The 144,179-nt window shown below is 40.3% G+C and overlaps 3 protein-coding genes across 6 annotated transcripts; 1 reads left to right on the forward strand and 2 right to left on the reverse strand.

Annotated features, from left to right (window-relative positions):
• Positions 1–31,565: 31,565 nt before the first annotated feature.
• Positions 31,566–33,927, reverse strand: utp11 (UTP11 small subunit processome component). The gene is made up of 8 exons (XM_042490586.1): positions 33,731–33,927; positions 33,452–33,513; positions 33,217–33,319; positions 32,972–33,091; positions 32,360–32,453; positions 32,107–32,237; positions 31,854–31,964; positions 31,566–31,760 (listed from the first exon to the last, which is right to left on the reverse strand). The coding sequence occupies exons 1-8, from the start codon at positions 33,788–33,790 to the stop codon at positions 31,677–31,679; spliced, it is 765 nt and encodes a 254-aa protein (XP_042346520.1). The 5' UTR covers positions 33,791–33,927; the 3' UTR covers positions 31,566–31,676.
• A 10,468-nt stretch (positions 33,928–44,395) lies between these two features.
• On the forward strand, positions 44,396–79,582 carry fhl3a (four and a half LIM domains 3a). The gene is made up of 6 exons (XM_042489919.1): positions 44,396–44,613; positions 69,859–70,032; positions 72,596–72,770; positions 75,731–75,900; positions 76,069–76,255; positions 78,262–79,582. The coding sequence occupies exons 2-6, from the start codon at positions 69,877–69,879 to the stop codon at positions 78,411–78,413; spliced, it is 840 nt and encodes a 279-aa protein (XP_042345853.1). The 5' UTR covers positions 44,396–44,613; positions 69,859–69,876; the 3' UTR covers positions 78,414–79,582.
• Positions 79,583–94,020: 14,438 nt separating this feature from the next.
• On the reverse strand, positions 94,021–112,211 carry rspo1 (R-spondin 1). 4 transcript variants are annotated; one of them, XM_042490928.1, is made up of 7 exons: positions 112,135–112,211; positions 111,022–111,191; positions 107,875–108,583; positions 105,035–105,229; positions 102,167–102,310; positions 100,110–100,334; positions 94,021–95,669 (listed from the first exon to the last, which is right to left on the reverse strand). In XM_042490928.1, the coding sequence occupies exons 3-7, from the start codon at positions 107,969–107,971 to the stop codon at positions 95,482–95,484; spliced, it is 849 nt and encodes a 282-aa protein (XP_042346862.1). In that variant the 5' UTR covers positions 107,972–108,583; positions 111,022–111,191; positions 112,135–112,211; the 3' UTR covers positions 94,021–95,481. The 4 variants fall into 4 exon arrangements, with proteins under 4 accessions (XP_042346862.1, XP_042346861.1, XP_042346860.1 ...); XM_042490927.1 differs by having other exon boundaries at positions 107,875–108,586; XM_042490926.1 differs by lacking the exon at positions 111,022–111,191.
• Positions 112,212–144,179: the final 31,968 nt, after the last annotated feature.

Consider the following 144,179-nt stretch of genomic DNA (forward strand, 5'->3'; position numbering starts at 1 on the left):
AGTTGGGCCCCTCTGTTGTCCCTATAATCACGCAACACAGCGGGAGTGCGCACTGTTTCTATATTTACATCTACATATTAGACCAGGATACAGTTTGGGTCCATGGAGAGATACATTGCAGGCGCTGACATATTTGAATTCTTCCCACCACATTCACGTTTTCATTTAGGCTATGTATAATTTCCCCCAAAATCAACGACAAAAGTCCAAAGCTTTACAGCAGCAATACGTCTCAGCGTTCACGGCGCCTTGAATTTTCAAGTCTTTGTTGAATAAGCTAAACTTGTCTACATTTAGAGTATTATTTAAATTATATTTTTTGCTATTTTTTCAAGTTAGTATATATTTTTTAACATCTATATATTTTTTTTGGCTGAAAGTATGTTGTTATAAAACGCAAATAGGCCTATACGCAACACAAAGTTTGAAGTATAGCATTCCGTTTCGAAAGAAAACTTAGATTTTGGGGACAGACATTTTCTCGACTACATTTACTTGTCAGTTAGACATCTCTTCACACCCATTTTTAAACGAACGTTTTCCTTCATTTTGTTTTTTACGGTTTAAAAATACATAAGGATGAATTTGTGTGCGGTCATTTGTAAAGTAGTGTCATGCGCTCCAAAACAAACAAGTTTAAATTAAAGGACAAAATATAAAGATCGTCGAATTTTGAAATCTGCCTTTCGTGCTACTGCGATGCAAGTGGAGAAAAGTGTCTCTGCGCTGGATGAGGTGGTCAAAGTGGGCGAGAGGAGGCCAACATCAGGGAGCAAACCAACTGTCAGAGAACAGCAGGCCACAGGTGCCCCCTGCTGGCTTAATATGGATACTGCACAACCACAGCTATACCTTAGAGTTCAGTAGAAATTATCAATAATAATAACAAAAACAACAATATAGTAATTAAAATAATAACATCATTTTTGCTTACATAGTTTTACACATTTATGATAACCACACAGCTCATACATGCATGAAAAATAACATCACCTTCTTAATGGCTGTAGTCTGCATCTTTGTATAAGTTTATAGAGAGTAAGTTGGGTTTTCCTTTTCATGGCAGATATCAAGCTTGTAAATGTGCCTCATTTGGGTTTTGGTTGGATGATGCTGCTGGAGGCAATCTGTTGTTTGGGTGTACAAGTAGTTTCCCCCCCTACGAGCTATAATCATCAGTCAGTCACTTGTTCACTGTACTGGGACAAGCAGAAAGACATCAGGTCCCAATTTTTAAAAGTTTTGAATGTGACTCAGTCATGGATCAATATTCAAACCTCTCAGTATCAGGGCGAGCACTCAGACCACTGAGGGCCTCTAGGTGACCAGTAGAAATAGTTTGAAATGCTATGAACACAGAGGCCTACAGAGTGAACATAGATGTGGAAACAGAGGGAGTCCACAGTTGACCAGACAAGAGAGATTGTGGTGACTGCTACCAACTGTTATTATTTGATGATATGCAATTTTTATTCTGTGCCGTATGGAGGGACACAACCTCCATTATGCTATTAAATCAATAATACATGAGCCGAACTCATCACAAAACAGCAAAACCCAGCTATTTGACCTACGAATCAGCACAGTTCACCCTCTCCTCCTATCCTCCTCTTCCCCTCTCAGCAGTCTGCTCTCCTACACTGAGTGGGCCCTCGGCAGCACTTGCAGAGGAGCTCCAGCCTCAGCAGTGCCCGGGCGCTTGTGAACACGATGCCTCCATCAGGGAAGTATCGTCACACACAGGAGATGTGGATTAGTGATGATTAGCAGGGATTATGGCTGGTTAATGGTGGGAAAATACATTAGGAACCATCGGCTCTGGGAGGGGGAGGGGGATTTCACTCACGCTAGCGGATTTGCATTGATCCACAGCAAATGAATGAGGATTAGCAGCATCAAGCTATCTGCCAACAGATAAATAACATTAAGCGTATTATACGCCAACGCCTGTTATTAATGACATTACAAACACCACTACAATGCTGGCAATTATGGAAATAATGGGAGCGGCTGAATAATTTACTTGGTTGGGATTCCTGGGATTCCACATCATCCGAAACATAGGGTGATGCTGGAGTACCAAGATGCTGGTAGGCAGAGCGGCATGTTGTTACTTAGTACCACTAAGGGGTTTTTATCTTGTTAATACTTTATTAATGCACAACAAACGATTTATGACTGCTTTATAGATTAGTAATAAGCAATTTGTAAGAACAAGATTTGGTTTGCACGGAGACTCCTCCAACAGGTAACTTTGTCACTTACACATGGCCCCAGCCAACATTTGTATGTGGGGCCCATGTGGGTAGTAAATCGACTGAAAATGGGGCCTTTATGGGATTGTCCAAATGCATGAGTTTACTAAAGTGGGTCCTCATGGAGTATGTTGGGCTACCTGTGTGGATATGATACCCGTGGACACTCCCATACGGGGCCCATTTTATGGCCATTTACGCCAAGACACGCTACGCTACGATACAGTACAGTATAGTGCGATGTGATGCCATGCAATGCCATGCAATGCCATGCAATGCCATGCAATGCCATGCGATACGCTACACTACGCTACAATACGATGCGATGCCGTGTGATACGATACAATACGATGCAATGTGACACGAAATGATGCGATGCAATACAATGCGATACGATGCGATACGATACACGATACGATACAATACGACATACAATATACTGTATTGCCCCTGTAGGGAGGTTTGTCTTGGGCTCAGGTGCTGGGCCAATAAACACCTTCACAGTCACAATAAAACAAAACACATGAACAAAACAGCATTAGCCGCATAAAATCACACCATAAATTGCACATAATCCAAACTGCACATACAAAATATTGCACATAACAACTATTGCACACACACCATTGTTGAAACATCATGGAACTATTGCACAATCCCTGCAGCCTTAAGCAGCATTGTTTAAAGGTGTGATGGAGATGGGAACAAATGAGTTTTTTTTACTCTCCACATTGGCCCCACATACAAATGTTGATTGGAGAAAAAAAAGAGGACTGAAGGCCATCCGTGTTAACTCCAATTTTATTAGATTATTGTAGTGAAAGAACTCCTATTTATGTTTTACTCACTCCCTAACAACCCAGCAAGTTTACATCCTTACAACCCAAGAATCATTATTATTACTTTAATTTCATAGTAGTGTAATCCATATTCAATTCACTTTTATTTGTAAAGCTCAGTATCACAAATCACAATTTACCTCAGAGGACTTTACAACATATGATACCCTCTGTCCTTAGACAAACCCCCCCCCAACAAAATGAAAAAAAAATTGGAAGAAAGCTAAGGAAGACCAAATGAGGCCAGAGAGACATGCAGTAGACACTGTAGAGTATTGATAAATAAAGGCAAAACAGTGTGCCTGATTAGAAAGTTCCTGTTAGGTTGATGCTACAGATGGGAACCTTAGAAAAAAGACAAATGTGGTGCATCATTTACCGTGTGTTAATATGTCACGTCGGACTCAAAGCACCTCCTTTAATAAATGCATCCTTTTCATTTTATGGCAGGTGAAGCTAAAATTCTGTTGGATCAATAATAACATATGCTGGACACTGATTTAACTGCATAGAGAAGGCATCTACAATGTACATTGCACCATATTACTGTGTAGTGTGCAGGAGAAAAGTGTTCATTCCTCCATCTAACCCACATTTTTAACCTGACAGGTGAGAGAGCCTGTAGCTTTCTTACTCTCTATTACTACCTCCTTCTCCAGCCGAGTTCTCCTCTCCTCCTCCTACCGTTTATGTAATAAATACTCCACTCCCACAGTGAGTGGCAGAGAAAGGGGGGATGGAGACTGGAAAAAGAACAGAATAATGCATTTTTTCATCAAAAATTCCTTCTCTTCCCCTACCTCAAGGTTTCCTCCTCTGAGCCACTTGAAAGATGGGCAACAATGTGGCCACACAGTGAACACCTAGTTACCATATGAAACACTCCAGCAGTGAACTGGAGGAGACGGAGACGGGAGAGGAGAAGTCTTGTGTTATTTATGATACTGGGCCTTGTAGCTATATGGGTTCCCCCTTCATGTCGACTCCAAGGTATGGCCCCCATATGCGAAGGGGTTTAAGTGCGGCTTTAGAAAGTTACTCTCCACTCCCCTCTGTCTCTCTTTGCTCCTCACTCGCAGGTTTTGAAGAAGAGAAGTAGCCCGTCTCCCCCTTTCATGGCTTTGAGGGACATTTTATATCGCCTCAGGTGTCTGTCAGTGTGACTAACAGTTCTGAGAGAGGAGAACTAATATCTCAGGAACTTGCCTCCAGGCAGCAGCACATAGATGTTACTGTTGGTGGCATACAATGAAAAGAAAGTCATAGTTTCGAGGCATTCAGCAGCAGCAATTACGACTGATTCAGTGAGCTGGCTGGTATTAAACAATGGCTGTGACAACCTTAACAGGTGATAAGAACACAGTGGGAAAGGCAAGATAAATGCAATCATCTGTACTGCACAAGCTGCCTTCATTTTGTCGGATGTCTGACGAAAGGTTGCAAATAGCCCAAGGAAACGCATTAGGGATAACACACTAACCAAACAAAGCAGTAATAATAATGGTTTTATATTTTTCTTTTTAGTCTTTTCAGGATGACACTTCCAAAATCACACAGCACAGGTGCTGAGGAGGCCTTTTAAACTACTGCACAAGGTTGCAAAGTTAATTGTCGCGCCTAAGAGGACATGGCATTCCCATGTTAAAGGTTGTCCCCTCTCTTCACCTTCAAGCCTGGCTTTTGTCAACTGTAGCGAAGGCATTGCAATGCTTCCTGACTGCAATAACAAGGTTCGCTGCAGAGAAGAGGCGAGGAAAAGAAAAGACAAGACCTTGCAGTAGAGAGAGACATACAGATAAACAATAGGAAGGTCATCTAAAACCTGAAGCACACTTAGATGGCCTTCCTTCATCAAGGATATTCAAAAAGAAAAACATGGCTATTCAGCGTTCACAAATCTATAGGCACAGCAGCTGAAAGATTGCCTTTCTGCATACCCCGAGCAGCTCTATTGTTTCTTTAAGAAGCCATATGGACAATCTAGGAAAGAATAGCAAAGGACTGTCACACAGATATCTTGGCCGTACAAAACTAACTGAGGAAGTTCCAGCTCGGCTTTTACACTGTTTGTGTGCCAGCCCTATAATCCAAACCCAAACAATATTCTTTGCTGTAGTCCTTTACCCATGACTGATCCTTCGTGTTATGCATGCTGGAATGGCTATTATATTGTGAGCCCGTGCAAATTGGAGCCGGACAATAAACAGATCATCAAAGATGATCCTGCTGCCCCCGACAGTCGGCTTTGCCCTGCGATGCTGAGTTCAAAGGACGAAGATCGGTGGGCAAATGAGTGCTGTTGCTCGGCGCACAGTCAACCGAAACAACAACAACAAAGATAAGGCTGATGGAAATAAATAAATAATGGTGGTGGAAGAGAGGAGAGGGGGAAAAATAAGGCAAGGGAGGGTGGGGGGGTGGAGGGGGTGTTAGACACAGCACAGAGATGAAATGGAGACCTGCCACTGTGCTCAAGGACACCGCGTGCCACTATGTAATTAGAAATGTACACAGATGATTTGGATGCAGCGATATGATTAGGCAAAGCAGTCCCCAGTCTTAGGCCTAATCAGCTCACTTCTGAGAGATACTCCAAGATTGCTGGTGTGCGTGTGTGTATGTGTGTGTGTGTGTGTGTGTGTGTGTGTGTGTGTGTCTAGTTGAAGTAGAAGGGGTGTTACTACTAGGCATCTCTGGGAGGGTACACTAGAGACACTGGCATACAGACACCTAGCACATGAAGTTAGACATCCAGTGACGGGGAAACACATAGGGAAGGGTTTGAGCTGACACTTAATTTGAACACGCAAACACGTGCCAGATCCGCTTATGATGAGAATTAGGGCCACCACTGGTGGAAGAGGGAGCTATAACTGTATGTACTGCATGTATTATGAACCCTTGCAGCTGAGCCTGTGTCAGAAACTTGCAATGATGAAAATGTGGCGAATGAGAGGAATAAGGGGTACCGTATATATGTAGTATAGGAAACAGATTTTCAGGAAGGATAAGATTAAGGGGAAAATGAAAAGAGAGACAGAGTATGAGGGAGAGGTGGAGACAGTAACATTTCCTGCTACAATGTAGCACATATGAAGATATTAGAAAAATGTTCTTTACAAGAATAACATGTAAACTCCAAGACACTCTCTGACCAGATTAAAATGCAACAGCTACTTGGAGAAAATAGTTTCAGCGCAACAGAAGCAGCACGATATGTCACAATCTAAGAGACAACAAACACAACAACACATAACAGCTGGAGTTCATCTCCTCACAGCTCACACTCAACTTTTCCATTTATTATACATACTGTATCACTCTTACTTGACTTTACTTACTTAATTTATTGTTGCTTTACGTACTTTTTTGATTTTGAATTCATATGTTGTTGAGAGAGAGAGAAATGGATAGATAGATAGATAGATAGATAGATAGATAGATAGATAGATAGATGGATAAAGTAATATAAGTAATATATGTGTAATGATTTAATTTCTGTAATATGTGTAAAAAAATATTTTTTAACTTGTTCTGTGAACGGCTTTGCAAAAACAACATTTTGTTTATGCTAATAAAGCTATTTGAATTTAAATTTGATTAACAGTTGGCAGGATCCCTCATCGGACAATCTTTCAGAGACAATCATAGTTAGTGAGAGATAACATGCTGACTGGAAGAAGGATTCAAGATCCTGAAAGAAAATGTTTCACCGCTCTACTCTGAGTCGCTCTCAGGTCAAACCTCAAACCCGTCTTTTAAGAGCACCACATTTTGAGGTCAGCTCAAGAAGAATTGAGCGAAAACACCTAAAACCTCAACACATATGTGCCCTGGAGCTAGAGGCAGGGACATACACAAAAGAGGCGATGGTCTACAAAGACCCGAGTAATGAGCAGAGGCCAATTAAAAAGAGCTGCTCCCTCCTCCTCCTCATCTACCACATCCCTTTCTCCTTCTCGCTCTATCTGTCCTTCTGTCTCTCCTCCTCCTCCAGTGGCTTGTTATTGATCACCTTTAACCCCGTCTCTCAGTGGTGTCAAAACTACCATTTAGGGTCATCCCTAGGGCTGAGCGTGTGTCGATCGCACCCTGCCCCATAAATCATTACCGGGAGGAGGGCTTGGGAGGCTCTGGCTCGCCTGAAGAGCAGAGGGAAGGCCTGACTTTCACAGACGCATTTTGGCAGAGCCCAACCCTATGCCCCCAGGGGTCAGGGGTCATCGATGGTCCCATGGATTAGCACCCAGACACCCCCGCTAACGGTGGTTTCTCCAGCCAACCCACCTCTATTCCCCCACGGGCTCGGCAGCAGCACCCCTTTGATTTTTAAATAAGACAAAAGGTCAGTCTGTGTCCTGACCTGTCTTCGCAGTGATCTCCCTCCCTGCATGTGCCAATTTTTCTTTATTCATGATATATCCTAATTTTTGAAGCTGAACGAAGGGAAGTTTTAGGGGAGACGTAAAGGGAAGTTCACAGAATGATATGGTCGAGAGAGTTTGTCAGTGAATGACTGGAGCTGTGGGCTACACGAGGCTATTGTTGTCACTGTCTATCTGTTTGGCTATCTGTGTTGGCCTCATACAAACTCCCCTTCACCTCCTCCTGGGCTGGAGGCGCCTCATCGCCTCAGTACACGGCTGCATATCAGCCAGATGCTGCATCCACCCACAGCCCTCCTCCTCTTCTCCCTTTCCCCCCTTTCCACCCCCAATGCTTTACTCCCTAGGTAGACAGGCAAACAAGCAATTCTCTCCAATCTGATCTCTCTGTCTCTTTCTCTCTGATCTGCCTCTGTCTGTCTGTCTGTCCACCTGCTGCTCTCCCTGCAGTGGTCAGGCTAGGTTAGGTTATCCTCCTCAGTCACAATCAAGGGGCCTGGGGATGAGGGGATGATAGGGTGGAGGTGACAGGTCCTTTGTTGGGGTAAAGACTCATGACCCATGGGTAGGCAGGCAAAGGATGAGGTAGGGGAATCTATCACTCTGCAGTGGTGGATGAAGTATCTGAAAGCCACACTAGAGTAAAAGTACAGATTTCTTAAATGACTTTGGTCGAAGTCACCTATTAGAATATTGCTTGAGTTAAAGTCTTTTAAGTATCTGACATTAACTGTACTTAAGTATTAAGTCATTTTACAGTGTTAAATGTACTTAAGTATTAAAAGTAAAAGTTCAAGCAATTTTGTTATCAAAAAGGAAGCAGTCAGAATTTTGAGAATTATAAAATGTACTTCTCTGTAACATACAACACTTACAAAAAAAGTCGTTTTTTTACAATGTAAAGGAATACAAAATCCATTTGTTTCCTTCCTTCCCATTTCTTCATTGGTCCCTCCATCCCTCTCTCCCCTCCTGTACTATTTCTTACTAAAAAAATATGTAAATACTGTAACTAAGTATTAATACATAATTGCATTACCGCACTGTCACTCCTCAAATACTGACCCATCATGTCCCACCAGATGTTGTCATTCCCACCGGTTAGAGGTAATTTTGTTAGTTTTTTGTGTGCGTTAGTGATCAGTGGTGGATCATAACTAAATACACTTACTCAAATACTATTTAAGTAAAACTTACTTTTCTTTTTCTGAATGTATTTGCATTTGTGGCTGTGGCTCAGGAGGGAGAGCGGATCACCCTCTAATCACAAGGTTTGCAATTCTGCATATCGAAGTACCCTTGAGAAAGACACCGAACACCAAGGTGCTCCTGAGGAGCAGGCCAGCACATCGCATGTCAGCTCCATCATCATAGTTGTATGAATGTGTGTGTGAATGGATGAATGAGAAGCAAATTGTAAAGCGCTTTTTTTAAGGTTGCAAGGCGCTTACAAAACACATTTCATTGTACCATTTGCACTCACATTAAGGGCGTAGGTTTGGTTTCAACATTTTTGAAATATATGCAAAACTGGGGGTTGGGATAGTCCTCCACCAGAAAATTTTGAGCATCAAACATTTTATTTCCTGCATTCTGGTGAGTGTTTATGCACCAATTTGTATCTTTTCTGCATCAATTGATGGTGTAAATGTTGATTAAAAAAAACCCCAAACCCTAAACCCTAAACACTATCTATCTATCTATCTATCTATCTATCTATCTATCTATCTATCTATCTATCGATACATACATACATACATATATATATACATTGCCATGTTATAGATTGAATAGTTATTATTTCCAACTTGATCAGTTAAAACTACTGCTTACATGTCAATGCATCATTGTTAATAATCCAATACTAAAATAGATAAATGTGATAACGTAACAATTACAGAGACCATACCGCATAATGAATAATTTGACAATACTTTAAATACACCACTTCTGTACTTTGTATGCAGTATTGGAGTATTTTTACCCACTGCTATTGCTACTTAAGTAGCATACCTAAGTAAAGAATTGTACCTCATCTTCCATATTAGCAGTAAAATGGAATGAGATCTTTGTTGTGAAGCTTGTGATGCAGCTGCGTCATTCGCTTTGAACAGATTGGATCTGAGATCCCTGTCACACCAATCAGCTTGCATTACATGCATATACAGATAAAAGGTGATCCATTAATGCTGAGGGGGGATAGTGGTGAAGCGGAGCAGAGGGTATGGATTTGGTACCCATTGTTGGTAGAGGGGTTCCCATGTGCCTCCCCACCCACACCAACCCACCCACCTCTCCCCTGCGGGACAACTCTACCAGGGGGTGCAGGCGTGGGACAGGACACTCCGCCACTGAGGGGATTAATTGGTGTGGCACCTCTTTGTTGCACATGGCCAAAGCAATTAAATAGTGGCCCTAGGCCTTCAGTTTTCTGTTACTGAACCGGTGACAAAGCAGCAAATTGGGCCTTTCTCTTCATACTTGTGCCCACATGTGAGCGCATATGCCGGAGAGATAAAACAAATTCTGCATGTGTCTGCAGAAGTTGTTTCATGAGGTGTGAATACTGGGGGAAAAGGACTACAGGTATGACAGCATTAAAAGACATGAAGGTGATTGGTGAGATTTTAAACATGCATCTTTTTTATAAAAAATGTGCATGTTTGTATATTTGTGTCTATGTATATTTTTCCATGTATATTTGTCCATGTGTTTCTGCATGGCTATTTGAATGCACAATGTGCAGAGTATAAGCAGGGTCTGGTGGCTTTCTTATCTCACCCACTGTCTCTCCCACTCCCTGCAGCCGTCAATTAGTGAGCCGGGGTGTGTGAAGGCCTTGTGCTCTTTCACATGAGCCTTTGTTGCTTCTCTCTCCCTCTCTCTGTCTCCCTTGCGTTTGAAGATTGAGAAAAGACACGAGGCAGGTTACTGTAGCTCCTCTCTGGGGTGTTGGTTGCTGTCTGCCCCTCTGTATGCCTGCCTGGGCCTGAAGCAGCAGACCACAGTGTCCACAGAGCCTTCAAACACAGGAGGGGGAAACATAGGCCTGGCCATGGAAGGCCAACCTCTGTCAGAAAAGGATGGCTGTGTCAGATCCACCATCACCTCTGCCAGTGCAGAAAGACCCTGAGATGTGTTTGTACAGTAAATGCCTATAGTGTGATGTTTGCAGAAGGTGTAGGTGATGAAAGAGAAGGAAGAGGAAATGCAATGGCGGAGATAAGACAAAAGGCAGGTTAGAACGAGGCTGGAGATAGGAGAATGGAAGAAGAAGGAGAGTGAAGGGACTGAAGGAAAAGAGGAAGATACATGATGAGAAAGACAAGGAGGAAACAAGTTAGGAAAGGGAAGAAGGAGAAGAAAATGTAGCAATGCAAATGATGAGGTGCACCACAGAAAATCAAAAGACAAATAAAATGAGGACAACAAAGGGAGTGAGCTAACCAAATTTCCATACTGGAAGTTAGCATTTCCCTGGTTCACTCAAAATCAGATTTTTTTCATTGAGTTTTGGATTATCGCAGAAAAAAAAGATTTGTGCCAAACAAAAGTTTATGATACTTGCATGTTTTGTTCAGGAAGATAATCTCCACAAGTGTAAATGCAATCGCCAAGTAAAAAGCTAACATTAGGCTACAAACAAACTACATCATGTGGTCACATGACATCAACTTCACCACTACAACAAAGCTGTAAACCCGTGTTCAGTGATGGCCATCTGTACTTTCATTTAGAAACTTGTAAGCAACAGTCTTTTTTAAGATGCTTAAAAACTTAAAATTAACAAGTGGGGTATTTTCAGTCATAGGACAAAATATGAAAATAGTGTGTTTACCACAGACCTTATTTTAGGCATCTAACCAAAAACCCAAACAGCCACTGACCTCTATCTACCTCCTGTCCCCTATACGCTATAATGAAATAATCTCCTTTACTCTCTATTACAGTTTATGTTTTTCATATATAGACATGTTAAGGATGTAGCAGATCACAGATTCTAAGCAAAGTAAAACCAAAAACAGCGAAAAAAAGAAAGAAAAAACACCTCTCCATACAAATTGAAGCAGCTTTTATCTGTTAGCCGTCAATGTCAAAACTGAGAGCAATTCCAGGTGCTATATTGAATAACTGACAGCTCCATTCAGAAATTCAAGTGGTTTAGCCAGTAGCAATGGTTCTGTTTAATACAATTTACCCTAGAAAGAACCACTGAATAAGCTTCTTTTTGCAGAGTGCAGACAACCTTTGTCTAACAAGGGCCAGACGTGTTCACCCCCAGCAGCCCAGCCCCTTCAGCCCTCCACATCAGCCCAGATCTCCAGACATGGAGCTGGGGAGAGGCGGGTAGAAGGGGGCCAGACTGCTGACCATCCATCACACCCGTCTGACCCGCCCCACAGTGCTGAAAAGACCACGGTTATCACTCACCCCTGACACAGTCATCGACGTTTGCCCTTAGACACACACACACACACACACAAACACCGAAGCTCACATATGGACAATCTACAACATCTTTGCAGTCACTCCGAAATGTCTCGTCACCTCTTGTCCTTTCTTCCATTCAACTCTCATCACCATCCATCAACCCTCATCATTCACAAAAATGCCAACACGCTCAACAGATGGCTCTAAACCAATAAGAGCATGAGAAATGTCAGGTAACTGCCAACAGGGACCAATGACATTGGTCTGCAATCACAACTAGGAAACAATTTTTTCCAGTTCTGGAAAATGTTATGCAGTGGCAGTTATGCAAAGTTCGAGTCTACTTCGATCTGGACTGGTGGCGGGCAGCCTTTGTGCTGATCTGAGCTGGGCGTTACAATAGCTTGTATTGTCCCACTGCCTCTCAGCTTTATTACATATGTATGTGTTGATTGCTGCAAAACAACAATGCTGGTGCATGGCATTAAGCAGTAACAATAACAGTGATGCTTGGCGCTCCTACTCAGCGTTGGATGTTTATCCAACAAACCTCTGTGTTGACGCCCAGTACCCAATGGTGTGAAATACCAGCAGGAGAGCCAGCATGGGAATATCATGAATGGGAACTTTAGAGAATACTCTCCTTTATTGAGGCTTACTTCAATGATTTTTTTTAACCCTACACACTAAAAACTATTACAGATTGAGGATGACTCACTGTATTTATTGTTCATCATGCAAATAACTTTTAGTTTTTGGTATATCCAGAGTGCTTTGTATTGAGTCTGAACACCAAGCTTTGTATAGGAATCCAATGAGATCCATAATGTGTAGATGTGTGAAATTGATAGGGAATTCAATGGTACAATGGACACATATGAGAGCGCTGCACAGGCTCAAAGGTCACCTGGCCCACCCACGTCACTGTGGTGTAACAAGCCCGAGTGGAATGCCAGGGGGTCGTTCTGGTCGAAAACCTTGGGTTTGTCACCCGCTCAACCCCTAAAGCATCGTGACACACCCGAGCGGGCCAAGCAATGCACCACCCCCGCTGGCACCCTGTGGTATCAGAGGCCTTCCCACCCTTGGGTCCCATTCACACAAACCCACATATGGGCGTACGCAGACAACAGCCATCTCTGATGCCCTTCTGATTCTCTCCGTTGGCATTTAGCTGCAGAAGTTTAGTGTTTGTGCCTGTGTGTGTGTGTGTGTGTGTGTGTGTGTGTGTGTTTGTTTCAGTGGGGCAGTGTGCAGCAGGGAAGGGAGGGGAGGTGACAAGAGTTGTGGTGCAGATGTCCCCACATCCAGTGGAGCCTCATGAATGGCAACTGTTGTGATGGTGACGGGGAAACGCGTTGGAGGCCTGGCCTACGCACTCCAGTCATCTGAATGGATGGAATTCAACTTGCTCAAAAAGACAAGCTCATGCGTGCAGACTGGAAACAATGTGCCCTCTTTATCACTTTTTCTCTCTTTCTCTCTGCCACTCTCACTCTTTCTTCTTTGCCTTTGAATCATCCCCCCTCTGTAAATGTAGCTGTAATTTTCATTGTGATGACCGTTTCATTGTGACGCATATCTTTCACAGCACCTTTAAAATTCTTGTTGGGCATTAAAAATCTTTGTATATATATTACAAAACATTAAAGCAAATTAATTCATTTTAAACAAAACATCAAATGAAGCAAATTATTCTTAGATGACAAAGCACAATCTATTGAAACAAAGGAACAAAGATGGATAGGAAGTCACGCGGTAATTGATTTGAAGTGGAAATGTTATGATTGATCTATTGATTAGTTGTCTGCTGCTCCAGCCCTTTTAACAGCAGACGTACGGCTTCACTCAGGGGACGGTGAGGCTGGGGCCTCACAGGGACACACACGTGTCATAGGTCCATCTATTTACCATGCGACTATCAGGACTATTAGAGAAAGGAGAGACAAAGGAGACACAAGATGAGGCTGCGTTTTTAAGCTCTGTCCTATTAAACATCTGTCCAGTCAGTCTAAGATTCCTATGCTTGGTCAGTCACATTTTGTGACTCGAAGGCTGTTTATCATTTTTCAGATGAAATGATGTGAGTGATACTCAGTTGACAGGATGGGAATTCACTGTGTGTGTGCTGGAAATACATTTTTCAGAAGAAAGACTAAATCTTCTGCTGCTCTCAGTTTGCTCTAGATTTTCTTTACAGTAAACTCTCAACATTAGATGGAAATGAGAGCACACACTCTTCTAAAGATGCACATAAGACATCTACTGCACTTCTTTCTCCGAGTTTCAGTATTTATTAGTCTACAAGTGTGGTGATGTCCTCACACACTGATAAACTTTAAGCTAAATCAATAGGGATACCAAAGTTGTGGCACTGACTCATAGGAAATGATCAAACACATTAGTGAAAGCACACATGCATAAACCTCATATGTAGATAACTGAAAATGTCATACATAGTAGTGAAACAAAGCACATACACTATCTTTGTTAGTATTTACAAGGGCTGACCCAAAGATTCGAAGCTTCAGTTGTTGCCATGGTAATAAAAGTCCAAATTAGTATTCAAATGCTTCGTTTTTTGTTTTGTTGTTTCAACAGTAAAGTGGTGGTGGAAACTGAAAGGAGGTGGCTTTTGTCAGACACCAATGAAGCCAGTGTTCTCAGCAGTCTTTGACCCCCGACCCTTCAAGCAATTCAATTGACTGTCTTACGAGGAAAAGGAACAGGTAAGACGAATTGTGGCTGTTATCTGTGGCTGGGAACTGTAGGAAAGTGCTTACTTTGCATCAAGTGGCACAGCCCAACCTGTGGTGTTCAAGATATAAATAACTTATAGAAACAGTGCATGGAATAGTCCACCTTCCACCTTCTCTTCCACTTCTCCATTACTGTCTCTCTCTCACAAGCCCTTTTTACGCAGAGATCGCACTGCAGAGCCATTACAAAGTCCCTTCTTTATGCTTAATTTTTTACACAGGAACAAATGATGGTGGCATCATTCCACTCCAGTGTGTGATTATAGACACATGCCGGCATTGCGCAATCAAAAAAGGCATAACCATGTTATATGAAAACGTAACAGAGTCAGCCTCTAGTGTGACATAAAAGATAAGCAACAGCAGCGTTTTCTAAACAATACTTTCGGCACTGTTACTACCTCCACTGCCAGGTGAGACAACTCTGCCCCTCTGTACTGTGATTGTACCTGTTTTACAGAACGGTGAGGCAGCATGATGGTGTGATATTCCTGTCTTGAACAGGCAGTGTAAAAGGGGCTACACACACGTACATAGCCCTAAGTTTGGTTGGGTTCGGTTGTAGGTGAATATGATTGATTACAATTACACCCCCACCCCCCTCCAATTGATCCTGTCATGTTCCATCGAAGCTTCGAGGCCCCAAAAATGATGTTCAGGACAGCCCCAGTATTTACATGATAATAGATTTTAATCGTTTTCAAGTTGTGTTTGATATCATTGTGCAGCTACACCGTAGTTTCAATCTAGGCACATAAAGCTCCCCTGTCCTTCTTTTAATAGTGACAGTGAAGTGGACAGCCAGACTACAGTGAAGTCCTTTATCCTGACTAACAAACAGATAAATCACTCAGCTCAGACCCACACACTCATACACACACAGGAGCAACAGACAGTAAAAGTCTGACATGTCCCAAGAGAGACCAAGAAAAGGATTCTTGTTTGAAGCAGGAAGGGGTTATTGTTCACTAGATGCCAGGACGTGGGCATCCAGGCACAGATTAGCCACAGGGAAACATTATCTCTCTGGGCCAGTTTACAAGACCCAGTCTGGCCCAGCCAGGCATAGTTTGGTCATCTAGGTACTTTATGTTCTGACTGACTCTTGTCTCTCATAAGAACAAAGTGCGGGCTTGTTGGAGGAATCCAGAGGGGTGAGTCCCTGCTCTCCTCCCACCTCCTCTCCTCCCTGCTTCCCCTCTTCTCCTCCCCTCTGGCCCCCTGGACCAACTGCGAGGCTGCTGGAGTTCAAGCCTGGCCACGTGTTGGTCATTACACTCCCACAATGACCTTGTTGAGCTCAACATTTAGAGTCCCATAAAAACATTATTGTCCGACTCCTGGGATCATTTGTCCACTACCACAAAGGCTCAGAGAAAACCAAAATGTTAACCCCCCAGGGTTTTGCGGAGGCACATTTTTCAGATTCTGCCCCTTCTCTCCCTCTCTACCCATCCGCCCTCCCAGTGCCACACTGTGCCCACACTGACGCACTTCCCAGCGGTGCCCACGGCGCACTCCTACACCAGTACATTCAGATATGAAGAAGGCTGCTTGGTCAAAATGCTGCCCCATAAAAAAGCCATTTTGTGTTTTGTACTCCAAAGAGCAAAACCAACAATATCCATTCTCTTCTGTATACATCACCATTTCAGCTTTTCCCTCTCATTTTATTTTCTTTCACCCACAAATGTTCCTGTTTGTCATCCATCCATCCATCCATCTATCCTTCCTCTTTCAGATGCATAACTATGGACCCATAACAGCTAAAAGTCCCTAATGGTCATTTAGTCTCTAAATATGTCCATTTCACATTGGCTGGGTGCATGTACCTGCTGAGTGAATGGGCAAGGTCGTGCCAGCCTATTAGCCATATTAAAAACCGACCCATTATGGTAATTGGGGAGGTCTAATGCATGTACAGGTTGCTTAGCGCCCATGTATTAGCCCTGATAGATGACTCAGTGATTAGCATTGAAAGGTACATTGTAGTGCAGTGCTGCTGCCTGCCCCTGTGCTTGCCGTCCTCTGATCCTGTCTCTCAATGTGGTGACCTCTGCTGTGGACACTTAGGTCAGTTATGCACGTCCCTGACCAAATGTTTGCTGCTGGGAATCAGAGTGACCGCTATGGACGAGGACATTCGTTATTCACTGTGACAATGACAAAGAAATGTAACATTTTTTTTCTTGGAGGGCTGAAAAAACGTAATTTCCATTTGGCTGGCAGGACATGATTGTGGTTAGAAATTAGGGAAGGCACATGTTTCATCCTTGTTACCCCACCTCATATGAACTGACCTAAGATGCACATGTAAATGCAGAAACTGTACTTCCTGGACAATGATTCCCCATGCAAAAAAAATGTTCTTTTGAAAGCTAAACTTAAATTAATCAATTAAGAATATTAAAGGACCAGCGTGTGAGTGGCATTTGGCAGTGAGGACTATAGACTGAAACAGGCTGAAACTTCTCCTGATTAGATTTCATTTAGTTCAGGGTTAAGGGGGTTTTTATTGGCAGCCAAATTATCTGCAGATGTGTCTTCCTCTCAAAAAAAAAACAGATCCAGTGATTTAAAACCGCAAAAACATTGAATAAAGTGGCTTTGCATCACCAGAAAGGCGTCGCCAGCAAAATCCTTGTATATCTGTGGTATAGCACACCTGTTGGGCGTTCTTCTCTTGCTGCCGCATGCCGTGTTTTTCTGGTGGTTTTAGGGCATGCAAAAAATTAAAATATTTCAAACTTTTCAGTTCAAGACCCGGAGTCGCACCACTCGTCAATGCCACTTTTTTGCCAAAGCAGCTAATCAAATCAAGTAGGAGGCGGGCTTTACTACTAACTGCACACTTCCTGTTTTGTTGCCGGGGTCAGTTGTGGAAACAATAGGATAATGGCAAACATGAACGAGAAATTAATTTTGGCTGCGTTTACATACCAAGAGCTTTACAATGCTAGGTCTCCTCATCACTCAAACAGTAACCGCAGAACATGTGCCTCGAGCTGCGTGAGCAGCCGCGTGAATCTTCCTGGTGAGTAGAACAGAACATATACCTTGTGCATGCAGTATATGAACGCAGCCCCGCTCCACACGTGCTCCCATCTGTTTTTCCAGATGCACTTCCAATGCATTTTTAGAGCAGTTGCGCCTGGCGCAATGCGTCTCAGTGTGATTGGCCTCCTTAGACAGGCCACTAGCCTATCACCAGCTAACCTGTGCTCACATTTCTTCTCTGATAACTAACATTCAAACATTCTGGAGGTTTTTACCATGAGCTGAATTAATTACAGAGGTTGTTTCCTCTCCAAATCAAACATTTAAAACAGTAAAAACACTGGAGAAAGCAATTTGACTTTGAAGAAAATCAGTCTTCTTCCAACACTCTCTTTGCAGAGGGGTTGCTAACTACAGTGGCAAATGCAAAAACATGAATAGCCCTATCTAGAACCAGTGTTTGGTTGTTTGGTTTGTCTGTTCTTGGCTACTGTAAAAACATGGTAGTGCAAAATGGCAGCCTCTATGGATGAGGACTCGCTCCTTATGTCAGTATAAATTGCTGATTGTAACGAAAAAAGGTAACGAAAATACAACTATTCTTATTTTCAGATTATTTTACACTAAAGAAAACATACTCATGACATTATATTCTGTTATAGAGATCAACAACACTGTCAAATTCCTGGTCTTTTTATTTGTAGTAGGACAATCTTGTTTCCTTATGAAGAATGCAAATATCTCAGAAATCGAAATGCAGTAAAAATCTTAGAATATGTGAGAGAGGTAGCAACAACCCACAGACATACTGATGAGAGTGTTAATACTTCACTACAAGTTTTTAATTTAGAAATCCATAAGGGAAACACTTTGCCTTGAGTATCCAAATCACATTTCATTAAATTTTACCATCTGTCCTGAAACAACCAGCACCCACCCCAATCCTCATTTTACTCCCAATCCAGAGCTCCCATCCCCTGCTCTACGAGCGGCCCTGACTGGAACTGGGTCTCTTAGGGAAGGGAGCACATTCTCCTTTCATCCCCTCTTAGAGGACAAACATCAGTCCCATCACGCCGCCCATCCATATTCATGAGCCGCTTATAAATATCTGATAGCAGCCTCACTACAGCTGTTTAGCTGGGAGAGCAACGTAAAGCGGCTCGTACATACAGACACACAAACATTTTGACCGGACATGCATGCGTATATGCACATGTGGTTAAACTGTATGTATATTGTTCTCTCTTTTACACATATGCATGTACTGGTCGGAGGCCAGATATCGGCCCCACATCTCCCAGTGGTTCTACCTGCCTGGCCCCCTGATAGCATCGGCTCATTGCAGGGCTATCGCTCTCTTTCGCAGGCTTTAATTAAAGCGTAAGTGTGACTACAAAATGAGAGAGGAATCCTTAAGTGCTGTATTTACCTTCCCTCTGACAGGGCTCATGCTTATCAGCAAGGCGAGAGTACTGGAGCTAAGAGACAGGGGCTTCTCAAAGGCCTGAGTAATCGCTTGGGCCCCTCTCCCTCAACACACATATACACACACTTCCTCAACCTGAGCATCTTGCATCTCGTGACACCTCTCTTCCTTTTTCATGCATATGGAATACAAATGCCTCAACTCGCTTCTCATCAATTTAAGGAATTTAAATTATCTAATAAAACATACAGCAAATACACAGGGTTAAACTAAATCAGCACTCGTAACACCTCATTAAGACAAAACAAACCAACATAACAGTGTGTGAAAGGGGAATTTCTTCAGTCATGTGGCTGTAATGATTCATGCTAATTATTCTGCTATTAATTCCAAACAAACAAAGACTTTTTTTACAGTTGCTGGAACATTTCACTTCCTGTGTGCCAGAGGATTTTTCCCTGGAAAGATGTAATTGTATCGGTTGTATCACTAATATGCAACATGGAATAGCAAGAGAAACAGTAATGCAAAAAAATATTCTGATGAAAATGCAGAATATTAAAGGTCCAGTTTGTATGATTTAGTGGGATATTTTGGCAGAAATGAAACGAATAAGTATGTTTTCATTAGTTAAAATCACCTGAAAATAAAAATTGTTGTGTTTTTGTCACCTTAGAATGAGCCGTTTATTTCTACATATGGAGTGGGTCCTCCGTGAGTCCGCCATGTTGTTCTAAAGGAACTCAAAACAGACAAACAAAACACTGACTCGAGATAGGGTCATTAGTGTTTTTGCATTGGCCACCAAAGTTCTTCAACATGCTTGGCACAAAGGAGAAGTTTCAGTTGGCTGCAGTCTGCAACCTCATGGCTAGTTGTCGCCAAATTCTACACATTTTGACAATTTTCAACCAGCTTTGAATCAAAATAATGTGGGTAGTACAGATGAACTGTGATAAACTTCCCTCTATCTTGCCACTGTTTATGTCCCTTTTCCCCCCTTGGTGAAACTCATCTAAATTATGCATTTTATGTCATTTGGAGGGGTTTTGCTGGCTCTCGGGCTGTTGCTCAAACTACAGGCTGTACTTCCATATTATTGTATGGCCTGCCACCCATGCCACCAACAGCCCAGACAAACAGTATAGCTAATCAAGAAAGTTATACGCTGATCACATATAAATCGAGATTATGTTACAGCACTGCTTATTTGTTTCCTAAAATGCTCCCAAAAACGAGGCCGAAAAATTGGAAATCAAATGGTAGAAGTTATAAGCGCTGATCAAATATAAACCAAGATTCGGTTATTGTGTTGCATATTTCTTGCCCCAAATGTTTCAGAAACATGTTTTAGCTAACTGTTTAACTGTAATACGAGATTGGCAGCTATTGTTTAACTCGGACTAATCCATATGACGTCACCCACCAGTGGGAGCGTCTGGTAAGGCGTAATGCATTCTGGTAGTTGTAGGTTTTCTATCTCTTGAGCAAAAGCACCTTATCTCTCTGTTATCTCTGGTCATGTAGCACCACTTTCAAATGTATATGCATCTTTCTATGACTGAGATGCCATAGATTTATGTGAGGCCTCTTTGTATATTGGTGAAATACTTCTTTAAGGAGTGTGGTGTAGTAGACAGGGAAGCGACCAGTCCCGTTTGGTGGCGTTTGGGGTTTAAGTTTTTGTTTTGTTTTTTTTTCTTGAAGCTGAGGGGTATTGAGGAGTCAGATGATAACTCCCTGTGGGTTTGTCAATATGAATTTCCCCTTTTCCACTCATTCCACCCATTGCTAATATTTTTTTATTTTGAATCTTTATGCTAGATAAAAAGCTGCCTTGCATTTTTTCCATATATGAAGAGGAGCCCTGCAGACATTTACAATCCAGAATCCTTGGGAGAGGAAAACGGAAGGGACCTTTTTTTTTTCCTGAGGCTCCAGATTAGAATGGCGATATGAACACCTCCCTATCACTGTCTGCTAGTGGCTTCCTAATCACATCCCTGCAACTGATACTGAGGCAGAAACAGAACGTGAAAGGGAGGGTGAGCAAGAAGAAGAGAAAGGAGAGATAGAGAGAGAGGGAGAGAGAGAGAGAGAGGCAGCTAAAGGTACAATCTTGGAAATCAAATGCCACAATCCACTGCATGCTCAGTGTGGCGGAGATACAGCGACAATATTCAAAGGTGACATTGCAATCAGTGGACAATACTGGCACAGGTTCCTGCACTTTCAGGAAGGTAGAAGCCCGAAAACTGTACTTGTGAGGAATTTTAGTGGTATTTCTTTTCTTTTTAGTCTTTTTTTTTTTTTTTATTTACTGATACCTAACCCTCCCAGTCGCTCGTCTTCTCCTCCAACTCATTAGAAACATTAGAATTGCTGATGCCGGCAAGAAAACACATTTTGCTTCGGTCTGAAGAATATCTTTGTTCTGTTTCCAATACAAATAGAAGGAGATTTAAATATTGCTCCTCTGGAGTGTGTCTGTGTGGCTGTGTAAGAGAGGGAGGCAGAGAGAGCGAATTTGAGTGTGCATCTGTGTGTTGAGCCGCGATTGGTTGTGCATACGAAAGGATGAGAAATTGTGTGAGCTTGTATGTGTGTGTGACACTGTGTGTGTTCCCAGAGGGTATTTCTGTTTCTTGTGTAGAGTACAGTTAAAGTGAACAATAGGCAGTGCTGCACTGCACCCTATGCAGCGTGATACTACAGAGCATCAACAAAAGGCTTTACAGGCTTTGTAGAGAAATCTAGAATCTACTACTACTTGGAAATGGTCAAAAACATTAGCCACGTAGGTCTTGAATGTCAATGGCTAACCTAGATGAAGGTTCAGTGGTTGGATCAGATTGGCCTGATTCTCTACGTTGATTTAAAAAATCTGGGAAACTGATTGCCTTGACACATGTTAGTAAATACAACTATTAATCTTAATTTATGCATTCTTTATATCTAATTGTTAAGTTTACTTAAAATTTAGTTATATGTCCTTAATTTTGTGTAGATGTTTCAATTTAAAAATGACAAGTTTAATTAAATCAATCTTTTTAGCAACTTCAGTAAGCCAAGTTTAGCTCTAAAATCTGTATTCTGCAGTTTGCAAATGTTCATTTGTATATTTCTTAAACATGCTAACAGAACTCACATATCTCCTAACTTCGTCATTGGCACAATCCTCTTTGTGATGGTCAAGTTAAGTCAGACAAACTTGGTTTACTGAAGTTACTAACACTTGGAAAGAACAAAGTAAGTTGTCCTTTTAAGTTGCAACAACTTGAAAAAATTAGGTAAATACAGCTAAATTAAGAGTAAACTTAACACATAGGTATAAAGTTAACATAAATTCAGATTAATAATTATATTTACCCTACTTTTTCAAGGCAATCAGTTTAAAAGGTTATTTCATGTAAAATTATACAGTGCATTGGAAAGATCACAGAATATACTTTAACTGTGCAACAGGTGCATTAGTTACTTTTTGTAGCCTAAATCAGGACACTAAAACAAAAGTACAAGGACAAAGCAGGAGGGAAGTAATGATAAAAACATACGTTATTCACAGAGGATATATCAGATTTTAAAGAAAAGTAAACAATACAGTAATAAAAAAAATTACACTGAAGCAAAAGAGGAAATGTAAGTATAACAGAGGTGAAATATGAAATCCAAAATTTTAAAAAATGGAGAAAACGTAACTAGGAGGTGGAGAAAGGGGAGGGAAGGCTGAAGCTAGCTAGCTTTTCTCATTAGCCATGCAGAGCATCTTGGCTCTGCTCCCACACCTCCCGGCTCATCATCGCCTGGGCCCTGGCTGCCAGCGCACCCCCACCTTCATGAACCATCCCTCTCTGCCTCATCCCTCCATCCCTTCCCTCCCTCCCCTTCCAGCCCCTATAATCACACCCGCAATCGCAGCCCCTAATTAGGTTAATTAATTTGTATCAGCCCTTGTAGGGACTTGGCTGATGAGGCAGCCATAATAGCGTCAGCGGTTGCCCCCTCCTCTTGCAAAAAAAAAGGAAAAAAAAGAGGAAAAGAAAAAGATCTGATGCAAGCCTGTCACTGACAAGACAGGACTATAAACCACGGGGTCACATTTACCTCCCCACCCCCCAACCTTTCTCTCAACTATGTCTTTTCTCCCCTGTAACCTCAACACATCCCTCCCCCCTGCTCTTGTTATTCCATAGCAGTGACACTGACACCTAAATAGTGATATATAACCCATCGTGTCCACTGGAAGGAAAATGTCCCGTATGATAATAATTGAGTCTGCATCTTCTCAGTGACACACTTTGACGCATATAGAAGTGTGTTTTGCTTGTTTGTTTACACTTTGGCAGTCTGTCGTGGTGTTCCAAAAGTGAGGGGAGGGGGGAGTGTGCGGTATGATAATGATTCTCTTGGCGGTTTGTCTCTGTAGTCGTCAGAGAGACCGATTGAAGCATCGCATTACAATCAGCGGCCCTCATCGCCCCTCATCAGGCCACTGACGAACAAACTCTGATTAACACCCCCATCTGATTACTGCAATCACCCAGGCTAACCACGCACAAGCACTGTCCCCCACCAGCGCGCACATACACTCACACAAGCACACTCATTCCGACACCTCACTGTTGAGCAGATACAAGGCGCATGTGTACACAAAAAGTAGCTCTCATCACGCATCGTCATGTAGTTGCCATTAGAGAGGTAACCATTACAGAAGCAACACATTATCAAATTTGAGCGACAAAAAGTGCACAAGTGTTTGTTTGAAAGATGGAAATAGAAATTAAGAGAGTGAGAATGTTATAATGAATTGAAAAGGAGCTTGATAGACAAGGGTGTAGGTTTGTTTCAACATAGGGGGAACACATATGAAACAGAGGATTTGGGGACCTCCACAAAAAAAATTTGAGCACCAGTTTAATGCATGAATTGCATGAGCCAGTTTGTGCCTTTTCTCCACCATCTGTGGTATAAATGTCTAATTTTATCACTATAATAGGGGACAAATGCATATGTTCCAAAAGGGTGGGGGAGCTGTCCCTTGAAAATCTACACCTGTGTTGACAGAAGAGGAAACTAATATTCTTTTTCTACCAAAATTAGTGCATGTAAGGAGATTTTTTTTAAAATGGGGAATCCCAAAAAATCGGTGATAGATTCCTTTCCCATTGCCAGTAGACCAGAGCGGTGTACACGGCTCTGCGTGGGTCACTTACATTTTCACAGACAGGCTGGAAACAGATTAGTTAACAGCAGAGAGCAACATGGAGGCCAGTGAAAACCTCATGGTTGTTACTTTTTATATATCTCTTACTTTCCGTTCATTCTCTCTTACAAACTCAGTGCAGATGGACAGTATTTTGTGTCGGCTCGTTATTGCATCTCGCTGGTAGATGGGCTAAAATTAACGCGTTCACCCGTGTGTTGTATTTACATCACTAACGATAAGAGCCAGAGTCATCTGATGGGGGTGTGAATGCTGATTGATTGCCATCACATATAAGGCCAGATGTTAGCAGGTGCTATTGTTTTTTTTGTGCAGTGGTAAAGGGACTTAATGAGAGGTTTAAGTCTTTGAAACCTGGAGCTACTTTATTTTTTTTATGCAGCCTTCAGATGCTTGCACGTTTATTTATTTATTTATTTATTTTTTGACTAATTTATAAATAATTTGTTGGTCTTTTCTTCTTTTGTCTTCCTGTGATTTTGAAAGAAATTAAGATAATGTGCTCAGGTTTCAAAGGGTTAAAGAAACTTACACAACTACAATTTCAAACCCAGGTATAGTGTCCAGTATGTATTTTGCCAGAATTGCTCGACCCCCCCCCCCCCCCCCCCCCCACCCCACCCTGTGTGTTCAATTGTGTTGCAAGCAGACACATGCATAAATATACACACACACACGCAATCTCAGGCAGACAATGACACAGAGAGGCTGCGAGACAAGGACAGATCCGGTAGTTAAAGCGTAATGAACACGTCCCCGAGGCGCGCGCCTGGCATTCCCCTGAATGATGGACTGACAGTAATACCGGGGCAGATGGGTGCCCTCCACGCCCCGCTCAACACCACACACACATGTACACACCCTCCCCCTGGTCTATCCTGTCCCTCTCTCCTGCAGAGATATACCCCCTGTGGGTCTGATGCGGGTGGGGTGGGGGGGGGGGGGGGGGGGGGGGCAGGGAGGGGACCAGGGGTGCTGTGTATGTGTGTGTGTGTGTGTGTGTGTGTGTGTGTGCACCTAGAGGTGGGGGGCATGAGTATGAGGCCCCCTTCATGATTTAGGCTCCCATGCAAATTTAATCAATTCGAGTACCTCTCGCAAGCCAGGGCTCATTAGCGGCAATTTAAAAAAAGGGGGCTCTGTGATCCCCACCTCACTGCATGAGCCAGACATTCAACTCAGGCACACACACACACACACACAGACACACACAAACATGCTAAGATACACACATATATCCAAATACTCACACACAAACACACAAAAGCACACACACGTCAGGGGTACTGTCAAGGCTGTAAAGATTTTCCTTCAGACGTCTTCCCCCTGGCATGGAGAAAGACCCTGCCTGCACGCCAGCCGAACCCCCCCCCCTTCCCCCGTTCTCTGTCCCTCCTCTCTATCCACTACTTCAAAAGCCCCATGACACCCAGCTTCAAGTTAAAGGAGAGAGGGATCCGAAGATAAAGACTACCTCTCATCCCCCAACCCCTTGCATTCTGAGACACCCTCCTAACGCTCAAACCCCAGGCTACCTCTCTCTTCTCCCCACCCCTCGCTCTCCAGCGCTCCGTAATTGGGGGATCGATTAGTATTGTCCTTAACCATCCTTAACCTTGGCTCTGTATGGCTGGCTTTGGAGCAGGGCAGAACTGTGTTGGTGAATAAGGAAGGTGGAGGCGCGGCACTTGTGGTTTGCAAGGATCAAGTGGCAAGTTAAAACCATGTGGGAAGGTGGAAGTGGTTTGTATTCTGCATCATATAGTGCGAAAGAAAATGTGGCCTCAAAACGACCTGCAGTTTCTTAAAGAAATGAGGTTAAAAGTGTGGTTGACCAGTATTGCAAAAAATATTTTTTTGTTTTTTATTTGCCCAGATTTTATTTGTCTCTTAGATTTCTGCTGCCACCCATTTTAAAAATTTAACAGAGGCATCACTTTCTGGAAACAGTGTCCCTGTCACTCTGAATAATGCACATAAACAAAGTATCAGCAGTTTTCATAAAGATATTTCTTCAGTAGAAGCCTTGTTTCCACCAAGTACTGCGGTTTACTTTAGTTCATTACACATTGGAATGTTTTTGTGTTTTCATTTTTTAAGTTGTGGATGGCACTAACAGAACTGTACCATTACGTCCTGTTTTTCATAACCCCTCTGTTGAGGTACCAAGCACGTGATCCTATACTAAAAGGTGGAGCTAGATACACTGCAGTCTGTTGATTGGTCACTAGAGAATTGTCACTCTTGCTCTACAAAGACTCAGTGCACATCCGCACTATTTTTAAATATCCAAACGATTGCAACAGAGACTCTCAACACTGCAGCCTGTTCTTTTTTGGTCTGAAAATGTCACTTTGCAGTCCCGTTCTGTGGATGATCAGCAAGGTGCAGACATTCCTCTGCTTCATCAGTGAAGAGGAAATACAGTGAGAGCTGGACGGAGCAGTGACATGGCTAGTAATGTGTTGTAACAACCTTGCCTACTTTAAGAGTACTGTTTGCAAGGGAAACGCAAAACAGATCTAGAGTTTAGGTACATGTCCATACTGCTTATCATCTGGTTCTAAGGGTACCCGACCCAAAGTGTTGTGTGTAAAGCAGCTAATGAGGTCTGGAGTGCTCATTGTCTTAGAAAAGAAGAGTTATTTTTTGTTTTTTAAACACTGCAAGCAGCAAAAAATACGTTTTGTTCACTGTAATGAGATGTTGGCCTAAATCTCAAGGATGCATATCTGTAAACCTGGGCAAATAAAATCAAATCTATGTGAAGGTCGATAACAAGTGAGAAGTGCGGCAAGTGAGAAAAAGTGTTTTTTGTAAACTCGGTGAAATTTAAATTAAACAAAATATCAGTGTCAAATAGAAAACTCCTAAACTGGTGTCTGAAGGTGCGGCATGAAAAACACATTAAGATCAAGAAGGAAAAAAAAGATCAGAAATATACCTCTTAATTAAAAAAGTGTTTTTTCTGTAATGTGTGTTATAACTAAACTTGTAAAACAAAGATTCATTGTATTGCACCCCTTCTTAACCAGGCTACACTTTTACTCTCAAACAGTTGCTATATATTGGGGTCAATGTCATACCCTGCAGCTGTGTGACCACAAAACACTCAATCTCCCCCCATTCCCAAAATGACTATGTGTTAGCAAACCTCCAGGGTCATTAACTTAAGAGATGGCGTTGTGGGGGACAGGATGGCCTGTGCGAGTCGTCAAATGAATTACGAGGCTTTTGACAATAGAGAAATGCCTGTCTATATCTTTAAAATCAGAAGGTCGCCCACTGCCCACCCCTGAGCCCTGCCACTGCATCCCAGTGTAAGAGTCCCGTTGCTGGGGGGAATGAAAGGAGAGGTTGAGGAGGAACAGTGGCTCGTCTGTGCTTGGGTCGCACACTCAGATAGGGGTCCCGGAACTGCGCACACAGTGTTTTGACCCCTGGGCTCTCCTCAACGACCTCCACCCCCTCCGCTTATGGACGCTGGGCCCTGAGGGTCCCAATACAGGCACGCTCTCTCAGCGGTTTGACGCAGTAGCAGAGGGCAGGGAGGGTGGGAGGAAGGCGTGAGGAAGGAGGGAAGGAGAGTTGGCCAAGGACGTCAATCACTCTTTGACTTGGTACAACACAATTCTGACATGAATGGAAACACTGAAATGCCACTGAAAGACATTAAGCATGCTTTTGTGGTGTACAGTGAACTCCACGCAGCCATGAACATACAATATATATATGTTTATGGCACGTACATATATTTGTACATTTAAAAACACCTTCATTGATATTTATACTGAAATGAGGGAACTACTGTTGGCTCTGTATTGAGTTTTAAATGAGAACACCCAGAACAAGCAGACACCCACCATCACTCTTCCCCTGTATTGGCCCATCATGGTGTTGGCTAACCTTTGCTCTGGTCAGCAGTGTTTGGGCCAAGGCCTCTGTTCCCTCTCCTGCAGCCCATCCACCTCTCACTGTGCCTGATGACATTTCTTCCTAGCTCCCTCTCTTCCCTCTTCCCCTCCAGTGGCTCCCAGGAGAGGCTGATGGATGGGCCCTGTTTATGAAGCTGCTGCCACCACAGTGATCAATCAAACCTGGGTCACTGTGAACTGCTGCTGGGCGCCAGGTCTTCAGTCTACTTCACACTGTCGGCTGGAGGAACCACACATACAGTTTATTAGTACGTGCACATACATGAGCACGTAGAGTCTGATGGAGAGAGACAGCAGTGGAAAGAACTAGAAGAGGTTGAATTTTGTGAGGAAAATTTTAGTGCCTCACCTGGTGCTTCAGCACATGGAGTGCTTGACTCAACCAACTTCAATTGTCAGGACAGGGACTTGGCAAGGACTGATGGCAGGAGGATCAACACAGTTGGCCTTAGTGGCAGTGAAACCACGGATCTTTTCACAATGAGACATCTGAACTAATCCGCACCCCACATATCAGCACACACTTCACAGAAAAGTCTAATTAGGTGAAGACGATGTGCCTCTATGAGGTGGATAGTCTCGTGAGAGCAGAAGGATGTGAGGAAGACATAGAAAATGACAGCGCTCATTGGCTTTTATTGTGGAAGACATTTTGACATGGCACAGCAGGAAATGCACAGGTGTAATTAATTAAATTAGCGAAGGCTGGATTCCATCTAACTGCTGAGTCCTGGTATTTGTGTACGCTGGCTCACCGTCACAGTTGCTCTTTTTTTACACAGAGATCGCACTATAGGGCTGCTGCTAATTCCCTCTTTTGTGCCTTCTTTGCATTTTTACATGTGCCGCTCCAGTGTGTGATTTTTAAATAACAAGCTGGCATCATGACATCAAAAGAGGTATGACAGGTGTGACGTTTAAAGGCTGTGTCACACCGTGCAGACGGTTGGAAGGAAGGAGGTCAAAACAATCTTGAGGTAACATTGTTTATCTTTCACCTTTGAACTCTTAACAGAAAAGTTTCCTGATGGATTGTGTTGTTGTTCACTGGCACACAGTAAATAGTCTTTGTTTTATCAATATTGGGTTGTGTTGTTAATGAGCATCATGGTGGTCTTCCAGTTTCCCGTTTTTAATTACTATTACAGACGACTGCTGTGTGCTGGTATGGAGGGGTATTTCCTCTCACGCAGGTGCAGAACATGCATGCATATTGGCCATCAGTTTGGTGTGTTTCTGTGCAACTTTTTGGCCAAAACATAGCGATGTGAAGGCAATGCAGCTGGGGGCTTTCGCTGCCATTAGTTCCCTGATGTTGGTTTGGTGTATCATTGCTTTAACACAACAATGTCAACCTATGGTGTGACATATAACATACCAACAGCAGCATTTTATAAACAATAAAAATGGCATAAACATGTCAATAACAATATTTCTTCTTTGTTATATGGCAGCTGATCTCAACCTCTGCTCAGAGGGTAAGAAGGTCAGTGCTTTCCTTTTTGCAGACATTTATGGCCGCTGTTCCTCTTTTTCACTTTAGCCACTAACTGCTATCAGCTGTTTTTAAATCACCTGTGGTGGGTCACACACATAACACGTCCTCAAAACGTCACAGCCATTCTGGCCATAGTGCAGTTCTGCCAGCTGTCCTGTTATACAAACATTATTTTTGCACTGTAAGTGGCTCCTGTGGTGGATTAAAGGGAAGACAACTCTGTCATTCCATGACTGTACCTTATAAACAGAGCGATGCGGCAGAACAGCACGATATTTGCGCCTTGAATAGGCAGTGTAAGAGGGGCTACTGTCACAGCCTGCTGGGACAACTGATTGTAAAAGAGCCACCTTAAATGTTACTAGGAACACTTTTGCTTTTCCTATCATGACAAGTAAAAATATCTGATGTAAAAATCCGATATAAAAAAGACGCAGAAATATTGGCATTAATTTGGTTAATAAATATTGAGATATCTGATGACCAGCTGCGACAGATTCAAGGCACATCAAGATAACCCTGTGAATGGGAATCTGCACTGTATGAACAGGTGTAGCTGTAACAATAGTTGCATTTGTCTCTCAAGGGAGCCTTTTAACTGAGGTATTTTTGCATAAGCACAGCTGCAGCTAATAAAATTAATAATGGGTAATTTTGATTAAAGTGAGCTAATGAGCAAGCATTGGCAATAGTATTATTATTATCAATGCATGTTAACTGACACCTAAATCATACTTAATTTTATTAGCTGCAGCTGTGTCTCGCCTGCTGTGACATGCCAAAAGGATCTGAAGGTGGTGCAGCATCATAAGTCAAGGGCTGCAACAAAGGTGTGTCCTTCAGAAGCCTTGAAGACTTCAGTTCCAGCCTTACCAATGCCAAAACTAATAGTGTAATTAGGGGCCTCTTGTCAAATACTTTAAAAGTTTATTACCAGGAAGTTATCCTCAAATGACCATAGGTGGTTAGCACATGCCCCTGTGCTAAAAACAGTGGAGTTCAATTATTTACATTTTTGAATGGCCCTTTATTGGTTCACGTCATGTCCTTTTCTAGTGACTGATAACTGCATGAATGCAAATACCTAAAAAAAGTAGCAAGGACATGTGACTTTCGGACTCTCTGAGTTGATGAGGACAACCTGAATGCAACTGACTTGCTTGAAATGAGCTGTAGGATGCTGAAGGATTAAGTTGTGTCTTTCAAATTTTATAGAAAATGTGTTTTTTTAGCTATTTTTGCAGAAGCCTTTGAAAGTGAACATCATTGTCTTTTATGGCAGGTTTGAAATGTGAATGAGAGTCCAGCTCCCCTCTTCACAACCTATTTGATTGTTTGTGACACACACAGTCAAAACACATCTTACAGAAAACATCACAGCCACAATTAAACTCTGAAGTCTTAAATGTCAAAATGTTGTGTCAGTGAGAGTCTGCTCAGTCTACTCTCTATAGATGTTCCAGTGTATTCAGTACCAACAGTTTTTGTCCTCCAAATAGTGTGATAAAGAGCACTAATGCCACCTACTGGTACACGATCAATTAACAATCTACTGCCACAAATGAGCAGATTCAACTTCTTCAGTTTATACTTAGCACAAGACCTTTATTTCACAAATCATGTCGTATTTTAATCATATTTCTTAAGTATCTCCATTTGCAATACATAAATAAAAAGTAAACCTTTAAAAATGGATCAACTACATTGTCCCAAAACAAGATCAACCACAAGTGTCTAATGAAAAAAATCACCAAAAAAGTGTGTGTTCTTCTGATTTTTATTTGAAAGAAACTAAAAATTGTGTATAAATATGTACAAAATTGCACAGCTGCAGCAACATTTGAGGAAAAGAAAATCGGCCCATGTCTGTGTGTCTATGGCGTGCTCTAGAAGTCCATTATTTCACTGGAATGATGATTCACTCTCAGCGTTTCCTCTTGGCCTCAAACTTGTAGATAGCTGCAGAACTGGTTGTCTCCTTTTTCACCTTTACTTTCTTGTTCTTATCCTGGTGTACAGTGTAAAAAAAGATCTTAATGTTAAATGTCATTTGCAAATAAAACCAAATTTTGAGTTGTGATTAAGAACGTCTTCTTCTCACCTGCAGGTCCTTGCGTGTCTGAATCTTCTGGGCGATCACAAACATTTTCTTCTCCCTGTCAATCCTCTGGGAAAGGATCTTGTACTGGTGGTTCCTCTGCTTGGCCAACATCTGCAGTTTAAGTGAGTAGACAACAACCATCAGTGGGTCACAACTGCACCTTCAAGTCAGCACAATATCAATGAAGCATTCTGGTTACTTGAGATGCTTACACAGCAAATGAGGCTGATTTACACACATTACAAACACAGACCTCTATTCTGTCAGGCTCCACACCTCCCTGGATGCTCTTAGTCTCCAGACTCGTGAGAGTTGGTCTGTTGTACACTCGGTCCACCAGCTCAGGAGCTGTGCTCAGGTGGGTTGCCAGGTCAAATGACTCCACTGAGCAGACACAGGAAAACTTCCATTAAAACTGTTCAACTTCTTAGGTGACCTAGTAACCATTTAAACCCAGAAAGACAAGTATGTCACATCATAATTGACTACTGTACATTTATATTTACCTTCATTCTTGGAATCCACAAAAAATGTGTGCTTGTTTTTCTGTTTGCTGCCTGCGTCCAGGAGATGGAGCTCTCCCTTAAGCCTTTCAATTTTCTGAAAACAAATGATGAACACACTTAGTTTTACAGGGGGTTATGTGATGGCTTTAACACATCTTTAATTTTGTTTTGAGTGCATAATAGATCTGCAAGGATTAACATAATTAATTGCCAACTATTTAATTAATCACAAAATAATTTGAATTTTTAAAAACTGAGTCAAAATCCTCTGATTCCATTGTCTTTAATGTGAATATTTTCTCGTTTCTTGACTCCTTTATGACAGTAAACGTAATATATTTGAGTAGTGGACAAAAGTGGGGATGTCCTCTTGTGCTTTGGGAGACACTAATAGACTCTTTTTTAAAAACATTTTCTGAAATTGTATGAATTTAACAACTAATCAAAAAAAAAATTGACAGATTATTCAACCATGAAAATAATTGTTAGTTGCCAGCCTAATAATTAACTAGTTTTGTTGTTGTTGTTGTGTTCTTTTATTTCAGATTTAAAAGATGTCCTAAATCAAGTCAGTAGGACACAAAATATATCAATACATGATATATAACTTACTTTAGCCTCTGCAACCCTTTTCATCTCCACGTATTTGATATCCTGTGTTCTCATCACTTTCTTCTGCTCCTCTGTCATCTCCACCTCCTCATTTGCTTTCTTTGCTACGTGAACTCCATCCTGTCAGCATGCCGGGAAATGAGCCATACACATTAAATAGTACAGCCATAGAGATTAGATGAATGAATTTAACAAGAAGGTATCTCATTTTCTCTGTTGTTGCTCTGATGATGTAGACATCCTACCTGCAGCTGGGAGTTGATCATGCTGTAGTAAAACTCATCTGGGTTCTTATCCAGAGCTTTCTTTCGCAGAGCAGCAAGAGTGTTTTGTTTCTTGTGATAGTCACTATAAAGCAAGTGACAAAGTAAGACTTTAGGTGACTTGTTAGTCATCAATGTTTAAACATTTAAAGGTTTACAATTTTGGATCCAAATCCTGGACATATACAACATTTCTCTTAAGCTTGACTCAACTCACTCTGCACGGAGTTTGTAGTCTTTCTTCTTCTCCAGCAATCCCAAATGTTTCCTGAAACCAGGCTAGTCAAACAAAACGACACCGTTATGACATATACATAACATATACAGATTCAATATTGGTATTTATTACTGTGTGTGTGTGTGTGTATCACAGTAGCATATAGTTTTGGTAACCACATGTAAACTTCTCAGAGGTTTCACTCTACTAGGGCACTTAATAACATAGCAGCAGGCTAGTATGCTAACAAGCTAGCCAGCAAAATACTGAAATGCTCACCTGAGATCTCTCGTGGTGGTTTCTCTGTCGGGATTTCAACGCTTTCCTGAACGACGACATCGTGACAAATGTCCTCGGGCGTAATAGAGCAAAATAGTTTTGTAAAAGTAGGTATTTGTAGGGCCTTTCTACGCTGTACAGTAGAAAATGCCTGCTGCTCCAGGACTACTGCTTCCCTGGTGGCTGAACACGTGGGTTCCTGCCGTGTTTTTTTTCATTTCCGTGCCGCAGATTCGCAACTCAAACCACATTGAAAACATCACACAAGTTATGCATCATGGCGAGCTAACATGAAAATAACAATTAATTATTCTTTGTCTTTTTTTCAAAAGAAACCGAGATAATATTACGTGTCTTCTCGAGTAACGAAGTGCTATGAATTTAATGCCACATATTGTAGAAGCGCACAACAAACAGTAGGTGGTGCTGTTGCACACAATTAAAAATGTTACATGACGATGTGACGACCGTGTTGCACATTGCCATTGATGCTACTTTATACACACACACACACACTACACATTTCACAAGGAAAATGTGTAATTGCAAGTGGCATAGTGCTAGGCAGATAATGATAAGAATGAGCCCATGGATTGCATTAAATCAAAATCTTATCCTGGCAGACTTTGTGATATCAGCAAATATCGTATTGTCGTCCAAAAAAAATCAATATAATATCGTATCATGAAGAAACCCTAGTTTCAATATTATTTTTGCTGTTGTTAAACTTGGTCTGAATCAATAAGTCAGAACATTTTCTGTCTTTTGTGAAAACAAGCTAGAAAATCAAAGTTTATTCTTTGAATTCAAGGCAGCGCAGTATGACTTTAATTAACAAATGGTCATTTTGTGGGTGAAGTATTCCCTAAAGTAAGGTTTTCAAGCAGGGTTTTTTCTTGTTTTATGATACTTTTATTTTACTTAGAGGATCTGGATACTTCTTCTGCCACTGGCATTATGTGAATGGATAATTTAGAAATGAATAGATGAATGGAAACACAATAACATTTGAACAACCATCCAGTTTCCTTAATAATGTTATCGAATAACCTCATGTCGTTAAAATTCAAAGTCCTGTTTAATTTGGATTCAAATATTTAGGACCACAAGGTTGCATTAAAGGGCTTACTGGCGAAGGAAACATGAGTTAATCATATTCATCAAAGTAAAAGACCAATGTAATTGGTATATGCCATTAAGAAGTTGTATGAACGCCAGACTTGGCACAGGATGCACTCAGAACAAGCAAGGGTCATCATCGGGCTGATGACTTAATGTGTTTTGGCTGCACTGTTGAAACACCAAATTATTTTGGTCATAATAATGAGGGCCTGCATTTGCCAGAGCGCACAGTTAACACTAATTGGTAACAAGTTTATGTTTTTCCAACATGGACATTTATTGCATGTTTCCGTTGGGGTTCCAGACCCCTGTTTTGATTTACGTCCAGACCAATAGACCTAACAGAGATTACATAGAACCTCTGTAATATTAAAACATTCTAACACACTTATTCTCTCCATTTTGAGGGAAAAAAGTGCTTCAGGGACTTGGACAATGAGGGGGTCATCACTCTACTCTGGAGGAAAAGACTTCCCACTTCCTGACATGATATTTTGGGTAATGGATAGACAAAGACAAAGCCTTAATGGCACCAGCTCCTTAATCTCACACAGACTCCCAACTCTTTGTGGATGTGAGAAGAAGCCATAGGACAGAGAGCGATATTCCACTAAACATCCATTTTCCCCCATGGCAGCTCACTATCCCCTCACCAACCGCGAGGAATTTGTTTTATATGTGTGAGATTTGCCCGGCATGCAGAATGTTTTGCGGGTTATTAGACCCATGAATGGGATCAGTGTTTCCACATTATGTCACTGGCTTGTTTATCAGTCTGATGGCTAATGACCCCGATTCCTGTGAAGGTTTCAGCCCAAGGCCCGAGTGGTCCGCTTACGTGTTTAACTAAGCAAACACAGGCAGCAGCCGGGATTTACGGGTAAAATGTCTGCATTCTGACTTCCTTGGCTCCTTGCTGTTTAATTCATGGCAGTATTTATCATTACAAGTGAAATGCCTGGTGAGCCACGACAGGGGTAAATACTACTTTGGAAATCAGGGTCTTGTAACGAGCTGATGCAAGAGCAGGAGGACAAGAGGTTGTGGGTTTCTTCAGGGTCAGCAATGAAGGAATGCCCTTGTGGGGCAGATGCAGATCCATTTGGTTTTCTAATATGACCCTGTAAAAATAACACTGCTGACATATTGTAAGACTGCTGCACTCGGGCTGAGCTCAGGGCTTTGGTATGTCTCCCCTGACCATGGTTGGTCCTCATCTGCAGTGAGCCGCCAGGCCAGCCCAGTTAAAAAATGCATGAGCCACAAGTTCCTACCTCCCGTGTGATTATTTAGATGCATCTCCTCAAATTAACACCACACAGCAAAACAACATGAGACAGATTCAAAAGTCAGCCTGTTCATTAAGTCGTTGGTAGTGGAGGAACTTTACTAAGTACAATTACTTAAGCACAATCATGAGGTACTTTAGTCATCTCCACTTTCTGCTCCTTTATACTTTTACTCCAATAAAGTTCAGAACTTTTTACTCCACTATTATTTGACAGCTACAGTTACTAATTACATTTGTGATTCAGGATTTGGTATCATATTTAAGCTTACATATAAGCTTACAAAAATACAATGGATTTTCATTTCAAATACTACACCAGGGATTCCCAATCTTTTTGGCTTGTTACCCCACAAACAGCATCCTGGGCCCCTTATCACATTTGAAATGTATGCATGTTGTTGTATTCAACAAAAAAGCAAAGATTAGAGAAGAGTTAAAAACAAAAAAAACTCAATACAAATATGTGTATCATAACTTTGTTTATTCTTCTCTGCAAACCGATTAATCCTTTTATGGAGGAGTCAAGACCCCAGGATTGGGAACCATTGCACTAAACTAAATTGTATGTAAAGTAGTTAAAACTCGCTCCACCTTGACCAACTACAACTTTTAAGTCCTACTTGTGTCTTGATGCATCAGTATTAATAGTTTGCAAAAGGAGTACTTTTACTTTTGATACTTAATTTGTAACAGAGGTGTGCATTTGAGTCACAGGACTTGGATTTGAGTCAGACTTGAGTCACAAATTTGATGACTTTGGTTAGAATTGACACATTCAAAAAGGCCTGCAGCTTGACCTGGACATTAATACCAATAACTTATAACTTTACTTGGACTTGAAACGTTTAACTTTAAAATACTTGATACGTCCCCCAAACCCAAAGATTTAAAAGTGGGCCACAAATCAATTCATGTCCTTTCACATCCTGAATCAACTTACATTGATGCCAATCATTTCCAGCAAGACCATTAATTGACCAGATCTGCTTTTTTTTTGTCAACAACAACATCCAGCTTGTTTAAATAAATAAGCAAATATTTTTTTTAAAAAAAAAAAGAACTAGTCATTTTATGAAGCAAAATATAACATGAATTGGCATAACATTTGTTTAGGACTAGAAAGCCAAAGTTTAGGGCTTCGGACTTAAATCTTGACTCAGGACTTTGACCAAGACTTGACACTTATTTGTGACTTTCAAAATGCTACCTTGTCCCACCTCTGCTTTGTAAGTAAATCTGAACTTCTTCCACCACTGGTAATTGTACATACCAACCTTACCTCCAAATATACCCCTCCACTTCTCAATGCCTGAGCCATACAGTAGGTGCTCTCCTGGGTGGGATTCTCACCATAACCACAAACTCTTGTAAAACAAAACTGGTCTACAATTAAGTGCCAATACGGTGCTTATTTTCCCTGCTTGAGTTTTGAAGTGTATATTGAAGAATGACCTGTTTTATATTCTAGACAATCACAGCAGTGAAGTGGCGAGAAGTGGATGGGTTTCAGATGAGGCAAAGTGTACTTCAAGTGTTCTGTTAAAAAGCTATTATTGCCAGTATTATTGAAAGGATCCTTCATTTGATGGTCTTTTGATAGTTTGTTTTGGGCTTTTCTTTAAAAGGCAGTGCATGATGTCTCTCTGTATCATCCTCATATGCTGAAGCTAGACACATTATGAATCACTGTCTGTATACTCCCTATGATTATGTGACATTTTGTGCAGCATGCCAAAATTTCCCCTCTCCACCATATATGTATATATATATATATATATATATAAAGACAAACACTGTTACAAGTCATATCTACTCATTATTTAAACAGGACTTTCAACAATTGAATTGCCTCATTAGTCTGCTGCACACACACCCCATGGAAAGAGCTAGAGATTTACAATATAATTTGAATTTCATTTATTAACGTGAGAGTAACCTGAGACATCATTATCACTGTGTTGCTTCAAAAAGGTAAAGTTTGTTTTAAATTTAAATTGTATTGCATTCTTCATCTGTTGAAAATATCTTCAGCTACCCTTAACCTTTTTATAAAGAAATAAGTGGTGAGGGATTCATCAGGCAATTTGTCCTATGAGAAATTGACAGACGTCTGTCCTCTAATTTGTTGCATGCAGTCGCAGGACCACGCCTCAGAGTGTAAAATAAGAATTTATAATTAAGGGGTTGTGAGGGAAACAGGGGTCACACCACTCTTTCACTTGTCACAAGACCTTGGAAAACAAGAGTCACATGTTGACACAGTTGTGTAGAAAGGTCCTCTGTTTTTAATGAGATTTTTCATGCATGAAACTTTGCAGCTGTGTTTGCATTTCCAAAAACATACACATAACAAAAAATAAGTATCTTATTGCATTTAACTTAGTGTGCTTGTGAATGCTTTATATAGTTTAAACAGACATTTATGTTAATCTTCAAGAATAAAAAGGTAGAGTCCAATAATAGATTATACAACATGAAGTCAGTATTGTATTTGTACATTACTCTTAGGCTTTATGCTAACCCTATCTAACATGGCTGCGTGCTTCAGTGATAAGCACGCTCCCCTCGTTGTGCGCAGTTTAATAAAAGAACTACTTTCTTTCTAGTGAATTAATTACATCCACCAACTGTAATGTTTTGTCTCCAACTCAACTATACAATTGCAAGACAGTGATGGCAGAATTTTTATTTTTCAATGATTTATTGCCTTTTTATAGATTTTGCATGCAAGTGTGTATTGAAAAGTCTGAAATGGATGAGGACTCCTCCAGCTTCTTCTTTATCGTTCTCGAACCAATACGGTGTCTGAATTTTTTCCAGGTGGAGGGTTTCTTTTCCTTCTTCTCAGGTTTTTCCTCAGTGTGATCAATCTCTTCCAACAGCTCAACATCTGGTTCATCATGAAGGTAGTCCTCCTGCTCCTTGGTTTCATCTTTCGGCTCTTCTTTGAGCTTGGCCAATTCAGCTCAGAGGCCCTGACTGACCTCCTCCTCAGTCTGGAACTTAATGATCAGCTCCTCGTTGGTTGAGGCCCTTCACTCTTTGAAAAACTGCTTCTCTTTCTCAGAGGCATTTTTCTTTAGGGTCTGGATCTCTTCCTCCAATTGTTGAACCAGGGCATCCTTTACTTTCAGCTGCTAAAGTTCTTGCTGAAGAGCTTTGTTTTTTTTTCCTTTTCAATCTCGACCTATGATGAGAAAGTTTCTTGGCTGATTATGTGAGCCACTTTGAGCTCCCTCCCTTCATCCTGCAGGGTGCTGTTTTTCACTTAAAGGAGCTGATTTTTCTCAACTTGTTTCTGGAGAGACTCTGTTGGGATTGTCTGTCTGTCTAGTTCTGCGGTAAGCAGCTACATCAGTTCCTCCACCAGCTTTTCAAGAGCCTCCTTCTCCTTCTGCTGCCCTCTCGTCATGTACTTCTGCTCTTCTTTGAGCTTGGTGAGTTCAGCACGGAGGCCCAGACAAACCTCCTCCTCTGTCTGTAGCTTATGACCAGCTCATGGTTGGTTGAAGCCTGATTTTCTCTCAGGACCTCCAACTCTTTGAAAAACCAGTTTACTTTCTCAGAGGTACTTTTTTTCTAGGTCCTCAGACCGCTATTCAGCTTGGGACTGAATCTCCTTACCCAACTGTTTCTGAAGGCCGTCTCTCTTTTCTTTTTCAGCTTTGAGCTCAGCTTCATAGCTCAGGTTGATCTGTAAAACTTACATCTGTTCGAATTCTTGTGAAGAGCTTCATTTTTGTCTTTTTCTGCCTGTAGCTCTGCTGAGAACTTGTAAGCCTCATGTAAGCCACTCTGAGGTCTTTGAATTCTTTTTGAAGCACTTTCCTCTGGTTTGTTTTGATGATGTTTCGAACCTCAGTGGCAAGTCTCATGGTGTTCATGGTCTCTGTGTCACTGAGCCTCTCCAGCCTCTCCAGGTCATTGCCGGCATCCTTTTCTTTGTTGATGAAGACTTCTTTGAGGTTCTTCTGACGGGCTAGCTGTTGTTTAGTGTTTTCCAGTTCTTTGCTAAGCTGCAGCCTCAAGTTATACTCCCAGCAGTGTTTGGCATGTTCTTGCTCTAAGAAACCACTCAGCTTCCTTTCTTGGTCCTGTAGGGTCGGGCCCCAAGGCCCTCTGTTGTTTCTTGCCTGCTCCATTTTTAGCTAGTAGATTCTCAGAGTGTCTTGTACTGATGCAGTCTGTCACTAATGAACAGTTCTGTCTCTGGTTGGTTTGCCTCAGTTGGATATCTACTCTCTCTCTTACAATGGTGTGTTTCTATTGAAGGGTAGTTTGGTCTCAGGGTTCTCTCTGTGTGTGAAGGGGGGTAGAGCTTCTCTGTACCTTGTTTTGGTAGTCGTGCCAGCCGAGTGTGTGTGTGTTCTCCCTTCATGTCCTACTGGTTATCTAATCACTGCCACTCTGCACTGCACTCATACAGTGGTTACCACCAATGGTGTAGACCAGGTATATGGGGTATACCCACCTCTTTTTCTGGTCTTGTACACTATACCCCCCTATCAGCGTAAAAGTCAATGGAACATATCAGAAAGTATACCTGTGTTTCTTGGTCAACCTACCCATTTAATAGTCCACCCACCTAATCAACTACCACCACACCTATGGTTACCACTGGTAACACTGTCCCAATCCACATTGCGTAGGGACTGCAGTGACCATAACCCCATCCTCTGGTTTCCCCCAGACTAACAGTGTAATTGCTCTTTCAACACTGTTAATGTTTTTTAGCGCTAGTGGCACTGTTAGTGTCACCGTTTTGGCTCAGCCACCTCCATGTATGTTTTTGACATCAGTGGTGACTCATATCATTTATAATATCATTTATCATTTATCATTTATAGCACCTTTAAATTTAATTGCAATTTTGTAGTTATTCACAGTTCTGAGGTACTTTATTTGAGTATTTTGATTTTCTGCTAGTTTTTACTCCACTAAACTCCATAGGCAAATACTGGACCTTTTACTCTGCTACATTTATCTGAGAACTTACCTTGCAGATTCAGATTAATATTGCAAAATATATTTCACAAATAAATCTATAAATCTAAATGATCTATTATTATGAGTTAAGATAAGATTTTATTGAGCTTCTGGGTTAAATTTACAAGCTACCTCAGCCTATTTTCATTCCAAACTTGTAAAATAGCGCTTCTTAGACAATGCTTTTAGTGTAAGTTCACAACGCCAAAAGGCACCTTTTGCGTGTGCATGAAACGCTGCTGGACGGTATCAGATAAGAACATGGCCGGACAGAGCTGGTTGGGGGGTTGTTATATGCAGGCGGATAGCCAGAGGGCACCTGCGTCCACACGATATATGCACGAGCTGCATCACTTGAGAATGCAGCAGATAGAACCTGCTGTGTGCCCATGAAATGCAGCAGGTCAGCGTTACGTTAAAATGCTGCCAGTAATGACAGTATAACGAGCGCAATGGCGCTTATAGGGCCGGTAGGAGGGACAGAGGATGGTACAACAAACGATCACTCCGGTGTTCACTGCCTGTCTGAATGTGATGGGTTTTTTTCTACACCTTACCATGTGCCTCCTTCCCCTAATCCTAACCATCTGTGCCCTTCTTGCCTAAACCCAACCATCTGTGCCAGCGTGTGCTTTTGTTGATGTTCCAGCATTGGTTGCCATGTGCTTGTGTCGTCTAAACATAACCACAAGCAGAATCATTCCACCATGTGCATTTGTTGACATTACGGTAGTGGCATCCTGGAAAATAAACAGCAGACACAGAAGGATACCTAAAATGTAATACGTATGTAGACACAGAAGTCCACTGCACAGCGGCAATGTGAGGAGTTGGGATGAGAACATATTGTCCATCCAGCAGCATGTTGACTAATGAAAGAAGCTCCACCTTTACCAGCTGCAACATTAAAATTATGAAAACATTAATGTATCAATGATTATAATCCAATAATATAATATATATCATTGTAAAATGGGCCTTTTTTAATAATTTTATCTGCTTAAAGTTTGCAATTTAAGTGTGTTTTGATGCTAATACTTTTGTACTTTTACTTAGAAAAAATAGCCTGATGATTGCAGAATCTTAACTTGTAACAATGTATTTCTACACGGTAGTATTACTAAAACAACAGAAACATCAGAAACCTTTACAGTAATGCAGCCAAACAACAGTGCTTTCAAACAGTCCTACCGATTTTTGTTACAGGTGAATCTATGATTACGTTTTAGAATTTTTTTTAGCTTCATAGGTCATTATTAAGCATATGATAACCATTTGCTACTTGTGCTAACAATATATTAACATTCAAAGTCTTAGAGACTGAAGGAAGCTCTTAATCCCAAAATTTAAGACATTAGCATTAATTTGAAGTTGCTTCTCTGGCTTCCTGGAAAATGGAAGTACTTAGCCCTTTTAGCTTTGTTTTGGTCCCTACCTACTCTTGAGGGAAATAACCTGGCTCTGTAGTTCTTAAATGCTTGACTAGATTTACCAACTAGTTGAAGTGTTTTTTTGTTTTGTTTTGTTTTGCTTTGTGTCGCTGTTGAGGCTGGAAATGGAGTTGACAGTAGCAATGAGACTGGGTAAGGAAGCAGTGAAGTTGTAGGCTGGCAAAACAGTGAGTAGAAAAAATGGGTAATAATTCTCTGGGGTTTTGTCACTAACCCATTTAACATTACACATAATTATTGTTATGATAAAAATAACGATTAAACCTTTATTCAGCTTTAAGGTACATAAATTCAAGCAGGTTTGATTTTGAATGAAGGACTGAATCAAACATTTCTGATGTAAAAGCAGGAGAACAATGCCATCCATCATGCAGGGTGGTGCGTCTGTCAACACCACTGTAGGCACAGACTGATTAACTGCAGTGACTCAATGATACCAACAAGGCTCCTTCCATATCTGACAAAACAGCTGCCAGCTGTAGTCAGAATAAATGTCACTCCCACTTGTTGAGTCATGACAAAAATGACACATCAGGACTCAGGATACGACCAAACTGTAAAATATTGGGGAGGGAGACAGCTGGGTTGGTCTTATACCCTGTTTGTTAATGTAAGCAACTAAAATGGAGAGTCAACAATGGTCACTTAAAAGTAAAGTACACACAGAATAACGACACAGAGATGGGTCAATATCACTAAATTAAGGCTCAAATATTTACATGTATTCAACATTCCACTATAATATGTATCTTGTCTGAAATAGCAATTAGACTAAAGGATATTTAAACTCCATTAGAGGCAGGCGTCATTGTAATATATATATATATATAAAATTATATATATAAATATATATATATATATATATATAAAATTTTGCCCTAATGTTCATTACTAAAACATGACTTTTTCGTCCAGTCAAATGTTGGAAAATAACCCTTTTTGGAGTGGAATACATGGAAGACAAAGAACATATTCTATTATCATTAAAGTATCTATTGCTTTTACCAACAGAAATGGGAGACATCTGGCATTTTTAGATGGTTTTCTTGGCAATTTTGAGTCTCTCACTCTGCGTGTGAGATTCCACTGCTTGGATTTCCGTCATGATGAGTTGAAAAAGAATTTGTTAATTTTTTCACAAAAAATAGACGTTACAGTTCATATTGGATTTTACAGTTCAACATCAGATAAAAAAAAAAAAAAAAACAATCAATACAATCCTTTTTAATCAATCTTTTGAAAGATTAAAGTCATTTAAATAAAAATGTATTTTAGATTACTGAATTCAGTGCCTTTTGAGACTTTTTAAGGATCTGAGGGAACCCTGATTAATAGAGTTACAAAATTATTTTAGAGAAAAAACTATATTCATAATTATCAAAATTACATATTTAAAGTTAATTATCAAATTCTTATAAGAGCACATTCTCTAGGTAATTTCTATGTTTGTTTTTGACTTTTTTTTTTCATTCATTGCTCATTGTGTTCCTGTGTTTTTACAGAAATCAAACCAATTTGCCCAGGTTTCAAAGGGTTAAAAGTACCCAGTGGTCAACACTCCCTCATTTAGAAACTTTAGAAAAAGCAAGCTCGGCCTTTCCACCCAATGCTGGCCAATTGAACATAATTCTATTAGAACAGACTGAAAATAAACGGCAGCACAGACACGGAGGGCCTCGCTGAGCTCCCATCACACCCTCCACTGCCTGGACTCCTCTCTGGTCTCGTTTGAAGTCGCAGGAGGGAGGGAGGAATGGTTTTTTGGGGGGGCGGGATCTTGTGACTCACCAGTAACTTCCTCAGTAGTAGAACAAATGTAGCCGGCAAGCTGCATCACCCTTCGCTGTAGAGATTTGACTACTGTCAGAAGAAACACAAAAAGTTTCACAGCTGACGCGCGACGCTTCTGAGCCGCCGGAGTAGCGACCTGCAGACTGATCCCGGTCCTGATCTGAGCGAGAGTTTGTGGACAGCCAGCGGGAGGAGGGTTACCACTGTCAGAAGGTGCTTCCAGACTTCAGACATTACTCCTGGTAGGACTCCAATCTCTGTTTATACCTGTTTAGACTTCTCTTACGCTTTTTACCCTTTGGACCTCAGTGGGGCTTCACGAAACGCTTTACTCGCCGTCAAATATTCGGAAATGAATTAGAAAAGTGTTTTATTTGATGGGAAAGTATCCCAAAGTTCAGTGAAACCATCATAATGATTGTGGCAGAGGTTTTCAATGAAAATTCATGAAAACGTTCAAACGTTGTGATAGCAGGACTACAACTCTTTTAATCTGTAATTAATGTAAACTGTCTTTCATTCATTATTTTTTGTCTTTTACTATTATTATTATTATTGTTTGTAGTAGTAGTAGTAGTAGTAGTAGTAATAGTAGTAGTAGTTGTAGTAATAGTAGGCACAGTAATGGTAGTTCAGGGATGTCCAAACTTTTTGTAATGGGGGCCAGATTAGATAATGTGAAAATACCTGGGGGCCAGGTGCTTCTTGCATCATATAGATCATTTAAAAATTTACATACTACTTTAAGTGAAAGAATATTCACCTTTTCACCTCTTCTGACCTACAGTTCTTTGCTGTGGCCCTTTCATTTTTCCCTAACTGAAAATATCTGGTGCAAGGTAATTGTTTGTTTGCGTGTTTACAGTCTGTCTTTGAAAAACACAATCGTTTAAGTGTTGTTGTCCCTACTTGGTACAAGTCTACAAACAGTTGTGAGCTGAATGAAAAAAATGCAAAATGATCATGCTTTATTAACCAGTATTGTGCTATTGTATATTCTGAAAAGATGAGGGCTGTTTTTTGGACATGCCTGTGGTAGTTGCACAGTAATTATGGCTTGTTAACAATTACCTTAAGGTCATACTTTCTACTTTTCATTTTTAGGGTTTTTGCTGTTCAGTAAAAATCTGTGTGTAGAGATTAAAGCAGGCGTGGGCTTGACATTATGACAAGCCTTGATACTTCACACCTTAGTCAAACATGCTGCCTGGGGAGCAGCCTGCAAAGTAAAACCCTGACAAACAAGGAACCGCTTCCTGTGACAAGTGAGGGGGTCTGGACATTTTCTGTCTGCCTGTGTGTTTTTCTGCATTCCTTGTTTATGCCTTTTTGTCTTTTTTTTTTCTTCTAATCACAGTCTCACACGTGCACTCATGTCCCTCTGTAATTCAATGCAAACACACACAAATAAGGTGAAAAGGAGAAATAAATAACATCCAGTGAGTGGAGGAAGAGACTGTATTGGACCGTGTGACCCACTGAACTGTGTTGAGGAAGGATTAAGGAGCAACTGTTGTGTCACGGAAGCTCCCAGCTGAGCAGTGTGTGTGTGTGTGTGTGTGTGTGTGTGTGTGTGTGTGTGTGTCTGTCTGTCTGTCTGTCTGTGTGTGTGTGTGTGTGTGTGTGTGTGTGTGTGTATGTGGAGGCCTCAGAGAGCAAAGTCCCTCAGGCTAAACTTGTCTTTTTTTCAGCAGCAGCAGGAAGTGGGATATGGCAGTGTGCATCTGGGAAGGGTGTGTCTGTGCTGAAGCTTCTAGTTTTGTTTTGGGCGTGCATCATCACATCGCAGCACATAGTAGTACTGTCATCCTTATGACGATTGTTTGGTGTTCCACCTGTTGCATCATCTGGGTGCAGTGGGCACGGTGGGAACGCACAGTGTTGGGGCCTGCCAAAAGAGAGAATTGAAACAAGAGCTTACATGTTTTCTTGGGAATGTACCACCTATTCTTCCATACTTCTGCGAAGAATAGAGAAGACGATGTTGCTCCTTACCATCTTCTCCATTTCAGTAAAAGACTGTAATGTATTATCTTGGTTCCAGTCATACGAACATTTGATGTGTGATTCCTGACATGGCTCTCAGACATGTAACTATATTGTTTTTTAAAGATTTTATTAGGCTTCACAGGTTATTCTTAAGCATGCATTTGGTAACCTTTTGGTACTTGTGCTGACAATATATTCAGAAACCTCTTAATCCTACAGTTTGAGCTAATGTAATCACTCATGTGGAGTTGTGTTTTAGGCCAGCTGAAAATGGAAGTCCAATAGTCTCAAGGGCTAGGCAATATAGAGAAAATCAAATATCCCCATATTTTTGAATAAATACTTTGATACTGACATTGTGACAATATTGGGGGGTTGATTATCAGTGATTTTACAATATTTACAAAGTGACATTTTAGTAATCATTAGTAATGTGGATATAATGACTAAGTGGGAAAAGGCAAAAATCAAAACAGCTAGAACAGTTAGAAAATGAAATGACTTTACTATAATGCAGCCAAAAACCAGGAAAAAACACTTACAATATTGAAATATCAAAAATCTATTTCTAATCTCATATCATGATATTGATAATACTAAGACATATAATCGTAATATAGTCTCAGCCCCAAAAGCAATTTCATTTAGCTTGGTCTTGGTCTCCACAAACTCCTGAGGGAAATATTTGGCTCTGAGGGTCAGGACCCATGCCAGGTTGCATCTGAAGTTGCTCGGCATCAATAACCAGCACCATAGCATACTTACAAGAAATCCTGAGTTTGGAGCTGACCTTTCACCAGGCATTGATTTTAAGTGTATGAAGGCCTAAAATGTACGTGGAACCGACATAAAGCTCTTGGTAGCCTTGCAATAAAATGATTAACTCCATATTTAGGCTGTCAGACTGATATTTACAGAAGAAAGGGAATATATCTACCAGCTGTGATTGGCTTTTCCTTGTTATATGACGTGGTACGTGTCGCTGCATTCCAAAAGTTGAACTGTGTTGATCTCTGGATGCAGCTTTTGCGTCTTGACTAACAGGCGGTTGGGAACTCTTGCCAGCTGTGGCAGTGAAGCTCTCGCTTTAGAGCACCTCTTCCACATGTCTACATTAAAAACGATGGATTTGAGTGCAAAAAACGCAGCATGTGTACGGACTTGTATAAGCTTATAAATGCTTCACTGTGTCCACAAACTAGTCGCTAAGTGTGTTTGCTCGCTAGACAGCAAGTAGTATACAGTGGATTTATCTAAGCTTTTTTTTTTCTCGAAAAAAAGAGTTGGGTTGCGAGGAACTGAAGTGCTGGGTGATAATTCTCCTTCACAATGAGACATTTTTTCAGCCATTACTAACATTATTGCTTAAATAATGAAGATCTCTTTTCATTCTGTTACTACAGAAATTACTGACCACCACCGACAGGTTATTTTTACACAAACTGTTTGTCCCAGTAAGAAGCAGAAATAATCCCCTTGCAGCCAAAAGCCAGTCATTCTGTCCCATTTAGCATCTGGGAAGTTTGCCTCGACAGAGCCCACGGGCTGTATAATGTATTTGTTTGCTTTCTTCCTCTTCCTCTCTGCCTCTCCATTTCATTGACCATGGTCACATTCTTTGGAGGTCTCAGTGTTTTCCAAAGGTTAGCCCCGCGTGGTGGTTGGATGCTGGCCAGCTCTAAACTGCAGTGGGACTGCAACTAAATGACTCGGACTGGCTGTGGCTGGTTTTATGGGTTGGCATCGTTTGAAACCAGGCCAATGATAATGATGGAGAATGGGCGGTCAAGTGGTTGCAGGTGGTTAGGGAGCAGAATTTAGATTTGTGTTGTAGCAGTTCTCTTTTGACGTTCTGCAGCTGTCTGTCCCCCTGTTGTGTATTAGAGGACGCTGGACACAGTTTAACTTTCTGTCACATTCTGTGCTACGTTCAATCGGGAGCTTTTCCTATGTTGAGTTCCAAATTTGTTGGTTATATCTGATCATTTTACTTTATACTATAAAGCCTCTTCTGCTTGTTTCACACTCATCTGGTCGAGGCATGTTTGTCTTTCTTATTATCAAGTGTCTTGGTGTTGTAATTTTTGCACAGATTTTGACAATTTGTACATTCCAACACAGCGATTAGGGTGCATACTTCATTTTCAACCTCTTATATTGTGTGGTCCCAACCAGAATAAACAATGAAACCCAACCAAGCTTTTAGCTTTTCAGATGATTAAAAAAAAAACATCACATCTGTGCTACATGTGAGACAGAAAAAGGGAAATAAGAACTCTTCTGCTTTGGTGTTAACAGACCTGGCACACATCTCTCTTACATTTCTGTGAACTGTGTCAGTGAAAACTTGTGAAATTATATGGTTTTAGATGTATATTACTCATAAATCAGATGTCCTCCAAAATGTCTTGTACATGTGCCTCTGTGCCTTTCCCCCCTGGTAGTCAGCGCCCTCTTCAATAGGCTGTGGGGGCGCGTGGCTGGCAGCAGGAGTGTGTCTGAAGTCTCTGAAAGGGAGGAAGTGACCTCAGGTTTCCTGTGTGGGGATGGCCAGGTGCTGGGGTGTTATTGTGAGGGGCGCAAGACTTCCTCCATGGATGCTTTGTTGGTAAACGTCTGAAACTTGATCCTTTGAGCCAGGGCCCCTGTGGGAGGTAATATGCCCCCCTCACAATCCAGTCATCCTACCTCGCTCTCATTGCCTCTCTTCTTTCTCACTCTCCTCTCCCTGTCTTTCACTGCCACAGCGTTCACTCTATGTGAGATTTTATGTAAAGAGAACATAAACTTTATATAGGCAGCCATGGAGTGTAAAAGGTAACGGGCTCTGCTAATGGGATAATTACATTCCTTTAGGGTTACAATTACAGGTCTATACCTAGCACTTACCTGCTACTCTCAAAGGAAGCGCTGTTTTCGAAGGAAATACCAAATTGTGAGCACACAATTGCAGATGCCTCATGACTTACTAGTTTAATATGAACTAATAATATGTTATTTAAGAGTGAGGCTATGCTTTGCCTTTCACTTGACTTTATTTTGCCTCACCTGTCTGTTATATTTATTACACATTGAATTAATGGTACCTTCTTCCTTATCAGTGTTTCTTTAACACTGTCTCACATTGAACAGATGTTGTTAAGGTGCAAGAATCCTGTTGATTCACTGCTGCATCACCACATTCAGTCATGTTATGAACTTGTGCCGAGGAAAGGTGTGAGTCAGGCATGACTGTTTCCCTGCACCCTCGCCTAAAGGGAGGAGGGCAGGGTCATGCTCCAATAGAAGTGTATGGCATGTACAGATTCCCAGGATTTAATGAATGGAATGCTATGATGCAAAACGTACAGTGGTTGCAAACTGCTCCATCACGCACCTAACCTGACTTGATTTGTTCTTGGGAATGGGATATCAGACAAATCTATCGTTATTTCCTTTAAACTCTCTCACCTCTACTGTGTGTTGAAAGATTCATTGCCAAAAAAGGGTGCGAGCCTATCCAGGATTGCTTAATGTTACTGCTTGCCCAATACATTGGCAATGATAAAAGATGTTATTCTGAGGAAATGGTACATTTCTTCAAAGGGAATAAATGTCGCAAAAGTCCGTAAAAAAAACATGACAGCTAAATTTTGTCAGCAAACTGGACTTCAAAGCCAACTAAGCAAGTCCCATCACAGCAGTAAGAAGGGAGGAGGATTGAGAGGGAAGGGCACATTTGAAGTCTGTGGACAAATTGCAGTGGTTTTTATACAACTGGTAATGTGATGGGTATTATGAATTCATATAAGTGATGGTTATGTCGGGCTGTGGCTAATGGCTAAATCATAGGATAACCTATGGTTAATGGAGGCACTAGAGGAGGAGAATGTTGGGAAGAGGAGAATTTCTCAAGTACACGAGGTAATAAGATGTTATTTCACCCTGATAGATCTCTTCAAAGACAGATGACAAGGTGAAGAGCCAAAGCTTACTGTAACACCACATCTTTCTCTCTGGGATAAGAGAGAGAACTTCCACTGGATATATTGCAATCGAGGGAATCACTGGTCCACTAACCTGCAATTTTCATGGCTTTTGTCAGAAGTGGATCACTTTAAAATGATGTTTGCTTTATTTACTAATTTAGACTCGGTAAATAATGTTCTAATCTTTGTGGCTGACTAACACTCCTACCCATCGTGGTATCTAGGACTGATGAGACATACATCATCGACTTATCGTACGGTATACAGACATGACCGCAATCACTTTGCTGACCTCGACATTGCCTGTTGTGTTTCTACGCGTGTTTGATTACATAAGAATGACTAACATTTTAACCAACATGATGCCTGAATAAACAGCAGGGTTTTCCCCCAGCCATCATAAAACGTTGAAGCAGCGATTCTCCCTTTTTTTTCTCCACCTTCACCTACTTGTGCGATTCAGACGAAAAATAAAACAGCACTACAACCCGCATCTTGTAGCTTAGCGGTAGCCTGCAGTGGCTTTTTGAAAGTCGAAGAGGCCCAGGGCTGACAGTAGCTAGCTTACTAACCCCTGGCAACGAGCCAAATAGTCAGTTGTTTGTAGTTTTATCCTCCAACCACTTCATCCTCCAACTCATAAATCCACCAGCAAACTGCCCAGCGCCCAGGACATCCATCCCTGGTTACCGACTGTAGCACGTTGGCCCGATTATGGAGCTAGTTGTGGTGGTCCTTGAGCTTCACTGAGCTTAGTTGCTATAAACATTACTGTGATTTGTTTTTGTCGGCCAAATTTTATATTAATTATATTAATTAATTGGTTTTGGGCTACTCCTGTGAAGGTACTTTCATTTATATGTACTTTGTTCTAAATATTAAATATTTTCTCATATGTCAATGTCTGAATATTCTTAAGAACTAAAGGTATACTCTTTTAATGGGTGCCCTTGGATTGCTACTCTGTTATATTATCATTATATCAGTGGCATAAAATAGTCAATAATATTGTTCATCATAATTATTGTTGTCCAACAAAATTACTTCTCGTTACAGGCCTAGTGGTATCTTTGAATAGGAGTGTGTAATAGAAATTAGCTATAGTATGAGTAAGTCTGCAATAATTTAACAGCAACCATCCGCCTACACAGAACTGTCAGAGTGGTTTTATTTCTGTGTGAGCAGCAATGTCGTCATCCTTCCCATTGGATGTTCTTGTACACTGGCTTAATTGGGCAATAACTTGAGACCATGTGGCATGCAGTCCTTAACCACGCAGTGATACACAGCAGGCCTTAAACAAGCCAACAATGCCCGGGGCTCAAAATGTCACCTTTCAAAACACTGTAAACCCCAGAGAGACGGGGCTGTTAACAGAGTATTTCTCCACAACAACATGCTAGCAGGACTCTGTTCTCATAACAGATGTCTTAGAGAGGTAATTAAGCCCTGGCACTGCATACGTGCTTTGTTTGTTCCACTGTGCCACTGCTGTATCCCCACGCTCACCCCCTGCTGCTGTGCTAGTTGTGTCTTTATATGGCTAGTAACTTCAGTTTGCCACAATGCCAACTGCATTAGTGTTGATTGCTTCCTAGACACTTAATAGGGTAGGCTCCCACAGCTGCAAAGAATGAACCCAGACTCTGACATCATGGCAGAGGAAGTGCAGTCATGAGAGTGTGGGTGTTTGGCAAAGTGTGGTGTTTACCATGTGCACATTTTTATTCAAATGTGCACTAATGTTCTCTGTGTTGCACAACTGCCTTCCAGGGATGAACCAGAAGGACCAGACTTGTTTGACTGCATGAAAAGCAGTTACTTGTTCTGATTAGATGTGTATTATCTTGTCTCTGATAAATTCAAGACTGTTTATTTGGAGTGCAGCTGTGAGCGAGAGCATTCCCCTCGCTGAAAGTAAACACTGTTAAAATGCCTGCTCTGCATGATGAAACTAGTGAGCGATCAAGAATGTGACTTCTTATCTAGAATGTCTTACACCATACCTATCTCATTGTCCTTCTTTCACACTATGTCTTTTGCTCACTTATATTTATAGGCAGGGACACACACACACACACACACACACTGTCTCACCCTCTTATTTTCGTCTCTATGTCTCTGTTGGAGAGACAATAGTCTCTGCAGAGGAGACAGGCTTAGACAAGCCAGATGTGCTGCATACACGATGGTGTGGATTTATGTCAGTCACTAGTCCATAAATTGAACTGTATATGACAGTTGCACCTTTTACAAAATACAGAGAAGAGTGCACTTGGCGCTGCTCGGGCACACTTTGGCACTAATTTGTAAAGCTGTCAAAGTTGGAGTAAATGTAAGTAGGAAGCGGGCAGGATGTGTCGTAGCCTCCTTTGGTTCCCTGTGTTCCTTCACCTTCATGGGATACGAACCGGCCCTCGGACGGTGCCTCGGAGGAGCCATAAATGGCAGAAAGTGTCCTTGGTGTGGCTATAAAAGGATGTCAGCTTCTCGATGAGAAGATGACGGTAATTTACGACAGAGACAAGTAACAGAGAGCTAAGGAGAGATTTTTGGCTTCTTCAGGTGAAGTTAAGAGGGAGAATGAAAGGATGAGATGGAGAGAGGAGTGGCCCGAGTACACCATTATTGCCTGTGGGCGCATCCGTCAATGGGCTGTCACAGAAAGGTGTAATCGAAGACAAATCTAAGTCCCTACTGTGTATAGTTTACTCTGCACCACCTCTCCATCTTGGAAAAGTTTTTATTAGTGTGCAGCAACTATTTACCCTTATCACAACAAATGTGCACAAGAGAGAGAACATGTTGTGACGGCCCTGAAGCATCCGGCGTCAGCGCTCACTCACCTTGTGTGACAAACGTCCTTGAAAGTGGTGCAGCGAGAACATTACAGTGAAGTACTGCTTTGTTTGACATTGTATTTACAATCAGCAGATCATATTGAGCACAGGATGTTTGTAGTAGTCGGACATAACTCAGTCCAGAGGGAGATCAGAGCATTTACATTCAACACAATTTCCAAATGATTTACAGACCTCCAGTTTCAAGGGACATTGTTGTTGTTGTTCTTGTTGTTGTTTTGACTGTTATTTTGTTTAATCAACTGGTGTTGAAAGACTGACTAGATAAAAAAGCCATTGGAGCTGTAGTCAGACCATTTTTTTTTTAATTTAACCAAGTTCCAAGGTCCTCACATGCTGCACTGAGCATGGAGGTCATCCATCAAAAAAACTTTGCATTTTGAAATTCATCCTTTGCATTTTGTCTTGTATATTGCTACTATATGTATGCATAGATATTTTCTTAGGATATATATAGTAGCTAAAACTCCCCCCTGAAATTTAAAGTTTCACATCATCATCTGGACTGATATTCTTCAAGTTGATCAGTTTTTTTTGTTTTGTTTTTATTTGGCCCTTCAATGTACAATGTGCTATTGGGTACGTTTCGTTAATCTCACAGCAACTTAATATGATACAGTCTCTGCGTTTTACTCTATATCAGCAAAAAATGTTGCCAATTTTCAATCTGTCGTAGATGAAGTCAGCGGGCATTAGCTTACAGGGCTAACTTGACTTGTTTATTATATCACATGAACGTTGCCGTAACCTGAACTTCGTGACCAACCCCGTTTAAACTGTCAAACTCTACATGATAAAAAGAACAAATAGTCAAATATTTGTAGTAAACACCCAAATTGGATTCAGCTGACATAATTCTGATTCAGGTACAGCCCTAATGTAAACCTGTACTCTATGGAATTAACTAAAGCTGTAAGTTAGCAAAACAAATTCAGAAACCAAAATAGATTTTTAAATATGCTCTAAAAATATATCCATTTTTGGGCTGTATATTTACAAAATGCACTTCTGTGATGCTGCCAAAGTCCACAGAGATTACAAAAACACATATGCATGATCATGAATATACTTTATTACATATAAGAAAAAAAACAAACCAAAAAAAAAGCTAAACCATAGTCTCCTGTCTCGCAGCTGGAAAAGCATAGATGGTTACAGCCAAGCGCACTCACTGCAGTCCATGTGGTACAACATCACATATACAGATGGTACAGTGAAGTAGAAGAACAGTGACTTGATTTACTTTTGAAGCAATTTAATTTCATTTGATGGGCAAAAATTACAGATGTCTGGACCTCATTGTCGTTAATGTAATATTCAGCCTGAAAATAAATATATTTATAGGTCTATGGAAAAGTCTCTTTCTGTCATTCAAAACCTTTTATCTGCCGGAACATCGCTAAAGAAACAACAGACACTCTACACTTAATCAAGTCTTGCAGTATTGCAGTGTATTTTGTCTTATCTGAGCATTAAAAGTTATTTGCAGTCATGCCTGGAAATGAAGCCATCTCTGTGATGTCGGAGAAATTATGTGGCAGATACAGACCCCCATTACAAGTGGCAGCTTGATGTAGTGTACATGTCTCGGGCATTCAGCCAAACCACCTACAGAGCTGGCGCTTGACCGCATTAGCAGCAGCGAAGAGCAAATGTAACACGTCTCTGCTACCCGTTTACATAAATGTGCTATATAAATGCACATAACTGTTAACATGCTGACCCAGAAAGATGTGCAAGCAGTTCCAAAAGGCAGCAGGCTGTTTAGACATTAAGATACAATCAAAAATGACTTTCAGATTGACCAGATGAATTGCCCATTTTTAAATATATTTGATATTTGCCTTCTCATGAGGGAAATATGATTAAGATTCTGTTACATTTTATTTCCAATGATTAAAACAAGCTCAGACCTAGGATGCAAGAGTCTCATCAAAACCAGGTGTAAATAGGGCAGGGGGTTTTTCCACCTCGCTGTACGCTGCTTAAATCTGTACATTCTGTTTACTCCAATCTTCTCAAAAGTCTGGCAAACATCACTAAGTTGTTTTCTTCTGTACTTTTCCTAAGGTCCACCATACGTTTGCAATTCTATCAGTGCTTTAATGGGCCTGAACATTCAGCTTCAAACAGAACCACATCCAATGTTGGCAATGGAAATTAGATCAATGGGTAAAATGGGGGCCAGACGGTGAGCAAAGCTCAGCAGAGGGCCAATGACACAAGCACCATGACTTCATTGTGGAAGTATTCAACCCCCCTCCTAAAACCCCCATCCCTCATCCCATCGCACGCTTTCTCAACACTGCTGAGTGGAAACTGTTTAAGGTTTGGTGATTGCTGAAGAAAAACTGTCCCATAGTATGAGAAGTCATGCGTGATGACGGTCATTGGTCACACCGTGTCATGCTTGTGGTGATCTGTCAGGGGAGTATTACCGTCCATCTGTGCATGGCTGTGTGCAAGTTAGTGCCATGCAGCTTTTAACCTACACCTACCAGCGCCACTGGATTCTGCTAGTCTGATAATCAAAGAAGAGCCGTATATCCCGTTAATTTACACAGTCCACGACATACATTTACACTTCACTTGATGGATGAAGACTCCATGGAGCCTGTGTTAGAGTGCCTTGTGCCTTCAACCAGCTTCTCACTTTGTTTGTGTCTGTTTTGTGTTCAGCGCTGTTCCCGCATCCCTTGCAGCCAAGAATACTAGAGAAGAAAAGCAGGGTAAAAGCAGAATGAGGTCGGACAAGAGTCGAGCGAGAGTTGTGGTTAATAGATTGAAAGAGATAGACAGGTCTGCTTGGGAAGCAACATAATTCAGCCACGCTATCAGTGTTTACCAAAGCACCTGTTTTCACGTCGTCCCTCCATTTAACAACTGCAGCTGGGACTTTGCATTTTATCACTGATAATGAATTAGGTTGGGAAGATGAATGGTGTTTTGCATGGCTGCATGATAAAGAGATCCCAGTGTGTGACACCGGGAGATAAGGACCTGACGGATTGCAGCTCTGTTCTGGCAAAGTCGAGAAACTAGCTATAGGATTTCTGAACTTGCGGCTCTTCTTGAGACTTAAATGAACCTCAGATAAATCCTCTCAAGATCTATTGTCTACCAATGGGGGTATTGCTTTTTGATAAAAAGGCTAATTGGTTTTAAGTGACTACATGTTTACACCTACCACTACCACTCCACCGCTCCCCTTTTCCTCTGCTTTGATTGATTTCTCCATGACCTGCTCACTGCCAGGTTAGACAATCAAATCCAGCTATCCCTGGCGATGTGGGATGCAAAAGCTCGAAACGCAAATAACAAGTGGGAACTAGTAGCACACAAAGGTGCAAGGTCTAGGTGAACCTAGACTGGTAAGACAGCGGAGAAAAAGAGAAAAGGGCGGTTGGGTGAGCGACTGGAGGACGTGGAGGGTGGAGGCAGTCCTGGGATGCATGGCAGCATGATTTATGGACACCTTTGAAGTGAGCTCATTCCAGCCACACGGCCCGCCTGCTGCATTTCAGAGCAGGGACCTTCTCCTGGCGGTACAACGAGGGGGATAAATGACCCGTAGGTCACCAACCTCCACTAGTGTACCATTCACATATGCACTTCCTGATTATGTGGCAATTCATCAGTATGTGTTTGGTTTCCAGCAAGCAGAAAAGAGCTGCCAGGGCATCCAATGGACTCCCTCCTCAGTCAGTATTTAGAGGTCAAAGCAAACAGTGAGAGTGACAAAGAAGAGAAGGAGGTGAGCCCACTATGGGATCATAAAAAATGGGTCAAGAGAGATATGTTGCTACGGAGTCCAGCTAGTTTCCTTTTTTTGCTGCAGTATGCAGAATTATCAGGGGAAATTTCTAGTATCTCCATCAGAGTCTGAATGGAAACTGATTTTATCATTCTCTCTCACCAGTAGTCTCACCAATGATGCCATCATTGTTTAATTAAGTAAAGCTTCCATCTTCTGCTCTGCTGAGGATTGAGGACTAGGGCTTGGCAGAAGTCGGTCCTAGTGCTTCAGTCTGGTTTAAAATTCATCATCTCTTTGATGTGTTTGGATTGTTATAACCAAGATCTTCCCACTTTGTTTGAATCTCATTTCCTAAATACATCAAATTGTTTGATCTTATCAGCTTCATTTATGCGAGCAGAAAAGCCCGGGGATTGTGAATATGAGCAGTAATTACACTCGAGGGGAAGTCCCCACAAAGGGACTTAAACAAACTGCGGGTGTGTGTATGCAGCTGCTCACTGCGTCTGCTCTTCCTGCACAAGTCGCCCATTGTCCCCCCAGTTTGGCTGCTGTGTTTATTTTTTGTATTGGATCCCTCTATCTACCCTCAGCTTTGTGTATTCATGTGTACATGCATGCGCACCACTGTAGGTGTGTGACTACTTGTGCGCGTGGCTGCAGGTGTGACTGTGTCTGTGTTTTTAGATATGATACGCCTGATTTTTCATTGTGACTGTGTTTGCAAATGTGTGTGACCTTCTTTTTGAGAAGTCCCAGAGACTTCTCTGTTTGGGGTAACGGGAGGAAGCACAGTGTGTGTAGATACTGACTTGGACATCCTCATCGTTATCAACCCCACACTGGTGAAAGGGGTCGTTGCCCAGAAGGAAATGAACCCACTTTTGGTTCACACAGCACATACCAGAGTAAAGGAAGAGCACATTATATTTTTATATTTTTATGACAGGAAACTAGTGTGCAGGGATGTTTCAGAGGTCATCTCATATTATCACATCTATTTTTAGATCGTTGGTTGTATGCTGTGGGATTTTACAATGTGGTGATTTAAATACATACATAATGGAATGCGTTTAACTGTATGCACTGGTGAAGTGTCAGATTTATTTTAGGCAAGTTTGACCTGATTTTCTACATCTGAATTACAGGCTCCACAAATAGCTAGGAAGTCTAAAAACTCGCAGAATGATGTATTAATGTAATATCTGAGTTCCCTGGTGGGTTTAATATTTTTTATGGCACAACACATCAATTTTCACATTGCCACAGCATCCCTAATAAAATGCTGGGTTGTACCCTCAGTCAGGATGAAACGAGAGCTACACGTCACTGCCAGGAGGTTTATGGTCCATGGGAATGAGGGCACTGTTTACATGTTGCCAGGGAGATGTGTCTATGAAAGGAAAAAATGGCTGTATATACTGGAAATGACTTCTCAGAGATTCATCCCAGTCGTTTCACATTTGGCAGCCCCCCTTCGGTTTTCTAAGCAAACGTAATGCTTTTTTTTTTTTTTTTCTTCATATGAGCCCATCTTCTCAGTGTTACACACTCGGACAGGGAGAGAGGTGAGTATTTTTGTGGGAGGAACTCCATGCAGCTGTTGTCAAGAACGTAGATTGTTACAGCTTATAATATACTATAAAGCCCATGCACACAGTGATTGGAAGTACCCGCCTGCTTTTAGCAACATGCTGAATATTCATGTCTGGGGATGTTGATATGTATGCTTTAAAAAAACAAGCCATCTTGTCTGGGCATTAACCTCAGGGTCAGGTGCCATCACTGCAGCCACGAGCCGCAAGTCTGAATGAGTTATAAATAATTGCTAGCAGTTGTGGGTGTGTACTGCACAGTTGTGTGTGTGGCATGCTTAGATTGCTGAGTGTGCGGCCTGTGAAACCTTATCCCAGCTCCTTGATGTCCTGGCTGGTCTCGCTGACTCAGCAACATTAGGAGACCACCTGGGAATGACCAGTCCGCGGGAGCCATTTTGTGTCTTTTGGTTCACAGTTAGCCTTGGTGTTGAGTCCCTGTGGGTTACTAATAGCCACAAAGCTAGCGAGTAAAGAGCAGTGGTAACTTTTGTGTCATAAACGATGATGCAGTCATTATCATCATGCTTACTGGGCTTTCATAACTTTATAGTTATGTTTGAAGGAGCAGTTTGTAGTATTTAGTGGCGTCTAGCAGGGATAATGGCACATTGCAACCAGCTGAAAAGTGTGCAATGCCTCTGTGCTGAACTCTGGTTTAGGATTCCTTCATTGCTTATTGTTCAGGAGGTTTTTACCAGGAGTTGAATTATCCTCAGACATCTCTTCCCCACAAAACAAATGGCCTAGGTGATTATAAGCGGTAAAACCCCTGAAGGAATGAAAAAAGAGGGGTTAGTTTTGGTTGAAAAAAATGTTACCACTATCACTACTAAATCACTATAATTAAGACTTGAAATATTTTTTTTAAATGGAAGCATGTGTAAAAAGTCTTTCTTTTGAAAATAACAGAAATAAGGTGAGATTCTCCATCCAGCTGCATTTTTTCAAAATCCCAGATAAACAAATGTACATAATTGTCAACTTTAATATCATGGTATTCCTTAAAAATAGTATGTGGCTGCAATCCTATAATATTTCATTTCTGACAATATATCTCCCTAAATCCCATACAGAGTGGAACTTTAACTAGTTGATTTCAAATTATACAGACTTACTGTACAACTACGTGATTAGCTTAGTATAAACAGTGAAACAATGTTGGATTGCTGCACCCAGAATGAAATGAATTTGCAGTCATATAGTAGCCAAAAGAGCTTAAAAATCATAATGAGTTTTTTTTTCTTCCCTTACCAATACACTTTGCTCACGCAAATATATAATGGCAGAATCTGCTGTGGCACTGGCTTGAGATCCATATTACAACTGAGAGTGAAATTCCCCATTTCCTTCTGACAAAGCACAGGAACAAGTGATAAAAACAACTGACATTATTTTGGCTTCAAGGCCATTGAGCTTTACAACACAACTCTTAGAAAGTTCAACAATAAAGACATAGCCATAGCAGAAAAGGCCTTGAGTGGTTTTCCATCATATCAAGAGCAGAAAGGACAAAATCAAAGCATCCACAATCCTCTATGATCAGATTTTATGGTCCGAAACTCCACAGCAACATCTCAAAGGCACGTGCCTCAAATCCATATTAGGACCTGTGTAAATCAAAGGGGGCCTAATTGGCCTTAACGTCTCTTGGCTCTGACGGTTTGCGGCAGTTTGTTTTATTTATAGGAGCAGTCCAGAGGTAATTTTCCATTGTGGTTGCTTGTGAGACATTTGCTTTGTCTCCTAGTCCTGCAGTAAAGACAGACAAAAGTTGATTTTTCTGTACTGCCACTGAATATATTGCATCAGAAGGGCTCTCTCTGGTCCTCTCTGGAGGTTGGTCTTATGAAAACAACATCCTCTCAAGGGGCTTGCAAACCAGTAACCGAATCACCCAGCTTGCAAGTGAAAGTACCCTGACCTCACAGTGCATACTTCTCATCCCATTCAGATATGAATGGGCTGGGTTACACGTGTTAAGTGCAGTATGTGTGTAATACAGTGGGCTTTTAAATTGAATGCGCTTACTTGTGAAGGCCTACAGTCCTCAGCAAAACAAAGCAGGTGTCAAAACTGAGACGGACCTGCACTGAACAGTGAAGGCTTCAGATTTCAAAGGGATGCCCTATCCCTTGGATCACAGGGTAGAGGATGACAGGGAGGATGTGAAGATATCAGGATAATGACTAAGATATCCATTTTTGGGCACAAACTGCTCTGGGAAACTTTGGAGTGAAGGGGTCTCTGGGATTAATGACCATGTTTGTTCTAAGACAAATAATATACTCTTCCTCCTTAAAACAATCCTGTACAACCCATTTATCCTAAAACCAGCAGCCAAACCAAAGCACAGAGTGAGACCCCCAGAAAATGCAACTGTTACTCCAAGATCTTTCAGCACCTTCCTCAGTTTTCTTTTTACTATATACAGTATGCTTATCTGTGTGATGGCATAGTTTCATTCAGCAGGCATTTTATCTTTTTGTTGGCTGTTTATCACACACTTTCTTTAACTCTATTGTTTCTGCATTCCTTGCCTTCCTCTCCTCTCACCACAATGTTTACCACCTCAAAGTGTATCCAAAGATCAGCGAGGAGACTGTCAGGATTTTTTTTGCGTGCTTGTTTTCTCTTTTCTCACTCTCGCTCTAGTTTTCCTGCCATCTAAACATTTACCGGCAAATACCATCACAGAGAGAGAGAGAAAAAAAGACAACCTTTCTTGCATTCTCCAGGCGGTGACTCTCCAAAACCTCCACTGGCACACAGGAGTTGACTGCATAGTTTCCCCAATGCAAACCAGATGTGAAGCACTAATGTATGGCAGCATTTTTTTTCTTCAAAGAAAGACAAATGTAGGCCAAAAATGTCGTCTTTTGGTCATCCAGACTCACAGTGATATAAAAATAAATTCAGATTCATTCCAAACTTTCCCTCGTGGTGGTTGGGACAGTACTGTATGATTTAAAGTAATTGCAATGTTATTGTTTGGTGTTGGTGGAGTATTGTGGAACGTTGGGATTGAGACGGGTTTGCGGAAGGGGACAGATGAGCTGTGACAATTGCATTTTCAGCTGCGCTCTTGATCTGAAAGTTTTGCCATCCATATGCACATGGAGTCCTCCTTACTAGCACGTCTTTATTGCCAACTAACTGTCAGATTATGACAAATGTATGTTTTAAGTATAACTAAACATACATCAGTGTGGGCTTGTGCTGTGCTTTTGTTTATCTTTTGTACACATTTAAATTGCCATATCAAATCCTTTTAATAATTGAGTCCAGAATGTTTTGACGTACAGTTCTTTCAGGCCAGCTGCTATTCACTTGTAGCTTTCCTCTAATGCTGCAGTGTGTACCACATAACAGAATCAAGGCTAATATTAAAAGACATCAAGTCATATCCCCACACTTGCATGGTCATTAAAAGTTGCCAAGAGGGGACAAATTACAAAGACCGTGGTGACATTTTCTCCTGCAGGTAGTCATTTTCCTCCTTTATGTTTATGATGTTGGCTTTCATTTGAGCCCTCTGTTGCCTCCCACTCCACACCAGGCGGTGTTTAAACGCTCAGGGACAATAACAGGTTAGCGTTCCAGTGTCTGGTCCTGCAGCCTGTACTGTATCGTCAAGTCTGACCCAGGCTCCCACAGAGAAGCAGTTAGGTGCCCCTGGATCAACCCCCACTCCTATTCCCTCCACCCTGCCGCAACTCGTCCATTGATGTTGGTGAAAAAAAACCCTCTTCTCAGCAGCTTCCTGCTTATAGGCTCATGAAGCGTCCTGAGAATGTGGGTGGCCCAGGTTCTCCTCTATTGCAAGACAAAGAGATGACAACACTCATAGTTAAGCCACTGGTTGTTTACCAACTGCATCTGAACATTGCTGAGAGCTGACCCCATTGTATAAATGATGACCGCAGATTGCTCAAAGTTGTGAATGTCATGATGATAATTGCAGATTGGTTTTCTGGATTGGAATCAGCTCCACTAAACGGCAATATGCATTACCAAACTGCCATTTTTATGACCTTAAACAGAGATACTCTGCCAATCTTCAACCCGCTGTTTTTATCACAACAATTGTCCAAGCTTGCATTGCACCAATTTCAAAAGTATTTGTATCTTTCCACTACATACAGCCTAGCCCTAAGAAAAGACAATATGTCCAGCAGTGAAATAATTCTTTAACTAAGCAAAATTCTTTCTTAACATCATAATTTAAATGTTTTCAGTATTTCCACAACCAGTACTTGTAAGATTGTTTTAAATAAGCACATCTGTTTATGAATTGGGCTGCAGCATTATCTTTCCTTCATGAGCAATTTCCTCCTCTTCCTGTGATAAGATTCATTGCCTTAGCGTGTCCTTTCGATTGCTGGACTTCATTTATCTGATCCAGCGAAAGCCAGCAGGAACTGCACACCAAATGTACTGACTAATGTATAACAAATACATTTCAACGTCCAACTTTTGTGTTGTTTTATTGTGACCTGAGTGGTTCTGACCAGTTGTCCATGTGCACAATTAGTCATGTTGATGTGATTTAGCTTGTGGAGTGACTACTCTCACAGAATATGTGGATCTGGAAGCCTCTCCCAAAGGACCTGACTTTGGTTTCCAGTCCCTTGAAGAGAAACATGAATGTAATCCCTCTGACATTGTGTCATAAACATAAGTTCTGGACCATTACAGAAAGTCTTGTGCAATTCATGCCTTCGTCTTTTCGCATTAGTCACCAAATGGAAAAGTCTTCCACAGTCATGAGGCGCTGGAATAAATAGGATCAGACGACTTCTCCATCAGGCTCCTTTCAAGTGGCCACTGGACTGAGACACAAATGAACTTTGCTGAAGTGTGTTTTTGACATTGCACTTTATTTTTGATATGCTCAACCAGGCCATCAAATGATATACTTAAGTGTCCAGTGCTGTGCTTTTTCCCCATCTTGAACCCAGCCAAAGAGCTTTACTGTGTCTGGAAGATGTCCAATCACCAGACAGAAGGCAAAGTGATGGTATGTGTTTATACAAACGCAGCCATTTCACTTTCCTCTAATTTGATTTAAGACTTGTCATAGGTTTAAGATCCTGCTCCAGCATTCATTTACCTCTAAATGTCACCTTCTTAAAATGCTTTCTTCTTTCTTTCTTTCTCTTTTCTTGTCCTTTTTTTTCTTGTCCTGCTCTTGTGTTTGATTTCTCCTCCATTCCTTTATATCTCCCCCTGAGAGCTGTATGAAAGGAAACAGAATCATGTGTACTTTAAGGAGACCTGCTCAACAACACACTCCTTACTCTAGTGTGTGAGTCTATTTGCTGCCAGAAGATCAAACAGTTAAAGGTGACTGAGTGGCTTTTGTAGCTGCTACTTTCCTAAAGTAAATCAGACCTTACTGTGCACAGTAAAATCCACACTTGTTAAAGTATCCACTCGGACATAAAAGCACACTAGTCACAATGGACCAATAAACACAGACCTTACAAATAGAACAGCTGTATTGAAATGGTTTCTTTCTAACTCTATTGCTTGCAGACCTCTTACTGCAGCACAGCCACAACTTTTGTGCTGTTTCCCACTTGGCAATAAACCAAACAGTTTTAAAATTGTCTGCCAAGGCATCATTGGCAGACTGTGATGCTATTTCCACAATCACTCATGTTGTCTTATCAAGTAGGAGACAGTTGCACCACTTCCGCTCTGTGACTCTTTTTTATCTTGGGGATATGGCATTCCACATTGACCCTGCAAGATTAAGCCGCAAAATGTGTTATTTTGTTGTGAAGGAGGAAAAGAAACAGACTTAGCAGTTGTTCCTTTTTGACATAATGTCAACAAGCGACAAAAACAGCAGCTGCCCCACTGACATTAACTTTATTGACTCAGTTTAGATTAAAATAAAGCTTCGCTTAATTCCCTTTGTGTAACTCTGCGTCCCTTCTATAAATTCACAAGGTTTTTGCAGGTCGGTGGAGTGTGAGTTCATCTTTCCTCTTAAAAACGTTGGTAATTGGTTAGTATATCTGTTTAGAGTCGATTGGATTGATGGGTGAGAGGAGCAGCAGCTGCAGAGGTGAGTGAAAGCAATTTTTTAGAAGAAAGGCTTAATGCTTTGATTTAACTCTCACTGCAACTGGCGCTGTACTGCTCCATCTGTGCCCAGAGTACTCTCTGCACCCCGAGAGTGTGATGCAGTGAATAACCAGATGGTATATATTCAAAAGGCACACCCAATGAACATTACAGCTCCAAAAATAGAAAACCGTTATGTGGCACTAGATGTTGATACTGTTGCAGAACGCCACAAATAAATGACTGTGTGGGAAACCCTGCTGAAAATGTGCATAAAGCATTGAAAAAACACATTGTGTCCTCGAAATAGTTTGTGCTTACTTGTGAACTTTGGGTTTGTTAACTGTAAATGGAGCTGTAGCTGAATGCAGTATCATATGTCTGCAATAAAACACAAACTGATTAACAATATCTTTCTATAGACCTTTATCTAGACAGAGATAATACAACTTCCAAATCCAGTCTGTTTTTCATGACTTTTTGTGACATGCCGACCCTTGCAAACATTTTCAGTACAATTCATACATTTCTCAATACAGTTGCTTCAATTAGTCTATACACACTTTTGTGGTCTTTTTTTTCTTTGGTAAAAGATAGTATTTAATAGCAGTGAGAGAAATAAAAGAAGAAGGTGTTTTGTATTTCTGCTGTCACTTTGCTTGTGCAGTACACAGTCATCTGCCTTGTGCGGTCAAGATGATCTTTCTCCTCTGTTGATGTAACACAATGTCAAGTGCTTTGTCTAGCCTCAGTAACATTTTACAAGCAGATTCTTCAAATAGAGGGCAGAAAAAGGGGAGAAGAACTGGCAGGCTTGTTCCCAGCGGGCTGTGTGGACTGTTCATTTGGAATCAACCGGAGCGTAAGCAAAGTTTGGGCAGGGGATTAACAGGCCTGCCTGTGGGACTGGACTGGACAGGGTATCTGCTAGCCCTTCAGTAACCAACCATGACTATGTTGCCTGGCAACAGCATGCAGTCTGCTTGCCTGCATTGGTCTGTTGCACTGTGGTATCTCACAATTTGAACTTCACCCCCTTATGCCAGTCAGGGAGGGTTGTGATGACTAGTAGAACGTAGCCTCGGCATTCCTCGGCTATCTAACAGCCGGATGTGTGAAAACAAATAAAAAGTCTAAATGTCTGTTTGCAGTCCTGGAAAGACACACAGTTCATCACATCCTACGATATTAAACGGGGTAGTGCCCAATAAGTTGTAAGCTCTTTGACTGTAAGGAATGACGCAGAGGCTAAGAATCCTTAAGTCAAGTGAAGATAAAGTTAAGTATACCTGCTTATACTTTGGCCAATTGCCAAAAAAATTCCATGTGTAATCCAGGGCTGTGACAGTATGGATTTTTTCTTATCACAGTGAAAAAGCATCAGTATGGTTTTGCAGTTAACTGCCAATACCTGCCAAAATTAGTCTCTCTCTACAGTGTCCCCACTGGCACTTGGTGCCCTGTGCTCAGAGCATTATGCATGTGTACATCTTGAATGTTACTGCATAATTTTCTGGTTTATCATTGAACGCAGGTTGATTGTGCATTGACAGGTCTTAGTTATATACATCTGTTTTATAAAATATCTGTATTGTCACTGTGCTGCATTTTTACAAACTGTGAAAATCTGGTAACATCTCACCCATGATCTCACTCATGTCTAGACACAGTCTTACACCGTCTGACTCTCCTAGCAATTCTTGCCCTCTCATACAACTGAGGTTACATCCCTTAACTACTGCTACTAATGACAGAACGGTACCAGCAGAAACACTGGTCAGTTTTTGCAATTTCAATGTAAGAGATTGTGATGTTTATTACAACTTAAGTACATCTGCTGTCCTACATTTAACACACAGTTACGCTAGCTGACCAATTCAGCTAAAGGCTTTGTCTTCTGTGGCACAGCAGCCCTCAGTGTGGAGAGCAAATAGTGGGGCTGCATCAGAGCCAAAGTAGCACATTTTTCAATGAATTTATCACATCAGTCCCCCCCCTAAAAGAAAAAAATGCAGTGATGACCTAGTCACCACAGTAGTGTCATGATGGTGGTATTAGTGGTGTGGTTATTATCACAGCCATAGTGTAATCTCAACATATTACTCTTTACTTCAAACATGCAACTAATGTTGATCTTTATCTTCAGTTTTCAAAATCATAAAATATAGTCCCTGAGCCTCAGAATTTCTCTGAACAAGCACACTGAAGGATTTTGGCTTTCATTAAACCTCTGTGGTGGGTTATAAAATTGCAATGTTTGTCCTTAGGGAAAGGAATAACAACAGCAAATTCATCCATCTATTTTGGAAATACCTTGCTTTTGACAGACTGATCAACTGACCAGTCAGAAGATCATAGTTTGTCCTTTTATCCAACAGCCTCACAAGGGTTAAGAAAAACAGAGACATTTTAGCAGAGTCATTCATGCTGACCCATATAGCTGTATTTAATATGCGTTTTAGACTCTCGCTCAGATGAACTCCTTCTGGATCATTATAGGGCGCAGAATACACTGTTGCCTATTTTAAACCGAGATCCCCACTCAGTGCTGCAATACTATAATTAAACTCAGTACAATATTTCTGGACCATTGTCCTGTGTGGGGGCTGCGGTGATTTCCTTGAAGCCCACATTTTTCCCAGGGGGCTGTATGCAGTCAGCGCTCTGGTATTTGGGAACATTATTAACCCAGAGTGGTGTTCTTAGTCACTGAGTCCTGGACGTGAAGGAGATGGACCTCTGCTGGGAAGTTGGCATATACAGTAGCAGATACAAAGCCCTGTGAGAACTGGGAGTTCATTGTGACCCAGATCCTGCTCCTCTCTTCTCAATTTGGGATTGTGGGTTTTAGGTCAGCAGTTGCTGCATGCAGTCATGTCTTAGTCCATCACCCCAGGGGTCAGTGCGTTGACGTCAGGCCCCTCTCTGTGAGAGCCTGTGCCATCAAGAGTTCATTCCAGGTGCTGCATTGGCCACTCATACACTGATAATTAAAGCTTAACCTCTCTGAAATGAAACACTACAAGACCTGGCAGTCAAAACAAGCCCTACATCTGATTTTTAAAATAATACATATTTATGTATCAAGTTTTGAAATCTTTGCAACATCTTTGTAACGTTCCCATTTGTGCTTTAGTGAGGTCTCTGTTACTTAGTTTTAATCTAATTGCTGGCAAACTGGTTATTCTAGCTCAAACCACAATATCCCCGGAGATCATAAAAACAGTTGTAGTGAGGAAATAATGCAACCAGCAACAACCTGTGTGATCCGTCTCAGGTACTTGGACATTGGGTAGTTAAACATCTGCATTTGAGTTGTTTCATGACCTACTTTCTGCAGCCTTTTGGTAGTGGAAATGCGGATGATCCATATGAATTCGGGGAGGGCAATAAACAGCTGTCTGATTTGCTTTGGAAATTAAAGCTGACATCAGACGTCATAGTGCTGGCCTCCCAGCTTTGTGAGTCATGCCTCGTCTCGTTCTCTCACCTGGCAAGCAAAGGCAGCACATACCTACCTAGCACTGCAGATAACATTAAGGTCATAGTGCTCATTTTCAGCTCTGTGCTTTGTTGATCTAATCTTGAGGTTGTGGTTATGTGTGCTGATGGCAACGGATGGTGTGTCAAATGTACAGAAACTGCTGTTAGAAAGCAGACTCACGAGTTCAGCACCTTGCTGTACGTTACACTACACAGGCCAACCACAGCTGCTTATTCTGATAGTTTGCCATAACCTCCAGATGGTTACTATAATATGAGACATAAGATACTAAAGATGTATCCATTCATCTTTAGATAGCGAGATAAGGCAGTCCAGCGATGTGAGCCAGTGTATGCACATGGCTGCAGGGCTGTCGAGCATTTATACTTTGGAATTTACATTTAAGGTCATTAAAGGGTGCTGAGAGTGTCTCTGCAGTTTTGGTGAAGTGGTGTTGTATTAGAAAGCCTGTCATTGGGTTAAATATGAAGACTGAGAGCAGGTGAAGGATCTTGACTTTCTCACCCCGACTCATTAAGAGCTTTTGTCTCGCAAACGGCTGAGACAGATGAAACATGAGAGTCTGGGACCAATGTTCTCTTTGATGACGGATCCTGTGTGATTTGGCTTTCCGTCTTTGTTACGTTTTCGGTGTCACCCTGTGTTTTAGTGTGTGCACTTGCATAGGTGGACGTTTTTGTGTATATGTGTGTGCGGGGGAGTGTAAGACAGGCAGCACAGGGCCAGTTTTCAGTTTGATTGATTATTATATCAGAGGTGATTATTATTACTGGGTGGTGGGAATGAATAGCCAGCAGTGCACCCTGCCAGAGGGCTGTATCACTTATCACTGGGCTCTACTCCAGCCATGCTGTAATGTTTTGGCAACCTGATATTGTTGCCATAATGCTCTCACAATATTATTCTGTCACTTTGTTGTGTGCTCAGTCATGATCAAGAGGCCTATCGCGCAGAGAAAACCGTGCACTTAGAGTGTATACCTCCTGTATCTGTATGTGCATGTTACTGTAGTTGCATCTTTATGCTGACAAAAATGACTTTTTAGGGAGTCTAGTTCAAACAGCTTCAAGTGTCTGTGCTTTTGACACACATAAACGTAAATGCGTCATGAGTTTTCTGTATCTGTTGGTGGTCCACGCTGTATTCGTGAATAGATTCTGGCTTTATAAATATTTATAGGTGTGTATCATGTGTGCACTTGATGTGTGTAAAATGGACTGCATTCCCGCTTAGTCATAAGAGAGGTTGCTCATTAATATTTAGGTGGCAGATTTTAAGTGGTTGACAGGAATATGAAGGAGTTTGGTAGTTACAGAGAGAAAGCAAAGTGACAGTTCACTTTCTTGTCCCCTCCCTTTGCATCCACCAGTTTTCATCACACAGTAATAAAAGTTAATAGGCATTTGGTACCTCCTCTCTTGTCTCTCTCTCTCTCTTTTTTTTTCTGTCTCTCTTTCTTTTTCCACTTGCTCCCACTTGCACAGCGTGTTTTGTTTGAGCTCAGCTCCATCACTGGTACAAGCCGAAGTATTTACAGCGTAAATATTGGCAGTGAAAGTCTATACTACAGTCCAACTGCTGTGTCGGGAAAGGTGACTGAATCATTCCTCAGGACTCTCGCTTCTTCTCCTCTCCTCCCCTTTTGTCCCTTTCTTTTTGTCCTCATCTCTTTTAGATTTGTTGGTTTTTGTTTTTTTTAAATGTTGCTCACCCAAATGTCTCCTCTCTGTGTTTCAGGTTTAACAGAAACTTACGATGGCTGACAGTTTTGACTGTGACAACTGCAAGGAGTCCTTGTACGGCCGCAAATACATCCAGTCAGATGACAGTCCTTACTGCATCCCCTGTTACGACAGCCTGTTCTCAAACACATGTGATGAGTGCAAAGAGCTGATCGGCCATGACGCAAGGGTAAGGCATCCATTTTGACATGATCAGACATGCAATCATCTATCCACTGCACAACAGTAACCAGTGGAGTACGTGCAGAATTTCAACCGAAACGTCATCATTTTCAGATTTGATTAAAGGAAAGAACAATAAATATTTTGAGGTGGGGTTGTATGCGGTGCATCAAGGTTCCCATGGTCATGGAAAACCTGGGAAAGTTATTGAATTTAACATTCCCATTTTCTAGGTCTGGATAAGTCATGAAATTAATAAAAATCATTGAAAGGTTTTGAAAAGTCATGGAATTTTTGTTTTGTGTATTGAATTCACTAATACACTAATCTTTCGGGGATAAACTTCCACGTAATGTAACGTAACAGCATATTTATTTTCTCCACATTAGTAAGTAAGACATGATGGAGCTCTAATATGTGTCGACTTTGGGCTGCATGACAAATTGTTTCAACATCAACACTGCAATGTGTGGGGCGTCTGATGGCTCAGTGGATAGAGCGCCGCCCCATGTACAGAGGCTGTGTCCTCGCTGCAGCAGCCACGAATTCGAAACTGGCCCCGGCCCTTTGCTGCATGCCCCTTTTTTTGTTATGATTTGATTTTGGTGTTTAAAAGGGTACATTTCAATTTACCAAAGTCACAATACAAACTAACTTTACTGATTGAAGCAGCAGTAGACCAGCAGCTCCTGTGTTCAGGGAGCTAAAATTACTGTTTTTATGCTTCTGTGCCAGCGATTTTCCTGATTTTCTGAACATACATGCACAGAAACGACTTACATATATGACCTTAGTCTTTCCACACTGTGATAAAGCACATCAAAAGATCTGCTCTAATTAGGTTTAAGCAGTGTTTTTTTAAACCATGTTTTGACATGGCCTTGGATGGCTAAAATTGAAGTTATGTCATGTTAATGATGCATAATACATGGTAAATGAGGCGTTTCCTATGTATTTTTCATGGCAAGACACAGTAAAGGCTAATTTAACATGCAGTTATACAGGCAATTTAAGTCCACATAAGCCAAAAGGCTAATTTGGCCTCAGATTGTAAAAATGCAGCATGAGGGAACGTCTCCCTCTTCCCCACAATCAAGTTAAAATTTTATCTTCCCTTAATGGGAAACACTAACATGACGTGGATCATTTAAGACCGACATATGCAACTTGGTGGAGTTTACAGAACAGAGCATGTAACAGTGCTTAGAAGTTTGCTTAGCTAAGGAGTCCAATGAGTTATCAACACCCTCATGGGCAGCGGGTGATAAATAAAGCTGGCATTTTCTTGGCTCAGCGCCCTTTAGACAATCATTTCAACATCCTTGTGAGACTTTTAAACAGAAGCATGTTCACAAGTTCAGTACAGTATGTGCAGGTACACCACATACGTTTTGCTGCATATGTAGAGCTCACATGTGTCAGTTTGACCCAGTCCAATCCAACACTCCTTTTTTGCTCCTTTTGTAACCAGTACCTAAATCTTGCAGTCATTTCCTTTTTTGCCTCTACTAGATTGTTTAACTTATCCCCATTTAACAGTTCATATGATATCCTACAAACTGACATCTCACAAATAACGTTATGTCCTTAAGATAAATGTAAAGTTATGGAAGTTAAGTTTAGGCAAGTAAAGGTACTGTGGTTAGGTTTAGGAAAAGCAAACAGGGTGATGACGTACCTTAAAATGGCTTAAAATTCACTTCACATGGTTCTGAGCAAGTCTCCAGAAGAAAGTCCTGTGTTTTGTGACCAATCCAATGCCCCAACCTGTCTCCTAACTGGACAGATTGGGACAACTTGTGTCACTCCCATTAGTGCATTGGTCAAGTAATGGCAGCCTGTCAAATTATATGAGTTACTGGCTCAACATCACGTGGGAAATTTGGTGCATTACTTTTCTTCGGAAAACATACAAACGATGCATGAAAAAAGCCTTGATTGCTGCAATTCTAAAACTAGTAGTATTCGAGATTGGTTTTGGTCTCAGGACCACTTTTTGAAGGGTTCTCGTCTTGGACTTGACCGCATTTCTACTCAGCCTCATTTTGGTTTTGGACAAGGTCCAGCTGCAGTAATATCACAAATTTACCTTTGCAAAAAGGAGCATTGAATAAACATGAAAAAGTTTGTTTAATCTCCTTCTTGTTTTTTTGTTTTCTCTGCTAGAAAACAAAAGTAAATTAATAAAATTCACCTCTGCAATGGCTTTTGGTTAATTTATTTTATATTATTTAATTTAATTTATCAAGCCATTTCCCATAATACATAAACACATATATACAGTAAGGTGACCTGTGGTGAATGAGGATGTTTTCTGTGGGTGTATTCATGGGCATGTGGATCTATCAGATGAATTTGAGGAGTGCCTATGGAATGTATCATGTAGTGTGGGACTGGCACTGGTCTGGTCTTGTTCTTGTCTCGGTCTTGATACATTGCGGTCTTGGTCGTGACTTGGCCTCAGTTTAGGTTGCCTTTGCTGAAACACTTTCTGAAACTGTAAAACATGCATTTGTCAAGTATTTATGAAATGACCTCCACCTCCTTGTTGTCTACTCTTCTGTTACTAGGAGCTCTTCTACGAGGACCGGCACTATCATGAGCACTGCTTCCGCTGTTTCCGCTGTGATCGCTCGTTGGCAGATGAGCCTTTCACCAGCCAGGATGAAGCGCTGCTCTGCAATGACTGCTACTGTAACGAGTTCTCCTCCAAGTGTGTAGCCTGCGACAAAGTCGTCATGCCAGGTAGAGGTGCAACACATTTTTGCTTTGTGAGATTTGGGCATTGACATTCAAGGCTCATTCCACTGGCGATCTCTGAATGAGTCTTTTCCAACTATTTAATGCTTTTTGAACATGAACTAGTTTATCTTAAAATCCAGGGAAAGAGAGTCAATTAAAATGAAATAAAATGATAGAGGGAGTGACATGTGATATACCTTGCACATAATGCATTTGACAGCGCAACATATCATGGTACTCCACTCACCCACTAAGCATAAGTCTCGTTGTCCCACATTTTATTTTCCATGAAGTGTACAAATTCAAATTTCAAGATAGATAGGCAAATGACTTTGGAAAATGATGACACAGCAAACTCCAGAAAGCAGGGACAAAGTATAAAGTAACAGATCAAGCGGATACAGAAGGGAAAGAGGTTTTAGAAAAAAGACGCAGAGGAGAAAGAGACGAAGGCGAGGGTCTACGATTGAGCAGCAGCCAGGGCTGAATGTGACAGAGTAATTGCCAGTCTGCTTGACTTGTTGTCTGTAAGCCAGATCCCCAGGGCTGGTGGGTTGCCAGCAGACTGATGATAACAAGAGATAAGCACGTCAGTTATTCCAGCTTACGCAGCCCTCATAAAGCGGTAAATGATTCCAGGAAAGGTGCAACATTCCCCTTTATTTCCACTGTAGTTATTCTTGTGTTTTCTGATGAAGATCACACATTTGCATTACAAGGTTTCGTGTAAGTTATGCTGAAGTGAGTCACCTTGAGAATGAAAACTTGTTTTTAAGAGTGATCACATCTAAGATATCTTAACTAGGAAAGCTCCAGTACACAATATTATAATACTACAATATTACGCACCTCTGACCACAGATGTATCATTGAAGATTCATATGCAGTTTGGCTGTAATTCTGGATAGTGTTACCTCTCCTCTAACAAAAGAACTAACAGACATATCTTTTTGCCATCATACAAAAATATGTAAACCCTTAAAAAACAGACACACACACACTTATGTTTGTTTAACAGTTGGATGCTAGGCTGAAGTGGTTTGTGTCGGGACAAAAGAAGAGAAGAAACTTAATACCAACATGTAAATGGATTTTTCATAAGATGATCTCTCCGATAAAACTGCAGCAAAGCTACCATTGCCAGAAATGGTCACATGGGATGTTGTATGTCTCTCAGACAATGGTCCTCTTCTTTTCCCACTCTGTTGGAAAATCCTCTGAGAGACAGTATGTCTGTTGTTGTGACTGTCCACTGTGACAAAGCATCTTATTTGAGCTTTACTTTGAAGTTCGAAATAATTTATTTGCCAAGAATAAATACACATAGAAATTCCACTGATGAAAACATACACTGAAACCTACTCTACATAAAAGAGTAGTAACATGTAGTGCACGTATAAGAGGCCTTGCAGGGCAAAGAGACATGATGAAACTTTGAATTTGACTATATTCAGAGAGCATACTGTAGGATTTGCTTCTGGACGTAGTCAAACCATTTGCAATTTAAGGATTGACAACCTTAAATTGAATATATGCATTTTAATTAAGTAAAATACTTTTTGAGCATAATAAAACTTGTTTTAAAGGAACAGTGTTCAAGATTTAGTAGTTAGAATTCATTGCATGGTCATTGTTTAGGAGCGTTTTACCAGGAGCCGGATTTCCACGGAGGTCTCTTCTTTTCCGAAACAAACAGACCAAGTGATAAAAACCAGTAAAAATAAAAACCAAAAAAACCAAAAAGAAACACAGAATAAAGTAGTTTCATGTTAAAAATCAGTTTTCCTCTGATGCTCTTTGGAATGTCAGTGACGGGCCGCTAGCCTAGAACTGGCTGATGTGTGCTCACATCTGATCCAAACATTCAGGAGGTTTTGAGCAGGATCCAAATTATCCGCAGAGGTCTCTTCTTCTCCAAAATAAACAAACTCTGTCATTGAGACCGACAAAAACACTGAATAAAGCAGTTCACATTCAGAGATCAGTGTTTTTCCGATGCGCCTGTTGCCGAGGAGCTGCTAACTTCAGTGGCCGACGCAAAAACGTGAACTGCCCAATCTAGAGCGTTTGGTTTGTCCATTCTGGCCTGCTGTAGAAACATGGCGATGCAACATGGCAACCTCCATACACAAGGACCCTCCCTACGCAGATAAAAATGGCTCATTCTAAGGTAACGAAAACACAGCCATTCTCTCATTCTCACAAATAAAAACAGTTTTTTATGTTATATTCCATTTCTGCCAATTTATCACCCAAATTCTAAACAATGAACTTTTTAAAAAGGCAGGTTTTATTAATCTTGTCAGCATCCTTCTATATGTTACATCCATCTTATCATTTTAATTTTTTTAAAGCTCTTAAGACCAGTTGCTTTGCTTTTGAAATTGCCCCCTAAAATTTTATGTACTGTACGTAGCATTTCAGCTGCTAAAATTGTCCTCTGTGAGCCACTGTAATTGCTGTAAGCTTATAACCTGGAATGTTTTTGTAGGGGATTTTCGCAGTTGTCGACTAGAGAACACCACAGCACACAGCCTGAAGCAGTGAAACATTAGTGCAAAATGTCAGCCCCACACAAACCACTGCATCACCATAGGATAAACCAACCAGTGTAATAAAAAACTCAACAGCCAAGGGATAGAAGACGGATTGGTTGGGGACACGGAGGGGAAAATGGCATTATCCCTCTCAGTACGGCCTGATGCCAGTTTCCAGCAGTAGGAAAGAAATGTGGGGCCTGTGGTGTTATGATTTTAAATAAAATAAATCATTTATTAAATCAAAATGTGTTTTATGTACTGTCAAGCCATCAAAGTGTATTATTTCATAGTTCAATAAAATGACCACCAAAAACATCAAAATGAACAGTCAAAGATGAGTCTCATTCTTTCTCTGTTGTTCTTTCCATCCCCCTTTCTCTTTTACTCTCTCTGCCTCCTGTCACCTCTCTCTCTCTGTGCTAGGCACAAGGAAGTTGGAGTATGCAGGCTCTACATGGCACGAGGGCTGCTTCATCTGTCACAGCTGCCAACAGCCAATCGGCTCCAAGTCCTTCATCCCTGACAAGGATGAACACTACTGCGTGCCTTGCTATGAGGACAAGTTCGCCCCACGCTGCACACGCTGTAAAAAGGTTAGTCAAGTTATTCCTACGGACCCTCGCATGGCAGCCAAAGAAACGATGCAAATGCAGAGGAGCCATGAGTAGGATTAATCCTGGTTATAGAAGAACATGCATGGGAACAGTTTGAAGGTGAATTTAAAGGATCTTGATATGACCAATGACCTCTTTCATTTTCAGACCTTGGCTAAAGGTGGTGTGACCTATCGGGACGAGCCGTGGCATAAGGAGTGTTTTGTGTGCACCAGCTGCAAGACACAGCTGGCGGGTCAACACTTCACCTCCCGAGACGACAACCCTTACTGCCTCAAGTGCTTTGGCAGTCTGTACGCCAAGAAGTGCGAGGCCTGCACCAAACCAATCACAGGCAAGTTTACATCACTATGTTCTGACTTGTGCTACTATAGATGCTACTTTTGATTTGGGATCCGGGTTAAAAGCTAAAACTGCTATTAATATTCTTAATAAGACTGACTCAAGATGGAATTTTCTTTTCTTCTGTCATTGTATATATTTTAAACAGTTAGTTTGGGTTTCATGTTGCAATTATGCTGTTGAAGTGACCTTTACATGACATACCTACGTTCTGGCCTCATAATGTATGTTTGACCTCTGAATCAAAGCCCAGCATAGCGACTAGTGAGAATGCACACAACGCCTAGGCCTGTTAAGATCCTATTGACTAAGGTGTATAGGCTACATGAAAGAGTTAATTCCTAACTGCATTATCTAGGTGTGTTAGTCTGACTTCGAGAAATTTGACTTAGTACAATTACAGTTGGACTAACATGTTGACATGTATTTTTAAAGTCCAGTTTTAGTCAGACTATTACAGTAATTCAAATTTTTGTTGATTGATGAGTCTCCAACTTTCAAGGGGTAGCCCTAATTTGTAGACATTTTTTGCAATGTGCAGTGTGTGCACCTGGTTGAATTCTCTCAAACTCTTCAGCCTAAAGAGAGATAAACATCAGTTTTATTCCAGGAGGGTAACAATGTATGAGAAATGTCATAAATGCCCTTCAAACATCCCTTCTCTATCACTCTCTTTGTGTATGTGATGGAAAAAACTTTTTCCCCATTTGCTGTTTTGAAGCATGCATCACTTACAGCGTCCATCGTGCTGAATTCAAAGCCAGCCTTCTGAAGCCTAACATGTAGTTTAATAAATAGAAATAGATTAAGAGTAGAGAGGACATTGAACTGTTTCCTGTGCTCATTTGACTAGTTCAGCATTTCCCAAAGCTCTTCTCGAACACCACTTGTCCTGCATGTTTCAGATTTCTCCCTGCTGCAACGCAGCTGATTCAAATGATCAACTCGCTATGAACTCCTGAAGCTGCTTAATAACAAGGAGAGATCTAAAACACGCAGGACAAGTGGTACTCGAGGAGTGGTAACTCTGGACTAGTTAAAAACAAAATGTCAAGGAATATGTTTGATAACTAACCAATAGAGATATGAAGTGATTTAATCCAGCAAGTCCTCTCTAGGAGATAAAGCACAAAAGACACCTGTCCATGCTTCATGTGACTTAACTGCTCATTTTGTAACATTGCAAAATGTCACCTCAGTGAGTTTGATACCTTCTGCAAGTCAAATATTGAGTACATTCAATATGCACAAAATAAAATTTTTATAATAATAATAATAATACTCCTGTTTACATGCACCCCTGCATATTCTGTTTATCATAATACAATATGGAGAAGTAGAACAGCTGGAGCTTGTTATTTTACTTCTTTCCATCAAAGTAGGATTTTTATCACAGTTTCCTACAGGTGGCGAACTTGTTAAACTCTCTCTTTCCTTCTTTCACCTTTTTGAAACGGTCGGCGTTCTGATATTTGTGCATATTCAAAAATCTGTTGATATCCAAGTCTTTCAGAAAATTGAAAGTAGGTGTGTTTCTCCTTCCAACCATTAATCTGGGATTTGCTTTTGCATGCATCTCTACCCCACAGTTTAACTGTTGGTGAGTGAGTTGGTTTGTGTACAGTGTATCCATGACAATGCACAGAGCTGCCCATAAGCAGAAGGGAGGCCATGTGTCACAAACAGCGGTAAAAAAAAAACAAAAACAGTTGAGACTCATATTCCGAATTGGCTGTATACATGCTTAGATAATGTTTCTAAAACCTGAATGATACCGGCATATTCCACGCCTTGATTGGAAATTGCAAAATTCAGAAAATGGCCTAATTTGGAACATTTGCACAGAGTATACTATTTATATGACCCGCATCAAATTCCGAATATTGACATATTCAGAATAATAGGGGAATACTGGTGTGCATGTAGTTATTGATTTGAATGGTAATGTACTCTCACTCTACTTCCATGGTATGATCTCTGTCTCTCTTCTTGTGCTAGGTTTTGGAGGAGGAAAGTACATCTCATTTGAGGATCGCCAATGGCATCAGCCGTGCTTCACCTGCTCCCAGTGCTCTGCTTCGCTGGTGGGCGCCGGCTTTTTCCCAGACGGTGACAGGATCTTGTGCCGCGACTGCAACAGCAACCTATAGATCAGTTCTTTACCATATTCCCACCCTTCCTTTTGAATTACTTTTCACCCTTTGTCACAGCATTTTAAGAACCCCAAGTCATTACCGAGGAAGGTAACGCAGGCTGACAAATGCTGCCTCTCAGGTGTTTTTATATAAAGAGATAAGTTCCTCATGGTACCTGTCTGGGTCCGATTTTCATCTAGGAGCTAGTGCTGCATTGTTTAAATGAACCACAAAGATTTAACCAAAAAGTTTATGGAGTGCCTTAAGAATAACATTACTTTTATGTTATGTACTATTGAACCAAAGAAGCGCAAAATGCTAGTCACTTTGCATAAAAAAATTCTTCATATTTTATATAAAAAGTTGCCATTTCAGGTAGAGGTCAGGGTCTGAAGAGAAGACACACAACACTGATACAGTTTAGTATGTAAACCTTCCAGTTTGTATTTCAAAGTATTGGTGGAGGTACTGTTTTAATGCTCTTATAACTGCAGTTTTAAGCATTTTAATGAAAATATGGCAGAAAGTACAAGCAAGAAGAAAATCTAGAAAAACAATCTGCTGATTATGCTTTCAGTGAGGTAGTCACTTTATGGTAGTTCTGATCAATAAAGTCATTTGCACTTTTGATACGATATCCTCTTGCTACCATATTATGTGCACATAAAAACACAACTTAAAAAAAACATGGCACACACCACTTTTTTTTCGTCATGTATCTGCTTTGTTGAACTTTGCAATGACACTTATTTTTAAAGTTTCATCTTATTTCTGTCTTTTTCATTTGTTATAATGATTTTTTTTAATCACAGTTGCTCAAAGAGCCAGCATTTATAACCTGAAAGAAGCTGAAATGAAATAATACCGTTGTGTATTGCAGGAGTGTGCATGTCTGCCATGATTCCTGTTGACAATTATTTTGTTGCCGTTAAAACTGTTACTGTTTTGTTTTTTTATTGTTAGTTCGTATGTGAAAAGTTATTAAAAAAAAAAAACCTTTATTTCATTATTTCAGCTTTGATGCTGGTGAGTCAGAGTTGGCAAAAATACATTTTAAGATGGAACATTGAGGTGATAACAGTAAAAACTTACTGTAAAAAAAAATAGAATTAATTAATGGCTAAATGCTACATGGTTAGTTTCATTTGTGAAGTCTTATTAAAAATAAATTTACACTGACTGATCTTTGCTTGGCAGTTTTTATATTCTGTGTGTATTAGTGGTCAGTGGAATATCCATTACCGGTTTATGAGGTTGTAGCTTTCTGCGGACTTGTGTTTACTGTCAAAAACCCTTCTCGTGTGTTTAAAAAAGTCTTTCTAGGAAAGACTGGTGTGTGTGAGAGAGAGTGAGTGCACCGGGGAAGAAGGGCATAAAAGTGTGAGTGTGAGAAAGTGTAAGAGAGAGAAACCATGTGTGTGTAATAAAAGAGTAAAATGTGTTTTTTTTGTGTGTGTCTATGGTTAAAAAAACGCGTGTGTGCGTGTTTGGGAGACAGAGCAGAGTAAAAGGTGAGTGAATGCACATCTGTGTATACGTGTGCTTGTGTGTGTGTGTGTGTCTGTGTGTGTGTGCGCGTGCACGCGTGTGTATATATACACTGTTGTTTACGCTGACTCGACTGTTTCGTCGCCTTGATGAAGCACACATACACAGACTGCCAGATACACTCTCCTGTCGGCATTGGTGAAATGTCCTCCTCCCTGCCTGCGTTTCAGATTTTTTCACCAAAAAAGGAAATGGAAAACTCATAGCTGCATGGGGGAGGGAGGGAGGGAGGGAGGGGGTTGGCTGGTGGTGGAAGTGGGAGAGAAAAGAGTGTGGGAGAGAGAGAAAAAGAGAGAGAGGGAGGATGTTCACATCTGGAGTTGCTCCATGGCACTTTCACTGGGGGGGTCAGCTCCACACACGGCCCCCTCTGGATTTATTGGAAGGAGGCGGCGGGCGGGGAGGTGGCAGCTAGCAGGAAGGGTCAGAGGAAGAGCTGTGGTATCATATGGTACATGCACTCTACGAATAAGTTCAACTTTTATAGCCATTATGAATTTTAAAGCTGTCTCATGGCCTTTTTGTTTTTTTAGTGACAGTTTTCTCACACTCTCTCGTTTTTCTTTAAGCACTGTCATCCCAAGTTTACCCGACAGAAGTTCCTGAAAAACAGGACATGTCTGAGAAGGTACGGCCTTTCATTTGGCTCGAAGTGTGCAAACAGAAGCAAAACTGGCTTCTCAGACTCTATTACAAGAGGTTAGCCTCTTTACACAAACAATATTAGGCTCACAATTTTGCTTCTAAGCCTAACATTTTACTAAAATATCAACCCTCGATGCAAAAATAAACAGTGTGACTTGTATTTAGGCTCTGAACATGACACAACCAACACACACAGCCTTAACCTGCCTCCTTCAGCCATCAGTAGTTGATATAACTTGCAAGGCTGCCAGTGATGTCATTTACAATTTCACTAAAAAGGGACCCAGGTGTAGTTCATACACTAAAAACTGCTCAGTTTATTTTAATCTGAGCTGCACATGTCAAAGTTTACACTCTGTGTGTGAAAATAAACTTGTGTTATCTGCCTAAATCCCAAAGTGGTACGGCTGAAGGATACTTTGCTTCCTAACTTAGACTCTACAAGTTTGCTTGCTGAACATATAAATCCCAGACTTGTAAAATTTAGTAATTTTACAAGTCTAGTTTAGTAAAGTTTAAAGTAACTGTAATTTAGCACAACATATGGCTGTTTGCATCCATTGTGTTTGCTTGTGTTTAGTAGATTGTCATGGCTCACATACACTGTACATAAAAGAAAAACAAAGAATATAAAAACAAAGAAAATCTTTAGAAACATGGCAGCACGGTGGTGAAGTGCCTCATGGCAAGATGGGCTCGAACCTGGCGGCAGCTTCCAGGGCTGAGAAATGAAGCCAATGTGGTAGTGCCAAAAACTGCAGCTCTTTAAACGTCCACTTGAGGCTGGTCAAAGAAGCGAGTCAATCTCCAATGACATCCATGTTAAAATGTCAAACTTTACAGCAGTCCGTACAGCGGTACGGCTTTGGTCTCTATAGCTAATTTCCATCACAGTCGGGTCCACCCGTCACTCCTCTACAGTCCCAGCTCTCCCAAATATGGACACTTTTAGCTCCAAAACAGCCAAGATGGCATCAGCAATGATGCTGAACTTGATGCATCAAAACTGGAGTTCACAAACCATTATTATTTTTTACAGTCTACAGTTTGCACCCAGGCTTCTGGCCTGTTTTTGTGGAGTTTGCATGTTCTCCCTATGTCAAAGTGGGTTTTTCCAGGCTCTCTTCAGGTTTTCTGGAAGAGTTCTTCTCAATGTAAGTGTGAATGGTTGTCTGTCTTTACATCAGTCCTGTGATACTCTGGCACCCTGTCCTACCTCACACCCAATGTCAGCTGGGATTGGCTCCAGTCCCTGTAAAAGGGAAAACAGTAACAGAGAATGGATGAATCTTTATAAACAGTCAATGGTTCATGCGTGGGTTGAGGGTCAAGTCTAACATGAAGTTACCCCTTGTGGTTATTTATACATCGCATCACTAGGCCTTTAAAACAGACAAATTACAGTTATAGAACACAAGGAAGCCCCAACCTGATAGAATGATGTTAATACAGGCTCTGAGCCCAAAGGTTTACAGAAAGTTGGGTCCATAAAAACAGCAGTGAGAGATGATTAGCACAGACCCGTCCATATTGATGCCAGATGTCTGCGCTGCCCCGTTCTCACCCAGCTGGATCACTTTTCAGCATAAAATCAGATTCACTTATCACTTTCAGAGTGAAGTCAGTCCTCAGAATCCAAGGGAAAGACGATGGAATATTTATTTATATCTACAGAGTACATTCATTTTAATAATCCCAGCCCTCTATAAGATTTTTTATAAGATCTGGACTGTGAAAGTACTTACGTTGTTTGCATCTTTCTATTTATAGGCATTTTGGGCTCCTGTTTTACATAAATAATCCGATTGATATTTAATTTTAAGGCTTTTATGTTTACATGTTTACATGTTACATGTTTAAATGAAATTTAATTTACTAAATTTTAGAGTATGCTAATATTTCTGACAACTTCATAAAGCTTAATTTAACTGTTTTCTAATGTGACATGACAAAATTGTTTTTTTAATATGTGTCATGCATTTTCTTGATTATTTGACTGGATTAATTTAAAACTGGATCTGTGTGTATCTGCACAGATTTACCAGATTCACTGCAAACAGGTGCTGTCTACTTCCTGCAGTTCTAATGAAGCAGATTACGTTTTTCCCTTTCAAAGTATTATCAGATCACACATGTATATTTGCAAATGACACTTAAGGGGTAGTAGGCAGCAGTAAAGTCATGTCTTTAAATTGGGAGGTAAACTGAAAATAATGTTTGGTGCTTTTGCAACACTTTCTCTCAGTTTTATTGCATCTCTTTGGACGGGACAACTTACTGTTCATCTTTGTGAGTCATATTAGTTTATGAAGTTTTGTAACTTCAGGTAATTTCATTATTTTGCCCAACAGCACACTGTGCAGAGGATCGTATAGCCAGTATAGCTCAGTCTAAGTGAGATACCACCGTAGGACACAATGAAAAAACTTCAGAATGGAAAAAAAAATCAGTCGTTTAGTGTAAATAATTCTCTGTCCACATGTAACGATGAATTTAGTTGTCTCCCAGATCACTTGCCATTACCAAGGCTTCCTCCTTTAAAAGGCACATTATTCCAGCCTCCTCTACTGTCACATTGTTTGTTTTTGGAAACTGGAGACTCTGCCCTCTAAAGCCATCTATTGGATATATTGGCTAATATAAAGGCAGTGGTGGTCACAATGATTATAAATAATGTATCTATGTTCAAACCTTAAGGGAGTGTAAATGAGCCTTGTCTTGATCATCTCAAAAGATATGCCATGAATTGTGAATTTAAGCCTTGAGTGTATTTTAGATTATTTGGTATATAGTGATGAGAAGATAAGTGAGCACTGCTAACATAAAACCTCTCTTCCCTGTTCATCTCAGTAAAATTTGTTTTTTAAAATAAAAATTGATTTTTGATTTTCCACTCGTAAAAATATGACTGTAAACCCCTCAGTGACCATGAACTGAGAGCAAATCCTGAATGAATGACCATTTTCCTGTTTTTATTTGCCCTACATCAAGGATGACATAATCAGAAAAACTTGATGATGCTCGAACCAGCGACGATGACTGTTGCAGCACGTTGAGGTCATGTCATTTATGACGTCTAGACAAGCACACAATTGTATGAGTCAGTTATACAATGTTACTGTTCACAGCCTGCTGTGTCCCATGATTTTCATGTACTGCAGGAAGTACACTTCATCAGAAATTAGTAATTTCCTACCCTTTGTGCAGTGTGAAACATTTAAAATAATGTTTGTTCACTTTAGAATCATTTATTCGTAGCATTGTTTTAAATCCCAGTGGCTCTCTTGGTAGCAGAGGACACACCTGGAAGGAAAAACTGTGTCAAGAGTGTGCTGATTACTGATTGGGAAACACACTTGTGGCAGTGATCTGGTGTGTGTATATATACTGAGGTGTGTCAGTTGCTCTTCTTGCTGCTTGAGGATGATCAGCACACTCAGAACTTTGCTGTGAAGAAATTATTTTCTGAACATACACTATTTTAAGTTGCTCCAATCCTTAGTGTGGTTTTGCCTGAGGAGTGTGAGTGGCTTTGGCAATTTTCTCAAACAATCAACACCTGAAGGTGTGGTGTGTTGTTAAAACTGTTGACATGTGGATTCCTTGTGCCAGATTAAAGCCTAGATCGTGTTGACAAATTGCAGTTAACATTTAAACCTCAGTCACAGTTTGACAGCACAAAAAACATCCAAATATCTCATCTCCGTGTAGTTTCACTCAAACTATACATGTGGGATTAAGGTTTAACTGCGTCTTTCCTGGTCCCCACCAGAGTTTAAGAACACTATTGTGACTTTCCACCCCTGAGTGAATTCAGAGGAGCAAATAAGCACTCCTACCACCATGTTTAATCCCTGAAGATGACTCCAAGAAAAACCTGACTTGTCATTTTAACTCCCATAAATTAGCACTCCTGAGCTCACGTCAGATAAAGTTTCACATATTGTGTTTAATAATCCAACCACAAAGAGTGTAACTGGAAGTGTGTGAGTCTACAACCCAGTTATCAGCAGTGACGCAACAAAGGATGAGAGAAAAGTCTGTGACAGGGCAAAATCTCCCCTTTCACTTCAGACTGGGTGTCTGTTTAGTGTGTGAGTCACTTCACCAGTTTGGTGCGAGAAAAAAAAAAATCATGAACATTGTAACCAAGTTTGATTCATGTGGGAATTAAAACATGACTGTCATTCAGTGTTCTCTGTGCCTTTAAAGGGATTACCTTCATTCCCCTAATTAAATATTCTCAATGGGATTTGACCTATTTAAAAGCTCAGACATTTTGTAACTATCAGGGACAAGAGGGATTAATTTATTCAACAAGTAACAGAAGCAACCAAAAACTGGCCCAAAAGTGCAAAGTGCTCTAATATTATATCAATGTAATCCAGTGGAGACACAGTATATGTAGTTTTTACTGTATGCAGTTTCTGAGACAAAAAAGAGACATGAGTTTTGACAGAAAAATGACTCTTTGAATATTTTCCATAGTGGAACATGGAAGCTGCCACAGCTGTCAGAAGACAGAAAGTTAAACCCTCTGCCCTCTGGTTTCTTCCTGCTCTCCCCCGGCCCGTGTCATTACTCAGTTTAGCGTTAGGTGTCCACTTGACAAAGTGCACTGGTCCACCGCAGTCACGTCTGTAGTATGTAACCTCAGCAGACGTAGGTTAACCCCAAATGTCTGAGAGATTATACTCTCATTGGTAATTCAGCATACCTCGGTGACTACTTAACTGCATGTTTGCTACTGGAGTAGCAGGAGGACGGGGCGATGCAGAATCAGAATGAAATAAGTTACAGAGCATGTCAGTTTACTGTTCAGCTTAAATGCTCATATGTTTCCACTCAAAAAGCTAAGACGAAAAAATGAATTGCAAACACCAGTTCAAAGAAAAATATTGATGCATCTGTTCACCAATCAAAAAAGCTCATAGCTTCAAAAAAGCTATATCACGTGACATCTTTATAGGTACGCAATATATTTTTTGGACGAATGTCCTAAGGTCACTAGATTGTGGGTTTTTTTTTTAACAAAACCTGGTTGGGCCCTTTTTCATGCTCTGTTACACAGTTCATAGTCCCCAGAGGATGAATCCATGATAGTTGACATTTATGATTTTATATAAATATTCTTATTATATAACTATTAGACTTATTTCTATGAAATCTGCTGTAGACATTAATGTCCCACACAAGATGAACTCTAATGACTTTGATGATGATGATCCCCTGACTAGCACTATCATCAAGTAAAACTTCACTGTGTCTGATATTTTGGTTTATGACCCAAAACCTGCAAAAGTAATGACTCCAGTCGGCCCCAACTGTACTTTGTATTTGGTGCTAGTTTGCAAAGAATACTATCACACTAAACTAAGATGATGGACATGATAAACATTTCAGTTCATGGATGGAAGACTCTTAGTCTTGTTTATCTTTTCCAACTCCCAGAGCAGATGATGAACTACCAAGAGAGACTCTTTTCTTTGGCTGAATTACTGTACCACAACAGCACATGCGACTCCACAGCTGTAGCGGTTCACTGAAGGCCTATATACGTGCTGTGGATGGAGAACAGAAAAAAAAGCAAAACAACATACATCTGTGTCCCAAGCTGACACTCAATGGGGCCGGTGCTTGTTGGCGAGGTTTGGAGTCTGCCTCTGTGGCTTGGCCCGAGCTCTCATCCTCTCCATTCACTCCCATCTGAGGTCAAGGAGTTGTGCTTGCTTGTGGGAAGCTCTTATACTGTCTTGTAATGAGCGCTCTCAGCAGGAAAACAAGGCCTTGTTTTTCCAGAGTTCAGGGTCGGATGCGTCCACCGCTCTAATCCAACTTCTGTTACAATCTCTCCTTTTCGGAGGATGGCTCATGACAACTGCAACTCTGGATGGCTTCCTTGTTGGCGTGCTTAATATTTTCATAAGGCATACCTGACACCTAACCGACCACATACATAGTACATAGTCACCAGATTTTTTTTTAGCATTGTACAATTCTGCAAACCATGAATACGTTCCAATATTGTTCTGGAGTGAATATGTTTAAGCACTGTGGCATCTGTATGGTTAGGCTTCTACATGTAAAACCACCTAGATATGGTTAGGAAAAGATTATGTTTCAGCTTTAAATATATGGTTTTGGGGACACAATTCCCTCTGGAACTGCAGCAATGTCTCAGCAAAAAAATGATCGCTTTTTGTGGCACTGTCCCTGCTTGAAAAACCTTTAATAACTAAAAATCAGCTGGAAACACAGGTGATGGATCGCAAAAAACACCCACGTTTCTTGCCTAAAAATCAGCTGGAAACACAGTGACTGACTAGTTGCTACAAAACATCCACGTTTAGTTACAGGTTGCAAAAAAACTATCCATGTTTGGTGCCTGAAAAACCACTGGAAACACAGCGATGGGTTGGTACAAAATACACGTTTAGTGCTGAAAAAGCAGCTGTAAACACAGTGACTGGTTGCTACAAAATATGCATGTTTAGTGCCTAAAAAAAACATCTGGAAACAACAATAACTGCTAAATCACAACCAGTTTATCTGTTTATTGGTCAACAGTTGTCTGCAGCTTGATCCACCATCCACATCTCCTCTGATGACAAAGTCAGCATATATATTATGTCCCTTTAGAAATGTTGAAATATAATGTGTAAATATAATGTAGTTTTGGTTTGCAGAAACATACAATGCCAATATTTTCTTCTGGCTGGACTAATTGATAAATGCACAGTATGTACTCTATGGGCAATTATACAGTATATTCATTGTACTTCACACCCACACTGCATTTCACACATTCTACAAAGCAAAGTGTGTTCAGACACAATGTTTGTTTGTTCTGTTGGAATTTTTTCCCTCCCCACACACTTTTACACTTTTCAGGGTTTGATGTCATTTTGAAACTAAAGCAGTCTATTAATGTGGGAGTGTAGGAATGTGATAAATTCTTATAAAGCAATTCAGTCCTGAACGTCCTCTGGACACAAAAACATTAGTCACATCCATTGTCTGACTGCGGTTTTGAGCTCTGCCCATATTGGTAATTGCTCTGGCGAAAACCGTAAAGAATATAATGCCTGAAATGAACAGTATGCAGTAAAAGAGTCTTTGTGCCTGGAGAGGAAAGCAATTTGTGTCATCAGATTATGATCTTAGCTTACATCTTTTTCTTGCTCTTTCTGCTTAGTTTGAGAGCCAGAATGTGTGTTTGTTTACTTAGGATGGCCGAACAAATGTTTGGCAGCAGTGAAGACAATATTCAAGGAGTGAAACGAAAAAAGGATGCATGTCCTAGATAAAAACTCCTATTGTTTTTTCTTTGTGACTTATTTTTTGCCTTTCAGACAACTTTGAGGTCAATCGGTTCAGGTGTTCAAAGATTCAACTTGTCAGTAGGTGAAAAGAAGTTAAGGGTTTGAGTCAAAACAAATCTGAGTGTGGATCACAGTTCAGTGAGTCTCTGGTGATTGTTAGGAAAGAATACAGCAGTCACAATCAGGCGAGTGTGAGTGCGGTGAGGACGATGAAAGACAGATTAAATGAGCCAAAGCTGTTGACGGGAAATGAGAACCCTCTTGATTACTTTTCTGTTTCAACAGGACCCAAGGTTGTCAGTGAAAACATTTCTTCTGCAGGATGTTTGAATCTGTATGGGTTTATGAAACTGAGGTGAATGTGAGGGCAAAGTGCAATTTGCTGAGCATGCATGCTCTTTTAAAAAACAATCTCACGTTAATATTCCCGCAGTTGCTTTCCATCATGAAGCAGCCGAGTGTAACTGCTGTCCTCTGCTGCTGGCAGCTGGACAGCTCCACTAGAACAGTTGTTTGGAGATGAGATGTTTGGAATGCAGAAAGTTTGAGGAGTGGATTGACCATGATTGACTGTAATTCAAAACGTCAAGATGATTTAGCATTGAAAAAAAGCAGATGAGCTCTCCAGCTCTTTGTAAAGTAGTGATCTGAATCCTGTTGAAAAAAGAGAACCTGTACAAGAGTTTTGATGGAGTGAAAAGAGCGAGTACATATGATATACTTGAACAGGCAAATTATCTGCATCACGTTTGAGAGGACAGTTTATAGATGGCAATATCTTGCGGTGAATAGACTTCATACATTTCTACATCACCTTCATAACTCATTTTAATCAATATCATGAATTGAAAACACCTGCCGAACAGAAATTTGTGATTTTGTGATGATTTTTTATATATATTTATATATTTATTTTAGCATGTGACTACTTTTATTTTGATATTCTGTAAAAGAGAAAAAGTATTCCTTGGAAATTATAAACAGATATGAATCATAAACCACGGGTCACTTCTTCAGTACAGTGATGGAAGATTGTCATGATTGAATTAGTTTATTGTTTTTCTTTCCTCTTTTCTTTTGGCTTTATGGCTCTCTTTCCCAGTCCAAAAACTTTCAAAACTCTTTTGACAAGCCCTGGAAAAGAAATGAGAGATTTGGAGAGGTTTTCTGTTTAGTTTTTTTTTTTTTTTTTTTTTAATTACTTATTTGGATTGCAAAATTGTTCATGACCTTTACTATGATCTCATGAATCTCACAGCAAACCCAGCAAATCATTATCATCAGTTTCAAATGAAAATGTTAATGTCATATATTAGTTACTAATAGTTTGTGAAGTGTTTTATGTTTTCATGGCTCCCTCTTGTGGATATTTCTTTCATTGCAATAGTGTACCACCATAAATGCACCACAGAGGTAGTGCACAACAGCATCATGAGACCACAATCTAATGACATCAAATGTTGCTTTGTCCTTACGCCCAAATCTGTACATCCACATCGCGAAAAAACTGTCACGCCATGGATGCGCCACCCTCACTCCAATCTAATAGGGACATTGAGAATTTAAAGTCCTGATCTTTGGGCTTCACTCCCAAGACTTGAATGAGAAGAACGGAAGTTTTCAATAAATTCTTAAATAAATAATGTTAATGTTCTTTCTTATTGGTTGTTCATAAAATATAAATATATAATGGCATATCCAGATGCCATTTGCTATCAAGATCAGTGGCTCTTAACAGAGAGCAAGTTGTCTTTAAAAATCTAAATATAATGAATACATTTTTTAGGCTAGGCTAGGCTAGTTTCAAATGATACAGCCTAATTGTTATTATTTCTTTGTGTGCAACAAAGTGAGACCTATTTTCACAGATCAACGGTCATCCATAGGGTTGAACTTCATCACTGTGAAAATACAACCACAAAATACAAAAGTATACTTTTCTATGTTGAATGAACAGTCTTTGCAGCTCTGCTTAAATCAAAGAAGCACTGCATTTTACAAATGCAGTTACTGGTATTTAAAATAATCATCTCAAAAGACTGTGTGATTATTGTAAATTTAACTATGTTGAAAAATTGAAGATTTCACAGCACAGCCAGTTAGATACAGTCTCCTTTTCTCTTTTGCACGAGAAACTCAAATGTCCTCAAATGTCTTCCCCTGTAGTGACGATTACAACCAAAGGGGGGCAGTACACATCAACGATCAAATCTACCATTCTGCAACCATCTTCGAAACGTCTGATTCATCGCCTGAATCAGACGTTTATGACCTTTTCCTGAGCCTCAGACACATTTGGGTTACATTAAACTCTGTAAATAGCAACTAAACCTCACTAAGTGTGGTGTTTGTCCCATGCATGCTCTGGGTTTTCTGCTTACTTGTTATAAAAATAATTTCTTGTTTGTTTCTTCCGGGGAAACCCTACTGTTCCTTGCTTCTTTCTGCAGTAAGCATTAAGCAAAGACCCTGCAGATGATACTGCAGGAGTTTAATGAATATCCCAGGGGAGGCTTCAACATTTGGTGTTGACAGTGAACATTCAATCCAAGTTTGCAGAATTTGTACTCAAGCCTCAGGTATGATTTCCATTTCAAGTGACTTGTGTCTTTTAACTATCATCAGATGTAGGTTTGTCTCTCACAAAGAGTGTTGGCTTTCCCAAAACATGAAATAGTTTTGTTATTTTGATTTAGCGTTCCTATTTTTTTTTTTTTTTTTTTTATAGATATCTGTTGCTGATCAAACATGCCAGGCTGTCAGTTCTGATGTACAATTCCTTGGAATACTTTCGAATAGAAAAGGACATTTTCTCTTTGTAGATTTCCAGATCCAGCCTCTCAGATCTTGAGCCATAAAGAGAGGACGTTTGTGGAGCTTCAGAGATGGAAATTATCATGGATCAGTGGGACTGCTGACAGGACATCTCCAAAGGCTAATCTTTAAAGAACTGCAATCCACTAAACTGAAAGGGCAGGGTCCAGTAGATGCTGCTGGCAGTACACTGGTGACTCAGCTGGAGACTCCAGTGGCCTCATGTACCCCAGACCTCTTATTCACCCGACTGATGACAGGACATCATCGGGAGACTTCTGCAAGAATTATGTCAGTGATGCTGTGCATGATAATGGAACAGAAAAACATGGCAAAGATGGAAAATGTTGCAATCTAAAGTTTTTTTTTTAAGTTTTTTTTTGCAGCCAAGGCACTGCTGAAACAATGAATAGAAACCAGAGTAACAGTTTAAAGGGTAAAATCAAACAAAAAATAACCTTTTGGGGGCATTTGTGGAGATTTTGACACATCCACAGTGGTGTCCTAATACCCACTGGAGGTCAGTGGGTTCATTATTTATATTGTTTTTTTTATGGTTTTCACAGCATTGAACAGTTACCTTTGAAAATCTCAACAGCAACAAGTCCTTCCAGAAATGTGTCCCTTTTTATTTTAGATTATTCACAGACCTTCCTGTGGGCAGTCTCCAATATTTGCTAAATTATAAAGAAAATGCTTCCTTGTGAAAACTTTAGAGTGAGGTCTGGATTAACCTAAGAAGGCTACACATAATTGTTTGGAAATTATATTTAAGATAAAGATTTCAAATGTACTTTGCTGAGAAAAATCAGCATTTCATGTTTTTTTTAATAAACATAATTGAAAGTAAAGGATTATTATTTAAAAGCAATACTGGTAGAAAACAAAGTATAAGGGACATATCAATTGGGCAATGTGGACCAAAAAAAAAAAAAAAAAAAATACAGACAATGCTGTCCAAAACCTAGATCATTCCCTATGTATTGGGTCTTATTTCCTACATAGGAGATATTTAGGAGATGATACCTTCTATGTAGGTAAAAACATCCCATAGAAGAGGCTTTGTCTTCTGTTTCAAGTATTTATTAGTTTTTTTTTGTTTGTTTGTTTGTTTTGTGACGTCACCTTCAATTCCTTTGGTTCTGGCCAGTGTTCTCTTTTGTTAAACAATAAAAGCAACCCTGAAATTTGATCTTCTGAAGGCCAACTGCATCTTTAAATCAATGTTCCACACTAAGGTTACATGAAAGCACCTGAGCCAGCTCCATTAGCTGATAAAGACCATGATAATCTAATGACAGCTCTAAAAAAGCTTGCATATTTGAATCTATTATTATTTTGTTAGATAAGAAAACATTCATAGATTTAGTTGTAGTCTAGTAATAGTCTTTGCACTTAGACACGTCAGTCCATCTGAAAGTGATATCCGGCTCCAATTTTGATTTGTGGTATATTGGTGGTACCCCTTTGTTTACATTTGGATCAGGGATTGTGCGTTTACGTCAGGCAGACATGGACTGGGTGTTCCCTATTGACGTGATGCACTCCCTGGGGTCTGGCTTAAAGGCCAAACTAAAGTAATGAAATCATTCAGTGTTAAGGATCTTGGCAAATCGAGGGCACCCATATACTCCAAAGATTTACCATTCATTTCTCTTGGAAAACATGGGAGTGGGGAACAACAGAGTGAAAAAAGAGAGAGTGGGAGGTGAGGGAAAGCTCCGTCCAATGGAGCCAGGGTAAGAATTTATGGTCAGGAAGAGCGATGAATGTGTAATTTACGGTGCATACTCTACCATTCCCCCTGCCCTCCCTTTTGGTAATGAGAAACGGCTGTTTTGTTGTAGGGCCAAGGCATGGTATACCCCCTCCCTTCTGGCTATGACACACCATTAGTTTTTATTTCTGTCTCTGCTTTTATGACTCCTGCCCAGGCGCCAGCATTTGGCCGGTGATCGGGACCATCACACCATCTAAGCTCTTCCACCTCCCAAGATGGCCTCTTGTAGGAAGACCATATTGTAAATCTGGACTGGAGATATCATTATACTTTGTCTTTGAGGTTTTGATTGAGTTCAGGTTAGAGAGTAAGAGATGGATATGTCGTATTCCAAACTTTCCCCATAAAATTACAACCACTTGAGCCCCTTGGGTGTTATTTTAATAGTTTTGGCCATTATTCCATTGATTATGTAATTGTGCTATTAATTAAATAATTGCTGACATCTGAGAACATGGTGAACTTGCGTCAATGAAATCTGACTGGGCAAAAGTACAAGTAGTAAGACAATCAGACAAATCAATCCAGATTATCTTAACAATTCAACTTGCAGGCAAAACAGCAGGTGAGTGCACCTGAAATGATGGTGTTAATCCTTCAGTGCACAATAAAGCCGTCCATATGCAGACACGTTAAAGCAGGTCAAAGTCTTAGCTTATGGTACTTTATTTTTATTTTTATAGATATTTTCTATTTGTAATGTCCCTGACATTTATCCTCATCAACTGTTTATAATTCTTTCAAAAAGTCTTCTTAACCTGGGGTTTGTTTAAAACGGTATGATTGCATAACTGCATGTTTCTTGCACCATCAACTCACTAAGTTTCCACATCTCAGTTTAGCCAGTGGTGCCCCAAGAAACTTTTAGGGATGGCTCGGTGGGGCATTAAAAAACCAACTGAATTTCAGGAATACTGTTATCTTGTTTTAGTTGGCCATTAAGTTATGGAATTGTATGTATAAGGGCGTGTGTCTACATATTTTTCTTTGTGTGAAAAACAGTAGCAGGGCGCTGGGGAATGCGCTATGTGTGTAGCGAGGATAGGTTTTGTTACTACAACACAAACAACAATATCTTGCCATTGAATAACAGGTAAAAAAAACATAATGCTACATAACCAGAGAGTTGACAACACAGTTAACAACAAGCTTAAAGTGTGTACAGTACTTACAGCACAACGCTCACCAGCAACATTCAGTGTCCAGCCAGTGATTGTATCAGGGTGGCTCTGTCCCCCCCGATCCCCTCCTTAGCAGCCGCTGAGCTCAGAGAGTGCACTGTTATTATAACCAATAGCAATAATGGGCAAGAATATTAAATTTAACTCTGTTGAAAATGAAATTATCTACAACATGGTGAATCTGTATAATGTATATGTGGCACTGCTATATATCATGGATGCTAAATAGAACTTTGGATAAAGAAATTGTGGATTAATTGCAGACAAAATCATGACATTCACTTCATCTGAAATCAAACAAATTGCAAAATCAGTGTAGGACTGAAATTTGATGGGCTTCATCTGAACTTTATTTAGGCTTTCACAGAATAAGCTATACATGATGATTCTAATACTTTGTATGTTTGATAATAAACACAGTATGACATATTCAGTATCATGATCCATAGTATGAATGAATAATGTAGTGTGTAACTTCTCCTGAAATTAATATCTTGTGTAAAGCAAACAGACCCATGGAAACATTCTAGGAAAAAAAAAAATCTCCGTATCTGCAATGTCATGAAGCTTTTGGAGTATAAATGTATAAAATGCTATGATTGTTCTGAAACTTGAGCAGTAGGAAACATTATAATTGTGCAAAATCTTCAGACCCTGTTGCAAACAGACGTGATTACTGAGCAGCTGATGATTTGATGGCTTAAATGATAATCAGTGGCTTGTAGTTACTGCATACTTGATATAAAACTGTGCATTTACATTTCCTTCCTCTTGTTTTCCAGAGCCTGTTCCGTCAATCTATGAGACCAATATGTACACATATGTGCAAACGTAAACACACATGTACAAACAACTAAGTTCCATTGACAAACCACTGGATTCCGTGCAGAAATGCATACAAAGTACACAAACACCCAGATTTTAGGTAGAGACAAACACACGCACACACACTCACATGTTTGCATGCACGAAGGCACACATGCAAATACTTGTGTTTCTATTCCTTGTTTTCTGTGCAGAGTTATTTTCTGATCCAAACACCAACATTTAATTCGGAACAAACAGCTAAGCTATCAAATGGCGAAAGTTTGTGTCAAGACACCGGAGAAGGATGTGAGCTTAGCTCCCACTTATCCTCCTACATCTTCTCTTAGGCTTGTTTTTGTAATAGATTCCCTCCTCGAAATAATATACTGTAACGTGGACCTTCTGTCCTCAACAACCACAAATGACTTCCAGTGCCTTTCTTTTTGTTTGATCTCACAATAGAAAATAAAGGTACACAGACTTGATACTCTTCATTGTCTTTACATCACGTTCAGCGGCCGTTGAGAAAATCCATCTGCCACCTCTCACAAACATAAGAACAAATGAAGAACAGATTGTGATTAAAATCAGACTGCAACAAAGTACATTATTAGACCAGAGAGACCCTTCATTCATTATCAGCCTTCCAGCTTGAATGCTGCATTTGAAACACAGGAATTTGCTCTCAGTTCAAGAAGTGACACTGATCGGGGTCATGACATGAACCACAATATTCGACGTGGCTTCGCAGTCCAACAGTGATCCCTCACGGTGGAATGAAAATCAACACCAGTATCTTCCAGATATGTTCATCTTTTCAAAAAGCCAAGATTTGCCTTTTGTGTTGCAGCAATCCTCCAGTTCTCTTTGCATCTTCTACAATGCATAGCAGCACTAATCCTTCATCACTTCGATCTTTGTCTGGTGCCGCTGGGTGAGGCATTGTCTCTGTTTTTCTCTCAGCCTCATCCAGCAGGCGATGGAGTTTAGCTGACAGAGCTGGTTGTGATGCTGGGAGCAGCAGTGGTCCTGCTCTGGCCTTTTCGCCTCTTCCCCCCTCCTCCTCCACCTCCTCCTCCTTTACTGCCATCTTTGCCTTCTCGTCCTCGCCCACGAGCATTCTCCCTCTCTTCCCTGTTTGTATCATCTGATTGGTCTCCCTTAGTCTTCCTCTCTGAAATTAGAATGCATTGAAAATATGATTAACAGGTTCATGCTGTTTCTCAAATAAACTCTTGTAAGATATCTGTCATCATCGGATGTTGTATGCAGAAGTGCCTCAACTTGCCTAAACAAAAGTATGAAAACACGGATTCCAGAGGGATGAGAGTGGATGATAAGGGATGTGTGTTGGATCAAGATTCGTGGCTGTGGTCGTGTGGTTTTTAATACAGGCAAAACAACAGCAAACCATTCACATTCGGTTCAGAATTATAGATCATAAATGACAACAAAATGCTATGTTAAGCCAAACTGACAAAGTTATGTAGAGCGGTGACCAGTGTGCCACAAGTGGTCGAGAAATTATAATCAAACCTAATAGGAAAAAAATAATACATCTAAACATTCGGTAGCCAACTGTCTTATAGACATGTTAGTTGGTTTATCGGTTGGTCTACCGTTTTTATGACCCATTTGACAATGGGCGCACAGCAATGACAGTTGCACTGCACTGTAAATTGCTTTGTACCAAGTGAAAGATAGGGCCCTTAGTCTAAATTCCTATTTCAACAGCTTCTCACTTCCTTGTCCCATTAAACACACACAGAGAACCCCTCCCATCTCCTCTCTGCTGGTACTCTGCATTAGGATTCACACCTGTCACACATTTAAGAGTATAATTGCTCTCTAAATACAAACATCCATCAGAGAGGGTAATGCCCACATGTAAACCATTCAGGAGAGGGAAGTGCCTCTGCTGCTGATTTTAAAATGCAGCACATGTAAAGACTGTAAGAGCACTCAGGACAGTCAAGTGACACAATTTTCTGTCACATAAATCACTTTAAAATCACTTCTGGCCTAATGAGTTAAACATTGTCAAGGGGCCAATAATGACCCATAAGGACGTGAAGAGCTGTCACAAAGTGGAAATGGACATTGTGTCGAGTGTCAGATGGCTATTGTTTAGGCAGCACTCAAAGTATTTGGTTTTGTATATCTGAGGGAGTGTAGTTACGCTGGAGGATGTTTGTTCTGAACTTGTGCGTTGAGAGTCTCTGCACATCCTGGAAACTGAGTGAACGCGTGCCAAGGGCTGGACAGTGTTCACTGCGCAGTTGACAACAGCAGGGCTTATGGCGCCACCATGTTTGTCTACTGCTGTGCAGTAATAACTGTAGGTCTGTGTTTATTTCCCTTACCAGCATTTTTAAACTTGTCATACAAACAGTTATGATTCTTTGGTTTAAGCGCAAAGTATTAAAACAAAAAGACCAAAGGTATACTGTTTCTCAAATTCCACCAAAAACATGTTTCTACACAGCCAGTAAAAATCATTATGCCGTGATGGAGTACACCGAGTGTAGTTGGATGTGGATAGACCTAATACAAAAACATTTACTCACCGCAGGCCCATGCAGAGTCCCAATTGTTTTACTCTCAAATGAAAACTGTAAGGCTCGGTCCCACACAGTAGTACACAAACAGTATCTTTTTCAAGAGCCATTAGTGCCAAAGTCATGACAACAATACTGCTGATGTTATTTGTTGAGTTGGCTCAAATCATATAAGATTTTATATCCAACACTTTCATTAGTTATGTGTTAATAAGCATATTTCTGAGCTTTTATGGCCACCATTCAAATAAGCATTTAATAATGAGACATAACAGTTCCAATTTATATTTATGTGGCAGAATGAACTCGAGTGAAGCATGAGTGAAGTAAAGAGTCCTCACACACACTCAGCAGCATCTGAGCTAATGTGCTTACTGTGGAAGGACTTAATTACTTCTCTAACAAATCACTGATGGAGACAAGAGAGGGGGACTCCATCAGTTTATGACAGCCCTGATTGTGCCTCCTCTCCATCCAAGCTAAACAGTTTTGCCTGACAAATGCAAAAACACATCCAGAAAATTCTGTTTTCGCGTGAGACCCTTTTCGCGGAGCTTCAGGAAAAAAGGGGAAAAAAATTGCAGCCAAATCAACACAAAGCGTGAGTTCTGCAGACCACTAAATCACTAATGTTATACAAGGTCTGCCCCCTGTGTTTTATATAGCCAGCCTGCCAGCCAACTCCCACAGATGAATCCACAGCTGCGCTCTTTTTGCACTCAATGAGTTTACCCACATGAACTGGTTCACCAGAGTCATGGTACCATCACCCATGAATTACCTCACCGAGGAAAATTAATTCCTGTGCATTTCCATACAAAAGTGAGCTGCAGAATAGAGGAAAAGCTGAACTAAATATCTCGACCATTTCGCAATTCACGAAGCCTCTATGACTCATCAATGGTCAGGTGACACCTCACATATCATCCTTGCTTTTCTGATATGACTTTGCTCCAAGTTTAGAAAATTGGCAGCCTGCATAGCAGTTTTTATAGGGCAGTTTATAATATTTCACTGTTAATTATTCTTCTGAACCCGCGGCTGACATTCTTTCCAGGATGCAGGCGTCAGACCGAGTAAATTTGCTTCTCGTTTCTCAAATTGTGCTGTCACAACCCGTCCAACATAGATCCCACTCCTCAATGAGCAATTACAAGCCAAGCCAGCTTCCTTCCCTCTAGACATGACCACAAATCTATATGGGACCGTGTCAGATCATGTTCTGTTGCTCAGACTCTGAGTCCTATAGGAACTGTTCCAGAATAGAGGCTGGCGCTTTAATATGCAAGCATGTTTACTCACATATAAACATGTGTATCATCTGTTACATTTTGCAACATCTGTACAGTTGCCAACACTGTGCAAATATCATTATGCAATGTGGCTGCCATGCCCGAAATCCCCTTAACGTGCCACCGTCCAATAAAGACTTTAAATACTGCTCATTTACAATTCTCTACGACCTTGTAAATGAGTGTAAGTTTCCAAGTTTGGTTAAAATTGGCACTTTATGCAAAACAGACTAGTATATGGTGACATTAAGAGACATTTGCAGTTCAAGAGAACAAACCCTTTCACTTGAATTAAAGGAACAATGTAAGAGGGAGGACATAGTGGAGTCTATTGGTGAGGACTGCAAATTGCTACCAGTTGAAACTGCCTCTGGTTAGAATTCCTTCAGTGTTAACGGTTTAGGAGGTTTTTACTAGGAATACGAGGCCTCTTCCTCACCAAAGCAAATGGGCCCAGTGATAAAAGCGATAAAAAACATTGAATAAAACAGTTTCACATTACAAATTAGTGTTTCTGTGACACTATTTGGCATGATGGAGATGAGCCACCAGCCCAGCAACTACTATTGTGTGCTCACATTTTTTCTCTGATAACTTAAGATCTAGATGTTAAGGAGGTTTTTACTGGGATTCAAATCTACAGAGGTCTCTTCCTCTCCAAAACAAATAATTTAAAACACATAAAACACATAATAGAGCATTTTTCACATTAAAAGAAATCTATGCTTTTGCAATGCTCTCTTTACAAAGGGGCATTTAACTACAGTGACCAACACAAAAGACAAATGACCCTATCTAGCGCCAGTGTTTGGCTTGTCCACTCTGGGCTACTGTGGATACATGGCAGTGCAACATGGCAATCTCCATAGACGATGACCTGTTCCAAATGTAGATATAAAAAGCTCATTCTAAGGTAACGAAAACACAACGGTTCATGTCTTTAGGCGATTATACGCTTAAAAAATGCACTTGTTATTTTATATTTCATTTCTGCCAATATATCCCCATATATCCTACACACTGGACCTTGTGATTGTGCCTCAGGACTTAACGACTGTTTCACAAAGTTTATCATCCTAACACCACTGCTGGAAAATGTTCCCTAACTACTTAGGATAAACAGTTTAAAAGCAAATAACTAGCATCATTGTTGTTTTTGTTGCACTTTTCATCCAATAAACTCTGGACCAATTGGCCAAATCCATCATTTATTAGCTGTGATTGGGTCCAAGAGCGACTAATAGGCTGTTACCAAAGCTGATAATGGCCACCGACTGGTGAAAATGACTGTTGACCTGCTGGAGAGCAAGCTGCTGTGTGGACGATAAGAGCCCAAGCAAACATGTCATGGCCGTGTAAACCTCACGCTTCGATGGTCTTCAGAACAAATAGCTCTTTCCAGCTCTGATCCTTGTCCAGCTTTGCAGTGCCTAATGCCCGCCCTTCATCTGCTTGGCTCGTAGACGGGGTTTATTGTTTACATGCTGAGAAGTCGAGAGATTCTGTATCCCTCTGTGAGCTTGGCCAAACCAAACCCAATCAACACGCTGCGGGTCACAGACACGCTGGCGGGAATGCAGGCATTTGGATGTTGAGTAATGGTTCCATCAGTCATCAGGCTAACTGATGGAGGCATTTCATGAAGCACGCGGACTTTATTGCTTGTTCATCTGTAATCTGAGTGCCTGTTATTATAGTATTTAGTGAGCAATTAATTAGAAGTACCTACTAGTGTTTCTGTTTTCTGTGTGTATTTGTGTTTACCTCTAACACAGGGCATCTTGGCTACAATACACCTCCTCCTCTCTGTCTGTGGACCACAAGTCTGTGAGGGCACAGAGGCCGGGGAGGTGTCTGCAGTGTCGACCTGCAGGAGGGGCTCGCGAACCCGAGACTGGGAGCCTTTTTTAAATCCACATGTTTTGTTCTTCTTCATACAGGAACCCCATTGGCTCCACTCGCCCAGTTCGCACTCTGCAGGACGCTGGCCTGGGTAAAAAAAAAAAAAAAAAAAAAGGACTAAGGTAGTGAGTGAATGTTCTGGAGCTCCAACATCTCACATTTGCTTCATAGCCTTCATGTCTGCTTTTTACATTGAGCAGTTCTAACTTAGAATAATGACTTCAAGTAATTTCCGAATCTGAAAGCAATTTTATCTACTTTTGCTTTGGAGGGACAGATTGAGAGGGTTGCTATGAACCTGAAAATATACCAAAGCAGATGGCTATTAAGTAAACTGCGCTAACAACAAAGGCTAGTCTTTAAGGTTACATTTTATGGTCTTGGTGGACCAGCAAGGACCAGTTAGAACAACACCTGCTGATGCTGTTGTTTCACATGGGCTGCAAAGATGGCAAGAGTGGAGGCATTTAAAAAAAAACAAAAAACCTATGAACAATTTTACATTAGATGTGCAAAAAAATTCAGTTTACTGTCTTTGTTTGTCTATGCATGGACAAAAATACATATTTGTTTTGTACTTCCTTGTTTTATGATGGGTAATTTGTTGAGTTTTGTTTTAAATGTCAGTGTCCACTGCATATAATGGAGAGTGTTAATGTTGAAAATCAAGGCTAATCGTGTATGATGGCCTGTTGGGCAGTTAAGGGTTTGCAGGTTTATTTTGCAATACATTTCATGATGCATTTTATTTTGTACTGTGTTTAAGAAATAATAAAAACAGTTAATCTGAAAAATAAACAAAAAACATAGTTTCTGACTCATGATGAGTCATTTTCAACATCAATAACAAAAAAGAGAAGAAAATTGAGGAAAGGAAAGATAATGAGATCTTGTAAATTTTCTAAAGAGTTCACTTCCCTTTTTTTTAGGGCCAGATGACTGATCATAGTTGGCCACTTAGATGGAGTTAATAAAGATTAAGTCAATGTGTGACTCACACCTATGAGCTGTTTTTAATGAGTTTAAGACACTGAAATAATACTTTCTGGTTCATTAGAGAGGCATAACCCTTTGAAACCTGTGCAATTTGGGCTGGTTTCTGTCACAAAACCATGACAAGAAGACAAGTAAATGACTGAAAAATTAGCAAGAAATAAGTAAAAAGTACTAGAAAAAATAAAATAAAATAAAGCCTCTGCAAAACAATTTAAAAACTAAACAAAACAACACATGCATACGCAAATAAGAAAGAACTAAATGACCTAGAGAAAGTGTTTTAAAAATTACAATTCTGCAACATAATTTTAACATGTACTTATGATGATTAGAAATATAGTTTTTCCCTAGACATTTTGCCCTTGCTTTAAAAAAAAAATTATATCTACTAATTTCTTTCAGTTTGTTTTTTGGAACATTTATTGCCAAGTTGCTCATTGCCTTTTTCCCCTCATTTTTTAAAAATAAATTACACCAATATGCTCAGGGTTCAAAGGTTTAAATACTTGTGAAAGCATCTGAAAGCAGCACAAGAAAAGTCATGTCGCTCCAGGTTTCAAAGGGTTAAAGGTCCAGTGTGCAGGATTTAGTGGCATCTAGTGGTCTAATTATAAAAATGACCCCATCTAGAGCCAGCGTTTAATTTGTCCATTCTGGACTTCTGTAGAAACAACATGGCGGACTCTGTGGAAGAGGACCTGCTCCGTATTTAGATATAGAGGGCTCATTTTAACGTAACAAAACACAATTCTTATTTTCAGGTTATCATACACTTATGAAAACATAGTTGTTAATATTATATTATATTTCTGCCAATAGATGACCCTAATTTCTACACACTGAATTTTTAAGATATGCTATGACTAAAATTTTGAAATTAGTCATCGGTTAAGGTTGAAGGTTAAAGTTCAAAGATCACTCACCGACACACTCCATGGTCTCGTTGGCGGTGCGCTGGCCTGGAGGGCAGCTGACATAACATCGCCCACTGTGTGAATACAAGCCCTCCTTACATTTTGTGCAAAAATTGCGATTGAAACACGCTTCACAATTGTCTATTTTACATTCTGAAAGACAAAAAGAGAGGATCAAATGAAAGGATCAAATCAGTTTAAATCACATTGTGTCTTGTGATGGTGAGAATGCATTTTATTAGCTTCAGATCTTTGATCTAGAAAATGTCCCAAAAAATATTGTTTTAATGGAATATTCATTGCATTTTTGGCTGGAAAAAGGGAAATGGTTCTCCAGAGACAGAGCAAGAGGAACTTGAATTTTATTTCCTCTGAGAGATTTATTAGTGATTAAACAACATGAGGGCCATTTAGGGGGGAGTTACACTCTTCTCTTAAAAACACATGCACCACAGGCCTTGTTTTTTGGAAAGCGGGTGCGAATGAGTACAGCCAGGAGTGTATTGCTTCAGTGGGTTTCTCAAAACTCGCTGCACACCTCAGACTCATTAAAATCTCTTAACTCTCCAGTCAAAAAAACAACTTCTTGAAATTTGGATAATTACAAACACAGGAGGATAAAAAACAGACATCTTTAAAGACTCCAAAAAGCTTTGGCCTCATCTTAAAAGGCACTTCTTCATTCTCACGAAAAACTATGGTGAAAGATGGAAATATGTAAATCCCTGTCAATAATTCTATAAAAGAGATCTAGACTCGCTGTGTTCATGTGTGTTACACTTACAGTAAGAATGTCTACTCTGCAGCTGGTCAGACGCCAAGGTCAGAAATGATCTAACACTGGGTTCTTGCCTCCTGCTCCCAATTACTATTTTTAAGCTCTTGACAGCTAAATTTGACAGTACTGACATTTGTAGCCCTATAATGTAAGACAAATGTTGCTAACAAGACATTCTGGGATGACATGTATAAAGTCAGATGATTGGATAATAACCCAGGTTAGCCACTGAGGGCCTCTGAAAAGAATTTGCTGAGGAAATTCAGTCCTCCCTGCAAAAAACAGGATGATGGAAGAATGCTGAAACACACAGGGTTGAATTTTTTGCAAATTATCTGAAAATCTCATAAAAATGCAAACATCTTTGACAATAGCAATAATTCAGATTGTGTCATTTGCACTGATGCAACAAAGCTCACATAGAAAATAAGATACACACCTTGATATAATCTGTTAATTTGGAGTAAAATACAGAGGGGCTCAAGTAAGAAAGTATAATACCATTATTATCGTATCCACTCCTGCTTTCAAAATCTGCAATATCAAAATATAATAGTATGGCATCATCAGACTTGGCAGTTTTATCTTTTGGGGGTTATTTAAAGTTGAGAGAACATTTTATTTAGCACATCTGATAGGTATTATGTGATACAGGGATGGGCAGTCAAGGAAAAACATATTTAAAGAGAAGAATAGCCTGCATTTTTCTTCCTGTAGCAGAAAATCACAACAGGCTGTTGGGCATAGTGGCTTCCCACCAAACACCTACACCTACAATTCACTTGAAGCCGTGAATATCATTGAAGTTTAGACATTAATTTGAGTTAGTTATTGAGGTAAAACATGTTTAACTGTGCAAAGAATGATCTTATGACCCGCTCACATTCCAATAAGCCCTTTACTTAAGAGACTGTATTATTGAGGGCGTATCAGAATGAAATATGTACACGGATTGAGGCCTGGCATGAACTTTGCACATGAGGGCCAAATAAAAAACACACATATCCTCTTAAGAACAGACAAACAACAATGCATTAGAGATGTTTTTGTTGGGATTTTGTTCCGATCCTGTTTTCTGCCCACACGTAAGGGGAAACAGACAAACAGACTGAGGTGCTGGCACTCCTTGGCTAAAAGCGCGGTAGCGCTACTACCAGAGCCAACCAAGTGCGTTCTAAGTATCGTGAGTGTGGCCACCCTTTCACCCACCTCCCAAATGAGCCAAACCTACCTATAATGACTGCCAGTTCAATTAAAAGTTCTACTGACTTTCCTCCAGTTCAGCAAATACTTTGGTGGCTACTCGTGTGCTCTTTTCCACAGGGATAAGTAGCAACAGCCGGAGGTTTTCATCAAGTGGTCACTTCTATTAACTCACAGGAATTGAAAAATAGCATGAACCTGGGACCCACTGATTAACTATGTGAACAATCTACCTGGCCTGGAACTATGAACTCATACTTCTACAAGTGGTCTGTCCTATATGTGCTAAAATGCACTACGCTGCACACATTTTGCTTTGTGGTTTTCTTTTTTATTTTGTGACCTAGCTGTTTCTCTATTTTCCTTATGTGTCTCTTTTTGTTTCTGTTCATATTTGCACCTTAAGATTACATTTTATGTTATGTTGTTTCTGATAAACTGAAAAATCTCTATACATAAAGTGTTAAAAAAAAGAGAAACAGAATCACAGATTGGTTAAAAAATGAGGCAGCATGAAATGTCAGGAAAATAGAGGGTGTGGCACATGGTGGGATCTCTCTGCGTTAATATTTTGAGTCGTTGTTAAACACACAAAGCGGTGTAGCAAAGTGGAAATAACAAATAAGACAGACAAGACAACGAAACTAGCAGGGTATCCCTCTACTTCTCCAAATATTCCCATATTGTACACAAACAGAGGATGATGAGCCAAAGATAAACAGATCGTTTACACTTCTGCAGGCTTGACATCAGCTGTGTGGATTTTTACAGAATGGGTTGTTGCCAGCGAGTCAGCTACAGCCTGCATGTGTTTGGAAGTTTCCAGATGTGTACCTAAAAATCTAAGTTTGCAATTAAACTTGCAGTTTCAAGAGTCTACACAAAGCAAAACTCACGGGTACATCTGTTGTTGCCCTCCGGGTTCCTCATGCCAAAGTATCCCATGGGGCAGGAGGCGAGGCACACGCCTATCTGACGGATGTCATTGCGCTCCAGGAAGATGAAGAGCTTGGGCCTGCATTTAATGCAGCCGTTATACTCAGAGCATCGGTCACAGCCTTTGGGGCAAGATGGTGGCCCCTCAGTACTAACTGTGGAAACATAATAAACAAAGAGAAAGGTCAGGTCGAGGTAGGCAACAGAACAGCATGGTGTACTATCACATAAAAAACAAACAGTTTCCAGCCAGATATTAATTTTAACGAGGATATAAAAAAGGGCATTTGTCCACATTCTACTGATGAAAACAACATCAGGGAACTTTAATATTTTACTGGCATCTCCACAGATTCAGCCATAAACCTGCCAGCGCTTTCTTGCTACAGCAAGCAGGGGTTAATGCTTTCAGCTTCATCTAACCAGGGGCTACGCCAAACATCTTTGTTTGAACAGTTACTCACTGTTTACTTCAAGCTGCTTGCCGGAGATCCTTAACAGATTTTCATTTGGAGGAACCTTGGTAATTGGGGCTGACAGCCGACTGAGAGCCAGTCAAAATTAGGCAACTAACATCACACAGAGCCTCTACTGGGGTCATTCACAAATAATCTGGGAATCAGAAAAGTGCAGTAGAATTAAACACTGTCAGTCATAGGTGTAGATTTTAGGGGGGCTGCAGGGGGCACGAGCCCTTCAATAGCTAAATGTCCATTTGTGCACCCTGTAAAAACAAGAATGTAGCCACCTTTCAAAGACTTTCATTTTTATTAAATTAAAGACGTTTCCACGAATTGGTTCAGAAAAAAAGGCAAAAATTGGTGCAGAAAAACTCACCAGAATGCAGAAAATTACATGTTTGACATTACAAATTTAATGGCGAAGGACCCCAAACCCCTCTTTAACAAGAAATGACCCCAAAATAGCAAGAAATGGTTACAAGAAATTAATCTGAAAATAAGCAAAAAAAGACAAGGAAAAAAAACAAAACAAAACAAACAAGAAAATGCCTTTAAGGAACTGTAACCTGAATTTTAAATATATAATTATAAGAATTGTAAACATGGCTTTCTGAACATTTTCCCTAGCTCGGTGGTGGGTGCCTTTATTCGTTGGTGTCTGATGCTGAGATCCACTGACGAAGCAGCCGTATTTGAGAAGTTGGGTTGCTACGTCAGTAGCTGCCACCAAGTGTGTATTATACCGCTGCGAAAGGTTCCTTTGTGCGACAGTTTCTGACCTCACTGACAAATGAGCAGTAGTTTACAAGTTGGGAGTGAGAACAGGCTACTATCCCCTTCCCTAAATCTGAAAATGCATTGTGAAGGCATGCACACTTCACTTCATGGTAATGTCCAGATTCAGACATTAATCAGCTGCCCTCATCTTCCAAAAACAATCATAACCAGTGTATCAGCAGTTACAATACATGCAACTAATGATGTAAATAATTTCTGGGAAAAGTGTGTCAAATGGCACATACTTTTTTCCAGGAATCATTCACAGACAAAACCACAGTCTTGACAGTTGATTTACATCCCTGTACTATATCAGCTCTAAATATACACACTCTCACAGAGCATCCATCTGCCATCCTGCCTCCCAGAGATAAGTCGGATGGTAAAAGCGTTAAAAGGGTTCTCCCATGAGCAGATTACACCATGAGTGAGTCACGGTAACCTCAAATGCAGCAATTACAACCAGGTCTTCTTACACACTATCACAAAATGAAAAGAAAAGAAAAAACTAATAATAGCCTTGGGGAGTAATCTGTAACCACAGCAGAGGGGAATGTATGATTCAGAGGATGTAGTGGTGTTGTAAACTGTTTGTGACACGTGGTGGATTGAAAGAGGTAATTTTGAGCTGTCTGAAGTTTTTCTTTGATGGTTTCAGTTTGAGCTCTGCATGACATAGAAATAATTCAGATTGAGAAATCTGATGAAAATGAAGATTTTAAAAGCTGTAAATCAGGTGTAAATTGTAGACCACTTTCATATCTGCAGGGGGGGAAGCCTGTGATGCTGTAGATGGCGTTCATATATATGGTGACTGACCCAAATCCTTCTGTCCTCATTACAGTGAAAAACTATGACAGCATTTAAGGTCACGTGAGTGTATAAAATGTTCTATTTCTATGACAAAAACAGCAGTTCTTCCTTCCCAGTGCGTTTGATTTTAATAAAACCATCTGTTACTGTGGCCAGTCATGGTATTATATGAATCCTGGTTCACGGGAGGTTGGGGTGCGCTTGGCATTGGCTGAAAGCTCCTTGTGTGTAAAGGAAGACTTATTTCAAAGCTGACATTAACACCAGTGCTGAGGCTCTAAGGCAAGAGATATACTGCAAGTCGGGCTGAGCACCATCTTCGTGGTTGCGTGAGGTCAGAAAAATGCTTACAACAACATCGACAGCACGGTCCAATTGAGAGCTTAGAACTGTCAGCTACTCATTCCATTATGTGCCCACAGAGTCAGACACAAAAAGAGTGATGGCTTTGAGGGTGAATCCATCAAAACCCCTTCTATAAACAATCTTAATACCCATAAAAGTTTTACATAAACTCAGAGAGGCATAATCTTAAAAAGAGGAAGAAAGACGAGCCATTCAGGAGAAACACTGAACCTAACATAACCCGTCTAGGAAAAACAAATAAGAATGATGAGAAAATAAACAAAATATTATCTTTACTTTGCTCGTTAAATGTTTACAAGGCATCCACCACTGTGACTCAGACCGCAGAAACGAAAGGCAGCAAGAGGAAGAAAAAGGAGTTCAAAACAAACTGAGAAACTCACCCCGTCTCTGCCTTCTCGCCTTGGAGAGCTTGAGAGCATCACTGTGACCCATGGAGCTGAGGAAGACCATTGCCAGCGCCACCAGTCCCAGCTGCATAGTCCCTGTTGCCTTCCCGGCCACGCAGGGTCCCCCCCTGCAACCAGACGGATCAGGTGGGGGGGCCCCCTTCCTCTCTGGGTCAGGTGGATCCCTCTGCTGCTTGGACAGATGATCCCTCCTCTCTCCTGTGGCAATGCTCTCTCTCTGTCTGTCTGCCTCTCCCTTTCCTCCCCTCTGTCTCTCTGGATCTTTCACTCTAGTGGCTGCTGCATCCACGAGTCTGTGTAGTGGAGGGTGATGCTGCGGTTGCAAGTCCAAATAAGCCTGAGGCACAACAAGCCATTACACTGGTGGTAGTACTGGCAAAGGGAAAAGACAGCGCAGGGTTGTAGGATGGAGGGTGGGGTTGAGGGGTTGTGCGGAAGATGAAGAGGAGGAGAGAATGAAGAGGAGCTTGTCGAACTTCTTGTGGTTCAACCCATGAAGCTTGGAGTGGGCTGGCAGGGAAGCAGGGAACCTGCTGTTTGAGGAGGCTTTTCTGTCAGCGGGTGCCTGAGCTCACAAGCATGTGTCTTATTAAAGATGCTCTAAAATACGAGCGTGCAGATTGAAGAAAGATGGATACAGGTTTTTGACTATTTGTGACAACACATCTGCTTGTAGCGAGACCTGCTGGGAAAAAAGGAGGCAGAGAAGACAGACAGATGGAGAACAGGTTTAACAGGAACAGGAATAAAATAACAATATTCAGTTCTAACGCTGTGTTAAAAGAATATATTGTTTGGCTTGCATTCATTCAAGTGTCTCCAAATATCAGAAACCAGAAACACTTCAGGGTCATGTAGTTTCAAGCTGTATTTGGACTAAGATGGTGACTTGAGCATGTTGATTCTTTACAAACACAGTGAAGTCGACTCTCTGGGAAAAGCAACACACACTTGGACTGAAGGCCTTTGTTGTATTTGGTACTGAGATCTTTTTTAGATTGTGTCATACGCTGCCTGTATTTACAGCTCTTGTGTGAAGAGGACACACAGAACATGTTAGGATCTGAGCAATGGGAGGTCCTCCCTCGCAGCTCAATACAGAAAAATAGGACCATATTTGGCTGTTGAGTTGGTTGTGCCTCTGAATCACACTAAGGACAATGCCATTTGGTGCATCTAAACATTCCAGCAGGCAACACTACATTATTTGTTTGAGTATAAATCAAAAGGGACAAAATCCTTTTATATTTCATCATTTTCCTTTTGGCTTGACTGACCAAAAATATTTTGAGCTTCCTGAAAGAAGAGTTATGCTTAACGCCAGAAGTAACAGACAGTCGGAAAATGATATAATCCACTTTTCACTATCACTTCTAACTGATACAAACAGGACAAATAAATCCAAATTGACTTCAAGGTCATGTGATAATGATGAGACACTCTGAGAGATGGTGTAATCAATTTTAGCTCTGAGATGGAGAAAAAAGATACAGATATATAAAGTACAAAAATGTCTTCTTATTAAACATGAATGTGGCAATACTTCATTTCTTGAGCTAAATAGAGAGCCGCTTGTAAAATGGGGCATCTGTGGAAGCCTGTTGGTGCAGAATAAAGCACAGCATAAAAAGTTTCTTAACCCTACAGACTTGCATCAAGAGAAATAGAGCTTCCTTTTCTAATAATTTTAAATTGCAAAGCATAGCTTTACACCTAACAGACGACAGAGGTACTTGTATCCTCTCCTAATTGGGAAACACTTCAGACTCTCTTTCCCAACAGTAGATTTATTTACTGTTTAACACTTAATGACTCACTGTGTTACTGACACCTCTCAGCTAAAAGTCATATTTACAGGAATGAGCCAAAAGAGTGGCGCAGCCAGTCTTCTGCAGCACCTGTTACTTGAGAGAGTGATGATTAGAGAATGGGACGTGCTAAGTGTCTGGATCACTCAGAACATAACCTTTGCAGCGTTGAGTAACTCAAGACTCTGTGCCAGAGACTCTTTCATAACCCAGCACTCCCACGACTCGCTGCAACCTGCCAGAAACACACCTCAGCCCATCCATATCTGCTCTCACACACCATGCAGATAAGAGACAGGATCAGGCTGTTAACTTACAGAGATTATTGTACTCTCAGTTCATATCCACAGCAAGACCCATTTTTAACAAACACTCATCTCATCAGGCAACTGTGGCGCTCCTGTGGCACCTGTATGTTTTGAAATTTCTCTGTCTCTGCTCCCTCATCCATTAAACTGTGTGCCTTTCCTCACCATCGGCCACATTCAGCTGAACCCAATGAAACTAAGCTGCGCTCATCAAATAGTCAGGAGATTAAATTGCCTGCTTTGTAAGTCCTAAGTTTGATCTATCAATTATTCAAGCACTGAAAGGGAGCTCCCACACTGGGAATTTATTGAACTCGAGAAGGTGCCACAACTGTGAGCTCATGCAACCTGTCGATGAACTTTCTGTCGGTGACTGAACCTACTACTGACACGTCTTTAAGAGCTGAAAAGCACATAGAACTTGTGCTGAAATGTCTCAATCACACACAAACTAAGAATTATAAGAGGACAATAATAAATGTAATAAGCAACAAAAGACACAGCAGGCAAAGAAAGGATAAAAAATGGAACAAACTTCAGTCATTTCATTGTGAGTTCACAAGTCATAATGTCTTTTTTCTCACATAGGAATGGCCAAACATCAGAGCCAACATTTTCCATTTCCCTGCAACATGTGGCCACACACTAACCTCAAACACTCTTGTTTTCAAAATAAAAATATTTTTAAGTGGCATCTGCCACATGGAATCCAAAAGTCAAGTTAGCGGTAAATTCTGGCTTTTAAATAGACACATTTTCTCCCCAAATTTGGCTGTGCGGCAAACAAAGCTACAGGAATTTGTGGGCACTCTAAACCAGTCATGGTGTCCATTTATGTGTAGTTTATTTTGATATTCTTCCAATCCTAGATTTGAGCATCCAAGCCATAAGCTCTAGTGGTGCCAGCCAATCTCTCCCACAAAGAAAAACAGAAAAAGAACATAAAGAGATGAGGCAAAAGAGGATATATAATGTTGACTGAGGCATCATCCTCATGCACCTACCCATGCTCTCAACACATTTTAATCTGAATCTTTAGATGATCAGTAGCCTGTCCAGAGTGTGGAGAAACGCCTGCACCCACAGAAGCCTCAACCACTTTGGTAATCACTTCCTCTCAGCAGCTTTAAGAGTTCAGGCGCAGAGAGGTCAAATGTGCAGCAGCTGAAAAACACTTAGAGCAGAGAAGAGTATCATTCCTCCTCACGAACCTGCATCAGACTCTTTCCTTTTCAGTTTCATGTAGGACTAAAGCCCGCGCAGCTCCAGCAGTCAGAGGGTTGATCTTGTGCAGCTCAGTTGAGCGCAGTTCAGCTTTGCCTCTGAGGCTCGCACACCATGCAGGATTACAGCTGTTTGCTTTGCGCTGCTACTCAAGGAGAAGGAAAAAATCAAGTGCAGATCCCCACCTGTCCCTAGTCCAGCATCTCTGCCGTCACGTCACTGTCCTCTTGTTTTTCTAAACCCCCCCGCCTGTCACTTTGAACATTTATGGAGCTCCAGAGATGTGAGGTGTGCGGTGCGTGTGCACGAGCGAGTGTGTGTATAGTGCTGGAGCATGCAATCCTTAAGAGTGAAAAAACAGTAAGTAAACTCTATTCCACTCTGAAATTCAGTTTACCCAGTAAAAACAAAACGTCAAAATACAATTTCAAAAGAATATTATAGTTAGAATTTTCATTGTTATTGCACTTATTTGGTAAAATAGTATTTTAGTTGAAAATGCACTTGAGGAAAAAGTTACGACAGCCCTCACGATGACTAAAAATTAGGTAGTTTAAACCTTTAACAGGAAAAATGTTACTTCTTCCGAAAAAAGACAAGTTGGGGTAGTCATAGGCATACATGTGATTACAATAATAATTCCTATAATAACGATAATAATAATAATCATAAAAACGCTCAATTAAAATGAGTTCAAATGAGCGCGTTTTCTCTACATGTTTGCGCACAATATAGTAATTTTTACACAAACAAATTTCTAGATTTGTCATAACAAAGTTTAAACCCAAAGTAGAATGTAAAGTATGTAGAAACTAAGTTTTCATATGAAATCGCTATCCAAAGCCTTGAATTCGTAATCTGAAGAGTAAAATGTGAAATAAGAATCTACCCACCTGCACAGCGGGTTCTCCGTATAATGCTGTTCATTGAGCGGTCGGAACTCAATTTCCTTTTTTATAAGGGAAAATCCGTTACTTGTTTGGTCACAAAGAACTCCTCCTACAGGATACCCCCATACAACTTTTCTCTGTCATCATTTAAAAAGACGTATGATTTCATTTCTTTCACATCTGTCATAATTTCGGGGCAACTTCCTCGCACGCTGTGGAGACTCAGAGGATGCACAAACGAGAAAAAGTGTAGCCTAATAAGATTCAAAATTAATTCATCCAGTTAAAGATTATATGTGTAAAAAATATATGTATATTCCGATGAATTTAGTCACTCGGACTTTTTATTTCGTCATCTGGAGTCAGGACGCGTGTTTGCACTGAAGCTCCGGAGAGTTGCGCTTTTTAAATCCATTTTGGAGCGTCGAACTGCATCCAACTTGGACAAGTAGTCCCAAAGCCGTGATATTTGCATCCAAACCGAGCACTGCCAGCGGGCATTACAGGCCCCACCCCTCAAAATCTCACTGAGAGATGAAAAAGCTGCGGTGGAGTTGTGTAAGTGCTGCGATCTAACAGCTAATATTGTGCACAAATTCACATTTATTCAATCATTTGATGGGATTTGATAGAGTTTGTTCTTCCTCCAGTGGGCCTTTATCCTGAGAGAAAACTAAAACCTGACACAAAATTTAATTATTATTATTATTATTATTTTTAATGAGATCTTAAAATCGTTTTATTTTATGCCACTATACACTGTAAAATTTGACAAGTTGATTTTACATTTTTTTCAAAAAATAGGAAACTGATAACCTTGAAAAACTGTAAGTAGCCTAAGTATAACTACTAGTTATATTTATCATGCTTTATTGTGTCATTATGTTTACAGTATATGTACAAACCAGTCTCTAAATAACCTTCAGCATCTACAAGAGACTTCCATTTCACCAGTTCATTATGCATATACACCTAAAGTTTCTGACTATTGTAACAACACTTGGTTATTTAATTTTTAACTTTTAATTTTTAACTAGAATAGCCCCATTCAGCTCGAAAATGTCCATTCGTGATCAGAAATTGCACCAAAGAAAGTCACTCACAAAAAACAAGGCAAGGCAAGTTTATTTATATAGCCCTTCAGACACAAGGCAATTCAAAGTGCTTTACAGGGGCACAGCAAATCATGAAATACAATAATAAAAACAAGAAGACATTAAAATTACATTCAAACACTAAAAAAGAATCAAAGAGCAAGAGAGAAGGAGTCGGGAGAAGTCATTGGAAAGCAACGGTGAACAATAATGTTTTAAGCCCTGATTTAAACGAGTTAACAGTTTCAGCAGACCTCAGAGGGAGTTTGTTCCACTAAAAGCTGCTTCGCCGTGCTTGGTTTTGATCCTGGGAACACAGAGCAAACCTGTCCCAGATGACCTCAGGGGTCTAGATGCATCATACATAAAAGCCTGAAATGTATTTAGCTCTGAGACCGTGTGGCGCTTTATAGGCTATACGAGTAACTGTATTTTAAATTACACCCTTTGACACATAGAAAGCCAGTGCAGTGATAAATACTTATTAAGGTTGCTCGACAGGTGGAGCTCAGCTGAAGTGCAACATATTCAAAAGAGTCAAACTTCCCATATGACAACTTTTTGCATTAAATAAAGTGGCTACTCCGCCTTCCTTTTTAAGTGCTCTGGCCTCACTAATAAAATTTAAGGTTGGGGGAGCTGATTCAATGACAGCTGTTGTGCGATTATTTTCATTCAAACAAATTTCGTTTAAAGACAGAAAATCAAGCTTCCCATTGATAATGAAATCATTCACTAAAAGCGACTTGCCTGGCAAAGACCTGATGTTTAATAGTGCTAATTTTTGCGTGCTAAAAACATTATCACGCAGAGTTTGAGGCTGGTGCACAACTGGGGTTGAGTTAGATAGGCAGGCTGCGCGCTGAGAGCATGCTTTTTTTCCGCCTGACGCTGGTTTGAAAGGAGACAGAGGTTATGTCTCCTCCCTGCCTGTGGAGGACGGTGTTGACAACAACATATGGCTGAGTAGAACAAGAACTGATAACCAATGAGGAGTGAGTATCCAGGTCATAGGTGCCGGTGATTGTAAACAGTCATGCAGGTGAGCTGGACAGAGTGCGATGAAAAATGTTTGCTGACAATACATGAGCCCAACCGATTTGGATGAAGATCGTATGTTCTGAAAAACGCAGGACGCTGCCAGAAAAGACTGAAATTGTTTATGAACCCAAAATTTTGAGGTCAACATTGAGCCTGAAGCTACTCGTGTAAAGCCAGAAACCTACTGAAACGTTCAGCCCCTCAGTGTTGGAATGGGTAGAATAAGTTTTCACCACCTCGGATTGTTGCCCTGTGGTGTCATTGGTGCCAAAGTGGACAACGATCTTCTTAACAGAGGAGTGAGCTGTCAGTACCCTGAATGGCACAGACTAAGTCGGGGACTTCAGCACCGGGTAGCAGATGGTGACGGCGTGGATCTGACCAGCGTTGATGGAGGAGGTAGGGCTGTGTGCCGCATTTGGTGGCTGTGAATGTTGGGTTGTTGCCGGGGACTGATGCAGGGAGGCGGCGGTCGCGTCCACAGCAGAGGGGATCCCTGTGATCTGGAGTGGGACCTCCAGAGCTTCTCCTGACGGCCTCCTTCAGCAACCTGCGGCGAGCGGAGGACTTTGTGGAGGACTTGGCCGCTGGAGGGTTGGACCCTCCTACCCGTGGAGAGGAATCCTGCATGCAAGACGGGCGCTTTGCACCGTACTTATCCCGGCGGGCCACAGTCCAGTGCTCCGGTTGACGTGGGGTCGAACTTGCCGTTGCTCGGGGCTCAGCTCCCACGAGCAGCGCTGAAACCGCCCCGGGCTCCGGTGTTCCGTTAATGATGGACCCGATCCACGGCAGAGTGGGATCAGTGTCCGAGTGTCTCGGGCTGGTCGCATGGTTGCTGCAGCCAGAGGAGCCCGGAACTGAGGTGTTTTTCCTGGACTGTGGCGACAGTGGAAAACTCGTCCTTCTCCCTAAGATCAGCCTCCAGACCAGCGATGCTTTTCTTCAGCCTCCAGGTAAGATGGCATGACCGACTCTCGGATCCACACTCAGCCATCAGACTAGCAGTTTGTCCGTAGAAGTTATGGGAGCTTAAAGGCTTAAAAGTTTCATTAGAAGCGATCGATTAGCCTAGCCACCAAGCTAAAAACAAACCTGCAAAACTAGCGGCAGTCCAGAGAGTCCAGTCCAGATAAACTAAAGATCCAAACGCGCGAGGGTTAAAATCTTCGACCTCGTTAAAACGTGAAGGTAAAAAAAAAAACAGTATCTAAAAGTGTAATATAAGAAGTTGCTTTAAAACTAGATAAAAACGTCAACTCATGACAGAGTAAAAATGAATTCAGTCTGTGATAATGAACACATTATCCTGAAAAGTTTTAGATAACTAGGTTTTGGGGTGAAAAAACAACCATGCTAATGTTGTTAATTCAGACATTTAAAGATCACATGGAGATCTGTGTCCAACATGTGTGTCCAACATGTGTCTCAAAAAATAAAACAAAACAAAAAAAAAAAATTATTTAAAGTAAAGCAATAAAAAAGTCACAACCCTTTAGGGGTGTTGACCATCTTAACATTTAATCAATATATAAAGTAAGTATTAAATATCAGAAAAGTCTGTGTTTCCTTGTTATCCAACAGGGGTCCATAAATAACAATTCTTTGAGATCATGCAGACCAGCATTCTTTGTTTTGAGACTGTGACATTTATCAACAGTGTTACGATGAGAAGACTACTGGGTAAACACCAGCCACATTCAGCTACACTTATGCTGCTGAAGGATTTATCCTGAGAATTAGGCTACACTGCAGCCTGTTTGTTTTTTTGTAGAGTCGCCAGGAAATAAACAGAGCCAGAGTCCTGAAAATAACACATCATCACCTCATCTTTTTGACGGCCTGTGATGCAGGTTGACGTCTGCCATCATGGAGGAACAAAGATGATACTGTGGCTTAAATGTGAACTGACTTAGTGAAGCATATGGGCAGTTTGATGCTGTATTTGCTCATTATTCATGTTAAAAAATGCACATACATTATTCTGCCAGGGCCAGTGGCAGATCTTGCTACAGGCAATATATATATAAAGTAACATTAGGTAAAAATGATCTACATGATCGGCCTGTAGTCGGGGTACCTCACATAGATGTTTAAAGAGAACTGGGTACAGCTTTGAACACGGGGCCCACCTGAGAGTAGCTTAGTGGCGCATGAAGCCAAATTGGTTTAGTTAATGCATTAAAAAATGCACTACACAATATGGAGTTCCTTACGTATTGTGCTGCCCATAGAGCAGGCGCACTAGAGACTTGTGATGGCCGAGTGTAGCAGAATACTTCTGAGTATTCCCAAGTGCAGCCAAGTATGATCGAGTGAGGCCAGGTGGCGAACTTGTGCCAATCCAACAGTTAACTTGGATGAGGACTTTTGAAAAGTTACTGGACCAAACTGATCAATTCCTTATGGTGAAACGAATCATTTCGCAGGGTCTGTGATAATCAAAAACTTTAGCCACTGATTTACAGATGTCTCTTTTGCCATGTAACTGAATGGGGGGGAAAAGTATTTTTGGGCTGCAAGGCATCACATGTTGGTGTAATTACACTGTTTGGCCACAACAAAACTGGGCTTCAAAGCCCAGTGCACTTTGGGGCCTGGTGCCAAGTGGCACTGTTAAGTACACCCCCTGTAGAGTCCCACAGCCCAAACAGGAACTGGCCCTACCGATTATTATGAAAAAGATTAATTTTAGTTGGAATTTTAAAATAGTTTTTATTATTATTTTTCTTAAACATTATAGGATGCACGTCTTCATATCAAAGCCATTATTAAAATAAAACAACATTTAACAAATGTTTAAAAAAATCTTTGCTGGTCCATAGTTTTTTTTTTGTTGTTTTTGTGGGGCCAGGCCAGGGCCTCAAATGTGCTAGGTCCGGCTCTGCCACCACCTAACATTGTGCATTCAGACACGCTATTTATCTTCAGTTTGAATAACCTCTTACTGCCTTAAGAGGAATTTTAAAAGTAATGAAAGTGACTCCTATTGGAGCAGAAGAAGGAATCTCATCATAAATTAAGTTTAATGCTACTATTTTACATTAAGAAGGTAAATGACAAGTGGCGCTTCTGAACTGGCTTTTAGGACTTTATTCTTAAAGGATTTCTGAGTCACCTTGACAGCCCGTTAAGTCATGAAGACATCCACCGCCTGCCAAGAGACGGCCCATGGGAGCCCTAAAACAGAGCCAGACAGTCTTTTTGTATCAGCTGTAAGATGCTTATGCATGCAAATATTGCAGAGTCAACTTTATTGAGGTCATAATTTCTGTCATAACCGAAAAGCCAAGGGTAGTTATGGGCGATCTAAAACCTCCAGAGCAGACTGCAGAGCAGCCAGTTTCAAGAGAGACCTGGGGATTAATGATGACTAATGATAGGTTTATGACTTCAACATTGTGACTGTGCAGAACGGGGAGAACGTCATAAGAAGAAATACGGATGTTCTTCATATCCATCATCCAAAAATAAAAATAATACCACTGTCCCGTAAAAGAATTATAAATCAAAAAAAGAACCGGTTTTCAAACCATATAATACGTTGCATTTGGTCATCAATCAAACTGCACATCATACAGTTTTTAAACTAAACAAAAGTTTGAGGATGTACATGACAGGATTTCCCCTCACTGTCCTCAACTGTAAAAACAAAATTCAGATCAGAGATCTGTCTTCATGCTGTCTTTCTTCAGTGTAAAGGGGAGAGATCATCTTTCATAATTTATGCTATGGACATGTTAATTTGCTTCTGAAAACTGATAATCTTGACAGGGTGATCTTGATTTAATTCCTACTGAAGCACAGGATGTCAGTGAGGTCCTTTATCTTTATCACTCCAATAACGTCTTTGATTTTCTGTTTCTGTACGGTGCTGAAAAGCTTCATGTCTTTATACCCACTGTATAAAGCTATTTTATGGATAACTTTGGGATAAAATAATTAACTGGGAACACAGTACAAATTATTATAATCCTATTGGAATTAGGAATTAAGTGTCCATGAAAAATATGCTTAAAAAACCCCTACCAAAACCAACCTCAAAATTGGCATTACTCTCAAGGCATTCCTTTCTTCCAACACATTTTCATACCCCGTAAAAAATTATTTCAGACTTGGCAAGTCTTGCAGGATGTGTCAAACATAAATGGTTGAGTTAAACAGGGGTTTTGCATATTTTGCGTGTGTGCCATTCTGCGCTGTAACGTGTCACAAACTCCTCATCCAACAGCTCTTTACCACATTCAGTTCCCTCCTGCCTGACAAAACCACAGCAGAGGCCCGCTCCAAAGTCAATTATCTCCCCAGTCATCTGTGCAGAAATCCTCATGACCCCCGGGCTATTGTGTCCAGAGTACACATGAACTGTAGCTCAGTTACAATGTGCATTTTACACAGTGTTTAGATGGACTGCAACCAAATGCTTTAAAATAAGATAAAAAAGTGAAAAAAATAAGACAGTATTTGTGAGGAGAATACAACTTAAACAATAATACACAAATCAGGACAGAAAAAAACAGGAAAAAACTGACTGAAAGTACTCTAACATATGAGGGAATTACTGTGTGTACTTTCCAATGTATTATTCATTATCAAAGCGGCCTTTCATTACCGTTTCATCTTTTTGACAGCTTAAAATGTAAATCAAATGTGGTGTACTATTACATAGAACAAGCAGTACCCACTGTCACCAACTGCTTTATTTCATCAAGTGACAGTCTGGATGACATTAAAATCTCACACGGAGTGGTGTTTTCTACGTTTTCTACTTTTAAAGAGTGAAACCAAACAGCCACAATTTTGGCTGGAAATATTACCGGCATCTGTGCAGCAAATGATAGAATTATTTCAGATGGAATAAAACACACAGAGGAAGGACAGGCCCGGGCAGGCAGCCACTCACCATAAAGCTTTATAACTCAACATCATGAAACAAAATCCACATTATCATCAGCAAACAGTCACACTGCCTATGCTCATATTAATGGTGAATATCTAACTTTGTGCTTAGTGGACAGTAATGCCACTGCACAAATTGCATCTTGATAGCTTGACACATGAGACTAAATTATGAAATGTTCTGGTGTTGATTGAGATCAGTCTGACTGATTAATTACCACTGAGTCATTGACTGAGCAGATGTTTGTCACAGCTGTACATTAAGCTATTTTTCTCTGCTGATTCTTTGCAGTGCAAATCCAAAAAGTAAGAGCTTAATGTCAAAACCAACTCATTTGATTAAGTCAATAGATCAGTTGCAATGCTGAAGGGGCTGTATAGAGCCTGAGAAAACAATAATAGGATTCAAAACAAAAGCGTACAGCTTGTCAAAAGAAAAAAATGGCGTTAGGAGCTGTAATCTGTCTCTCTCTCTCTCTCTCTCTCTCTCTGTATGTCTCCAGGCGAGTATGACTACTTTATTGGACTGTCGGCAGTACTAAAATAATCACAGGGATCAGAATTTTCTGTGTTTGACAAACAGACAGAAGACAGAAAACTTTGATTATGGAATTTCAAAATAAGAGGGATACTTACCGCTATGCAGCTCCACTGTAACTTTATAAGTAAACAAAGAAAGATATCCTGAAATGTTGGCTGTTGTTTATTGTTACACCAGTCTTCTTGTCTACTCTGTCCTGGTGAAGTGCAGACACAATAATCCACCCTGGGAGAACCCACACCATTTTTGCCATAGTGTTGATAGATGGGTGGTTACATGCTGTAATCCTAGATCTCTGAAAACAGCAAGAGACTGCTAACAGGACTGCAAATATTGACCACTCATCCTCATGGATGTTAGGATCAACTAAAAAGTTGCATGTACCATAATGATATAAGCACAATGCATGCATTCACTTAGCTTACATCTTGGGGTCAAGCAGCAGCGCAACAGAATTGTGACTGGCCCTGGTGCAAATATTTTTCTTGGGCCCTTCTCGTGTGCACACATTTGCATGGACATGGAAAACTGTTTCAGACAATTGCGAGACAGATCATATCTATGTCACCATGGAGAGCCTCACCACGCAACTCCCATCCTGCAAACCAGCCTTTAATCAGCACCACGGACAGCAGCCAAAGCGCCAAATTTAGCAGTGCTAATCAAACAGCTGGACACTAACCACAATCCAATCACCAAAAAGGTAGTTTACACAGTATTTTACTACAACAAATAGCCGAGAAGGCCAGCCCACCTACAGTGCAAATGTAAAAATGCAGCAAAGAATCAGTTTCCTACCTGACAGTCTATGCCATTGAACTCATGTCCCTGGCATTCATTCATTCATTCATTTTCCGTAGCCGCTTGTCCTCATAGGGTTCGCGGCGGGGGGCTGGAGCCAATCCCAGTCGTCATCAGGCGGAAGGCGGGGTACACCCTGGACAGGTCGCCAGACTATCGCGGGGCCGACACATATAGACAGACAACCGTACACGCTCACAGTCACACCTACGGGCAATTTAGAGTCACCAATCAACCTGAGCTGCATGTCTTTGGACTGTGGGAGGAAGCCTGAGACCCCTGAGAGAACCCATGCACACACGGGGAGAACATGCAGAACCTGGTATTCTTAGACGAAAAATAGCTACACACTTCTATCTGGTTCCTACTTCCTTTATTTTGACGGCATCATCTGTGAAGTGGAAAATTGATAACGCTGATGTGTCAATGACAACATGTTCTGTTATTACTTATTTTCTTGGTTTTTGGGTTTCAGTTTACTGTGTTTTTTCCCTCCTGTGTTTATTTGCTGCCTGTCACTCATCTACCTGTCCTGCATCAGCCTCGCTAGTCCTTCCCTGCTCCTCATTTTCTCCCAGCCAATCAGCTCCCTGCCTGTTCCTCTGCCTCATCACCTTATTCCCCTGACCTGAGCTTCACCGCCTTTTTTTCCTTCACCTGCACTTCATCTCCATGTGAGTGTAGTTTGTATTTAAGTCCTGGTTTTCAGTTCAGTCCTTGTTTGATCCTTAATTTAGTCATGTGGTTTTCTGTTTACTGTTTCCCTGCACCAACCTAGAATTAAGAGTTTTCTGTTTGAGTCCCTGTTCTCTGCTGTCTTCTACATTCGGATTTACCTGCTCTGAATCTCATGACATCAGGTCTGTTTGTGCTGTAAATCAGGGCTTTAGGGATTTACCTTAGGATGGCTAGTTTGGTCAAAACATCATCTTTTGGATGTAGATTAACACAGCACCTGCAAGAAAATCTACAGAACTATACCATCCCCCTGAGGATTTTTTTTTTAAAAACATCATACTTTTGTGATTTCCTTTTTTTGTTGCATTTTCACTGTCATTTTGACACATAAAGCATCCAATTCATAAAAGCAAATTTAATCTTTAAAAACAGCACATAAAACAAGTATCTTGGGCAAAGGTGCAAATACATTCCTCAGAATTAAAATCCAGTCGCCAAAACAAATGTTGGCATTGTATGTTTTTGCAAACCATATGGCATTTGTAAGTTGTTATATAGAGGATATATTGAAACTTAACATTTCAACAACACTGTTGATTATGTTGATTAAAAACACTTGGTTATGGTTAGGAAAAGTCAAGTTTGGACTCAAATTACCCAGTTTTGGTGGCACAATCACAATCAAAAATTCCACAGATGTCTTAAAAACACCCGCTTTTCTCAAACAGTGATCTGCAGCTGGGCAGTCTCAGCTAGGTGCTATGCCATCCCGCATTCCCTCTGACTTCTGAGAAGTCGGCTCTTATACATGTTATGAAAACAATGTCACTTTGGAAATCTTGATACGAGAGAGATGGAATAAAAAACTCTCAGTGCCAGCTGAATTGTTGTGATGGGTTATGGAGTCGTGGTGCTAATGTGAGGGCATTATTTGTTGTTTCTTTGTTATTGGCTCCGTGGGTGACTACATCATTTGTTTGGAGACAAAATGTTAACAGATCTTATCTTTTTTGATGACTCTCAAATCGTGAAAATAACTGTTGTGTTTGTAAAATGTAGTATTTTGTTTATGATAAGGCTTTTGTTTGAAAAATAATTCTCCACTTGAACCTCAATCTTAACTCTAACTCTACTGAAACCCTGTCAAAGCTATGTTTACTAAAGAAGAGAACTCTCCCATATTTGGACCTGCGATACATTCATGGCCATCTAAAGAGTCACAACATGTGCACAGCAATTCATCACGACAATGTCGTCAACATCAACATTATGATTGAGAATGCTTCACTATAAGCCGTCCTGTCAAGTGAATACAAGATGTATGTGTAGCTCAAATGTTATGGGAAGCGTTTTCTTTGAAACTCTTCCCGCTACTTGAAAAAAAAAAGATTGATCACATTTGAAACAACGTGCCCAGAGAGTTAGCTGCTGCCAACATGTGTTTGCCATATTGGTGTTCAAATGAGCAACCAGAATATCACCTTATTTTTATACACGCGAGGCATGTGGTTCTTTTAAAAGGATGTGCAATGCCAATCACCGCATGCTCTTTACAAGATAGCTTATATATTGCACATGCCTACATTGTACGGTTAAATCTGTAGCAAATATTATCTGCACTATTATCTTAATGTAAAAATGTCAAATTCATAGGCTGTAATTTTGTGTATAAGAGACCAGTTTCTTTTAAAGTCTGGCATGTTTGTGGGAAGACTCAGTGTTAGCATGCAAATATATAATGAATGTCTTTTTATTTAGGAAAAAAACAACTCCAGAAAGTATTTTAGAGCCTCTTATATTACAAGAGGAATATTCACTTATTTTGAATTCCCTTTGGAACATCTTCTTGGATGACACATAAACATTTTGTGTTATTCTCAGACAATATGAACCAGGTGAGCTGCGTGCTCTAAGATTTCAACTGAGAGAAAAGTCCCAAAGTAAACAAATTTAATTTACTCACTACAAAGGATTCTAAATACTCATCTGCAATTTGATCTTGCTCCGTATGATTTGAATTACGGTAAAGATAAGTTTTATTTTCAGGGTGTCAGCCAATGTTAGCTAAGACCAGGTGAAAGAGTCTCATGTCATGAAGATTTGAGACATAACATCATTGAGCCAGAGAGTGAAAGAGGCCTGCAAATACACAAGACGAATAGCTTGACTTCAACAGATGTTTGAACAATCCAGATGTGAAATATAGACATTGTAGGTGCTCTCAGAAAACTGGAGATGGAAACTCCTCTGCTTTAAGTTATAAAGTTTCTTTCATGATTCAGTGATAGCCAGAGAATGTATTTGCATTGAATAATAGTTTTTTTTTATTTTTTATTGTTACTGGGGGAGTTTTCCCCTCCTGTGGAGTGTTCCTGTTTTCCTTTTTTAAACAATATGACGTAATGAATTTCTCGGTCAAGCGTTTGTGTGGGTGCCTTGTAAACAGTTACTTCTCTTATGTGGCATTTCTGACAGAGTAGCAGCTTAAAGGGTCACTTAACACCAGGCTAAAGAGCAGTGATTCACTGCCCTTCATGAAAGATTGAAATCTCTTTCACCTCTGATGACACAGCATCACTTTTTAAAATGGCTGGGTGTGGTCAGAAAAGTAGTCTTTTGCTCGTGTAAACACCCAGTGGTGATGTCACTGTGTACTGACCACAGCCAGGAGACACTTCTGTGTCAATGCAGCAGGGTAAGAAGTTCAACCATTTTCTGGGTGTATTAAGTTGTGCTTTAGCATGTACCTACTGACCCTAATGGTCAAAACAAGTACCCCTTTATACAGAACTCTGTATTACTAAAACACACTTATCAACAGCATTATCAACAGTAACCACAGGTGCTGCTAAATCAGTCAGGCTGTTCTCATGCACTGTTCATATATATACCTACGAAAAGTAATGTGGCAGAATATAACCCACGTCATCATGTGCCAGTAATTCATGTCTAACCCACGTAATCAGAGAGGCTGCAATGTGCTTAAGAGAGTAAGGAAGGAAGTATATATGTAGTGAAAATCCACATAATGGGACAGCGTGGGCTGGTCAAACAAACACAGGACTTAACCATGGAAGAAATCACCATGTTTCTTTCACTAAACTTAGCCTATGTAACTGTAGGCTACATTGTGTGGTGGGTTGGAGCTCAAATAGTCTTGGATTAACTTGTGTATGTTTACTTGAAGAGGAAAAATCTTCTACAGGACTCAAATTAAAAAATAAGGATAAAACAAAGTACTTAAATCCACAGTTTTGTGATCTTTACAGGAGTAATCAAATCAAGTTGTCCTAATCAATAAACTATAATACAAATAGAAACCCATATGGCTCACTCCCAGATTGAGCCTCAACAGCCTGATTTCCCCTTGAAGCAAAAATGTTTAAAAAAAAAAAACAAAGAAAAAAACCCCTCTCTCTCTCTCTCTTAAAATGACAGTTACTTCACTGCCAGAAAGCTACCATAATACTTTCTTTTACAGAATATCTCTTGAATCAATACAAATTACATTAAAAGATTTTAGGTGACTTTAAACACATTTTCAAGGGCTTAACTTAGTCAATGAACTCAGCGATTTATTTCTATTAACATGAACTTTCAAACAAAAATACATACAAAAATTGTACTTATTGGCCAGCAATGTGTTGGAGTCACTTAACTTGGCTCCCGCACATTGCTAAACCTATCGGATATAAATTTTCTTGCCTGAATCTACCCTACATAACTTTACATTAAGTAGTTTAAATACATACCATAGTGACACCCAACCATGCTTCTTTTTCTGAAACTATAACTTGTCTAAACCTAACCTACAAAGCTTTATAATAAGTATGTCACTTTAGGGTGTCATTTGTAGGGAAGCTAAATCATTTGATGTCGTACAAATTGTTATATGAGGGTTCTTTAATATAAAGGATTATTATTTTTTTTTTTTAGATCTATTAGCAATCAAATGAGTAATGAAAGTACATTTCCCTTTGTATGCTGTATGTATCATTTTAGGATCTTTCAGCTAGTTGTCTTGGTTTTATGACCCACAAGTGCTGCATGCTTAACCAAATAGTAGACAGTTGAAGTTAGTTGGTGTGAAGACCAAAACAGAGCTAAAAGGAATGTGGAAATGTGTAAGGTGGACAGAAACATGACTCTAGGTTAATGTTGATATTGCTCTCTTGTCTGCTGGATGTTTAGATTGACAGCCATTTGTTGATACAAAAACAATAAGCAATGAGCTTTATAAGGTGATAGTATGTCAGTGTTATGTTTACAGCTTGTTCTGCTGCCCCAAGTGGCCAAAAACAAACAGTATCCCTTAATTCAGATTAAGGGATACTGTCTCCTCAAATAGCAACAGTCTATACAGAAGTGTTGGCTTTTTTACATCTTGTCAAATTGATTTTATTTGACATATTTGTAAAATCTACGAAAAGGAATGTCATATCTGCCTTAACACAAAAAGTGGCTCAAAACAACAAACCCATCATCTAATTTCATTTACAGCAGAGAAGTACCAGATGATGTACTATGAGCAAGAACCACTGGGTGCAACTTTTTTGACTGACAGATCCAAAGCAAAGAGAAAGGTATTTTAAGGTGAGCATGGTCACGGAGGTCAAAGCCATAAACCTGCAGTTGTGGTCTGGCAGGTGCACAAAAAGATGATGTATATTAGCCAGCGGAACATAAAACAATAGTTCTTTGGGATTTTATGCAAAATTGATGAAGGCACAGCTAATCGCTGGTTAACATTTATTCCATTGATCATAAAAAGAAACATGTGAACTGACAAGTTGGCTGCTGGCTGCTGCCGAGATTCCAGTCAGTCTCATATCACTAAATCTTGTTTTCATTTTTATACCATCCAGAAACCAGCTTGAGACAATCCTCCCAGGCACTCTTTAATGAATGTGTTTATTTTACTTTATACTTTCCTCTTGAGTCCTCTGAGTCTACTGAAAAGTGGACATGTAACATTAAATTTGCGTCTATCAAAAATGATCAAGAGTGGAAAACTCTTTTGCTTGATGGCCATCTTCACGGTGGTGTGAGTAAAGCACTTCATCAGAGAGCGCACATCTGAAATGAAGCAAATATCGCTGCTATGTTCCTAATAAACAGCATCAGTTGTATCTGATGGTTGATTTGATATGGTCGAAATACATTTCATATGTGGTCTGTAAGTTTAAAAGGCCTGTTTAAATTGAAATAAGATGCCAATATTTGACCGAATTTCACAGAGCAGTCATACTTATCCATAAAACAAGTATGCAACATGAAATGTAAGCCCTTAATAGCCATATTGGATGGAGTTTTAAAATATGTGCAGTGTCAACGAGTGCTGTTGCAGTCTCCTTCCATGTTTAGCTGTGATGGATTTTACAGAGGATCAAACTGGGAATGCTAACATCTGTTAGGTCTGTCAGAGGAAAGACTGATTTGATCCAGTAATCTTTACAAAGATGTCGTTTCAATTTGCCTGCTGGCGAATTCGTTTTCCCTTATCTGCGTCATTAAAAAAATGTGCTACAGATCAATACAAAAGCAAATAAGACTTTCAAGAGAGGAGATGGCAGTTGTCTGTGTTGGATTGAACATTTGATGTTTTTGGATTTGAAGAAGTGAATGCTTTAAATGATCAGACAAGCCCGCAAGTTTGTCCTCCGTTCTTTCTATTATGATTGCACTTCACTGAGCCACTAGAACACTCAGTTCTTCAGTTTAATGGATGTCCACGTCTAAATTTTACTAGAATGAGCTCAAAGAAGAAAAAATATTGCATTACAATTATGATCCTTTTAACCATAATTTGTAGTTCTCCATTCTTGTAACAGACTGCTGTCGCCACGGATACTACTACCAAATACTGTGTTTTAGATTTAATAATAATCCCTTGTGAAGCTGGAAGCACCGTGAATGATCATTTATAGTTAAAAAAAAAGTTTGATATCAACCCCTCGCCCCTTATGGTTTTTGGGTTCCAGTTTACTGTGTTTTCCCCCTCCTGTGTTCCTGCGCTGCCTTTCCCTCATTTTCCCATCTACACACCTGTCCTGCATCAGTCTAGTTAGTTTCTCCTTGCTCCTGAGTTCTCTCAGCCAATCAGCTCCCTGCCTGTTTTCCTGCCCCATCACCTTATTCCCGTCACCTGAGCTTCTCCGCCCTTTTTCTCCAGCTGCACTCCATCCCCTCGTCAGTCTAATTTGTATTTAAGTCTTGGTTTTACAGTTCAGTTTTTGTTGGATCATTGTTTTAGTTGTGTGATGTTCAGTTGTTGTTCCTGTGGATTAAAGGATGAGGTCCACCTGCTCCACATTACATGAAAGAGGCCTATGAGGAAATTAAGTTGTTCCACAAAAAATAACAATAAGATGCAGTCAAATAAAATTTAATCAAAATCAAATTGACTCTAAGCAAGTATATAGCAAATAATTATATGAATATACACAACAGTTCCAACAAAATAATGCATTAAGCAAAAGAGAAATTGCAGTTGCTTAGCTGTTCTACCGCAAATCAGGATAATTGCCATAACAGTATAATTTGTATCAATAAATACTTTCATAACTCACTAAACAAGAACCCATTTTCATACACAATGTTACAAAATATGCTGTTGCCCAGACACACTATTGGCGTATCCAATAAAAATTGCTGGATACAAGCTTTGCCAGACACTATTGTTTCTTGATGTGCCACAAATGTTGTGTCATGAACATTTTTGCCCTGTTAGATATCCCCAATATTTTTCTCAGATAAAAATGAATTAATTGGCTGATTTTACATACACAGATAAAGTCAAGTCTGAATAATGGCTCCAGTGACTATAGGCCCTGCAGCTGAGAAGCATTTAAAAAGAAAAAAAAACTTAATTTAACAAAGTCATTTACTTTCTGTCAAATAAGTATCCAGATGCTATGCAAGAAGACTAATTGTTTTATTCAATAACATGTAAATAATAATTGTGTCTGACGCAACCTGTATTTTTTTAATGGTGCACTAAAAATTTGAATAATTTAAGAGCCTCTGAGGGGCACATTAGGAGATTATACGGTTATATATCTTGGTTTTTGCAAAACTTCTCTTTGTCTGCCTCTGCTGCTTCACTCTCTCTGCCGTTCGCTCTCATCCCCTCTCCCTGCATGGTGCATGGATTACGCTGCTCCAGTCGTGTTTCTACTCTCTGACCAATATTGTTTATGTTTCACTCGACCGTGATTCGCCTCCCACAGATGTTCTGGAACTGTCCAGGGTGTTAATCACAAGTAACATCCTCCATAGTGTAAAGGAGCCTGGCGTCATTTCAACCTTCCCCAAACGTCTCTATAAGGCCGATGTGTTTTTCTTATCCAGAGGCTAATGAGTTCATTAATGCTTGAAACTGAGAGGGGCCCCTTAAAGTGTCTGAACCTACTAGACAAAAGACTTATTACTGACATCAGTCACTAATGTAGAATATAACAGTGTTTTTCTGCAATATGTTAGGTGTAAAAAATGACTTAAAAAGACTTGCCAGTACGCATGCCTGGGATTTCTATTTAGAATTTTTATTCCAATGTCTTTATAATGTCCACTGCTGTCGTGTTTCTTTCTAATATTTTTACCAAAACATTATGATGCTATTATTCCTGTTTGAAATTGATTTATCAATGCCATAATCTTAAAACTTGACACAAACCAAGCTATTGTCCTTTAAAAATACTAGAATTACCAAAAGTTACCAAATGTGTCCCCTTCTATTCTGGGGCTGTGATGTTGAACAGTGGCCAGAAGGGTCTTTTTGCAGAACATTATGATTAGCACGTGAATTCTTAAGTTACGGAAAAAAACATGTTTTGTGAACATTAGTTTCTGTAAATACATTATGACAATATACTGAATGCCTTGAGATTTTTTTTTTAAAGTTCTTTGAATACTTCAGTATTTTTAAAAAGAGGTACTCCAGTACTTTAACTTAAGTTATTATTTTATTGCAGTAATATTTGACCAGAAGTATCTGTACTTTGGTTCTTTGTCCACCACTGCATGTCTGATTTAGAAGATAGAATAAGGTTTATTTTCTTCCTAGCTAATGAGATATTTTTCACATTTTCTGAAGCATGTAAGCACCAGTCCCAACTACAATTCCCATGAACCCAGTTCTATAAATTTATTTAAAAAAAAACATGTCACAGATGTATTGTATCACTGTTGTGTCACTCATCAAAGGGCACATTTGGCCTGTAGTTCTGACATTTAACAAGAACCATTCAAATAAATAATCTGAGTTTCGGTGTTTACAGCTCAATAATTGGCTTATAGAGTTAGTCAGCTGAAAGACATGAGCAGCTGTGAGATTCGTGTTGAACTGCAGCCTCCCAATACTGCTTGACTAGGCAACAGACAAGAAAAGCAACCAGAGTGAAAAGTTTTATTTGAGATCCCTAATGGCATGGTCTGATGATGTCAACATAAAGACATTGGATTTGCCTTGCGTGACTTTGCGAAATTGCTGTCAGTTATGTAACTTCCACCCCTCTGATAGCTTGAACGACAACCAGAAGCCACAGGTCTGGTGCACACCATGGTTCTATGAGCCATGTCTGGAAAGCTGTTCTCATTAGGGTTGAATTGTGATTTAGGGAACATTGAGGACAGACGATATGGCTGCTGGAAATGTGGTAAGACCCCCACGCACTGTGCGGGCAAGAGAAGGCCAAGTGGATCTGCAGAGACATGCAGTTTGAAAGAAACTCGTATAAAATATTTGTAAGGAACCCTTTCCAACAGTTAGTTCAATAGTTCCAGATTGATTTATTTGAATCAAAAAAGGGACATTTTTAAGGAATCAAGGAACATTACAGCTGTGATTATATTTGATTCATGAGAAAATCAAGCATTTATGTTGACACTACAGATCGTGGAAGGATTACTGTACGGGCCAACTGGACAAAGGCCCAGGGGCCCAATGTGTAAGAGGGGGGGCCTGGCCCTCACCTGCAAAATGTCACTCAAAATTACATGTGCTGACAAGGAGGAGAATCAAACTGACGAAAAAGAGCTGCAAGTAAAATGCAAAGAGACACAAAATAACTACAAAAATGAGGTAAAACAACCACAAAGAGTGACAAAATGACCGAACAAGACACAAAATTATCTTAGAACGACTACAAGAAACACAAAACCTCAAAAACGATGCAGTACAACTAAAATGTGCTGCAATACAATGACACAAAAAGAGGCTAAACAACTATAAAGTGTGTGTGTCTTGCTCCTAGGTAGGAGAGGTGAGGGGGCCCTTGTATATCTATGCTCATCAGGGTCTGATGTAAGGAGTGCGGAGACATTTTTTTTTACCTTTTCAGTCCACTTTCTGGTGCTACTAATCACAGCCTGGTCATGCTCAGGTTTTATACGACACTTTTGTTGCAAGTGAAAATTAATTGTGCTATTTCACAGCTATTACTGGCGTTTATAGCCCACAAGATAAATCATAGCAGCATGTATCTGTTTGAAGCCAGCGGTGGTGCATGTCTTGCACATTTGCACCCATCATCAAATTGTAAAAAGGGTTGACACTCAATAACTCTTTTACAGCAGAGCATCCAGATGGAACAAATGCATCTGTAGCTATTTAATGGCTTCCACTTGTCACATGTTGTCAGTGTCTTCATCGTGATCAAATAGGTAGAACCTGCTCAGGGAACGTGCTTGAGAATACACATCTTGGGACAGCTACCGCTGACTTACTCAGTTAAATATGTAGCCACCATTCACGTGGCTGTATCCTCATATGCCCTCCATTTCCAGGATGACCTTGTTCTCCCACAAATTGTTTTAATTTCCCACAAAATAAGGCACTGGAGAGAGAGCAGCATCATAATAGAAAATCACTTGTGTCAGCGGCCTTGAGCTCTTTTAAGTCTTGGCAGGGGACACTGTTGGTGTTCCCCACTGTGGAAGCTTAGGTTACCTTACTGGAGTTATCTTTGAACTAGAAATATTCCATCCTTGAGCTCTCTTCAGTACCAGTTATTGGGATGTTCTTGCCAGTTTTGACTTCCACAATTTACAACAGTGTCTAGATATGAGTAGCTAATTTTGAGATAATTGTATTTTTTCATGTTCTTTTGGAATCAGAGGGAAGACTGTAACAAAGTTTGACTAATGCGATCTCAAAGGCCACATGGTAAAAATAGCAGGATATGACTCACAGAGATAGCCATAACATTTTTTAAAAAATGGGTAATATCATGTTTTAAGCTGTTTATTGAAGATGACATGAGATGATTTGTGACTGGGTAGATTTTGCCAGAGGCAAATGTGTTCGCCGTCATCTGGTCTTAAACAACTTTCAGGAAAAACATTCTGGTTTGATATGAAGTTATCTTTATCTCTAAAGTGTAGAGAATAATTTGCTGTTAAAATTGTTATAAATTTTAGCCCTGCTTAGAGCAGGTCTCTTGGGATGTCAGTCTCTCAGTTGTAGTTAATCGGTCCACCACATTATTCCAGACTGAAATATCACAACAAATATTGAATGAATTACAAAATTACATTTTGTTGGTATTCATAATCCCCAGAAGATGAATCCGGCTGGTGATCCACCAGTGATATATCTCAGCATCTACAGTATAAAATGGATTGGTGCCAAATTTCATAGACATTTATGTTTCCCAGATGATGCTCTGACTTTGGGATCCCCTGATGTTTCCTCAAGTGCCATGCATCATGTTGACATTTCTGGCAAAATATCTCAAAAACTATTGGATGGATTACCATGTAATTTAGTACATACATTCATGTCTCCTGATGGATGAAATACAGACTCAGAGTTATTAGCATGGCTATAGGCACAGAGGTCAATTCATGGTTGGCACGAGGGTCCATGTGGCATAAATTTCATCATCTGCCCACAAAGTTCAGCAATGCCAGTAGCATACTAGCTGTGCAGGCACTATAAAGGCAAACTGGATGCTTGTTTTGTGTTATGAAGCACTAGTGAAAGTTTAGTCAGTCACCTTCTTGGTTAGCCTATCATCTTGCTGCTTTTTGTTTTAAATATGGTTCTCCATCAGCGCCTAGTCTTCACAGATTCATCAGCATCATCAGCCACCAACACAAGTGTCTGAACTCCATGGGGGATTTATGTTGCTTGGTTACAAAAAGTCCAAGGACCAAACTCTTTCTGTCAAATCATCTATTAATCTGTACACCTATTTCTCCTGATTGAACTGTATATATGGTCTTTATTCTCAATCCATGGTCCTATTCTTGTTAAGTGGCTACACATACCTTTTTTTAAAAAGATTTTTTTCTTGTTGTTCAGCTCAACACAAAAAAATCAAAGGAGCTCTTTTTCTTGCTGTTTTGAGGTTGCCATCTTCTTCTCAAGTGCGCATGTTTTGGAAAGTGTACACGGACTCCCAACTGTAGTGTGTAACGTGTACATGTCTGCTGTGACATGCCAGTCTGTTGCTGTCCATGTCCATATTGAAGCGTGGTCAAAGCGTTGCTTCAGTATGACTTACAAATACCACATACCTATTGTTCACATAAAAGTATCAGTTTAATTAGCTTTCATCTGACTGATTCCTAATTTGCATTAGTATTTTTCATAGAAATCTCAATCTCATAGAAAACAGCTACAAGAAAAAAATGCATTTTGTGCTCTTTGTCCAGCCTCTGTATCCTCTGAAACAGGTTTTGGGCAGATCGAAATAGTATAATATTTCTTTATTTCTAAACTCAGCTGTTAATCATAGGAAACACTTTCAATATTCATGCTTTGTTGATAATGTAGTGATAAGGAATGAATGATAGTAATGTGGAAATGGCCCTGATCATGAGGCTAAGCGCTCGGCCCTCTGTTGAGGGAAGCTGTGACTCACACTTATCCTTTTCTTAGATACGAGATCTAAACTTGAATTTGAGTTAAATTGCTCCTGAACTGTGGGGTTATTTTATCATTCCTGTCTATTTCTGTGTCTTATTAAAGCACACTGATCGTCACTGATACTAATCTCTGTGTTCAAACATTAAAAACAAATAGCATGTGAGATTCCAGCATTTTTCAGTTTCCGATTTTTTTGAGTAGGTTTCAGGAACATTTCAGAGTCCTGCTTTGTTAAGCCAAAGGTCCAAAAAACACTCCTTGAAAAAGTGATCCTCGAGGAAAAAAAAAGGCCAAAATGATTCATACCAAATTGTGCATTTGACTGCAGCACAGCATTCATTATATGCCATGAAATTATATCTAACCACCCTGTGTTGTTCTTTTGTGTATTAACAAAATGTAAGTACACTGCCACTCAGCGTTGAAATGTTTTCTTTCTGTGGTAAGGCCATGCATTTTAGGACCACTAATTTGCAATAAAATGTCTTTTAAAGTACTTTTGAAAACATGTTTCTTATTCTGTGCGATCACATCTTTGAGCAGGTCTGGAGGCAGCACTGTGCAATTTACCTGTCTGTTGCATATACTTGACAACTTGTTAGGATTGGAAAGACCATCGAAAACACATTCCAAAATAAACACATTTTTGTAGGTTAAGTCCTTTTCTTGGTTGAGCCAGGAACAGATGTACAATCTGGCTGATGAATCGGAACCATCTGAAACAACTCTTTTAGCCTCAGTTCAATAAATATACCTTTCAACACGTTCGCAGGAAAAACATGTGGAGTCACAACACAGGCTTTGCTTTTGTGGAAGCCCGTACCTGTAACCTGCAGAGTTCTTATGAAGTAAATTGCTTGCCTATTAATAAATATAGTGTATATTGTGTTTTTTAAACATTTATCTAGCTCTATAGAAACCGTATAGCTTTCATGATAGTGAAAAACTTTTTAAAAATCTCAGTTGACACCATCACCGAAAACACGCTTGTAATCGACCGTTTATAGGATTTTCACGCCAACTGTTAAACAAGAACAGAATTTTGAGTGCTGTGGTGGTGTCTCCTCAGGCAATGGAAGGAGAAGAGAGTTCTTTTCTGTCTTTCATTTGACATGGCTCTTCCCTGTTCATCGCTGTTGACTTCTCTCTGTTGAACCAGTGTAAGACATGTCAAACAGACATTTTTGTATTTTCTGCATCTGTGGTCTAAAGACACTGTTTTGAGGGCCAACGCCATTCCAGACTCTCCTCTAAATGTACAGCTTCTCTGTACATTTTTATTTCCACTAAACAGAAACAGTCTTAAGAGTGATTTACACTGCCTGTTTAATGCAGTGTATATGGCCTTTCTTTATTAAAGGTACAATTGTGGAAGTTTGGAGTTGGATTACCAACTTTGAAAGTTGCCATCAAAATCCAAGTTGGCTGCTCAGTGCAACAACAGTAGTGAAAGCTGCAGCAATATACTAGCTAATATTAGCACTTCTGTCTTATATGTGTACAGCCCAGTACAATTCAGTACAGTCCAACCTCTATCTGTGGACATCTTGCTGGTGTCTGTATGCACAAAATGCAGCGTAATGCAGTGTTATCAACTATGATTGCTAACAATGGCTTACCTAGAACCGGTATTGCAAACAACATCTTGGTTTTCCAACTTGTTGTACTGGGGCACCATCATCTTGGGTGTGACATCATTCCCAACTCCGAACCTTAGACTGTGAACTTCTGAGTTAAATGGAGCGCAGCATTATTCCACCATTGGTTGATTCTGCATAGAAATGCAAAGGAGGCATAAAGAGGGGACTTTGTAGCAGCCTTATAGCATGATCTCTGTATAAATAGGGCTTTAGTAAAGGGTTGGATCGAGTGCTACAGGTGTTTCACACTGAGGGAAGCATGATTTATTTTATGTAAACAGCAACCATTACCAGCTGTGCATTTGAAAGTGTTAGTATGCACGTGTGTGTGTATGTTTTGAGAAAAAATAAATGATCCATATGCTACAGACTCACTCTTTGAAGATGCACATGTCTCCCACTCAAAAGACGTTTGGTAGCAGAAGTCATTAATGGGACTTGTTTCCCATCTGCACAAGTAAAACAGAAGAGGAGCTGCATGTTGGAAATCTGAATGTGCTAGTGATTTAGGATGTCACTCTGCAGTAAACACCATGATTCAAAACCCCATACGACCCCCTACCGTGCAGAACTCAGAGCTGATCACACATCTACTGCCGACATATGCACCCCCAATGACCCTTAAATAAACACGCCACATTTGTCCTAACAACTCCTTATCGACCCTCAAAGAATGAGTTTGATTTGATTTGCATGTGAGTTTGTAAGTACGGGGAAGGGAAAGAAAAGAGGAAAATCTCTGACAAGATTCGGTTTCTCCCAAAGGGCTTGAGAGTCAGTTAAACTGTCTACAAATTGCTCACAGCCCAATAATTGAGCTCAAGTGCTCCAGTAGGAGACAGACCCTATGGAGGATCAAATAACTGATTACTTAGGAAAAGAAAGTGAGGGTGCCAGTGAAGATTTGTTGAGGAACCAAAAGATCAGTTTGTGTAACAAAAGATATGGCACAGACTAGAAATTCCTCAGAATCAAATGTGTATGAGATGAAAGTTTGGGAGAAGTACGCAGGAACGGGTGCCATCGCTGCTGTTGCACAACTTCTGTAGAATGTTTTGGAGTCTAGAGCGGTCCTTGCTTCCTTAGACAAATACGTTATTGTCAGCTTTCACTTAAATGTATTAATTGGCTATTTAATAGGAATTTTATGCCACTGCAAATCACCACAGAAATGGTCATGACTACAACCAGCCCGGCACGGCAATCTCAATAAGTGATTGACCCTCGAAACCTGGAACAACATCAATTTTCTCGTGCCGCTGTAACACAACTTTCACATACATTTAAACCTTTGAAACCTGAGCAAACTAGTTTGATTTCTATTGAAACCATGCCTGAAAAGGCAATGAGAAACTTGGCAAAAATGTCCTACAAATTGCAAGAAATTAGAGGGAAAAAAAATGACCAGAAAATTTCTTTAGAGAGAGAGAAATTATCAGAACAGACAAAAATGTTGGCATCTTACATTTCAGCAAAACCACTGATACGTTAGATCCTGTAACATTTTACATATGTAACATATGTTACATGTTTCATATGTATCTTATCAACATTTCTAAAGTAAAGTAGCCTTCCAAGGTGCAGACCACTGCTCAAGACCAACAAAAAACAAAGCTGATTGTTTGTGGCAAGTCATCACAACATTTTCAGGACCTTTTTTTTTTTTTTACACAAAATGTGGGTGGATTTTAGCCACCAGTCAATGTTCCTTCACCAGGGCTAGTGCCATGAAAAATGTTTGTTTTTTTTTTAACTGAGACCTGCTGCTTTTCTTGATGGGATTGTGCCATCAAAAGTGGGTATATCAAGTCAAAACATGATCTTTTCCTAACCATAACAAAGTGTTCTTTGTGGCTAAGCCAAACCACACGCTAACCACACTCTGTTGAAAAGTAAAAACGAAACCAAAAAAATCATGTTTTCACATATCTTCTACACAATTAAGTTCAAATTTAGCATATCTGTGATTAGCAAAAATGCACAATGTCAACATTTACTATGGCAATTAAATTGCTGACAAGTGATAAGCACACATTTATTTGGGTGAGCAAAGGATTTCTGTTCTACAGATATGAATGAAAAGATACAATCAGTGCAAAAACAGAATAAAACACAAAGGCGCTGAGACATCAATGAAATCCCAGACTTGCACACAAAAGAACAACAGGACACTGATCCCAGCTTTGCCAAAATTCATCCCAGCTGTCTCAAATGGAACCACTACTTTGTTGCTAAAGACAATTCAATATCCTGAAACATGGGCTGAATAGACTGAAAAAGCATTTTTACACGTCTCATATGCAGAGACCTTTGACCCAGTGCTTCCTTTAACATACATGTGGACTGATGGTATCTGCTGGGAGGATCAGCGCTCTGCATTCTGATCATTAAAGTCTCCTCTTTGAAAGAGAATTGGACAGCTATTAAGTAGTTTGACGATTCTCATGTAGTAGTTGGACACCTTGTGACTGTTAAATGTGGGGAAAAACCAATTTGAAATGGTTGTGCATGTTTAGGGAATTAAGGAATGAGGTGGATAGATGTTCGCTTCAACTGCTTCTTTCCCAAATACAATTTGGTAAGCTTGCCATATTTATATGGTCTTTCTTGATTCTATAATATAATACAATATTCAGTGTAAACGAAAAATAAGTAATATTTCGCCTGATAGGAAGTGTTTTCCTTGTGGACAGTGGTGGAATGTTACTAAGTTCATTTACTCAAGTACTGTACTTAAGTACAAATTTAAGGTATTTAATTTATGCTACTTTATATTTTTACTCCACAGTTCAGAGGGAAATATTGTACTTTTTACCTCACTTAATTTATCTGAAAACTTAAGCCACTAATTACTTTGCAAAATAAGATTTTTGCAATAAGAGAACATAAATATGTTTTGTTATAAATTAAATTACCCAACAGTTAAACTGCTGAAATGATTTGTTGATTATTTAATTAGATGCTTGCAAAAAAATAAATAATTTTTCTGCATATGTCTTTGATAAATATTTAAGTCATCTTCTAATTTATTTAAAATTATTTTGAGTTTGTCTGTGGTTTGTTGTTGATGGGTTTTTTATCTAGATTTGTCTGCACTGGGTACTTTTACTATTAATACATAAAGTGTGTTACCTATTATACTCATTTATTTTTTACTTTTGTAACATTTTCAATGCAGGACTTTTACTTATAAGAGAGCATTTTCACAGTGTTGTAGTAGTACTTTTACCAGATACTTGTGTTAGTTCTGAATACTTCCTCCACAGCTGCTTGTAAGGTCACAAATTGCCAGGATTTTAATGTGTTGCTACTCAGTGTTAAACTTACTTAAACACAGATGGTGTTAAATAATGGGAGGCATATGTCTATCCCAAAATATGTGTTCATATTTTATTGTAGAGGATTTAGACATAAACTTGACACAGGAAAAGACAGGGATGAGGTTCTGATTTTTTTTTTTAAATTTTTTAGGTGCAAAAAAATGAATCTTTGGCAGTGTTTGGCACATTATAATAAAAGCCGAAGACTACACCCAAGGAAACAAGGCAAGTAAGCATGTGTAAAAGGCATTTTTCATTTTGCGGTATTTTTAAAGAAGATGTAATATCGACGGATTAGAACAAAACCATAAAGGAGCATGAGGAGTGGAGAGAGAGGAAACGAGGGATGCATGTTCCACAGATTCTCCGGTTCCACATTCCTGCAGTGCAAGGAGGTGTAGTTCACACATCCTATCTGCTCGCTCAATTTAAATATTTTGCTCTGTTTTAAGTGCTTCTTAATTTTTCAGGGTTTCCAGCCCTTCCAGCTGATCCCTTCCAGATGTGGTTCAAGTGGGAGGTGAGTGAGGAAGCAGGGGCAAACACACTCCACCCTGCACACACATATACAGAAGTTTATATGCACACACACAATCTAAAATTCATCCTTTTCTACACTCATATAAAACAGCTTCACCCCTTTCTTTATCTCTCCATTTCAGGTCAGAAATATTTATCAAACACACAGCAGGACACACACACACACACACACACACACACACACACGCAGAGGCAAGGGTATGGAGGTCATGTCCAATGTTTTCCTCAAATTATGAGGGAATTACAGATAAACTTGTTTAAAAATTGTTTTTAAAAAAACCCCACCAAAATAGAGAAGGGAAAATGATTCCTGCAGCGGTCGAGCAGCCACAAACTCTGCCGCGTGGGCCAATCACTGTCACGATGAATGCAGACATGCCATATCTTGATCAATTACAGAAAACCTCCAGGCTTATTTGCTGCAGGGTTCAAAAACATTCTTCCAGAGGTCTTGGAACAAATAAATGATCAACTCCGGAATATTGTAGAGGAGCTCACAGCCACACAGTCACAAACACGAGGGAATGTCCGTACTCATGAGAGAGTAGGTTTTTGCCTCCATTTTTGTTTGGATTCACAGTCATATCCAGTTACCTTTAATATTAATTCTCCTTGATATTGAATTGAATTAAAGTGTACGTGCTTACTTTTACAATTTTGCATCGCATGTATCTCCTGCTTATACATCACACTTTAAAATTTTGAATCTTTTACCTTTGCTGTATTACTAACCTGCAAATTGCATTAAATTACCCTGTTGTATGAAATGTCCAATACAAATATAATTGCCTACTCACCCTCAAGTCAACGACTTTGTTTTAGTTCAGCATGAGAAACTACTCATATATGTTTTTCATTCATTCCAGTGAGCATTTAGACAGCCTCTTTTTATGTCAGTTTTAATATTTTCTTATGTCCCACAGTGTACATTATGCTATTTTTAAATAAATATTTGTAATGCAAGATTTTAGATGCAACTTTTATGTGTGCTTTGTCAGCAGCCACCTCACAGTCTCAGCTGTCAGGTTGGAACTGAACACAGTCAGTCTTCTTGCAAATGCACCAAAGACTTCAACATTTTTACCCCAAAACAAAGTGACAAATGTTCGCTGTGATTTATTACCAATAAATCGCTGTAAGTTGAGTTTCACATTGTCTTGACTGCAGTGAATTAAAACCAGATCCTGCCTGGAGGGTAAGAAATAAATCAAATAACATTTTAAAAAGATACTTTGGCTTATTAGAGTTAAGTGTTCGTCATTTGTTAGAATAGGCTTAAACAAACCAACAACATGATCATTTAAATCCCCTTAGGCGTCGTAATCATATTTCTAAAACCCCAAAGTTTGTCCTTCAAAACATAATTCAACCAGCAATCAAGTGTGTAATGTTGATGTTTGTCTTAAAGTTTTAGTATTTCCTTATGTCAAACGTTGGTAGATTATGGGCAAAATAATCTGCCTCACATATTGCATGAGACGGCGTGATGTGTGTACTTGCTATACTTGCTAATTTGGGGATTTCCGTGTTTGTGTCAGCACATCAAATTTGTCACTGTATTGTTTTATTTTTGGGGGTTTTTTTCGTAAAGTTTTTTTTTTATGTAAGTAAGTTTTTTAAAGTACATGATAATGTAGTGTTTTAAAGCCTCTTTATAAAGCTAAAGAGAGACATATGGACTATAACAGGTACATTATGTGATGCATGTGACTGACTTTCAGCTATATCCTGCCTCTGTCCTGAAAAAGTCATCATCTTTGTCCTGGTATTCCCCCAACATGTGCTATAAATGCCATAGACAGACAGCTATATTGACCAGATACTGTCTATAAACATCTCCACCAAAGTTTTTGTTGATCTTATGTTTGCCTGCGAACACACTGTGTGACCACAGTGAAGAAATGCAGTCACAAACGTGTCAAAATTGCATCCAAGATTGGGAGGCTGGAAAGAGTGATCTAAGAAATCTCACATCCATCTACACCAAACTTAATGGTGCACAAATGATGGAATGTTTTTTAAAGTAGGTGAGGCATGAAAGAGCCCATAAATAGGCTACCAGGCCCAGGATTTTGGAGAGGTTCAATGCAACATTACCCCGCTCCAAAACAACACGGGAGCAAGCTGAGTGTCTTCATCTCTCCTCATCCTCTAAGACAGACAGAGTGAAAGGAGGCACATCGACCTCAGTAACACCAAAACTCTGCACAAAATTTATGGGACCCTGCACAGCGAGACAGTCTGGATGGTGCCAAATCCACCGTTTTTGCCTGCCCAGTTAGAAAACACCATTAGATTGCTTCAGTCAATTCATCAAAAAACAGGGGATTTGGGGAGCTTGTCTAATTTACAAGTCCTCAGGCCCACCATGGAGAGACTGTGTGGTTGGCTGGGGATGCCTCAGCGCCAAAACTGCAGCCAATGGCAAATTGTTCCTCTCTCTTCAGGTCAAACTGAAACCATTAGAGAGGAAGGGCAAGGCAGTAAAAGAACTGAGGTCAAAAGTGTTCCTGAGAAAATATGGCACTAACGAGCATCTGCTGGCCACGGAAACAGGGTTTTTTTTCTTCACGTCCTACCAACACATCCAACCAACACTACAAATGCTGAGTCATGTAGTTAATGGACATGGATCTTTTAAGAGCAGAACCTAATTTTCTCAGCTCAATGGACCCAGGGTGTAGACTCGGGCACAAAGACGAGTGTGGAGAAGGAAGAGGGGGGGGTTAGAGGGCATAAGGACTACATGGGAACTAATAATCCCCTCACAATAGTCTGCGCGTCTGGGTTCTGATCTGCACCACAGAAACTCTCTATGGTCTGGAACATTCCTTCAGACTCAGGTTTAGTTCCTCCTGGAGACAGACGCAGGTTGGCTCTTTATCCTAACTCCCCTGTCGAAGCCAATATTTCAGATCTCATATAGCTCATGGCAGGGGGCCAGCAGTCTAACTGCTTATCATTTGCCGAACAATTTTAGGCCACTATTATACGGAGTTCAATAAAGTGACCAAAGCAGTCCATTAAAATTCAAGGGAAGTTTTCTCGCCATATGTAAAGCAAGCATTAAGCTTCCCCTGAGGACCCTCTCTTAAAAGACTGTCTTGCTAATCTGTCTGGGTGCCAGATTTTCTCTCTGGCCTCAGGTATAAGGGAATTGGCTGTGTAAATCATTGTTCTTGCATATTTGTGGACAATATTCGAAGCTCCAGCCAAGCATGCCAAGAAAGTGTTTATGATGTTTTAGATTGCATGTCATTCCTGACTTACACTGTGAAGCTGTGGCCTCTGAAGACCGGACTGAAAAATAAATTCAAGCAACTTAGCCACTTAGCACTCACACATTCAAATTTGACTATAGCAAAGTGTAGATTTGATTTAAGACAATGATTCTTTTGACTGCTTTCAATCCTGCTGAATTCAGAAAACAGTGCGCTCAGTTATCTCTCTATTCAGGTAGCCATGTCAGCATTTCCTCACACCGCATGCAATGCCATGAATTGTTGATAGAACCAAAAGGTAACTCATTTGTCTTTTTACGTGACCAACTTCAATAGAGTGCCTAAGGAATGACATTTTGCTGTAGGCCAGTCCAGAAGTAATGCCGATCCTTTTCAAAAAGTCTGTAGGAATTTTTCAGTGGATTTTAAGTCTGTAGGAAAAAAATGAGCCCTGTGGTAAACAAATAATGATACTTGCATGTTGTTAATGTAGATAATTGCCACAAATGAACACCACTTTCAGGATTTTTTAGAGCCTATGTTTAGTCACTAAAGTAAAAAGCGGATCAGAATCACGTTTATTGGCCAAGTTCAACAAATAAGGAACAAGGAATTTTTTCCGGGTTGGCAATGCTCACAGTACAGGGGAGGGAAATAAGTTAGGGATAAGAAAAATAGAAAAAAAAGACAGACATAGACATGTAATTGTATTTACAAAAGGAAGAGATAGAGAATATATACAAATGTACAGTATGTAATTCAAAATATATATATATATATATATTATATATAATGACATACACTATGGTAATTTTTTCACTGTTTTTTTTGTCTGATTCAGCATGACGTATTGCTGTTGGAGAGGGCAGAGCCTGTCGGTGAAAGAATTCACTTTGATTGGCAGTTCAACTCATGGAACAAGAAGAGAAATGGAAATGAGGAAAGGAAATGACTAAAGTCAAGAACAAGTGAGATCGAAACAAAATCCTTGCATGAGGAAAGAATTTTTTATTTTTTTTTGCAGTTGAGCTCTTCAGCAGAAATGGTTCGCAATTGTTTGTTTTAATTTTCACCATGAATATCTTTTTTTCTTTCAACATCAGCTTGTGCTGTTAATAGGCCAACTGGCTAACTAGCATCTTGAATCTGTCTTGTTGGTGTGCTGGTTTCCCTTTGTGGATGGCAAATACAGACTATGGCTGCATGAGTTGATTTCTCCCATTCTGGTGCAGAACATACGTGTTCATGTGTCATGCTAGTTGACAGTTGGCTGCAGTCCTTGTGGCATTTTCATGTGCAACTTTTTGGCTGAGACAGAAGGGACACGAGGCGACGCAATAGTCGGCCCTCTTTGCCACCAGTTCTTTGATGGAAGTTTGGTGTGTCTGGGCCTTAAACTTTTTATTCAGTCTTGTTTTTCCAATGCAGCCTCTCAAACAGTGATACATGCTCAACAGAAATTTGGCCAAGTGGACCAGTTGGACGTCTAAGATTACTCATGGGGTGCTAGAGAAGAAAAAAATCTCTCCCTTCCCAATTAATCTAGTTATTTGATCAGCTTAAAGAATAGACACTAAAGAAAGGGTCACTGCAATGGAATCACAGAAAAACAAGTGAGCATGTCTCACAAGCATGGTTCGGGTTGAATGGATGATTTTGTTTTTTATGATCACATTTAAAGCCAGAACAACAGCATCATGGTTAGCAGGACCACAGCAGCACTTTGGTAAACATGTTGTAGAGCTATGTAAAACAGCGCTAATAAAGCCCTGCTTCTTTTTCTTGTCTGGTTGCTGCAGGTTAGATACGGCAGAGGTTGGGTGGAAACTTACTGTGATGCTCATTCTAAGTTGCTGTTTCCTTAAAAGGTAACATTTGAACTATAGAGAAGCTGTACTTTTTTGCCAAGGACACGTGGTTAAGAAACAATCATATCTAGTAATAACATGGGACACAGATCATAAAAAATCTGAGCTAGTGGAAACACACATTCCATGTCTGTTTCTGTTAGTAACATTTACTTCCACTGATGTTGAGTAACACAAACCTAGCTCGCTATCTACCACAGTGTCATGGATGAACGCAATGGAAACAGAAACAATCTAAACCCTCAGGTCTGAGACATCTCACATTTAGAGTTTGTGTAGACTGACTTTTGCCTGGACATAAGTGTTTAACATTTATAGATTATTGAACTTGCCGCTACCCTTTTGCCTTTGCTCATAAAGTGCTGAGCACAGTCGTCCTGCATGCATAGGAACAGACCAAGAAAGCACCAAACCACAAAAAGATGCAATCAATATGATGTTTAACAGGTTTGGTATGGCCTTAATAAAGTGCACAAAATGGATTTTTCATGGTCCTGTAAAGACTATGTATACCACTGCCATATGTACAAAAT

This window comes from Plectropomus leopardus, chromosome 7 (genome assembly GCF_008729295.1).
Source record: "Plectropomus leopardus isolate mb chromosome 7, YSFRI_Pleo_2.0, whole genome shotgun sequence".
NCBI lineage: Eukaryota > Metazoa > Chordata > Actinopteri > Perciformes > Serranidae > Plectropomus > Plectropomus leopardus.

What these genes read in the sequence shown, in the direction of transcription:
- utp11 (XM_042490586.1), bottom strand. Translation starts at nt 33,790, where the DNA reads ATGTCGTCGTTCAGGAAAGCGTTGAAATCCCGACAGAGAAACCACCAC. An exon ending in TGTGGATTCCAAGAATGAAG is followed by an intron (nt 32,238 to 32,359) that starts GTAAATATAAAT and finishes GTGTCTGCTCAG; the next exon opens with TGGAGTCATTTGACCTGGCA. An exon ending in AGACACGCAAGGACCTGCAG is followed by an intron (nt 31,761 to 31,853) that starts GTGAGAAGAAGA and finishes ACTGTACACCAG; the next exon opens with GATAAGAACAAGAAAGTAAA.
- fhl3a (XM_042489919.1), top strand. Translation starts at nt 69,877, where the DNA reads ATGGCTGACAGTTTTGACTGTGACAACTGCAAGGAGTCCTTGTACGGC. An exon ending in CGACAAAGTCGTCATGCCAG is followed by an intron (nt 72,771 to 75,730) that starts GTAGAGGTGCAA and finishes TCTCTGTGCTAG; the next exon opens with GCACAAGGAAGTTGGAGTAT. An exon ending in GCTGCACACGCTGTAAAAAG is followed by an intron (nt 75,901 to 76,068) that starts GTTAGTCAAGTT and finishes TTTCATTTTCAG; the next exon opens with ACCTTGGCTAAAGGTGGTGT.
- rspo1 (XM_042490926.1), bottom strand. Translation starts at nt 107,971, where the DNA reads ATGCAGCTGGGACTGGTGGCGCTGGCAATGGTCTTCCTCAGCTCCATG. An exon ending in GGGCAACAACAGATGTACCC is followed by an intron (nt 102,311 to 105,034) that starts GTGAGTTTTGCT and finishes TTTGTCTTTCAG; the next exon opens with AATGTAAAATAGACAATTGT. An exon ending in CAAGATGCCCTGTGTTAGAG is followed by an intron (nt 95,670 to 100,109) that starts GTAAACACAAAT and finishes TTCTAATTTCAG; the next exon opens with AGAGGAAGACTAAGGGAGAC.